The following is a 144179-nucleotide window of genomic DNA, read 5'->3' as shown; positions in this document are numbered from 1 at the left end:
TTCTCAATAAATAAATAATTTTATTGATTGAAATTTGGTGTGCAAATTGTGTTGATACCCAAAAGAGATCCTAACCCTTTTAACTGCACTATGGACATGTGTTATCTTCTTTTACTTACTGCCATTTATCATTCAAAAAGAACAAGATGTCCCATATGGTACGAGTTACTCAAACAAAACATCCACCCCCGTCCATGTTTGGCGGAGGACATTGAGTGATGAAGTATTGCCTGTTTCTTTGAAGGGAACAATTACTTGACGCCACTGCCAATACAGGCAGAGACAATGGATGACAGGTAAGAGTAGCAGAATGCTATACTCCAATGAAGTATGTTTATGGTATCTATAAGTGATGGGTTACGCAATATCTCAAATAATTAAAATTCTCTCCAAGGAAACCAACTATTATAGAGCCATTGTTATATGCGATAATAGAAGCAGCATGTTTAGAAGAACTCTATCGCATTGAGATGGGCAATACACATATGGACAAGCATCATGAGACATTGTTATATGTGATAATAGAAGTGGCATGTTTAGAAGAACTCTATTGCACTGAGATGGGAACTATATGCATCAGCATCCTGTGTCTACCAGCTCCATTTTATGAGATAGGAGTATCTTGTGTTTAGAGCAATATTACATTGAGATGGGAAATATATGTACCAGCAACTTCGTTCGCTCCAATATCTCAAATAGGTAAATTCTCTCCAATGCAACCACTATAGAGCCATTGTTATATGCAGTATTATAAGTGGCATGTTTAGAAGAACTCTAACGCGTTAAGGTGGGCAATACATATGGATAAGCATCTTGCTTTTGGAATTCTAATGCATTGAGATGGGCAATACCCATGCAGATAAGCATCATTCAAATATTAGAAGTATTTTGTGTGTACTGAGATGGGAACAGCATCCTGTGTCTACTGCTCCATTATTTGAGCTAGAAGTATCTTGTGTGTACTGAGATGGGAACAGCATCCTGTCTACTGCTCCATTATTTGAGCTAGGAGTATTTTGTGTTTAGAGCTCTATTACATTGAGATGGGAAACATATGTACCAGCAACTTCGTTCTCTCCAATATTAGAAGTGGCATATGTTTAGAAGAACTCTATCGCGTTAAGGTGGGCTATAAATATGAATAAGCATCTTGTTTTTGGAACTCTATTACTCTGGAGATGGGAAATGTATGCATCAGCATCCTGTGTCTATTATAGAGCCTTGTTATATGCAATAATAGAAATGGCATGTTTAGAAGAACCCTATTGCATTGAGATGGGCAATTCATATATGGATAAGCATCATGTTTTTAGAGCTCTATTGCAACTGAGGGAAAAGCTTTCTATGTTCCCCCTACAACATAGAAGTTCTATGTTCCCCCTTATCCAACCATCCATTTTTGAATGAGCGCTAAGATTGCCCAAATCATAATGTCACGTCTCTACACTTGTTTTATTTTTAATTTTTTTTCTATAAAAATTTTAGACGTCCATTTCCATATCAAACTCGCACTAACAAAAAATACAAAAAAAATATTTTTAATGAAATAAAATGACCAAAATACTCCTGAAAGTTTCAAGGGGTATTTTAGTCATTATTTTTTATCTTAAAATTATTTTTAATATTTTTAATAGGTGCGTCCCAATGAGAAGATGACACCTACCAAATTTCATATTAAAAAAAATTGTATTAAAAAAAACTAAAAATAAAATACTTTGAGACGTTGGATCTAAGATCAAACGGTGGGTGACTCTCTTGATAAAAAATGGACAGCTGGATGGTAGGGGGAACATAGAACTTCTATGTTGTAGGGGGAACATAGAAAGCTTTCCCTGCACTGAGATGGGAACTATATGCATCAGCATCCTGTGTCTACTGCTCCATTGTATGAGATAGGAGTATCTTGTGTTTAGAGAGCTCTATTACAATTGAGATGGGAAATATACGCACCAGAGCATCTTGTTTTTGGAACTTTACTACACTGAGATGGGAAATATATGCATCAGCATCCTGTGTCTACCTGCTCCATTATAGGAGCATCTTGTGTTTAGAGCTCTATCACATTGAGATAGGAAATATATACCAGCATCTTAGTTCCATTAGAAACAACAAGAAATCAAATCCATTGTCAATGGTGTATATATGCATAATCAGTTATGCCTAAAGCAAAATTGACCCACCATTTCACTATACACTGAAGCATATTGAATGCCTATAGCATGTATGACATTTTTTACAATCTAGAGAAACAGATTGAGATTGAATACCATATCAGTTCTGAAACTTGGGGTAGTAAGATTACATCCATGAACAATTTTTCTAGATACACACAAAACAGATTGCGATTGAATGCCATACCAGTTCTGAATCTTGGGTTGGTCAAGTTGCATGGATGAATATTTTTTTCTAGATGCACATAAAACAAGTCTTATTTTATAAAAACATTCAGGTATTTTTTCTGGAATGTTCACTAGTATTCTGAGACATGATTAAAATGAAAAAACAAACCCTTGACAAACAAAAAATATAAAAAGAAAAAATAACAAAGAATAACTTTAGAAAATGAAGTTTCCTATGGTCACAATTTGAACAGTGAGAGGCTGCTTTAACTGAAACATAAAATTAATTCATGTGCAACAAATGTTGCACAATATAAGTCATGGCTAGAGAGCTGCTTCCAAAAGAAAGAGAGCGGGTTTGTACTTCGAAGCAAATCCAAACTTGAATGTATTGAACTTTCTGTGCACACCAGTTAGTTTTCCTGTTGCTGCCTTTTGATGGAAATCTACCATTGACCTTGAGCATTCTCTATAAATATTACAAAACAATATCAGTTTTTCTCTCTGAACAATAAAAACTAGAATGACTCTCTTGAAAAATCAAACACAGAAAGTAGAAACTGAAAAGAATAAAATGCAGGGAGACAAAATACTCACAAAAGTTGATCCTCTGAGTAGGTCGTATAATATTCTGAAGTTGGACTCCAAAACCTATAGCCCTTAATGGTACACTGTGCAGTATATATTGCAGCTGCTACAAGCAATGAAGGGCAGTACTTGAGCATCTCATACTGTACAAGGCACAGCTCGATGAGGAAAAATGAAAGGAACTCGAGCTGTTTCAGGAACATTAGGTTACATGTTAGAAACATTTGATTACAAATTAGAAACAACTGTAATAGAAAGGGATTCAGCTCAATCAAAAGCATACAGCACACAAGTCAATTCTTTTTCTTTTTTTGAATAGAGCAGTAGTAGGAATTGAACTACCTATAAATTGATTCATTCTCTCTCTCTCTCTCTCTCTCTCTCTCTCTCTCTCTCTGTTGTCCATTCACCTTCTTATCAGCTTCAGCTGCCTTAAGGAACCTCCTCATGAAAACATACGGAGTCGGCAACGAGATCTGGAACTGCAAGGTGTTCACCATCAGTTTCTCCTGCAACACACAGTTAAACCCCTTCTTAGACCAATTTTTATAGTGATCCACAAACATAAATGAAACACAGCATATCATTAAATCTCTCTCTCTCAACGAACCATTTGTAGGACTTCAGCCCTTGAGTAAGCCCTGTCTGAGATGAGAATCAAATCCTCGACAACCGGAACGGAGACTTCCTCATATTTGCAAGCCAGAAGCAAGGCTGTGACCCCCACCAACTGTAGCCTCTTCCTTAGCACTGTTTGGCATGCTAAGAATCTATCTAGGAGGTTGACCGTCAAGAATAGGGTCTCGTCCATTAGCTCAAACTTGTAATGCACCTGCATAAAAATGGTTTTTTCAGAACTCTAAATTCCAAGGTATGATTTATCTCTAGCAAAAGCAAAAACTGCAAACCAGCAAAACTAACTTAAAAAACAGATAAATGGACGTGTGGTTACTGTAAAATTTTGAATCAATATTTACAATAAATATAAAAATAATAGGCAATCTGAAATTTTACACTGTACCTCGATAAGCCAGTCAATCAAGATGGCCCTCATCTTATCATTAATGTCTGTTTGGTTGGACATATAATTTGGAGGGACGCAGCTCGAATTCTACAAAAAAAATTGAACTTTTATCAGTTCAAGTTCACTGAACACGAAAAACTCAACCTATTCAACTCATTGTTATATAGAGAGAAAATCAAATATTTGCTATGGCTATATGGTAGTGAACATCCAGACTCAAATATTAGCAGCACATTTAAAGGAAAACTTGTGAGGAAATAACAGCCTAAATTATGCTTTCTCTTCGAGCTAGAGAAATCATGAAAGGAAGATTCATGTGAAGATTAAAGTGGTCCTTGGTTTGAAAACTTTTCAACAATACATTTACATTAAGAAAGGCAGAAATGGAGAACATTAGAAAGATAATATCTAAATTTATGAATATTGAGAAGCTTTTCTTAAATTGGGATCACTTGGTTGGGGTTCCAATGGCTCCTATTGGCATATATACCCACATATGTTGGATCAGAAATGAGTTTTGAGTATTGATTCGGTCCTTTGTTCTTCGTTCATTTTTTTTTTTTGTTAAAAGGGAGCTTTAGATCTCAACAATCCCAGTATTTGGGACTATCCAAAAATTCCAGTGTTTGATTGCAAAACAAGGGAATTATGCAAGAATAATCATCAATCAAATAAGTAAGAAAACTCCTATAAACAAAAGTTTATTGGACTTTCAGAAACTCCCATGTTTCAATATTAAAGAAAGAGCCATCAGATATATACCTCGGTTTCCATGTAGAACTGGTAAATGTCATCGACATAATCGGCAACAGCTAAGGGATTGTTTGAATCACAGCTATCAATGTCTGGAATAATAGGATCTGATACATCCTCCATCTCCACCTCATCAAACATGTCGCAGTGCTGCTAAATTCAGATTATTCATTTTAGAACTTGGGATGTCACTCAAATATTTGAGAAATCCTCATGATATATAGGAGGAATACCTAGGGAATATTGATAACCCAAAAATCGATAATAAATAACTAAATCACACTCAGCAGGTGGCTTATCACTCACTGCGGGGTCCTCTGCCATGGCTTCAATAACTGCTGGCATAATGACTTCTTTGACCTTGCATTCTTCCACACCTATGACTTCTTTTACTGCGCATTCTTCCACATCAATGGTGACAAAGTCTTTCGAATCATTGGAAGAAGAACTGAAAGGGGCAGTTCTTTGGTGTTTGATTCCCCATGTCACATTCTCAACTGGTTCAATCTTCTGTTTCTGAACCTTAAGTGGGAAGAGAAAAAAGAAAGCAGAATAAGGAGTTTATGAAAGAAATTTAAGATAATTCTTCCAAAACTAAGCTCATCATATTTTTGGCAGGGAAAGGGACAATAAAAGGAATACCTGAACCCATGTTTGTTTGTTTGTCAATGAAGCAGCAAATCTCCTAAATCAAGAAAATATGAATAAAACATGAATTGAGCTTCATCATCTAGGTGGTGCCAATTTTTAAATGCAACAGAAAGACAAAATACAATTCTGACCTAGTCATTGGACGGCTGGCTGCGATGGCTGGGTTCTTCCCAATCGGGATCATTTTACTGGGATTGGAAAAGCGAAATAAGTACTTTAAAATGGAAAAAATTGCAGATAAATCACATCTTAATAGAATGGAATATTAGGTGTAGGATTTATAATGTGCACCCTTCAACCCCTTGTTTGTAAGCTGCATATCGCAGGGGGTGACCACCCACGAAATTGCCAATATCTGACAGTACTGGGCGCCTGCTTGCTGCCTCCATAGCTGATCTCCTGCCCTCCATTCTAGAACTTATGCCCAAAATAAGATAGAGACATTTAGATTGTAAACTCCAACATAGATTAAGGTACTAAGGAAAAAGGTCTGTCTCAGGGTTAGGGATTCCAACCCTCGAATCTGTTTATAGTATAATTCTGAAAAAAAATTAATAACCGAAATCCAAAACCCATATACCAAAAAAAAAACCCAATTCACCAGATATGAAAACAGATGTAGGAATCATGGTTAAAGATCCAGTACTTCAAATCTATTTACAGAAAAATTGCGCAAAAGACAGCTGGTCCAACTCCAGTCAAAAACCAATGTTCAGAAAATGGACCATTACCAGATTTAATATCAATTATTTGAATTAAAAATCTGGATCCAGGCCTCAATATTCATTTACACTAAGTTTCGTGAATAATCTCAAGTTGGTCCAATCCAAATTAAAAAACCTACGTTCCAAAACATGGTTATGACTGTAAAATCAAGGGTTGAAATCAGAATCAGGGATCAGTCTCTTTCCATTCATTTACATTGAAAGTCCTCAAGAAACCTCAATGGATCCAACCCTAATCCAAAACCCACGTTCAAAAACCCCCCAAAATCAAAACCCACATCTCAGATCAATGAACCCACTAACCTTAACAACCCCAACCTGCAAAACTCACCCAAATTCCAATTTTCCGGCCAAATTTATCCCCTGAAATCACAAACTCCCCGGACAATGGCCCAAAGGCGTCATGGCAACAATGGCCTTAAAGGGTCTAATGAACAGAGAACACCATACAACGGTTCAGACCAGAGTGACAGTGAGCCATTTATGGGCTCTTGTTTACTTCTTTATTCTTCACCTAATTTCCTCTTTCTTAATTTTTTAGGGTTTAGTGAGTTGCAGAAAAGTGAAGTGTCATGGGAGCGACACTGCCAACGGATACATGGCCGAGCGTACCCTTTGCAACGGCTATCAAATCACAGCCGTTGGTTCAATTCAAAATAGGGGTCAAAGCGAGTTTCAAATCAAGCCGTTGGAATCTCCTTGAAGGCCCATGTATTTTAACTAAGTGTCTTTTTGAGTCGGGGCGTTTTCACATGTGCCGTCGAATCGACGTTTATAGTTTATACCGAGGGTGAAATTTCTATGCCTCGTTTCTAGCATAAAAGTTCTATCAGCCTTTTTATCCAATCGTTTATCCTGAATGGAGGGCTAAGCCCAATCACAATGTTAGGTCTCTATACTATTTTATTTTTTAATTTTTTTTTCTATAAACTATTTTGATACCAAATTTTGGATGTCCATTCTTCTATTAAACTTGCACTATCGAAAAATATAAAAAAAATATTTTTAATGAAATAAAATAACCAAAATACCCTTAAAAGTTTTAAGAGGTATTTTGATCATTATATTTTATCAAAAATTTATTTTTAATATTTTTTATAAGTGTGCCCCAATGAGAAGATGGTACGTACCAAATTTTATATTCATACAATTTGTATAAAAAAAAACTAAAAATAAAATACTTTGAGACATCGGATTTAAGATCAAACGGTGAGTGGCTCTCTTGATCAAAATTGGACGGCTGGATAATAAGGGGAGGATAGAACTTCTATGCTGTCGGGGAAGCATAAAAACCTTTTTCATATAATTTTGATGTAAAATATTCTTAGGATTATCTCAAAATCTATTTTTATATCTAATTATAAAATTTTAAATTTCAAAAATGGTTAAAATCCAGTAGATCTATAAACATATAAAAATCTTGAAAATGGACGGTGTAGATAATATGTTGTAAAAATGCACTATTTATGAGACTTCAAATCTTTTTATTTTTTATAGTCATACATCTCGACGTCAAGATGATCAATCAAAGGGTTTTTAATATTAAAACTATCTTTTCCGATGGATTTTATAGGGGTATCCGTAGTTCTACATTATAAGGTAGCATCTTTATATGAACTTTTTCCTTATACTAATGATTTAAAAAACAGATCGGCGAGCTAGATGGGGCATCGTAAAAAGTGGTATGAATCGGTAGTCAAGATGTCATTTTACTGTACGAAAAAATAGTAAACTGGTTGAAAAACACGTGCAAAAATAATGTACTGGCCAAAAACTAATCCAGATTGGTGAATCGACGGTTTTAATGTAGCAAAATGTCATTTTACTGTTGCAAATCGTTGGTTCCCTTCTAGACCAAGTCGATTTTTATATATTGACAGGATTGACACATGGTGACTAATTCTTAGATGAGACTGGGCAATTCTGTGCTGAGTTGAAGTTTTTTAAATCACTGCTATATACAATTTAGAGAGAGAAAAAGATAATCTTTAGAGGAGAAAGTCTTGAGAGGGAAGAAAGAGAGAAAGGAGGGAAGAGAGACAGAGAGTCTTAGAGGGAAGAGTGAGAGGCGTAGAGAAGGCTATAGAGAGAAGAGAGAGGGAGGAGAGAGAGACTTTTTAGAGGGGAGAGAGAGAGGCCCTCAAGAGCGAAGAGTGGAGTTTCCAAATTTCAGTTATTTGTTGGAGTATGAGGTGTAGCTGAATTTTATAAAATTTATACCGAGAAATTAGAGATTTTTAGTAAGAGTGGTAGTGTCTTTGTGTCCATGCAAGAGAGGACTTTGAAGACTAAGTTAGAGGTGTGAAATTTCGAATTTAATCTGAAATTGTAAGGGGGTGCGGTTGTATAAAGCCGAGGCTCTAAACAATGAAAGTAAAATGCAGTTTCAAATAGTGTCGAGAAATGTGGTTTCAATACTGGAAATCTTTGTGATAGCTTTAAAATATATATTTTTTTCAAATAATAAAATTTAAAGATTAAAAAATAGTATAGATTGAGCAGAATTATGAAAACTTGAAAATCTCGAAAATTGACCGTTAAAAAATGCATTACAAGACGCATTACAACTTGAAATCTATTTTTTTCTCATGTACATACATCTTGAGGTCGACATGATTAATTTGAGGATATTTGGATGTCAAAACAACCTCTTCCAGTGAAATTTTTTATGTGCGCCCTAATTTGATTGTTTAGAGCTTTGCACTTATATAAACTTTTTCCAATTTTAGGTGGCAGCCGAATTTGCTAGACTTGCTTAGGGGTGGCAATAGGCATGGCAGCCCAGCCCTAAAAGACTAGTGGGCCACAAAATTTTGCTTGAAGGCCGGGCCACCATAACCCGATGGCCGGACCGGGCTTAGGCCATGGCCAAGATAGGGATGGTATGATTCGACCTGGCCTTGTTTCTTTATCTTTTTATTTTATATTATTTTTTAATTTTATTTAGCCCGGCCGCCTTGCACTAGCAGCCCAAGGCCAGGGCCTCTTTGGTGGGGTCTAGGTTGGGATAACCCCAAGGGAAAAAGGGTCAAGCTAGGGCAAGGACTGGCCCGGTCCTTCTTGTTGCCAGCCCTAAACGTGCAAGAAATTAGAGATGTCAATGAAGGAGTAATATACTCAATAGAGAGGGACTCAGGTTTTTAGGTTTCAAATTTGGTTTCGGCCATGAAATTTTGGAACAATATAGATTTAACCAGTGTTTTAAAAAACGTCGACTCGATCCGGACTCCTCCCGTTCGACTCGGAAATCGTGAAAAGGGGACCGGATCACCTAAAAAATCGGAAATCGTTCGGTTCTAGAGAGAACCGGACGATTCTGTACAGTGAATCGCCGATTCACTGTACGGAATCGGCAAGTCCGAACAGTGAATCGGCGAGTCCCGTACAGAATTTTTTTTTCTTTTTTGTTTGTAATCCATGATAGATTTTTTTGTAATACTTGATCGATTTTTTTGTAATCCATGATCGAATTGTTTTTGTTTTTTTGTAATCCATGATCGAATTTTTTGGTTTTTTGTAACCCATAATAGAATTTTTTGTAATCCATGATCGAAATGTTTGTTTTCTTTTCTTGTAATCCATGATCGATTTTTTTGTTTTTTTGTTTTTTTTTGTAACCCATGATAGAATTTTTTGTAATCCATGATCGAATGTTTTGTAATACATGATCGAAATGTTTGTTTTTTTTTTGTAATCCATGATCGAAATGTTTGTTTGTTTTTTTGTAATCCATGATTGAATTTTTTGTTTTTGCTTTTTTTGTAACCCATGATAGAGTTTTTTGTAATCCATGATTGAATTTTTTGTAATCCATGATCGAACTGTTTTTTTCTTTTTTTTTAATCCACGATTGAATTTTTTGTTTTTTTTTGTTTGTTTTTTTTTGTAATCCATGATCGAATTTTATGTAATCCATGATCGAATTTTATGTAATCCATGATTGAATTTTTTGAAAATTTGTGATTTTTTTTTTTAATCCATGATCGAATTTTTTTTTGTAATCCATGATAGAATTTTTTAAAAATTTGTGATTTTTTTTTTAATCCATGATCGATTTTTTTGAAAATTTGTTATTTTTTTTTTTTAATCCATATTATTCAAAGAGAAAATGAGAGAGATGATGATTCTGAGGCCACCCTATCCCAGCCATATTATTCACATATCGAGTCCCAACAGCAACCGTGTAGGGATGAGCACGAAATACTGTAAATTAAATGCTGAATGGCGGTTTATGCAGGGAAAGAACATATCAATATTCGTATATTCATTCAAAAACATGAAAATTCTTAATGGAGTACCCTCATTTTTTATTGAATTCCTAAAAAACAATATTTATAATGAATTTTTTATTGAATTCCTAAAAAACAATATTTATAATGAATTTTAATAATTTTTTCGAATTTTTTTTAAGCTTTATTCTGACCGATTCACCCGATTCCCGATCCGGATCGCCGATTCGCCGATCCGGATCGGTTTTTTGGAAGCCCGATCGGGGTCACCGATCCGTTTTTTAAACCATTGGATTTAACCAAGCTTGTGGCAGTCGTATATAAACTAAGCAAGGTTAAAAGAAAAAAGAGAAAGGGAATTTTAAGCTCTAGCCAAATTTAATTAATTTTTTGAATGAAAAATAGACAAAATTTTCTCAAGGATTTTTTATTGGATCGGTTTTGGATAGTCTACTAACTCAACTAGTTATGAGTGCTTTGTGCAAGGAGGTCACAATTATTATCACTCATTAGATGTCAAATTGGATGGTTTTGGGTGAGTCACGAAGATCGAGAATGTTATTTTGGAACTTTGTGCCTATTCAATGATACTCTTACAATTATCTATTTTGAAATTTAAGGGATAAGAGTGATTGTGACCTCTTTATACAAAAGATAAATAGTCTCTTTACAGACAATCGCGCTCTAAAATTGATAGAAAAGATGAATTTTGATCCAAGATTTTAGGAATTGATAATCTCAACTATGAAGATCGTGAAATGATAAAATATTTTTTTTAAAAAAAATATTAAAAGTAGATTTTTTCTTTTTTTCACACCATCCATTTTGAATTTTGATTGGGTCACCCTTTCTGGCTGCCCCTGTTAAGGAGAAGCTTTTTATGGTAAGGGGGATGCATGTGCCCTCTTCTCACTAAATACTTTTTCTTTGTATTCCCCTCTTACAACTGGTTTGGACATTGAATGTTTAAATCCACTTTTCGAACATGTTACCTTTTTCCTGTTTTATTGGGTCTTCCACATTTTGAGGAAAAAATGGTAAAGATATGGATTGTCTGAACCCATTTTTTCCATTTTTTTAATGTCTGATCAGTTCGGATGTCCAATGTCCAAACCGCTCTAAATTAATAAAAGTAAGACAAGTATTTTTTGGACACAAAACACTTATTTTTTATGATCCAAAAGAGTGCAACTTTTTTGAAGTATGTGGTGCAGCATCCAAATGTTGAGCCGCTCTTTCTTTCAAATTTAATAAAGAATTAACTAAAACATAAAATCAAATCATTATATATATATATATATATATATATATATATATATATATATATATATATATATATATATATATATATATATATATATATATATATATATATATATATATATATATATATATATATATGATTTTATGCAACCGTTATATAATAATATGATGTAACAACCTTAAAATACCATCCTATGGCCATTTGTTTGATCCAAGTTTCGAAATATATACTCTTTTCATTCTAATGAACAATCACAAAAAAATAAAAAATTGAAAACACAACTTAGAAAGTTTTTTTTTAGCCCAATTAACATAGGCCATTCATTTTGGTGAGATGCTTAGATCTAGGCCTTAGAAGGATTTTTTCATTTCCAATTTTTTTGGATGGTTTTATTATCATTAGATGAACAATATTAAAGAAGGAAAAAAATGATTTTGAGTTTATAAAGGCCAAGATCTTGAAATTCACAAAATGAATGGTCTAGATTCGTTTTTTGAGGGGACTCATTTTGACCATATATAGGGTTTAAATTGAACTTTTTTTTCTTTGGGGATTGATTATTGAGATGAAGAGAGTGCATGTACAAAATTTAGGGTCATACAAATGCCACAAACATAATTTTCTAGAAGTGTTATTGCATTATACTAGCATGGTTTTTTTTATTGGATTATTGCTCTCTCTCTCTCTCTCTCTCTATATATATATATATATATATATATATATATATATAAGTGTTTTGCTTTTGTAAATCCAATGTCCATACCAAAACACTTATCTTTTTCAATTTAGAAAGTGGTTTGGATATTGGACGTTCAACATGGCTTTTAAAAAAACAAATAGGTTCATATATCATTATCATCATAACATTATCTTAATTAATTAGGTCGACTATACAAATCTTACTTTATCAATAAGCGATACCTTCAATAAAGTTATGAGTTCCAATACCTTTTTTCAATATTTCTATCCATATCATGTGGCTTAAAGAAAAAACTCTACTTTAGTTCCCTACCTAACACAATCTTCCTCTTTTTACAAAGGCTTGGAGCGGGTATTGACCAGCAAGTGGCCGTCAAGGCAGATTTAAACAAATGAGTTCACACATCCACTATCTAAATAGCTTTTTCACTCAAAAAAAATGAAAGATCTTGTTCAAATATTGAATATACGAGTGAAGGGTAACAATAATAAATAAATAAATAAGAAAAAGAAAAAGCGAAACTTTAACATGAAATAAGAAATTGAAGACCTTTTCACTTCAAAATAATTAAATAAGACTCGTGCAAAAATCCTAAAAAAAAAAAAACCAAAGTAAGCGACGTACTTATGAGATGTACGATCAGAGAGAGTCGAGCCTTATCCATGTAATTCAACGTTCCATGGGCCCAATCCATCACCTCCCATCAATCGATTGGACGGTGATCGCTTTTCCAATCATGTGAAATAACTTTACTATCATCATGAGTAGGATGCCTTTCCCATGACCTTTCTCCTAGCATTAAAAAAAAAAAGGACATGACCCACATGGATTTGGGGCTCCATTATCCGGCCCTTTAAATGGACGGTAGAGATGATCCATAGTTGCAGTTTTACATGGAGTTCGGATCGTCTAGACCATCCGGGATAGCATTCGACGATGAAGATCAGCGTCCTATAGGTATTCTGTAGAACCACTTTCAGACAATTACGCTCCATATATTTGGGGCTTAAGCGAAGGCCTATTTTTGTCCAAACCTTTTAAGGATAAAGTTCGTATAAAGCGCCCATATTATACTATACAAGTAAGGCGTGCTTCAAAAACCCACCGTCGAAAAAGATTGTTCTAAATGTGGAAAACCCTCCAATTGATCATCTCGATCTCGAGATATATAGATTTTAAAAAAACAAAAAAATTTAAATCCTACAAATAATATATATTGTGATGTATTATCTAGACTATTAATTCTCATAGGAATCGGGCTTGGGTCAAGACGGTAGGTTGGATTTTCACAGCCCAACGTCTCAAGTTCCATTTGTATGTCACCTTGTCAAAAACCAAAGACAGTTAATTCTCAAAATTTTCAATGTATATAGAAATTGGTTGTGAGCATAAAGTACAATAGCAAGCTTTCTATGCTTCCCCTATAGCATAGAAGTTCTGTCCTCCCCTTATCCAACCGTCTATTCTGAATGGAGGGTTAAGATTGCCCCAATCACAATGTCACGTCTTTACACTATTTTATTTTTAATTTTTTTTCTATAAACTGTTTTGATAGTAAATTTTGGACGTCCATTCCTCTATTATACTCGCACTAGCAAAAAATATAAAAAAAATTATTTTCAATAAAATAAAATAACTAAAATACCCCTGAAAGTTTCAAGGGGTACTTTGGTTATGATATTTTATCGAAAAATTATTTTTAATATTTTTTATAGGTGCGTCCCAATGAGAAGATGGCACATACCAAATTTCATATTCATACAATTTGTATAAAAAAACTAAAAAAAAAAAAAATACTTTGAGACGTCGGATCTCAGATGAATTGGTGAGTGGCTCTCTTGATGAATTTATATGGAAACACTTCCTAACTTTATGTTGAAGGTATGAGTTTTTGGTACTACATTGAGGAATAAAGAAAGGAAAGTTGTGAATTTATATGGAAATACTTTCTAGTTTTATGTACATGAAACAAAGGGAAAAACATGGTTCATGAGCATGTCCTAAAGGATTTGAAGTACACTTTGCACTTTGCATGTTCACAGAGACAACCTTTAGCTGTAGCTAAGCAGTTATTTTCTGTCACACCCCAAGAATTTATAATATTGTTATTCCTGAGATGTGACAGACAAAACATATATACATCTATTGATAGGACAAATTTACAGTGGCGAGGTCTTACAAAGTAAATAAAGAAAGCTAGCACAACAACAGTATCTTCCAAGGTTGATCTTGACTAGCACTCAAAATGAATCCGCAGTTATCCTGAAAAAATGTTTACCATAGTTTGATGAGTTTGGCTACTCAGTAAGTGATCATCATAATCCTAAAAATAATCATGATTGAAAGATATCAATATTTTCCAAAATGAGATCGATTAACAGAAATGCATCAACAGTTTCACTTTCAATAAATGCATAATTAAGTATAATCCGAGTAATTGAAATACTTATAACACTTTTAACGGCAGTATATAATTCAAATGATTTCACAAACTACCCTACTGGCATCCCAAGTAGGTCACTTATATACCCCATCAGCGTCCTGATGGGTCCACTTAATCCCTATCGTCGTCCCAGATAGGTTCACTTAATCCCTGCAGGTCCATTTATACCTCACCGGCGTACCGGATGAGTCCACTTAATCCCTACCGACGTCCCAGATAGGTCCACTTATACCTCACCGGCGAACCAGATGAGTCCACTTGCATACTTAAATTATTTCTAAATCTCTTTAAACATTCGAAAGCAGCAATATCATGTACTCAACATATCACTGAAATCATTAATATGAATTTCACTTAAACCATTAATAACAGTCACTCTCTATAACATTTCAAAAATAACCAATCAAATATTTTGGGCTCAAATTTAGAAAGGTAGCAGTTTGTAAAGGCATTCTAGCATAATTGCCAATTTAATATGTATAGAAAAACTCTTATAAAAATTCAAAAATACGGAATTATCACAATTTATGGGATATCAATCCACAAATAAACATTTCACAACAATACTATAATCAATTGCAAAAATGTCAATTTTTTTAAATAATAAGGCAGTCATTTGCACGTGAATTTTACAATGTCTAAATATTCAAAACAGTAGAAAGAAATATCACAATTTTACTAAAAGCAGAAATATCACATTTATTTCTAACAATAAACAAGAAAAATAAATAAATTTATTTTTCTAATTTACAGCATTCAAAATTTCTAACATAGATAAAATATCACAAATTTTATTAAAAAGATTATTTTTCAAGATAATGAGGTCACGTGCGCATAAAATTTATCGCGCCTAAAATTCATGATAATAAGCAGAATAATTATTTCATTTCATTTTTAAAAAGAATGGATTATTTTTCGAGACAATGGGGTCACTTACACAAAACTTATAAAATAAAGATCCTGGACGGAAATATCACTATTTATTAAAAACAGACTATTTTTCAAGAAGACGATGTTACTTACTCACAAATATTTGAGAGGGAGCTTCCGATAAAAATTCGGTTCGAAAGAGGAGTTCACTGTGTTTCGACCAGAGAGAGAGAGATCTCAAAATTTTTTAGGATGGGAGTGCTCACCTCCCCTATTTAAATTCTTATAACGTATTATTATATTATTTTATTACGCTCTACCTCATATCTGAGGTGTCGCGTTAAGAGTCTGCTTTTAACATACGAAAACCACGTCCACTAAAGGACGTGGCAAGCAGCAGCAGGCAAAAGCAGCAGCAAGCAAAAGCAGGCAAAAGCTGCAAGCAAAAGTTTAAACCAAGTAAAAACTTTTGAAAATAGTGATAGTTCCCAAGGACCATCATACTCAAACAGACCATCACCTATTTAAAAGCATCTTTTCTCCCTTTTTTTTTTTTTTTTGAAATTTTAGGATTGTTACATTCTTCCCCCAATAAAGAAATTTAGTCATCTAAATTTGTGTACCTGATTACTGAAAAAGATAGCAGTATTTTTCTCTGATTTCGTCTTCTCGTTCCCAAGTTGACTCTTCTCTTGAATGGTACTGCCATAATACACGGACCAAAGGAATCTCCTTGTTACGCAACACTTGCACCCTTCTATCCAGTATCAAAATTGGCTGCTCAATGAAGGATAGGTCCTTCCTGATCGGTAGAGGTTCATATTTTAAGATATGGGATGGGTCGGGTTGATATTTTCGTAGTGAAGATACATGAAAGACATTATGGACATTTGCCAATTCGGGTGGTAAGGCAAGTCTATACGCGACACCTACGATTCTTTCCAAGATTTCAAATGGTCCGATGTAACGTGGGCTCAACTTTCCTTTCTTGTCGAATCTCATAATGCCCTTTATTGGTGAGATTTTTAGGAAAACTCGATCACTTTCCTCAAATTCAAGATCTCTCCTTCGGTTATCGGCATAACTCTTTTGCCGACACTGAGCTGTCCTGAGCCTTTCACGAATTAATGCTATTTTATCTGTGGTTATCTAGACAATTTCTAGCCCCAAAAGCTTTCTTTAACCAACCTCGTCCCAACATATGGGTGGCCTGCATTTCCTTCCATACAGGGCTTCATATGGTGCCATCTGAATACTGGCTTGGAAGCTATTATTATAAGCAAACTCAATCAGGGGTAAATGGTTCCTGTAAGGTCAACAACACAGGCCCTCAGCATATCTTCCAAGGTTTGGATGGTCATCTCCGATTGTCCATCAGTTTGGGGTGAAAGGCAGTACTAAAGGTGAGTCTCGTCCCCATGGCTGACTGTAGTCTAGCCCAAAATTTAGAAGTAAACCGAGTATCCCTGTCCGATACAATACTGATAGGAACTCCATGCAACCGCACTATTTCCTTAATGTACAACTGAGCCAGTCGATCCAAAGTGTACGTCGCGCGAATCGGTAGAAAGTGGGCAGCTTTGGTTAACCGGTCCACAATGACCCAAATGCTATCATGTCTTGAATTTGTTCTAGGCAAGCCAGAGACAAAATCCATAAAGATGTGCTCCCACTTCCATTCTGGCACAGGTAAAGGCTGCAACAACCCAGCGGGCCTTTGATGTTCAGCTTTTACTTGCTGGCATGTTAGGCATTTAGACACAAATAGTGCTACCTCTTTTTTCATATTATTCCACCAAAAGGTTTTCTTCAGGTCCTAATACATTTTAATACTTTCGGGATGTATTGTATAACGAGAATGATGTGCTTCTTCTAAGATAACTTTCTTTACACTCTCATCATTCGGGACACAAACCCGATCTTTGAATCTTAGCAAATCCTCACTACATATAGAGAATTCATCTCTCTTTCCTTGCTTCACCTCTTCTATAATTGTTATAAGCTGAGGGTCTTTCTTTTGTGCCAATCGAATCTGTTGGATTAATTGGGGTTCCGCCTTAATATTGGCAAGCATACTTACCACACCATTAATGGACGGAGTTGGATGCCAATCTACTATTTCCTCTAACAATCGCATTTCTTGGATCATTAGATGAGCTAAGACTCCCGTAGATTTTCTACTTAGAGCGTCGGCCACAACGTTAGCTTTTCCTGAATGATAATGGATTGTACAATCATAATCTTTTAAGAAATCCATCCATCTTATCTACCGCATATTTAAATCCTTCTGAGAGAAAAGGTATTTCAAACTCTTATGATCCGTGTATATTACGAATTGCTCACCATATAGATAATACCTCCATATTTTCAAAGCGAATACTATTGCAGCTAGCTCCAAATCATGAATTGGATATTTTTTCTCATATTCTTTCAACTGTCTGGATGCATATGCCACTACTTTCCCATATTGCATTAATACACAGCCCAAACCTTTATGTGAAGCATCACTATAAATCACAAATCCCCCACTCCCCTCAGGAATAGTTAAAATAAGTGCTGAAGTTAATCGAACTTTTAGTTCTTGAAAACTCTCCTCGCATTCACTTGTCCACTCAAATTTGACATTTTTCTGTGTCAATCGAGTCAATGGGGTTGCGATTCGAGAAAATCCTTCTACAAATTTTCTGTAATATACTGCCAATCCCAAAAAGCTTCGAACTTCAGTCACATTACTTGGTTGTTTCCAATTAACAACGGCTTCAACCTTTGAAGGATCAACTGATAGACCTTCTTTTGATATGACATGTCCTAAAAATGTCACTTGTTCAAGCCAAAATTCACATTTACTAAGTTTGGCATACAATTTCTTCTCTCTTAATATTTGCAATACCATTCTTACATGCTGCTCATGTTCCTTCTGATTCTTGGAATAAATTAAAATATCATCGATGAATACCATAATAAATTTATCCAAAAAGGGCTTAAAGATCCGATTCATCAAATCCATAAATGCAGCTGCTGCATTGGTTAATCCAAAAGGCATGACTAAAAATTCATAATGGCCATATCTTGTTCTGAAAGCTGTCTTGAGTACATCTTCACTTTTAATCTTAAGCTGATGGTATCCAGATCTAAGATCAATTTTTGAAAACACTTGTGATCCTTGTAATTGATCAAATAAATCATCAATTCTAGGTAATGGATACTTATTTTTCGCTGTCACTTGGTTCAACTATCTATAATCAATACACAATCTCATAGTCCCATCTCTCTTTTTGACAAACAGTACTGGAGCACCCCAAGGTGACACACTGGGCCTGATAAAACTTTTATCTAATAATTCTTTGTTGTTTCAGTTCTTTAAGTTCTGCAGGAGCCATTTTGTAAGGTGCCTTAGAAATTGGTGCTACCCCTGGCAATAATTCAATGGAGAATTCAATTTTCCTGTCAGGCAGTAATCCTGGCAATTCTTAAGGACAATCGTCGAGAAATTCTCGGATAACCGGAGTGGTATCCAAATTTATTTCTTCCTTCCTATCTTCTTTGATATAGGCAAGAAAGCCTTGACACCCTTTTCGAAGGAGGCGATTAGCTTGAATACAAGAGATTAAATATGATGGAGAGCCTTCTTTGACACCATTGAAGTAAAATACTGGTTGATTCGGAATACTAAAGGTAACAATTTTCTTATAACAATCAATACTTGCATGGTATGCAGAAAGCCAATCCATGCCTAATATTACATCAAAATCTTGAATTTCCAGGAGTATTAAATCAACCAACAGTTCCTTTTCTTCTATCTTTATTACACATGATTTGTACATTATATTGGTGTTAATTGAATCTCCCATCGGTGTGGCTACCTCTAGAATGTATTCTAATTGTTCTGGTTCTACCTTTAAGTGGCATGCAAAGTGTTGTGACACAAATGAATGAGTAGATCCAGGATCAATCAAAACATGAGCTACTTTTTGGAAGATAGTAAGAGTACCTTGGATCACTGATTTTGAGGCCTAAGCGTCTTGCTCGGTAATCGCAAATACACTTCCCTTCATCTGAGGCTTTGGAGCTATCTCTCCCTGCTTTGGAAGCTGTTGTATCTGTAAGCTAGGACATTGTTTAATCTGGTGTCCCAATTTTTCACATTTAAAACAGACTCCGGTATTCTAATAACAAGGGCTTGATCCATGATTTTTCCCACATTTTCTACATGGTTCTATTGGGTTTTGAAATGGCGAGGGCCTTGGCTTCTTGTTTGGCCTTTCAAACTGTTGTCGATTAGATGATGTAGGTCTAACATGACTGTTCTGATTTTTCGTCTTTTGGTAATCTTCAAAATCTTTTTCGACAATTTGGGCACGATCCACTATTTCAGCATAAGTTCTTAATTTCAAGACTGATATTCTGCTTCTAATAGCTGGCCTGAGACCCCTTTCAAATTTCTTCACCTTTCTTGCCTCATTGTTAATCATATGTGGTGCAAACCTGACCAATTCAGTAAACTTGGCCTCGTACTGTGCTACTGTCCTATTTCCTTGGATTAATTCTAGAAATTCCATTTCTTTTTGGTCTCGAATAAAATCCGGGAAATATTTTTCATTAAATGCCTCTAGAAATACTTCCCAAGTCAAGGTTTTATTTTCTTTGACCAATACTCCTTTCCCCATTCGCCACCAGTGTTGTACCTCACCTTCTAACATAAAAACTGCCAAGGCCACCTTCCTATCATCAGGACATTCCATAACCTCGAATATTTTTTCCAATTGCATAATCTATCCCTCGGCTTCCAGTGGGTTTACACCACCAGGTGGGTTTAATTTCTTAAATTTTTCGATATTACTCCCACCATTTCCTGTAACTGACTGCCTGGGTGGATTGTTGTTTTCCATTTGATGTTGCATTAGAGCAACCATATTTTCCAAGGCTTTGTGAATTCCTTCCATATTGGCTTCAGCTATTCTGGATCTTGACTTTATCCCGGTTTGTGCACACAATAAATGTGATTTTAAGTACATTCTTTTTAAATTTCCTAAGGATCTTAAACCTATTGCTCTGATACCATAATTGTCACACCCCAAGAATTTACAATACTGTTATTCTTGAGATGTGACAGATAAAACATATATACATCTATTGATAGGACAAATTTACAGTGGCGAGGTCTTACAAAGTAAATAAAGAAAGCTAGCACAACAACAGTATCTTCCAAGGTTGATCTTGACTAGCACTCAAAATGAATCCGCAGTTATCCTGAAAAAATGTTTACCATAGTTTGATGAGTTTGGCTACTCAGTTAGTGATCATCATAATCCTAAAAATAATCATGATTGAAAGATATCAATATTTTCCAAAATGAGATCGATTAACAGAAATGCATCAACAGTTTCACTTTCAATAAATGCATAATTAAGTATAATCCGAGTAATTGAAATGCTTATAACACTTTTAACGGCAGTACATAATTCAAAGGATTTCACAAAATACCCTACTGGCGTCCCAAGTAGGTCACCTATATACCCCATCAGCGTCCTGATGGGTCCACTTAATCCCTATCGGCATCCTAGATAGGTCCACTTAATCCCTGCAGGTCCACTTATACCTCACCGGCGTACCGGATGAGTCCACTTAATCCCTACCGGCGTCCCAGATAGGTCCACTTATACCTCACCGGCGAACCGGATAAGTCCACTTGCATACTTAAATTATTTCTAAATCTCTTTAAACATTCGAAAGCAGCAATATCATGTACTCAACATATCACTGAAATCATTAATATGAATTTCACTTAAACCATTAATAACAGTCACTCTTTATAACATTTCAAAAATAACCAATCAAATATTTTGGGCTCAAATTTAGAAAGGTAGCAGTTTGTAAAGGCATTCTAGCATAATTGCCAATTTAATATGTATAGAAAAACTCTTATAAAAATTCAAAAATACGAAATTATCACAATTTATGGGATATCAATCCATAAATAAACATTTCACAACAATATTATAATCAATTGCAAAAATGTCAATTTTTTTAAATAATAAGGCAGTCATTTGCACATGAATTTTACAATGTCTAAATATTCAAAACAATAGAAAGAAATATCACAATTTTACTAAAAGCAAAAATATCACATTTATTTCTAACAATAAACAAGAAAAATAAATAAATGTATTTTTCTGATTTACAGCATTCAAAATTTCTAACATAGATAAAATATCACAAATTTTATTAAAAAGATTATTTTTCAAGATAATGAGGTCACGTGCGCATAAAATTTATCGCGCCTAAAATTCATGATAATAAGCAGAAATAATTATGTCATTTCATTTTTAAAAAGAATGGATTATTTTTCGAGACAATGGGGTCACTTACACACAAAACTTATAAAATAAAGATCCTGAAAGGAAATATCACTATTTATTAAAAACAGACTATTTTTCAGGAAGACGATGTCACTTACTTACAAATATTTGACAGGGAGCTTCCGATAAAAATTCTGTTTGAAAGAGGAGTTCACTGTGTTTCGACCAGAGAGAGAGAGATCTCAAAATTTTCTAGGGTGGGAGTGCTCACCTCCCCTATTTAAATTCTTATAACGTATTAGTATATTATTTTATTACGCTCTACCTCATACCTGAGGTGTCGCGTTAAGAGTCTGCTTTTAACATACGAAAACCACGTCCACTAAAGGACGTGGCAAGCAGCAAGCAGCAGCAGGCAAAAGCAGCAGCAAGCAAAAGCAGGCAAAAGCAGCAAGCAAAAGTTTAAACCAAGTAAAAACTTTTGAAAATAGTGATGGTCCCCAAGGACCATCATACTCAAACAGACCATCACCTATTTAAAAGTATCTTTTCTCCTTTTTTTTTTTTTTTTTTTTTTTTTTTTTGAAATTTTAGGATTGTTACATTTTCAGTCATTGGATGAGGTGTGATGGTTGTGACAATTTATTAGTGTTAAAGAAGTGTAGTTGGGCTTTTAATAAGTAGCGACTATTATAGCCATAAGAAAACCGTTACTCCAACTAGTAAAATGTCACAACTCTTAACTTGAAAAGCCACCTTCTTTTGCCACTATGGGATTGTAGACTACGAGACTATTTTTCTTTGTTATAAGTAGGTCACAATTGCTCATAGCTATTAGATGTCAAACATTGGATTGCTTGGGATCTAAACATTGTTCAATCGTTTTTTTGAACTTTGGGTCTAGACAATACCAGACTCACAACCACCTGATTTGAAATTAGATGGGCAAGAAATTGTGACCTCCTTATATTAAAAGTAAATGATCTCTTTATATACTCTTTCACTCCATAAATAGGGTCCGGTTGCCCATTGATATACACTTTTTCTTGATTTGACTCCTATTTTATTTTATTTTTTTTCTCTATAGAAATCAAGGTAACACATGTACATTTTTTATTTGCTATTTTAGTGTATTAAATATCGGAATTGTATTGAAGTATTTTGTTTTCCATATCCTGGAGACTATGTTACCTTGTGCAAACTTTTTGCATGCTCATTTTAATAAGTACAAGGCCAATATATTCTCGAGACAATGCCTTTGTGGCCCTCAAAATAGGTAGGTCCGTCCTTTATCGTTTATTAGAAGTCCCCCCATTTCACTTGTACTTGGGGTCATGATAGTAGCACCACCTGAGCCCTAGTTTGGGTCTAGGCTTCCGTTCTCACCTAACACATTAAAAAACTACTAGCGATTTCAAAAACAGGCAGGGCTTTGTCATCCCCATTGAATTATCTTAAAAAAAAAACACTCTTCTCTTCCAACATCAAGTTGAGTAAATTGGATGCCCCTTAAAGCTGAGAATGCATTGCCTTCAAAATCATATTTTGGTATTTTCTGGCAAATGCCATTGTTTTATTAGTGAGATGACAGCTAAAGGGTGAGGTTTGTATAAGGTTGAGGCCCTAAAAAATCAAAATAAGGCACACCTCTAAATAGTATTGAAAGATAATATTTCAAAAGTAAAAAATTTTGTGACGACCTTAAAATTTATCTTCATTTCTAATTATAAAAATTTAAAGCTTCAAAATTAGTGTAGATCAAGCATATCTATACACAATTGAAAATATTGAAAATTGACAGCCCAAATAATGCATTACAAGATGCACTACTTCTCACACTTGAAATGCTATGTTTTTAAGTCTATACATCATGAGATCGAGATGATTGATTTGATAGTTTTTTTTGACATAAAACTTTTGGTGAAATTTGAGATACACCTTAACTTGATAATTTAAGGCCTCAACCTTATATAAACTTTACCAAGCTTAAAAATGAAAGTTTCATCCTACTTAGCTTCACATTTTATAGGAGCACTAACCACACATTGACCAGAACTTAAATTGCATCCAAACTAGGCATAGAATGGGCACAAGCAGAAGTGGGTCATATTACAATGAACAATGCACATTGTGTGCATTGAATTTGAAAAGTCATGAAATTTCACCAGTGACTTGTAACTAAATAAACGGCTCTCTAGTTTCTGTGTTTTAAAACATGGAATTGGATTTTAGAAGGGTTTTGGATTGGTCTTCCATGATCTGGATTGACTGAATCGAGCAATTTGGATCGCCCGAATAGAAAATTATATTAAAAAAAGATGGGAATCAAGCGATTCCAATGGCCATAAAAAGTGATCACCCAACCATTAACTCGATTTGGACTTGGTAATTCTAATTTGGATTATCTTTATTCAAGACCTTGTAAACTTAGATATGGGTAATCTCGATTTGAATCGCCCAATCTAAATCAGAATTGTATGATCCAAATGGAACATCCACAAAGTATTTAATTATGGAAAATGCTGACGTAGGCCCACTAGCCTACAACTACATATGAGCCCAACAGCCTAGATTAAATCAGGACCGATCTGATGACCTCATTTCATATTTGAATTTTAATTTTAATTTTTTTTATAAATCCAAATCACGTGAAATTTTAAATGTCTATTATTATCATCTAGGCGCACCTAATAAAAATATTAAAAAATAATTTGTAGAATATAAATTAACCAAAATACTCTTAAAATTTTTTTGGAGTATTTTGGTCAATTTAATTTTTATAAAATATTATATATATATATATATATATATTGGATTCTTCTATTTTTAAAGCACACACACTCAAAATTTCAAGTGATTTGGATTTATAATAAAAAATTTAAAATTAAAATACGAAATGCAATCGTGATAATTGGATCAACCTAGATCCAATCTGGACCGTTGGACTCATATGTAGCTATAGACTAGTGGGCCTACGCCAGCAATTTCCTTTAATAATACCCAATTACATCTTATTTTAGGCATAGTTTCATAATCTAAATCTATATTTCCTATCCTAACCCTAAGGACCCGAAATCCCCTCTCAGAACCTTAACTTCAAATTTTGGAAAACTTTTCCCTCATATCTAACCTACCCTAACCAAAAATCATAGTTTTCCCATACTCTGTCCCTTTTAGACCATTTATCTTATATACTCCACAGCTCATTACCTCCTATACTCATCACCCATTGTAAACCAATATCAACACTAGATCTATTTAGTTGGATCACTATTTTCCCATAAAAAAAAGGGCTTAATAAGCCACATTTCCAACATATTATTTGGTATTGTTCAAGAATAACCCCGCCCCGCACTATCATAAATAACTCCGTTTGATTTAGTTTACTCTCGATCCATGCTTTCGTGCTAAGGACCACATAGGGGTGAACCTTCTTTTTCTTCTTCTATTTTATTATTTTATTTTATTTTTAAAACCTTTATTTTCCTTATTCTGAACCACATAATTTCAGCCCACTTTTTAGTCTTATTCTCAATTCTAAAGCATATTATTGTCACTGACAAGGTGGAGCAGCAAATTGGCAACATTTATATATTACTTTTTGCTGGACACTTCTCGTCACTAAGTCTTGGACAACTCAAGATGTCATGTTGTGGTATCTCACCACCCTAATCACCTAGCCTTGAGCCCATTCCAAAATCTAGAGGAATTCTCTTTAACCTGGAACAACTTGTGTTACGTTCCCAGGCTTAGTTTATTTTTCAATAAAGTCTCGTGCTTAACACGAGCAACTGTTGTTTAGGTAGTATTGTTCACTTGTATTTAGGAGTCTGTTGCTTACAGTTAGGAGTTGTGGTAGACGGTTTCTAATGGGGTCTCCATGATATGTCTGGGTAGTTGTTGTAACGGGTCACATTCCTATTATATAGGGATTGTGGGTAGAATAATCAGGGAGGTGGTAGAGGGTTAGTAAGGGGATATAAATATCTCATTGTAATGGGGAGAAAGGGATAATTGTCAATATCTTGTGCTCAGCACTTCAAGAGGTTTAGTTTCTCTCGAAGAAACTACTAATTTTTTCTCTCATATATCTCTTCTTATACTCTATCTTGGGTAAAACTTACTTCTCAAAATAGGTAAAAGTAAGAACAAAGGGGTGTCTCAAGAGTTGAGATATCTAGCCTAGGATTTTGATGTAAACACTTTGAATAAACAACAATGTCAAACTCGCTCAGCAAGTCAAGCGCATAACAATTTGGTATCAAAGTCAGGCATGGCGGATCAATGCATTGAACGTTTGGCGTCCAAGATAGGGAGCTTGAAGGACAAGATGGACTCCATGCAACAGATGTTCGCTGCAATCAATACCCGCCTTGATTAAGCGAGGAACAACCGCAAAAATGGTGAATTTTCCCACATAGGGAAAAAGCATATGGGACTATTTCCGAATGGCAATTCGGGGTCCGTTGGAACCTACCTTCCGTGAATGGTCAAGTTGGACTTTCCCAAGTTCAATGGAGAAGAAGACCCCACTAGTTACGTATGTAGAGTCGTTCAGTTCTTCGAATTTCATCATACACCGGAAGAGGATCGAGTTCCCCTTGCCTCATTTAACTTAGAAGGTGATGCTCAATTGTGGTACCAGTTGATGAAGGAAGAGGGTGGGATTGCCTCTTGGTATGAGTTCAAAAGTATCCTCCATGCACGTTACGGCCCAACCCAATTCCAAGATTTTTTTGGTGATCTCATAAAGCTACAGCAAATTGGCTCCGTACGAGAGTATCAAACTCAATTTGAGCGTCTGTTAATACAGGCCGGACGATTAACACCATTACAGCAAATGGGGTGTTTCATAAGCGGGCTCAAAGAAAGTATTAAGATGGATGTGCAGGCTTGTCAACCGGCAACTTTGACTGCGGCAATAGGTCTCTCCCCGCCTTTATGAGCATTGCCAACTGAACACCAAGAAGGCAGTGCCTTACGAACCAAGGAAAACCGGCACCAGCCAGTCCAGCTCGAGTGGGTCTTTCATGCCAATTAAAAAGTCTTCAGCAGAACTCAGCGAACGACGTGCAAAGGGACTTTGCTTCAATTGCAACGAAAAGTTTAGCCCTGGCCATCGTTGCAAGAAGCTATTCCTCATCGAAGGGAGCTGGCCAGACGAAGAAGAGGAGGAGGAGGCAGAGATACACACAGCAGACGAGGTACCTGAAATCTCTCTCAATGCCATTTATGGGGCAAAGGCTCCAGAGACCATGCGTGTTCAAGGAAGTTTGGGCTAACAAATGGTAACTTTTCTAATTAACTCTGGTAGTAGGCATAATTTTTTGAATAATACTATTGCACGGAAAATGGGCCTAACTTCTAACAGTGAAGGAAATTTTGAAGTGGTTGTTGCCAATGGTGAAAAGCTTTCTAGTTTTGGACGTTGCAAGGCTGTTTGCATGATGCTACAAGGAATCCCTCTGGTGGTGGATCTCTATCTGTTACCGTTGGAGGGTTGTGACGCAGTTCTCGGAGTGCAGCGACTGAGCACGTTATGCCCAATCACATGGGATTTTTCCAAGTTACGGATGGAATTTACTTTGAATAGAAAAGAAGTCTCATTACAACGATTGAAATCAACTGATAATAAGGTGGTGTATATGGACGAGATTAGCAAGGACATCAAAAAAAGGGGAGAAGGGATCTTGTTGCAGATATATTTACTTTCTATAAAAGGCACGCCAGGTAATTCTACATCCAAATTTTCTCATCAATTTTCTAATAGCCAACTTAGCAAGCTATTACTCTCGTTTGAGGACATTTTCAAAGAACCACAAGAGCTACCCCTGAAGAGAGCACACGACCACCGGATCCCTTTGAAAGATGGAAGTAATCTTGTTTCTGTACGGCCCTACAGATACCCATATTATCAAAAGCCGAGATAGAAAATATGGTGATCGAGCCATTGGAATATGGGGTGATCAAGCCTAGCAACAACCCTTATTCTTCACCGGTGCTATTAGTAAAAAAACATGACAACTCGTGGAGGATGTGTGTCGATTATAGGGCTCTATATCAGCAACAGTGAAGAATAAATTTCCCATACCCAATATTGACGAACTTCTGGATGAATTGCATGGGCCCTCCTTTTTCACAAAGCTTGATCTTCGGTCAGGGTACAACCAAATTCGCATGCAACCAGAAGATGTTGAGAAGACCGCTTTTCGCACCACCATGGCCATTATGAATTTCTGGTAATGCCTTTCGGGTTAATGAATGCCCCCTTCTACTTTTCAATCTTTGATGAACAATCTTTTAAAAAATTACCTACGAAAACTCATATTGGTCTTTTTTGATGACATTTTGATTTATAGCAAGAATTGGGAAGACCATTTGAAGCATATTGGTCTTGCACTATCTGTTTTACGGGCTAACCAGTTATTTGTAAAAGAGAAGTGTGCTTTTGAGCAGCAGGAAGTGAAGTATTTGGGGCACCTCATCAGTCACGATGGTGCGACCGTAGATCCAAAAAAATTGCAGTCATGGCCAACTAGCCTAAGCCCACAACATTAAAAGCTCTCCGTGGATTTTTGGGATTAACAAGATATTACCAAAAATTCATTCAAAATTACAGTAAAATTGCCGCCCCATTAACCAATATGTTAAAAAAAAGATAGTTTCAAGTGGGAACCGCAGTCCGAGGTATCGCTCGAGTAGTTGAAAATGGCAATGACGCTATCCCCAACGCTCGCCCTGCCTGATTTTTCAAAAAAAATCATCGTGGAATGTGACGCTTCTGGAGCTAGGATTGGAGGGGTGTTGATGCAAAAGAAGTGACCCATAACGTTCTATAGTCAGGCTTTACATGGTAGAAATTTGTTTTTATCCACTTATGAAAAAGAAATGTTGGCTTTGGTTCTTGCAGTACAGAAGTTGTGGTAATATTTACTTGGGCAACAGTTCATCATAAGTACCGATCACCAGATGGCCTTCCAAACTCAAATGGTAAAACTACTATTTTCGTCGTTGTGGACGGCCTATCCAAAGCCGCCCATTTCATTCCAATCTCCCATCCCTATACAGCAACATCGGTGGCTCAGATATTTTTTAATCATGTTTTAAAATTATATGGAATGCCTAAGTCCATTGTTTGTGATAGAGATCCAGTGTTTACAAGTGTTTTTTGGAAAGAACTCTTTAACTTGTAGGGCACTGCTTTCAACTACTCATCAGCCTATCATCCCCAGACCGATAGTTAGACCGAGGTGGTGAATCGTACAATTGAAATGTACCTCAAGTGCTTTTTAAGCGACAGACTCAAGGAGTGGGCACGTTCGATTACGTGGGCCGAGTATTGCTACAATCCCATCCTGCACACCGCCACAAAGAAGACTCCCTACAAGGTGGTCTATAGGTGTGCTCCACCCACGTTGTTGTCTTACATTCCTGGTACAACTCGAGTGAGTCAGTTGATCGAGAACTCTAAGATCGGGACCAAGTTCTCAAGCTACTACGCGAACAGTTGCAACTGTCCTAGAACCGAATGAAGAAAGCCTACGATATTCACCGAACTAAGAAGAGCTTTAATGTGGGGGATTTAGTGTATCTACGCCTTCAACCCTATCACCAAGTTTCGATCGCCCTTCGGAGAAATCTTATGCTCTCACCACGATACTATGGACCATGTGAAGTGATCCAAAAGATAGGACAGGTGGCCTACAAACTCTTGTTGCCCAATGGTTCAAAACTCCATCATGTGTTTCATGTGTCTTGCCTTAAAGAGAAGGTTGGAACAGCAACGGTGGCTCAAAAAGATTTGCCAATTGTTCAGGAAGGAGGAGACGGCATGGTACCTCAGTCGCAAGCCATTCTTGATCGTCGCATTCGGAAGCATCAAGAGGAAGTCCTGGTACATTGGACGGGTCTCGCACCTTCTGAAGCCACGTGGGAGAATCTGAAGGCACTTAAGTTAAGGTTTCCTGAAAATACCCTTGAGGACAAGGGGGATTTTAGAGGGAGGGAATGTTACGTTCCTAGGCTTAGTTTATTTTTCAATAAAGTCTCATGCTTAGCACAAGCAGCTGTTGTTTAGGTAGTACTGTTCACTTGTATTTAGGAGTTTGTTGTTTAATGTTAGGAGTTGTGGTAGACGGTTTCTAATGGGGTCTCCATGATACGTCTGGGTAGTTGTTGTAACGGGCCACATTCCTATTATATAGGGATTGTGGGTAGAATAATTAGGGAGGTGGTTGAGGGTTAGTAAGGAGTTATAAATATCTCATTGTAATAGGGAGAAAGGGATAATTATTAATATCTTGTGCCCAATACTTCAGGAGGTTTAGTTTCCCTCGAAAAATCTACTAATTGCCTCTCTCGTATATCTCTACTTATACTCTATCTTGGGTAGAACGTTCATCCCAAAATAGGTAAAAGTAAGAACAAAGGGGTGTCTCACGAGTTGAGATATCTACCCCAAGATTTTGAAGTAAACACTTTGAACGAACAATAACGTCAAACTCGCTCAGCAAGTCGAGCCCATAACAACTTGCAGGGCACGTGGCACAACTAGAGCACCGAGACTCCCTTTCTAGCACCTTATCCTTTGTCCTCTCTTCTTTGCACAACTATACCTATTGTTTAGACACTGTCGTAGTCATGGAATATATTTTTTTCTCTTTTTTTTCGAAGTATTAACGGTAGGAATAAAACCTTGAACAAAATGCATTCTCAGGTACCTTGGGGCTTCACTCATAGGGTGTTCATAATGCTACCAACGATATAAACATGGCCAAAACTGCCATGCATAATGTCCTGCCCTCTATTCCCACCGTTAACATTTATTTGAAAAAGAAAAAAAAAACACATAGACATTTATTTAAAACAAAAAAGGGCCGGCAATGACTTCAGACCAAAGACAAACTTGCCAAGTATTGTCCGACCATAAATAGTCATGTGACCCGGAACACATCTCCACCGTTCAAAGTCCATGCCCAAGCCACCGAGATGAGGCATCTTCACATAAGTCCAAACTTTTGCTGATGCCCCTCCGATTCTAACACCTCTAAACCCAATCAGCTCTAACCCTCAAGGGGACGACTTTCAAGTGCAGAGGCCAATTGTTTTCGGCCCCAAAAGAGATTGAGCAGGACCTCCTTCCAAAGGTCTTGAGTCTTCCAAGATCTGTGACTAGGATGTTAATGGGCCAGGATGCCCACGAGTTTTCAGACTGGCTCAGCTCCACCTTGGTTCTGGCCATTCTTGGTTCGGACTTCATATATTCTAAGATGAATTCGGGTTAGCCCAAGTCCGAAATTTTTCGTAAGCTTTTAAAATAAATTTTTGTCCGACCTTTATAAAAAGTGAGGTCCGATTTTTCGGGATCAAGTAGGGGTGAGAATTTACCCTATTTGGATCCGAAACTTGAATTTCGGATCCTATCTGGATCCATATATGGATCCAAGATTTGGATCCGATGGGTCGGATCCGAATCTAAAATTTGGATCCATGTAGGTACAAGTGGACCCGATCAGGATCCGACCAAATATTTTAAAAATTATATATTATTTTATATATAAGATATATACATATATGATATATAGCATTTTTTGATATATATTATTTTATGGATATAAAATAATTTTTTTGGATCCGATAGGGTCCATATCCAGATCCTAATTCTATATGTACTTTGTAGATCTGGATCTCTGAATGTTCTAGATTGAATTGGATCCAAATCAGGATCCCATATATACTTTTCGAATCTGGATCCTAGTGGATCTAGACCCAGTCTCACCCTAGATTCAAGCCACATAGGCGAGATTTCGGGCTGGGTCCAAATTAAGCTTTTGGGGCCAGCCTAGCCCGGGCCTATGTTACATAATTTCAGGCCTAGTCGGGCTCGGTCCATTAACAGCTCCATCAATGACAATGGCATTCAATCAGCCCAACTGGCAAAATGACACCACCAATGGTCCAATCCTCACATGATGAAGGCACCTACATTGGCATTTAGACCAACAACAATCCACCTCAGTTGCCAACACAGTAGACCATCCTCTTATTGAAAAGCTCTCCACCGCGCCTTATCAAAACCAAGATATACAGTCCAATCCTCTTGAGCCTCGCACTCAGTTAAATTCCCCCTCCATGCCCTCACTAACCCAAGTCTCCTTCACTTTCAACAATGCATTCCTTCCCAAGCAGGTAAACCCTCCACCAATACCTTTTTCCAAAGAAACCAGGTCTACTAAATCCTATTTGGAATGTTTTTATGTCGCCTTAAGTTCCAATTTGCTTAAACTCAAATACAGGATGCAATATATGTAATCTAATAGTTAAGAATAAACTAAGAAAAGATTTCAACAATTTGAATATGACTAAAAATATTAGAAGTAATATTGAAATTTAAAGAAATTTAGAGTATGAGGATTGTGGTGCATGTTGTTTACATATGACATAGTTTTGATCGATGAGACCAGAAATGACATCAACACAAAGTTAAAATTTTGGAGGGATGCTCTAGAATCTAAAAGTTTTAAAATTAGCCAAACTAAGATATAGTATATGGAAAGCAAGTTTAATAATAATAGGAGTAGAGACAAGGAAGTAATTAAGATTGACGGTCAGAAAATACCAAAAATACCGCACTTTCGATATCTTGGGTCGATAATCAAGGAAAATTGAGAGATTGCGGAAAATGTCGCATACAAAATTAAAGTTGGGTGGGCAAAGTGGAGATGAACAACTGGAATTCTATATGATTGCCGCTTAGCAATGATGCTGAAGGGCAAGTTTTTATAGGACATCTGTGAGATCAGCTTTGTTCTACGGGACAAAATATTGGGCGGTCAAAAAATAATATACCCATAAAATGAGTGTAGTGGATATGATGATATTGAGATGGATGAGTGACAAGACAAGAAGGGATATAATTTGAAATGAATACATTTAAAAAAATTTAGGTGTAGCACCAATAGACAATAAAATGAGAGGGAGTAGACTTAAATGGGTTGGCCAAATATGCCGCAGACCCAATACAACACATGTTAGGAGGTCTGAGTTAGTTTAATTGTAAGGCTAGCAAAAGGTAAAGAGATGGCCTAAAAATACATGGATGGAAGTAGCGAGAAAGATATGATGACTTGTGGCCTCTCTGAGGGAATGGCCCTTAATAAAACAGAATGTTAACCATGATTCGTGGAGCCGACTCCGATTAATTGGAAAAAAACTATGATAATGATAATGATTGAAATTTAGAAAAATTTACACTCATGTTCCCCAAAAAAACATCAATCCCCTCAAAATTGAAATTACAATCCTACCACTTTTTTGAAAATTTGAATTTTTCTAAATTTTCCTTATTTCAGACATTGAGTTGTTCCAAACATCAACTTGGGACCTTTATGTTCTAAAGTTGACGTTTCAAGAAAAATTAACAAACGGTCCCACACATCAACTATGAAATTTAAAGATCTGAAGTTGATATTTGAAATAAATTCAGATCTTCAAAATTGTAAGTTTACAAGTAAAAAAAGATAAAACTTGAAACTTTGAACCTTAAAGATACAAAATGTGGCAATTTGGAAAAAGAAATTTAAAAAAGAAGGTATTGACATAGAATACAACTTTTGGAAGAATTTATCAAATAACTATGATATTAGTGTAAATTTCCCTAAATTTAAATTCTAAAAATAAGCTAGTAGAAAGATCATTTGGAATCACCACATAGTGAAAGTGCTTAAACAGTGGACCCTTGAGAAGCATAGTGATGCTTTAATTTAGGGGTGGTAATGGACTCGGAACCGATTGGTAGACCCAACCCCGGTCCAGATATGGGTCTAAAAATTGGACCCATAGGGTTGGGTCCACTGGGCGGGGGGGGGGGGGGGGGGGGGGGGGGGAAGGGTGGGGGGGGGGGGGGGGGTTCCATATTTTTTAGTCTTAATTTATAAAATATATTTAAATATATTTAAAAATGTAGATATTTCTCATTTTTTGTTTGGGTCTAGGTCCAAGTCCAAATCCAAATCCAATTCTAATTGGGATCGGGGTCCCATCGGACCGAACGGATGTGTTACCACCTCTACTTTAACTTTTCTTAAAAAGTTCTCCCAAGTCATGACTTGACTGCCGGAATTTGCGCAAAAAATGAAGCAAACATTGTTCCCACGGCAATATCAAAGAAAGAGAAAGACTAGAGTCTTCACACTCTCTCTCTCTTCATTCAACAATTTTCTCTCACATCAAAGAAAAGGACTTATCTATTTATTTGCTGTCGGTCTGCATTCCTACAAAACGAGGCCCCTTACATGTGAGCCTCCTCATATCTCTTTCAATGTATTTCCAAAAGAAAGCGCGTAGAACAAGGCTTAGGGCCATATTGATGTACTAAGTGCAAGTGACGGTCGGTTTGTTTCCTCTCTTAAAAAAAAATTCGAAAAAAAAATTCCAAAAAGCCGACCAAAATCCAATGGTGGGAAGCCACTACAAACAAAAACAAGATGTGTTTGAAACCCAAGGAGAGAGAAAATATACTGCTATTATAATGCCACTTTTGTGCGTGCCCTCGACTCATTTTTGAAAACTCTCAATCTCTCTCTCTGCACTTCATTTATGTAACGATCCTAAGTGGTTAAAAAGTCTAACTTTTCGCGTTTCATCACCCCGGGTTTTGGACGTACGTAACACTTAACAACTAACGCATATATATATATATATATATATATATATATATATATATATATATATATATATATATATATATATATATATATATGTGGACGTGATGTTTACGCAGTGCACATTCAAGAGAGAAACTTATTTTCCAAAAAGAAAGAGAGAGAGAGAGAGAGAGAGAGTCATTTGGGTGGTATATATGAGAAGAGGAAAAGATATGTAGTGTCAATGGAAGATAGAATCATTGCAGTTGTCTCCCATGTTTTCAAGCTACTGTTTCCCTACGCGGCTTCCCTCATTTGGAAATTTGCTCCCACATTATCACCTCTACGTACTCAGTGCTCACCAAAACCATGTCCATAAATCATCATTCATTGAAAAAATGGGGAATTATTTCTTTGAGAAAAGAAGATATCATTCATTGGAAAATGGGGATGTCTTTCTTTGAATAAAGAAGAGAGAGAGACTCCTCTTGCGCAACAAAACCAAAGGCATAATTATTTTCTTGAAAATTAAACCGTAGGCATAATTAAACGGTGCATAAAAAAATACTAAAAAATTATATTTTAAATTTTACAAATTTATTTTTCTTTTCATATTTACTATTATCTTAGCCTAAATGATGAATCTAAAAAAAAGAAAAAGAAAGAAAGAGAAAAAAAAATCTAAAATGAATTTTTGTGAGGGGCCATATATATGCATATGAATAAGCTGACTTGTGGAAATCTCATCCAATTATAAGAAAAAGTATATAAAAAGACTATTTATTCTTAGTTTAAGGAGATTACAATCACTTTTGTCCGTCATATTTTATATTGGATGACTGTATCATTGACTAGATACAAAGTTTCATAACATAATTTCTCGAATTTTGTAACATGCTCCAAGCCATCCAATTTGAATGTAATTCTTAGAAATGATTATGAACTTATGACAATGATAAATGATCTCATAGTATACAATCTCTAATTATAATTCATTAAGAAATTATGATGTATTTTTCGAAAAAGTTAGGAGTAAAAGAAAAAGGAGAGAGAGAAGTATCTTTCAATATTTTGAATAAAGGAAAAAGTGGGGGTGTCAAATTACCCAAGAACCATAAAAAGGGAAATAGAGAGAGAAAGACGATAGTGTTTTAACTATGGAGAATTGTTTCATGTGGTTTGGATCGTATTTCTACAATATGTGTACCCAAATATAAAGGCACTCCCCTTCAAAAGCACGCATGTTACCTTCCAATCAAATTTTCCACATAATTATACCGCAAGCAATCTTCCAAATGGTTTTCTCAATCTTTGGCAAGCTTAGGAAAGAGAGTTGAGTTACAATACCCTCCACATTCTGAGGCAACTACACAGAAATGCATAACACCACAAAAAACCAATGTCATATCTTAGCAACAAATTGGCAATGCAGAAAGAAGTGAGCCCAAGATTCAGTATCTTTCTTACACAAGAGGCAGACATTCGGAAGAATTTTACCTCTTTTGATAAGATTATCAATGGTTAAGATTTTATCTTGTGCTGCTACGTATACAAAAATTTGCAATTTGTGAGGTATTGGACATTTTCAAGTCTGTGCCAACTGTGGCATAGACCATCTCGACCGGTCATGAAAGAGGAACCTATAGCACATCTTAACGAAAAAGATACCTTCACTTCCCTCTTCCCAAATGACGTACCAGTCCAAGAGAGAACAAAGTTGGCCCGTAAGAGCATCACTAAGCCTGTTATAAGGCAAACGCATGTTCCAAAAAACATGGTTTCCCCAACCCTCACAGATTTCAGTAACCTTAGCATTAAGATTGAGAACCTTCTCAAATAGATCAGGGAACGGCAATTTTAAGAAACAGTTCCCAATCCATTTGTGGTGCTAAAAGGATACATGGTCACCTTTACCAACTATCCACTAAATACTCCTATCAATAAACGGTTTACACATAGCAATTGGTTTCCAAAAAAATGAGGCACACCCACCTCTACCAGATCCCAGCCACATCCCATATCTATCCATCCCATATTTAACAGCCAACACTCTAAACCATAGCTGATCTTTACATTGCATACTTCTCCACCACTATTTGCATAAGAAGACCTGATTCATAAGCTTAGTTCTTCGAATCCCCAAGCCTCCTTCACTTGTAGGAGTACATACTTTATCCCATCTCATAAGATGGAATTTTCTGTCGTCCCCATAAGACCCCCATAAGAAATCATGCAATATCTTCTCAATTTTCTTACAAACAGCTTTTGGCACATGAAGTAAAAACATTTGATATATGGGAAGGTTTGCCAAACAAGACTACAAGATAGTATTTCTTTCACTTAGAGACAGATATTTAGGCTTCCAAAAGTCTAACTTGGTTTGGATCCTCTAAAGGAATTGTATCTTAAGCAGAGATAGACAATCTCTTATCAGAGATTGGCAGTCTTGAATAGGTGATTGGAAAATAGTCCACTCTGCAACCCATAGCATCCATAAGACCTTGAACCACATCCTCCTCACAGTTGATACCTTCACGGTAGTCTTAGAACAGTGAAAGCATAACAGTCTATTGAAAACCATGATGGTCATAGCGAGTTGTAAGTCAAATGTAGTTTTGAAACATCACATATTTAAAGAACCATGATGGTTTATTGGACTATCACGGTTCTAATTTAATCGTTATACCATCGTCATGGGGCATAAGAACCCCTAACGACTATCAAGGTTGTTTAAGTATCGTGATGCCTCAAAATATTAAACCACCCATGACCATCACGGTAGCGAGTCTACCGTGATATCTTCACGGTCCTAAAACTACTGTGAAGGGCTATTTTGATAAAAATAAATAATAATAATAATAATAATAATAATAAAAGGTAGGGATGAGGTTTTAGAAAATTTGGAATTTATTTTCGATGATAAAAAAAATTGAGGTATATTTTTTATAATTTCCTAAAATTTTTCCTAATCCCAGTGTCTCACACAATGTAAATAGTAAATAGAGAAGAGTAACTCAATAAGCAACTATAGAGAGAGAAGGCCCTATATATAGAGAGAGAAAAGGGTGGCAAGATTTTCAATAAAGTTTTTGAGGCTGTCAAGTTCTCTAGAGCGAAAGAGAGATCACAGCTAGCAACCATTGCAAATGAAAGAAGATTGAAGCTCAAGCAACTCCCTCAAGCTCTCTTTATCGAGCAACTTCCACAAATCTCTCTCTCTCTCTCTCTCTCTAAATCCCCCGCCACACCACCTCGCACACAATGTGTGCATTGTGTGAGCCGCGAGTCTCTCTCTAACTGCTTTTCAAAACTCACATCTGTCTTTTGAACCGCCATTGATGCGAAAACCATGCTCCATCCATGATCCAACCGAGAACAACGATACCCCACGTTAGAGAGAGAAAGTCCTTTGCAGAAAAGCTTCAGCACGCCAATGGAAATTCTGGGTCCTGCGCCTCACCTCCATTAGCCCATTCCAATTGGGTTTTTGGGCTTTTCTCTCTCTAGAAAATGGCCCACCCCATCAACCTGGTTTGATCCCAAAAAACCCATTTTCGAAGAGGCTGTAATTCTCGAAAATGGAGGTGAAAATCATGGAGGGGGGACCCAATGACCCAGCATGTCCTTTAATGGTGGATTCTAGCCAGGTAACCCAGAGATCAGAGGGTGATGAGAGAGATGTGGTGCAGAGTTTAGTGGAAATTATTGAACGCATTGGATCTTATGGTGATTATAGGAGGACCCAAAGAAAGGAATGCTTCAATCTAGTGAGGAGGATGAAGCTTTTGGCTCCTCTGTTGGAGGAGGTTGGGGAAATGGAGAGGCCATTACCAGAGGAGGCCATTGCCTGTTTCTGCAAGCTCAAGAAGGCGTTCATGTCGGCGAAGAAGCTGTTGAGAACCTGTCATGATGGGAGCAAGATTTATCTGGTAAGGGCCTCTAATGGTTATGCCCATGCAGAGAGAGAGAGTTGCCTTCTCTTTTCCTGGCGTGCTGTGAATTTGGTTTGTTCTTTTGATAAGAATATTTGGATTCTATGCATTAATGGAAAAGCAAAGAACAAGAAATTGAAATAATATTGAGTTTTTCCTTTTTTTTGGTACACATTTCCTGATTCTAGCAATGTGTAGGCTTTGGAGAGCGAGTCGGTTGCCGGAAGATTCCATTCAGTGAATGAAAAATTGAACTTTGCTTTGGATGACATGCCTTATGAACTGCTGGGTATCTCAGATGAAGTGAAAGAACAAGTAGGCTCCTGAATTTTTTTCTTCCATTTTGTTCTTTCTAATATTTAAGCTCTGAAAATATTCAGCCAAGGTGGTTCGATGAACTTTCATTATGTTCTCAAATATTCATTTGAATTCTAGCTTCCTTATACCAACACAAATCAAATTTGGCCTAATACTCTGTTATGTTGTTTAAAAATTCTAGTAATATGTAAAACTAGCAGTCAGGTATCTGAGCTATGATAGCTCCAAATGGAGCAGACATTGTCATTTATTTCCTGCTATTAATCTTCAAACACCATAAAAATGTTATCTTTTGACATCAAGTTGATTATGGTTTAGAAAAGGTTATGAAGTTCAGTCTGATGGAGCGATATGCAAGAAAATTGATTATGAAAATCCGTTTATATTTCCGATGAAAAAAGAACTCCCATTTCTGTCTCTCTCTTATCTGATACATTCATCCGAATCTCTATCTCTCTCTTTTACTAGCCATTTGATTTTCAACATGAGAGATGTTCTCACATTTAATACAAAAAGTTTCTCACTCTTTGTTACCACTTCTCTGTGAATCAAAGAAATGGAAATCTGCCTTACCCTTGAATTGGTACAGGTTGAGCTAATGTGCCTGCAACTTAGGAGATCAAAGAGAAGAACAGATACTCAAGATATCGAGCTTGCCATGGATACAATGGTGGTGTTCTCTAAGAAAGATGATAGGAATGCAGATAGTGCTATCCTCGAGAGACTTGCAAATAAGCTGGAACTTCATACCGTCCCTGAATTAAGAGCAGAGTCTATAGTTGTTAGGAAGCTCATAAAAGAAAGATCTGGGCAAAATTCAGAGACCACTCAACAGATTATTGACCTCCTTAACAAATTCAAGAAAATTGCAGGCATTGAGGAAAACCAAGGCTATGGAATTGACAATGTCTTTTTGCCGAAAAGCCTTGAGAAAAGCCCTTCGTTATTGATTCCAAATGATTTCTTGTGCCCCATTACCTTGGAGATCATGACCGATCCTGTTATCATTGCAACTGGACAGGTAAAACATCACATGCTGTGAAGGTTTGCATGCACAATTATATCCATTCATTTATTCATACATACATACACACACACGCACACACAATTGTACACAGGAATGCATATTATATATATATATATATATATATATATATATATATATATATATATATATATATGTGTGTGTGTGTGTGTGTGTGTGTGTGTGTGCATGTATCAAAACCCGCTTGTACAGAATTGTTGCTCCCAAAGGATTGCTCCTGGAGGTTTAGTTGTGACCAATGGTTTAAAAAACGGATCGGTGCCTTGGATCGGGCACCCCAAAAACCCATCCAGATCGGTGAATCGGTCATCCAGATCAGAAATCGACTGAATCGGTCGGATTAAGCCTTAAAACAAATTAAAAAAAAATTATTAAAATTCATTATAAATGTTGTTTTTTAAGAATCCAATAAGAAATGGGGGTACTATATTATTAACTTTCATTTTTTTCATCAATTTGAGAATATTAAGATGTTTTTTCCTGTATGAACTTATGTTAACCATTAAATTTACATCACACATAAGAAACATCATAGAATTATCATGGATGAAGTATATAATCATACATGGACAAGAAAAATATGATACTTGTATTACCTTTTATTTTATTTTTTTGACAAGAAATACTTGTTGTATTACTTTTTATTTTTTTGACGAGAAAATAAGAAAATAACTAGAAATACTTGTTGTATTAAGAAATACCTTGTTTTTTTTTGACAAGAAATACTTGTTGTAGTACTTTTTTTTTTTTTGACAAGAAATACTAGTTGTATTACCTTTTATTCATTTTTTGACAAGAAAAATAAGAAAATGATGGGTTTTTGGGATGCTCGATCCGGGGCACTGATCTATTTTTTAATTATAATATAGCACTATAATATAGTATTATAACTATTAATTATAATATTACATCAAAATAATTTAAAAATATTAGAAAAAACTTCCATATAATTTAAAAATAATTTTAATGTATATAAAAATAATTATATTGACATAAATTTAACATAATCATATTTAAGTTATTAACATAAACAAACAACAATTTCATATAATTATATTAATTTTTGTAAATTATTATTCTTGTGGACATCAACTGCACGTAAAAGTAAACAAAATTGACGAAGGATAACTTTAGTTGACTAAAGATCACCCTCACGGACCACGAACTTTATTAGATTGAGGTCACAATTACGTAGAACAACCCTATTAACTATGGCGACCCATTGCATGTAAGATAACAAATTTGTAAGAGGGTGTGGTTTGTACTTTAATGATTTCGCATGCACACCGATGGGAATTATCCCACATCGCAGAGTTAAGGAAGAACTGCCTGGTATAAAGTGTTTGTGGCGGGTGCATGTTAATGTTAGAGTGTGTACAGGTTTGTGACGTGTACCTCATGTTATCGTGCTGTGAGTGTTGTTGTTATGCTTATCGCCCTACGAGTGACGTGTCCTGTTATGACGACGGTTGAGAGCGCACACAACATATATGCCTCCCAATTTTTTAAAAAAAATTCAAAGCTTACTCCTACCGGTTGAAATTGCTGTGTCATTGTTGCGACTCGCCGAATTACTGTAGCGAATCGTCGAGTTATCGATACAAATCACCGTTTCACCTCTAGACACACCTGATTTCCAATTATAAACAAGAATCGGCATGGGACGACCGATTCCCAAGTCGAATTAGCCGATTCCGTGCCGACTCGGCTATTTTTAAACCACTGGTTGTGACCATGTGGAACTTTCAGAGTTATTATGTCCTAGACATTTATCACTTATTGGCTGACAAATATGCTAGTTGGTCAAATTCTCTTAGAAAAATTTGTAACTAGAGTATTCTGCTGTTAGATAATTCACCACTCATTCTGGCTGTTTTTTTTTAGGTTTCTGCATTTATCTGTGTTTGATGATATTTCCACTAATATTCGTAATCCCAAGAGTGATACAGTCGACAATGGAAGCTGTTGTCTTATAAATTAAAGATCCCCTGTTGCTCCAATCTTCATGCTTGTTTCTTCTTTTCGACAGACATATGAGAGATCGAGCATACAAAAATGGCTGGAGTCAGGTCATAGGACCTGCCCAAAAACCCGACTAACTCTCTCACACCTCTCTCTAGCCCCAAACTATGCCCTCCGTAACCTCATTTCTCTATGGTGCGAGAAATATAATGTGGAGCTCCCCAAGAAAGAAAACACCTCCTTGGGCTCTGAAGGCTCCTCTGAGCACAAAGAGGAAATCTCTGCTGTGGTTCGAGACCTCTCCTCACACCTTGAAGCCCAAAGAGCAGCAGTCATAAAGATACGCCTTCTTTCTAAAGAGAACCCCGATAACCGGGTCCTCATAGCCAGAGAAGGTGCAATTCCCCATCTCATCAGCCTTCTCTCATATCCTGAATCCAAAATCCAAGAAAACGCAGTGACCTCTCTCTTAAACCTCTCTCTCGATGAAGGAAATAAGAGGCTCATTGCAAAGGCTGAGGCCATACCAGCCATTATCGAAGTGCTTCGTCGTGGAAGCATGGAGGCTAGAGAGAATTCAGCAGCAGCTTTATTCAGCCTCTCAACGGTTGATGAGAACAAGGTAACTATTGGCTCTCTAAATGGGATACCCCCATTAGTGGATCTCTTAAGGGAAGGGACAATTAGAGGGAAGAAAGATGCTGCAACTGCACTTTTCAATCTCTCTCTAAACCAGGCTAACAAACTAAGGGCAGTAAAGACTGGGGCCATACCACCATTACTACAACTACTCCAAGATAAGAACTTGGGTATGGTGGATGAAGCTCTATCGATCCTCTCTCTACTCGCTATGATACCAGAAGGGCATGGAGTTATAGGCCAGCAATCCTTTATACAAACTTTAGTGGAATTGATCAAGGAAGGGACACCCAAGAACAAGGAGTGTGCAGTGGCCTTGTTACTTGACTTGGGTCTCACCAACTCATTCCATATATTGGCAGCTCTCCAGTTTGGTGTTTACGAGCACCTCATTGAGCTCGTTCAAAGTGGGAATAACAGGGCTCAGAGGAAGGCGAGCTCTCTCTTGCAACACATGAGCAAATGTGAGCAGGTCCCATGAGGCTTGCACCGACACTGTTAACCATTTGGATCAAATTGTAAAGCTCCATTCACCATGTAACAACTCACATTTCGTGTTCTCTCACCGTATAAAGTCCAGTGCAGTCTAAGGGACTATGAAAAGCCATATTCTGTTGGGGTTGAAAAACCATACTCCTATGAGATCAGATGAGGTATGGTGATAGTGATTACAAGGGTCCTCTTGTACCTCAGTGTGTTCTGCTGTCACTCTCCCCATAAGTCTACATTCCATTGTAGGATCATGACCCCAATTCACTATGGTTTCTAAAGTTGATGGGTTTGTAGTGTTCTACTTCTTAGTATGGTTCTGACCTTCATATTCTCTCTCTTTTTTTTTGTTGTATGTTTGTTATGTCATGTGCAGTTATAAATTAAAGTTATTCACTGTCATTTCTCTGTGGGATTCAGTATGTGGGTTCTGACCTACACAAATTATGCATCGTTGGGTTAATGTGTGAGTAGTAAACAAGGTATTTGATCAAGGGCTGGTAGATAAGCTTGGTTCCTAAAGTGGGTTGATTTTACAATTGGTGATTTGTGTTGGATGTAACTAGACAAGGGGCCTGTCAAATGCAGGTTAAAATAAAGTTATTAGTAGCTAATTTATTTTTATTGCCTTCGCCTTGTGATGTGTAACTAGTCTCATAGTCTCATCTAATTGGGGTTCTAAGCCGACCTTTTGAGGTCTCTTACCACTTAGGGTATGGTATTTTATAGTGGCATCAATTCCATGGACTTTCCCAATCTTTTCTATGCATGGTTCAAAGAGACAGAATATGACAAACTTGTCATGCTTGGTGCTTTTGAAATGCCCACAGGTGATTTGTATGGCTTGGTTGACTACTAATGTGTAAATATTGGTTTTTAAGTAAGGTTTGCTATCAGGAACTAAATCGACTTTCCGAATGACTTATTACAAGAAAGATGAACTATTTTTAGGATGATGTTTTTTTCCTTTATAGCATACATTTCAAGTTGAGATAATCAATTGGAAGGTTTTCCAACATGGAACTCTCTTTTCTAGTGGAATTTTAAGGTGCAACTTACTTCTGTGGTATAAAATAAATGAACGCTTTTTACTCTAATGCAAATTAAAGAAAAATGGGAACTTTGTATAAATATTAATAAGATTCTTGCAGTCATAAAACATGTTAAAAAAACTGGAGTCTACATAAACACTAGGCTGAGTACTGATCAGACTACAAAGGGTAGATCCCTGATGCACTTGAGTGGGAAAAATGATAATTTTGACTCCCCCTTACAAGTAATCCCAGCTTTGAAGTTTACAGATAAGCCTCTCTCTCTCTCTCTCCCTCTCTCTCTCTCACATGACGCTGGAGAAAAGGGGATGGGCCCTCAAAGGTAATCCCAGCTTTGAAGTTTAGAGATGGGGAAACCTTTCTAAACCTCCTTATATATAAGTCTTTGGGAAAAGCGCAGATACCTTCGAGTTTGAACTTTCTAAGCAACCTCCAACAAACCTTTTTTTTACGCAACTTTTATTCCAAATCATATTTTTGTTAGCAAATACACCCCCAAATCAAAATAAATAAATAAATAAATACCAAAATACCATCCTTTAAGTTAAAAGCCTCTCTCTTTTCCAATCGTGGTCTCGGTCCGGCAACAGGATAGCGGTCCGACACTAACTGCATGCAGTCCAGCAAATCCAACATTCAGTCCGGCAATTGTTTCCATGTCTAGGTTATCGGTCAGGCAAAAGGAAATGCAGACCGGCATTGGGTGGCCTTGGTCCGACAAATTTTTTATGGGGTCTAACAGTTGTTCTACATGGTCCGATAAGTGATGACTTCGATCCAGCGCGTCTTTACCTCAGTCCAACGCATGTTCACGTCGATCCGACAATTGTTTACTATGGTTCAATAGTCAACATTTGGTTGCGTATTTTATAAGGATGTGACGTGAGCTTATACGAACAAAGGTATTTTGATCTAAATAAATATAACTTTTTGACTTTGAGGGTTATTTGCTAGAAAATTATTTTTAGGATAAAAGATGCGAAAATAAAGTTTGTTGGGGTGAGGTTGTGTAAAAAACCCAAAGTTGGGGGCATATGCAATTTTCCCAACCGTCCGATCGGAATGGATGGAGAAGACCCTAATCCCAATGTAAAATCTATTATATACTGTTTCATTTTTAATTCTTTTTTTCTACCAGACATTTTTGGCACCGAATTTGAAGTACCTAATCCTCTGTTAAACTCACACCAGCAAAAAATATATAAAACAAAACTACCAATAATGGCCATTTTATTTTTTTGAAATTATTTTTTAATATTTTATTTAGGTCATTGAGATTATTACATATCCCAAATTTCATATTCATATGATTTATAAAATAATAAAATAACTCCGAGATGTGATCACCCAATCAGTAGCTCACTTGTGAATTTTGGAGAAGGCTGAATAGGAAGGGAAGTGTATAAGATATACATAGCGGAAAAGTATAGAAAGTTTTCCCTTAGAGATGAAACCCCCCTCTCTCTCTCTCTTTCTTTTCTTTTTTTTTCTTTTTTGAGGCACAATATTGCCACACTTTAAATGCCTGAGGTACAATAACGTGTTAGAACAATGTTTTTTACTTTTTGTGAACCCATAAACAAGGCCAAATTTATTCATTTTCAAGAAATTCTGATGAATTGCTGACATAAATCTCACCGAGAGAAAACCAGTGGTACAAACCACTCGTATTCCAAAGTAATTTCTGAACAAACCCAACCAGCCAAAAAAAAACCTTTGTAGAACCACTCACATTTCCTACTAATTTCTAAACAATCCTAACCAGCCAACCCATAAAAGCACACAAATTTCGTTGAGGAAATGAACTGCTGTGAATTGATTGATTTATTTTCACAGAGCTCCAAAATGATTTGAAGAGAAAAAACTAGTATTACATGGGGTATGTTAATGTACAAATATACCTAGCCAAAACTAGAACTAAAAATAATAAAATAGAAGATGTGTACAAGTATAAGTTTATTTAGATCTAAAAATTGCCGATAGGCTTCGAGGGGGAGACGGAAGCATTTTCTCAATAAGAGGAGCACCTGCCTTCAGAGTTTCCATGATAACCTTTCCAAGCACAAACCTGACTTGTTCGAGGTCGCCTTGCCTCAGAAGCTTGTAGTCTATTTCAGAGCTCTCTTGCACAGCTCTTGGATTTCGATCACTTCGAACAACCTCGAAGATCATTGCCACTTGATTGGCCATTCTCTTAGATATCAGGGCCTGTGCACGTTTATTCACAATGTCACATGTATTATCAAGTTTTGAACAAGTTGAAAGGAAAGTAAGGCAAAAAGAAACAGGTAGTTTTATATAAACGGTTCGGTTTTTTTTTTTGATGAAGTTAACGGTTGTATTAAAGAAAAGAAAGGGGAGTACAGAGGACCTTCGATGTGACCCACAGGTTGGATCCCTTGACAAAAAATGGGCTACCCTACAAAAGGGCCCTGTACAAAAATTATATGGGGCTGTTTAAATTGCCCATTGCAAAATGTAAAAAAAATTGCGAGGCTGGGGACCACAAGGTTGCATAACACCTGGGGTGTAAGTGGTGCTAGTCTCCATGTTCTATGGTGATTGAAATTGCGCCCTTCACCCTCTGGTCTGCAAGGGAGTTAGAGGTCCTCCAAATGTGTGACCATGAGACAACTAGGTCCCTACAAAGGTGCCTAATCTCATCGAAAACAGAGGCGAGGTACCAAGGTGGGACTGCATGGCCAGCTGCCCAAGAGATTACATTTAAAGCGTCTCCTTCTATGATGAGGGAGCGACCCCCAACGTGGTTGAACAGTTTTGAGTCCGGTAAGAAAGGCCAAGGATTCAGAGGATTGGGAGTCTGCCTGACCTATGCTCTCAGAAAAAGATTGAGAGTATTGCCAAGGTGGTCCCACCCCCTACTGCCGGTCCAGGGTTGCCAAGAGAGCAACCGTCAAAGTTGAATTTTACTATGCCCTCCGGACCTGCTGCTGGTCCAGGGTTGCCGAGAGAGCAACCGTCAAAGTTGAATTTTACTATGCCCTCCGGAGGTGGGACCCAATTTGAAGCGTGAGACGGCCAAGGAGGCTGAAGAAGGATTAAGTTTTTCCAGTTAGGCAGGAAGGTCGATGCCAAGACTCCATGAAATTCCTTGCGGTGGGAGGCCCAGAAGATGACCTGGGAAATGATCTAATGGAAGAGGGCTGAATTCTCACATTGGTGCATCTGAAAATACGAGAATTTCTCAGTCCATAAAGCCCAAATGGTTGCTGCGATGAATGCCCGCCATAAGATTCTCCCGGCTTTGGGCCAAGGGGTGTCCGCTGAAAGTTTGAACAAGTCAGGGATGGAGGCCGGGGTCACCAAGGTCAAGCCGAAAAGTAGCAGGATCCTGCCCCAAAGTTCGAAAGCGAAGTTACAGTGGATGAACAAGTGAGAGTTAGACTCTTCTTCGCAGAGACGCATAGCACAGCGATTAGGAATTGGAATACCCTGTGCTATAGAAGTCCACACTTTGAAATCACAGAGGATGGGTGGTGAGGAAAGGTGGGAGGTTCCGTCAGTTCTTGTAAAAGGAAGAGACCGTAAAAAGGCCGGAGGGAGAGGGCGTCCAGACGAGATTGTCAGGTCCAGAGATGGCAAGAAAGGAGGAGTGCAAGATAGAAGAAAGGGAGAGAAACTCGTCAAATTCTGCCTCAGATAAAGACCGTTTGAATGATGTAACATCTCATCAGTAACCGAGGACGAAACGTTGGTGGCAAGGTTGAACAGAGAGGGGAAGCGCTCCCTAAAGGGTGTGTGACCCAACCATAGGGTCAGACCAGAAGCCGACTCTGTGTCCTTCCCTAGAGTGGAATCTGATAAACCTCGTAAAGCTGGAAAGGGAGGAGAGGAAGGACTTCCAAGCCCCTGAAGGTCTGCTTGTGGCACCACTTACTGGAAGCCAGGTTTCGAATGGGATCCTGTACTTTCGTCGCACCACTTCTATCCACAGCAAGTTATTTTGGGTCGGTCGCCAAATGCCACCACCACTTTTCGAGCAGGGCTGAATTTTGTGTTTGGAGGTTGCGAATACCTAGTCCATGAATGTGTTTGGGTTGGCACACTTTATCCCAGGTGATGAGGTGGAATTTATTTGATTATGCTTCCCCAGACCACAGAAAGTTCCTCATGGGCTGTTCTAGCTGACTAGCTACAGTCACTGGCACATGGAAAAGGGACATGTTGTACACTGAAGTATTAGCCAGAGTGGCTTTAATGAGAGTATTTCTTCCTGCAAAGGACAGGTCTCATCTACCTTTCCAGCCTGCTAGGTGACGGTCTACTTTGTCTATGATGTGGGACCTTTGCCTCTTTTTGGGTTTCCCTAACCCCAGCAGCATTCCTAGGTAAGATGTGGGCAGGTCATCAACTTTACACTTCCATTCAGGGATTAGGGCTCTAGTTTGAGATTGGAAAAGAGCCACCCCTATCATGGTTGATTTCTCCATATTGACTTTGAACCCTGTGGCAAATTCAAAACATTTGAGGAAAAGGTGGAGGTACTCAATTTCAATGGGGGCAGCATCTATAAAAACCAACATATCGTCGGCGTATTGGAGGTGTGAGACCACAGGGCCTCTAAGGCTACTTTTGAAGCCGGAAAGAAGACCAGCCTGATACACTGTAGAAATGGACTGAATGAAGATTTCAGCTGAAATTGCAAAGAGGAAAGGGGACAGGGGGTCCCCTTGGTGGAGGCCCCCAAAGGAAGGAAATGGGCCTTTAGGGGCTCCATTGACTGAAAAGAAGGAGTTAGAGTGGCACCCCCTCATCCAATTCCTCCAGCGCACCCCAAAGCTCATTCTAGTCATTATTTCATCCAGTAAGGACCAGTCTACGTGCTCGTAGGCCTTTTCCCAATCTATCTTGAAGATGAGACCTGGTCTATTGGCTAGGTGTCTGGAGCGAAGGCATTCATGCACCACTAGGACGCCGTCCAAGATCTGCCTCCCTTTGATGAAGGCGCTCTGGGAGAGATCACAAGAGGTAGGACCTCTTTGAGTCTGGAAGCTAGCACTTTAGAGAGAACCTTGTAGGTTGAATTGATCAAACTTATCAGCCGAAAATCGTTCAATTCTTTAGCGCCCTCTTTTTTGGTGGACAAGGGCAATGAAGGTTGCCTTCATCGCTTTGTGAAGGATACCTTTGTGGTAGAATTCATTCATAAAGTTGAGGAAGTCTGGAAGGAAGGTTTCCCAAAAAGGGGCTACCGAAAACCTTATGGGGCCAGGAGCTGTCTTTCCCGAGCTCCTTGATGGAGGCCAGGATTTCAGATTCCGGCCTTTCCAGCCACTAGGTCCAATGGTCTGAGATGGAAAGGAACTGGATATCCCCCATTCTAGGCTTGGGTGTGAGGGGTGCCTTATAGAGACTTTGAAAAAATGAGAGGATGGCCAATTTGATGTCCTGTGGTTGATCTAATGCCTTGTTTCCTACCTTGATGGTAGAAATTGAGTTGTCCCTTCTACGGCAATTGGCGATCCTATGAAAAAACCCCGTGTTATGATCCCCAGCTTGTAGCCATTTGACCCTGGACCTCTGGTAGATCTCCTCTTTCTTAAGGATAGAGAAGTATTCCAATTTAAGTTGGGTCCACAGTTGTGAGTCAAAGAGAGATAGTGGTTGGGATTCTTCGGCAAGATCAAGGGCACAAATAGCTTGTAGGTAACTATGTTTGGTTTGTGAGAAGTTCCCAAGGTTGGTTTTGCTCCAAACTTTAAGAGAAGCCTTCAAGAGTTGAGCTTGGTTTGTAGCCTGTAGCCTGCCTTCCTGGCGACCACAGAGGCAAAAGATGCCCACCAAGCGGGGATTAGAGAAGAAAGGGAACCTTCTTCAAGCCACGAAAGATCAAAACGAAAGGGTCTCAGGCCACTCGTCACTATTTGAGTGTCTAGGATGCAGTGATTCAAAAAGCGGACCATACAGCGCCTAGGCGGTCCAGAAGGCCTGGGCGCATTGCCCAAGCCTAAGCGGCAGTCCCTAGGCAGCCGCTCCGCCCAGAGGCGGAAATTTTTTTTTTGGTAGTGATTTTTTTTTTACAATATAAAAGGTTAGATGTATGGTTTTAAGTTCATTTGAAACCTAAAACTTATTGGAGCCCATTTTAGAGAGAGAAAGCCTCCAAAAAACTAGTTTTTGTTGATTTCTTTAGGATCGAAGGGCAAAGTTGACAAAAATTGATCAAAACATCACCCATTGATATTATATTTAATTTTTGATGTTTTATAAATCTATTGGTTTTTAGAAGATTTTGAGTCCTTAGAAGCATCTTTAAGGTGGAAGTTTGAAGATTGAGCAATGGAAGTTTGAAGATTGAGCAATCAAACTCAAAGTAAGTGCCCTAAATACCTAATTTTTATTTTTTATACAATATATCCTTTTTTTATTCAAATGGGCATCCTTTTTGAATTCGACTGGGCCGCCCAAGTTCTGGGCACCCACCTGGACCCCCCAGGCCACCTAGGACCCGCCTAGCGCTTTTTGAAACACTGCTAGGATGATCGGGCAATGGTCAAAGGTAGGTTTTGGTAAGGTAGAGGCATGGGATCCAGGGAAAGCCTCATCCCATTCCAATGAGAAGAGAAATCTGCCCAGTTTAGATAATGTGGGCAAACTGGAGTGGTCAGACCAGGTGTACAGGTTATCTTGTAGAGGGATGTTCATGAGCTCATTGCAAGCAATGAAGTCCAAAAAGTCCCTCATTCCTTGAGAGATGTTGGGGTTGGAGTTTTCTCTCGTGGGACCACCTCGTGATCTTGAAGTCCCCTCCAAGGTACCAAGAGGGGTGGGGAAGGGATGCAACAAAGTTCAGTTCTTGCAAGAGATAGGGTCGCAGGGCACTTGGATAGGGTCGCAGGGCACTTGCATTGGGCCCGTAAATGGCGGTAAACTTCCAGGGGAAGCCGTCTGAACATCTTGTTACGAGGATCGTGACAGAAAATTCCCGAATATGGGAACTGACGAAGGTGTGTTCTGAAGGGTTCCAGATTACTCAAATTCCCCCAAAAGCACCGGTGGCCGGTAGTTACGTCCATTGACAGGGTCTACAAACCCAAACCTCACGGACAAGCTGCAAAGAGGGATCGGGTTGTTTGGTTTCAGTGAGGGCCAGAATGGCAGGGCAGTGCCTCACACTTAAGTCTCTAGAGGCATTATGTTTCTGGGTTTGTCCCAACCCCCTAACATTTCACGAAAGGATCTTCATGAGGGGATGTTGGGGGTTTGGGCAGAGGCCAGTCTCAGTGACCTCCTTAGAGCAGGGGCCAGTCTCAGTGACCTCCCTTGGTCTGTGAGTAGTCCCATAGGCCTACTACTTATGTTCTCTTCGAAGAAATTGTGAAGGGCCTCTTCCGGGCCTTCGTGGGGAAGCCCATAACCCTGAAATCCATATTAGTATTGATACTCTTTCTAGGCCAAAATTTGATGATTCTCATATCAAAATATTGTCTTTTTCTCTGTATCAATAATGAACCTTTCTAGATAATCGCTAATAGATTGAACCAGTGCTAAGAATGAGGTTAGGAATTGACCATATTCACACAAACAACAAAAATGTATATGCTCTGAGAGAGAGGTATGGGGGAGGGGGGGGTAGGGGTGGGTGGAATTGGTGTATCCAAAACAATGACTAAGGGCATACTTCCTAATTAAGGAGGCAATTTTGCCAATCCTGTTTATAAAAACCACGTTGAATGTCTAGATTTCAGCAAGCAAGCACCAATCAAGTAAAAAAAGGTCCTATAGTTCTTTAAAAATGCTAAAAATGTCAAATAAAAAAGTAGGAGATAAAAAGACCAATTTGACTAAATTCTCAAAATGAAACTAACATGGAAAGAATACATACCAAACCTAAACATGGAGAAAGTGGGAGGTCAGACACTGTTTCAAGAGAGGCATCTGGTTCAGACATAGCATCTATTGACGATATCACTTTTAATGCAAATTGTGATACTTCAGATGACAGTAGCGCATCAGTTTTAGTTTCCTTTGACTCCAAAATTTCAGGAAGATAATGCACACCAACTTGAGCATTTTGTCTTCCTATGCTCACTGCTTTGCTCCAATTGCCATGAAACAAAAAGGAGGAGAAAGTCCATACTACAAGAGCCTCTTGTGGTTGACTAAGCAAAGCAAGGTGAAATGCTAACAGGCCAATCCTGCCAAACATAAAAAGAACTGCACTTAGAGAGAGGCATGGAACATGTGGTTTCTGATCGGTTCCACAAAAGGTCTGCTGATTTTGTAGCCAACTAATTTAAGCAGTGTGTATGCATGCATGCACACATGTGGGTGTGTGTGAATGCGCGTGTGGATGTGTGTGTGTGAGGTGCAAGAAAGATAGAATCACTTGATAATAAGCATCCCTAATAGCATCATAGATGCCACACATGACAAACCACGATATAAAAGTAAAGAACATATATAGACATAGCAGCTTACCATAAATTAGTATTAGAAGGGCGATTTGATGCAAGCAACTTATCTAGATTAGCAAATAAACCCTGCAGAACCCAACCATACCATATCAGAATAAATATAAGGCAACATGCAATCACATATTCCCTAGAATATGAGTCTAAAAGGCTTTTGAGAAGAAAAAAAAAGATACCCCGCATTAGCACATAATACATGATATTCAAAGGCTCATGTCAGAGGGAAAAACCAAACAAGAAAAAGATTGAGAAGCAAAGTCCCTATCATGGTAGCATCATAAAATCAATCATAGCATCACAAACAGTGATCAGATCCAGTTACATGTACATAATCTTCTTTGACACCGAACATGAATAGTACCAACCAAAATGAAGACTACTCCCTGGATGTGAAGTATCTGTACATTTCTTTAGGAATGAAACACAATTAGGACTGATCACTAAGGGAAAAAATTTTAAGTATCTTACAAGGGCCTTGATTAGTAGAGAATAAAACGAAGTTGGGGGAGAGTGGGTGCCCTTGTTATGAACCCAATGCCACCAAAAATTGCAAAAGGACCATAAACCAACACCAAGAAAGAATTAGTGAAGAACCAGAATAGGACCCTGACAAATTCGTTTTCACTAAAAGTTCTGTAATTATCCACAAGCGTTTGTAGAAACACTATTCCTGAGTAAAAGTGCGAACACAAAATACCCAGTGCCTGCTGAATACGTAAATTGTGTGTGCGCACACATGCATGTGTGTGTTTGTGTACACGTGAGCAAGAGAGGAGAGAGAAAGAGAATAAATAATCTTAACCAATTTCCGCAGCCAAAATAAAGGCCACTTGGCAAAGAAAGAACATGGTGAGTTTCAAATGAAACCATCTAGGAGACCACAAGAATCAATAAAGCCAAACAAATCCTCCACACTAAAAGCCAAGAGAAAACTGGCATCTAAATATCACACACATATAGAACAAATGGATTACCAAAATAATATATGGGATTGTATACTATGAAACTATTTATCTTTGTTACTTGGAGGTCACAATTACTCCTAGTCATTAGATGTCAAATTGGAAGGTTTGGGGTGTGTCATGAAGTTTGCGATTTTTTTACCCTCTTTTTTTCTTTTTGTTCTTTGAGTCTAGTCAATGGCACTCTTACAACCACCTGATTTGAAATCTGACAGACAAGAATGATTGTGACCTCTATATACTTTTCCATAGCATCTTTAGGAATGAGGATTGTAATGGATACCAGTGATTAAAACTCAATCAAGGAATGGAACGAGGCAGGGCCTGAGCCTTAGTCAGCCAATCTGATGAGACGTGTCTATAAAAAGTTGATATAGTAACCTCGGGAAATGGTGAGACTGAGCCAATTCCCAAGGTCGTTTAACAGGGCCTAGCACCCTGCCACATCCGAGTAACTGAAGCATTCCAAGTCAGACTTGCCAAGTTTTAAAAAGCTTGCAGAAATCATGAAAAGTCACTTTGAAGTTTATTATGCAAACTGATGACAAACACCAGCAACCCCTCCAAAAATGAAGGTTTATTATGCATGGAACTTAGTATAGTACAAAACAAGCAAAAAGATACAGAAGCATACCATTAGCATATTGGGATTCCCATCAGAAAGGATCTTTGCTTGATGAGTCAAATATGCAGCCTGTAATCCAATATTTTAAAGTTTAGACACCAATTCCCTGCCACCAAGTAATCTCAACCACCATAGCAATTGCGAGAAATGGATAATAATATCACTCACATGTAGTGGAAGGACAATTTCGAGGAGTCTGAATTTCCATAGCAATTGGAGAGAGGCCTCAGCAGCACCAAATGCTAACATATAGTTCAATTCCAGTAACAGCCTAGCCTAAACTTAAAGAGTTAAAGATTTGTAATGAAGTGTCACTGAATTATACCACCACATATGCTAGCCACAAATGCACGTATGTACCTTACTCAGCATGGCTATGGAAGAAGAAAGATCTCGAATGGCAGAGGCAGTCTCTTTTGAGAAAACCAAATTAAGACGAGCCGCGATTCTAAATCCACGCAAAATTCTTGCTGCAGCAGAGTTGGGGTATCAATGCTTACTCAGATATCATAAAGGGTTATTTGGCTCTTTTTCCTTGCGATAAAAGGGGATAATTAGCTTTTTGACGATTGCAGAATTTCTATTTAGAAGTTTTATGTTAGTTTCAATCAATGTTTTTGAACTCAGCTCGACCCAGATATTCGGTCGTGGCCCAAGCCAGGTTACTGACCTGAGTCCGAGTGGACTTGGCCAAGTAGTATCCCCTATGAAAAAGTATAAAAATAAAAATAAAAATAAAAAATATAATTTTTAATTCGTACAAGGGAATTCGGCCTACTAAATGGTGAGTCCGAGTAACTCAGCCAGTCCGAGTGGACTCAACCGAGTCCTGAAATGCTCATTTTAACATAAGAAGGTTTTCACCACTTAGGTTAGATAGGGCTACGCTTTTCTCAACCAGGAATCTCCCTAATTCCCTCCATCCCTACTTCAGCATCTTCCTTCCTTTCAAAAATACATTGTCTCTATCTCTATAAATATTTTCTGGTAAAATGATAGCAGAGGGAGAAACCATTTTATTTTCTTTTTTTAATCACTTTGCACCACCACTTGTTGTTTTCCCTCCCCCCCAGCAACAATAAAAATTTGATTTCCCCAGCACAAATGCATCTTACAAGCTCATAAACATCTCAAACTTGATGTACCTAAGGTTTAGATACGCTTTACACAATGACATTCTTTCCTTTTAATTTCTAAAAATAGAAGAAAAAAGTTGATATAAGGTTGCAACCTTATGCTATAAACATAAGGTGCCCCTCAGAAATCCAGTAGAAAAAAGTACTCTGAAGCTAGCAAACCTTCAATTGATCATCCCAACCTTGATATGCATGGATATAAAGAAAAAATCTAATTTCAAATTTAAAAATTGGTGTATTCTGGAACAAGTTATCACGACCATCACTTTCAAGATTTTCAAGTGTTTATAGATCTGTTCGATGTGCATTGTTTGTTACATTTGGACATGGATTTTCAAGAAATGTTACGACTTACCACAATCTTCTCTAAATGATGCATGAGCAGGTTTCAGAGTTCGCAGCTGAAAAGTGAAAAGATAATTTTGTGGACAATTTAGAGAACCCTGAAACATTCAGAATCTATAAACAAATAACTGGAAGGATGGGGCTAGTATTCAGAAAAGGAAATTAATGCCATTCACCTTGCACATGCTCAAATCCTTCATCCCATTGGCATAATCATAGATTGTATTTGCGAAGGGGTCATAGAACAATCTGCTTTCCATGAATCAAATATTCATGCAAAGTAAGACAGAACATTAAGAATACAAATACCAATTACATAAAATAGCCCTAACTTAAATGCTTAAATGCATCACCATCCAAAAAATGACGGTGATGGATTATGGTGGACCATGGAAAATCAAAGTCAATGGGGGTCATCACCATCCAATAAATAATGGATGCCAATGAGGAGAGAGTGGTGACCACCATACATGATCAAATGCATCCAATTATCTCTCCATCATCCATCACTTCATTGGATGGTGACCCATATTGACAATGGCTATCCACTGCTCATTGGAATATGGAATGGCTTCCGTCCAATATAATTGCAATGTGTCCATGGTCTGTCCATCAATATCCATCATTTCACCAAATGGTGAAGTCCCAATGGACTATGGTTTTCTGTAGTCCATAAAAACTATTAGGCCTATGATAACAACCATAAAGGTTATGTCCAGCAGCTTCCCCATCACCCAGCAGTTATTGCTATGCAAGATATGAAGAAAATACATATACCCATTAATAGTAAAATCCCTTCGCATGCAGTCCTTCCAACGAATAAAGTCTTTATGATTACAACCAGAGGGCACGTGTGAATCAAGATTAGATTCTGTTTGAGCAAAGGGATCGGTTGTCTCAAAGCTTGATACCTGGTAGACCAAATATCAAACATATAAGGTAGAACCAGAGGATCCAAGTATTGACACACAATTACACATCAAAAAGAGACAACAGGTATCAAGTATCAAAAATAACTTAATTCTAGAAAAACAATTATCATACTTTAATAGTCTTGGATATCTTATTTGATTTTTTGCGTTTTTCATTCTCTTCTCCTCAAACTTATTCTTGTACTTTTATTTTTCTTACTCTCAAAAAAGCTTATCATTCATCCAAATAAAAGAAAAGAATTATCATATTATAAAGTCCAAAAGACCAGATATATAAGGAATACACAGACCTCAACAGTAGAACCTTGAATGTTCACGTGACAAACAGGAAATCGTCTACCCACAATTAGGCAATCATGAAATGTCCTTCTAATCTGCAAAATTCAACATAAGTCCCCAGAAGTAGCATTGCTGCATGTTTGCAAAAATTCATTAGTATTCAATAAGCACCTTGTTTAGACCTGCAGTGGTGACCACATCAAAATCTTTTGGTGTCTTTCCCAGCAACAAGTCTCTCACACATCCACCCACTAAGTAGGAATCATATCCTGCAAATGAACTGAGCTCATAAGAATGAATGAACAAACGAGTAAATATCTCTCTCTCTCAATATATATATATATATATATATATATATATATATATATATATATATATATATATGTGTGATAAGAGTACCTAGAGACTTGATTTGGTGGGTGTTAGAAAAGAAAAAAATCTCCAAACACTACAACAACTTGGTGAGAGATGAGTGAGTTTTCAATGACAATATGTCTACATCAGGGGTCAGTATTGAGTCCATACCTCTTTGTCATAGTTATGGACGACTTAACTAGGCACCTACAAGATGAAGTACTGTAGTGCATATTGTTCACGGATGATATAGTTTTGATCGATGAGAACCGAAATGGGATCAACACAAAATTAGAACTTTGGAGGGATGCTCTAGAATCTAAAGGTTTTAAAATTAGCCATAATAAGATAAAGTATGTGGAATGTAAGTTTTGTAATAATAGGAGTAGATACGAGGAAGTAGTTAAGATTGACGACCAAGAAATACCAAAAACAACACAGTTTCGATATCTTGGGTCGATAGTCCAGGAAAATGGAGAGATTGAGGAAGATGTCGTACATAGAATTAGAGCTAGGTGGATGAAGTGGAGATGTGGAACCAGAATTTTACGTGATCACCGCATACCAATGAAGCTGAAGGACATGTTCTATAGCACAGCTGTGAGACCAGCTTTACTTCATGGGGTAGAATGTCAGACAGTCAATAAACAACATTTCTATAGAATGAGTGTAGCAGAGATGAGGATGTTGAGATCGATGAGTGACAAGACAAGAAGGGATAGAATTTCAAATAAATACATTAGAGAGAATTTAGGTATGGCACCAATTGGTGATAAGAGATAGTAGACATAGGTGGGCTGGCCATGTGTGGCACAGACCAAATACAGCATCTGTTAAGAGGTGTGAGTTAGTTCAAGTGGAAGACTAGAAAAGGGCAAGGGGTAAGCCCAAAAGGACATGGTTGGAAGTACTGAGAAAAGATATGGGGACTTATGCCGTCACTGAGGGTATGACCCCTAATAAGCATAATGGCGAACCAGGATTGATGTAGCCGACCCTAATTAGTTGGGAAAAGGCATTGATAATGAAGATATATATATATATATATATATATATATAGAGAGAGATATTGGAAAACACTTAAAAACACTCATTAGTGAATCTCAACAGTATTTCACTCATGAGTAAATCTCTACAGTATTTCAGTCATAGAGGGATTTGACACAACCCCAAAATAAGCAAACTGCAACAATTTTTTTTTAATAAAGTAAGATCTTTGTTCATAAAATTTATGTTATGAAGAACACGGCCTCATTGATCCCCAGGTCAACACAACTCATTTCCATTTGGACGAGGTGGAGATTGTTCCCATGTGCCCCCCCTTTTAAGGAATTCCCTAAAAGATTATCAAGTTTATTGCTTACTGCTTTCAGAATCCTAAAAAGCAAAATATTGTGGAGATGCAGGTTCTCTAGTGTTGATTAAAAAGTGTAACATACCCAGCATGAGACAGAAAACAACTTTCTACCCTTCTATTATTGTAACATTTCTAGCGAATACTAACTCCAATGTTGTCTTCCAAACCCTGACAACAAAAGGGAGATATTAATAAGTGAATGGAAGGTCAAGAAGCAGGTAAGAGGCTATTAGAAGCAACATTACAGTAGTGGTAACAAGGGATAGAGGAAGGAGGAGTTTCTATCTAGAATGGTGGTGCGGTGAGCCCTAAAGAAATCAATTCCCCGTAATACTAGTGTAGTGCATGCTCTAGCGTTTAAAGAGTAGGAATGTTATTCTGGATGATTTCTATGGTATCAGTTTCTCTCTCTTTCTCTCTTTCTTTTTTTCTTTTTTTTTTTTCTTTTATTGAGGGGTAGTTTGGCAGTGCAATTCGATGTAATGCTGCAATCATAAACCCCTTACCAAATCAAGCTCAAATCTCAATCCTAAAGTTTGATATTTATTTTCTTGGCAGATCAATTATCGAATATGAACTTGGGATGAATTGCTGCAATGGTCAACATGTTTAACCAAGCTGGCCCAGTCCTGAATCCATGGTATAAGGTGAATTCTATGGTGTAAACCAAAATCTAGCCCTTAAGAAGAACTTCCGTGAAGGAAATTGGCGAAACTAAAGGTGTGAGTCAGCCTTATTCAGAAGGTTTAGGTTAGGATGGGCAGTATGCATGCTAAAATCCTGGTACATTTTTTCATCAAAGCAACATAGATGAAGCCGCGAGAAAACCAATAGGGCCTTCATTGGTAAGTAGGTTTGGACTTTGGAGGAAAAAGGCACCTTAAAAAGCCACCTCACAGGGAATTGGATTCTAAAGGTAGACTTGCACAATATGATGATCACTGATGGCCCTCTATAAAAGATATGTATTGCTAAAGGTAACACTTAACTTATGTAGCAAGGAGTAAAGAACAATGAGGCACCCCAGCTTCATACCAATCACAATGATATTGGATGGCCATGTATGTTTAGTTTATTTGATGTTCCTCGGATTATGCCTCTGTTGTTTTCTCGTTATCATAGGGATGGATTGGCACGGCGTGGAAGAAAAGAGGCACCATAGTTCAATGGGTAGCAAACACCATGAGGAGATTAAACAAATGGATATGTGTCTTCCTTACTCTGCACAAGTGTAACACCCTTGACTAAACACTATAATTACTTGGATAAATTGTGACTTCTCTCACTCCTATTCCTCATATGCTTCTCACTTCTAGTATGCCAGCCTAATCTCATGCAAATAGCAATAATTATTCCCGACTGTTTAACTTGATGCTTTAAATGAAAGATAACAACAAAAAACAAGTAACTGAAACCAGATAAAATACCAAAAACCACCACAAGCTACTCATTGTACACAAAAAGATTCCAAGTTTGGAGAATGGTTTAAATAAATAAAAAGTTGAAGCACCTTTTCTTTGGAGAACTTTCATAATAGTCCATACTGGAGATGCAACCATCCATTTGTTGACCCCAACAGTTCTTGAGTCCACCACCTTCCATGTTGATGTATCAAAACAATCTATATTCAAAGAAAAATATAATTACTATTCAAAAGATACAAGTAGCACAATCATTAGATAATCGGTGGCATGCAAAAATAATAATAATAATACTAAAAATAAAGGTTACTTGCTAGCTTATAATGTGAAACATGAAACAGAAGAGAACAATCAAAGAGAACTTGATATCCTTTTTTCCTTTAAGCCATATAGCCCGATACCTACAACTTAGCATACTTGTAACATTTTGAGAAGAAGAGTGCAGAATAAAGTCTTATGCTCAGTTCAGCTGCGTAGTCATTCCAACTATAGTCAGCAGGATAGGCATTGATTTCATGAGCGCTATTCCCCAAAATTAATCAGCTAGCTTATCCATATATATGTAATAGTCATTTCCAACTATAATCGGCAGGATAGGCATTTTAAATCACATTTCAAAAAGAACCAATTGGCTGTTTACACAAATTGTAATTTCTTGTAATTAAGGAAATAATCATGTATGAATCTTATAAACAGTCTCATGAGCCAAGGCCATGCTTCAGGGGAAATGGAAAAACTATAACTTTAGGCTCCGTTTCTCGAATGTTCTTGTGCTGCTAAGATGGTTAGAATTGACATTAGTTTAACACAATACCAAACTAAAGGATATATGATACTATGCAAAAGCCCTCCACCATGTGACGTGTCCTTATTACAAAGCTGAAAATTGAAATGCCATGCATTGTACTTCTATGCAAATAACAAATGATCTATTGAAACACACACGCACCCTCACCTACCTGCCCCACACCCCCCTCCCCCCCAAAAAAAAAAAACACAAACAAAACACCCACGTGGCAATAAAAGGCCTTTTAAGATCAAACAGCAGGAAAAAAAAAATTCAAAACAAGGATCATCTAGTAGCAACTTCATCATCATTATCTAAGCCTTATCCCAATTATTTAGGGTCGGCCACACGAATCTTGTTCTACCATTCTACTCATAAAATAGATTCAGAATTCATGAAAATATGCGACGAAGTTTTGCGCTAGCTGCTCTACCTAACACAACCTTCCTCCTTTATCCGGGATTGGGACTGGCCGTCAAATAGCAGCAACTTGTGATCCACAAACCAAGAATCATGTTCTTGTGCAAGTAATAAATGATCTATTGAAACACACAACCCCTCTCTCCCAGTCCCCAACCCCCACCAAAAAAGACCACAGACACCCACACACAAAAACAAGAAGGCGTTATAAGATAAAAAAGCAGCAACTTGTGATCCACAAACCAAAGACTCTTGATAATATTTAACCAAACTACTCCTAATATCACCCATTACTTTCACAACTTTGCTACTCCCATTTGCTGCCAATATGACTGAGAATACAATAAGTGACATCGATTCACCTTTTTACCATCAAATTATAAAAGAGAATGGTAATCAAGTTACTCACTAACCTAAAAAAAAAAAGTCATTAATCACAAGGGTCTTTGACTACCAGATCCATGAATTGGACAAGTTACACACCAAAGGTAAGACTTTAACATTCAACATCACTCATAAGACAGCATGACATGTGCTACATATGCGTAGACATTAGCAGTACTACTAGAACAGGTTGGAATCCATACATTATCAGTACAAGAAAGTTCATTTTGTGAATATGCTCCTGTGTTCAGCCCACATATTTGGCCGTCGAATAAGAACTGAAGGAATTCGATACCGTACAATCAAATGGCACTAAGGTACCACTAATATTTGTTCTAATTGAAAAGGACTGGCAATTTCAACTGGGAAGCCAAAGTGAAATGAGAAGGCCTAAACCAAGCATGGGTTCGAATAACAAAAATCGACAATGATAAAAGTATTCCTTGACTCCCCTCCTATAGCTCCTTATGGAAATCAAGGTTTATAAAGCTAAGTTTGATTATGAGATCATTACAAACAATATGAAGTAAAATAACCTTGTAGTAATTGAAATTTTTTGAAAGAATGCTCATTCTCAAAAATAAATAAATAAATAAGCAACAAAAATAACCATTGGTCTGACAATGCATTTCCATGTTGGCTCCCCTTGCCATTAAAAGTTTCAAGGAAAAAATGGTCAAGTAAAAAACAAGTACAATGAATTACCATTACCATTATTTACTTAACAAAAAAAAATTACCATTTTGGAAACAGAGGTTTTCTCCAGTGCTAGTTGCCGTATGATTCAATCTCTGAAACCAAACCCCGTATTAGTATAAGACCCACATGGCTGAGAAATAAGAGAGAGAGTGTGTAAACAAATATAGACGCAGATATTCAGTGTCAGGACAAAAACCCACATTGCGAGAAGACCCATTTGAGCGAAAACGAAGAGAGAGAAAGTACAAAACAAGTATAAAAAACTAGAAACAGAGCGAGCCCTTGCCTTTATGATGCAGAAGAGTGCGTCGAGAGATGAGGAAAGAGGAAATGGAAAAGAAAGGGTTCTCCTCTGAGCAATAATAGCCATAAGAGAGAATAGGAAACATCATCTCCAGAGGGTCGCAGGGGTGGGTATTGGTACAGCGGCCATTTTAGTGGTGAGTTTTTGCTATGAATCCATTAAAACTCCGCTTCTCATGCTTCGATGCGTTGTGATGGTAGCTTGACGGCCCAGCAATGGAATGGGATTTGGACGCCCGCTTGGTTGGTCACGATGTGCACAATTGCAACTCCACATTCCGGGTTCGATTCCAGAGCCCAATTCTCTGAGAGAGAAAAACCTTTTCGTTTTGAGGTGGGCGCTAATATGATTGTATAGAACCTCAACTCTATCTAAACTTTTCTCTTTTTAAAATCTATTCAAACTAATTTGACTGGATTGATTTTGACTATACCAAATAACATTGTTTGGAACTAACAGTTTTAAAATACTTTGATCTACATATATTTTAGGTTTTGGTTACTTTGATCTATTGTTGTGAGCAGTTCGATGCTAAAAGTTCACAGACGCTTTGGTTGTTACCTGTAAGGGAATCAAAGCGTCCGAAGTCATAGTTTTGGACAATTATGATGCCTTGCAATAAGTAAATTGTAACTAATAGTTCTGGACTACTTCCAACTGTAGTTCTAAACTACTTCGGATCTTTACAATGAGCTTTACATGAGCAATAGTTATGAACTAAATATATTTTGTAAAACATAATAAAAAAAATGCTAAGAAGTGTACGAGCGTAAAATGCAACATATCAATGACATTTTTTATGGACTGATTTTGTATAAATTGTGAGCCTTATGTCGTTGAACCAATACACATCTCAAAAACCCATTACAAAAAGGTTCATATAACATTGGAAAACCCTCAATTTGATCGCCTCGACCGCGAGAGACAGGTACACGAGGAAAAAATATATTTTGAGTGATGAAAATATTACATCTTGTAACATATTATCTAAACTATCTATTGTTATCTATTTTATTGTTTATAGATCTGTTTGTTTAGCACAATTTTAGGACCTTTAAATTTGATAAGTATAAATTGTTGGGTTTATGTGGCATTTAAAGGCCTTATGAGAGCTTGTATGAACATTGTATACAGCACAACAAACTCAGTAAGAGTGTGGTCCTCTTATGGACCATGCTAGGCAAATGCAATTTGCCGATACTCAAATTATGCTTGACGGGCTAAGCTAGCCGAGTTGGAAAACCCAAGTAGATGAAACAGATGAGAGTTTAGTGGGTCAGCCCTTGATGAGGTTGGAGTATGTCCAGATGAGAGCCAAGGGAATATATAGCCATTGTGTGTGATGAATAGTCTATAGAGACACGACTAAAACATCATCGTTGTATCATCACACAGTATGTACATAAATAACCGTATTAAAACAGTAAACCACCATTGAGGGTGAAGCGTGTACATGTACGAGATATTACCCCTATGCACCATAGAGTCATGGTTGTATCATGATTTGTCTCTAAGGGAGAACCTGAAATCCATATACTGAGATTACGTCCCTTAGCTCATTGATTGACTTTGGAGATCAAATCATAAGCCCTTGCAGTGGACTGTAGGTTATGGGAACTGTTGTGTCAGTTTGAGAAAGCTAGTGTGAATTGTGATCAACAGTTGAAGGTGGAGTCCTCCCCTCCTACGCGTTGATTAAATCCTAGGCCTATTTTGATCTGATTCCTATCAAAATTAATTTATTTTATTTTATTTTATGTTATTTGACTTTTAGAATGTTTATTTGAATTTTTATAAATCTTCAAACATTTTAATTTTTGTCATTTGGATTTATCATAAACTCATTTTTAAAGTTTTAAATAAACTAAAAGGTTCGAAAAATATAAATATCAATTTTTATTATTCATAAAATATGTAAGACCCTCCGTAATTATTAGAGGCCAATTTAAATCACATAGGACAATTGGATGGGGGCCATGAGTGGACACCAAAGGGCGGCATGCCCAACCCATAGGCGATTGCCTTTCCTTGCCAAATATTTTGATAGGCATCTCATGTTAGTTGGCTTTTTTTTTGTGGAGACAAATGTACTTGCAGTAAAAGAATGCAATATATGGTTTTAGAAAATATTGAAAATCAAGAAAGTTTGATTGATAAATGATGAATAAATATTTACTATTAGAGAAAGTAAAAAAATATTTTACTTATTTAACTTATTTGATGGAAATAGGTTTAGGAAGTGGAAGGTAAGGTTATAGCACCTTCCTTAACATCTTGATGGTAGATATAGGGAATGAATGACTTACATCGTTTACGTAGGGTGCGGTTTGTGTAAGGTTGCAACCTTAATGGCAGATTAGTGTAGGTAAATTACAGAATAACTCTTGATTTTTGCTTCTTTTTTTTTTTTTTAAGATTCAAGAGAGAGAAAATGAATGCTTGAAGGTTTTAAGTTTCAACTACTCTCTCTCAATATGGCTCTTCTTTCTCTCTCATGATTATTTGGACTTAAGTAAACAAAGTACCAAGGCACATGGCAAAAGACTTAAGAATAAAAAGGGCGAGGGCTTTTCACTTAACTGGACCACGTACTTGAATTGTTTGTGTCCCTTCTTCCTTGCTATGGTACCCTACCCCATTTTGTGCTTAGTTTTATAGCTCTGGGCCCCTCCATTTAGGATCCCTCTCTTCCTTCTACATATTAATACCCTACGGTTACCCCATGCCAATAAAATTCTCTCTCTCTACACATGTGTTACAAATGGTCCAAAAAATTCCTCTCTCTCTCTCTACATGTTTTACAAATGGTGCAAGATGGTTTCATGAGGCGTTATGAAGTTATGCATGACCTTGTCCAAACATGTTCACAAAATTAATTAGTATATATGTATTTTCTATTAAAGTATATATATATATATATATATATTTTATGAGATATGTCCATAACGTTTGAATGTATAAATTGTATGATCTCATCATCATCATTAGAGCTTTTTTCCAACCATTTAAAATTGTAAATTGTTTAATCTCTCGATCTTTTTCTTGATCATTGTTTTAAAACCCGGGATCTAGTCGTGGATCGGCGACCTTATGTACCAACCCAGTTTAGGGATTAGGATAAGCTAAAACATAATGAATTTGACAGCACATCAGGGAAATTTACTTACCTACCTAAATTAAGATGCATTATTATGAGGTGGTCTGTATTGTAGGTCCTTTTATCGTGAGGTTCTAAATTTTCTAACTTTTTTTATTTTTATTGTACCCCTTGACTTGAGATTATAACTTTTGAATCGACTAAAATACCAAACAGTAAATAAGTGGTTGGGCGAACTGTTGGAACCATAAAATAAAAGAAAAAAAAACAAAAGTGTTTGGACATTTCGAAATTCCAACTTTGAGTCATCCAAATATTTAATTTTTTTTGGTGTTTTGGGTAGTGCAAAAAGTAATTGAACATTAAAGCCATAGTTAAAATGGGAATAAAAAATTTAAAATTTTAGGACATCACCATAAAATGGCCCAAAATATGAATAACTTTATAATATTGCCTCTTATTTGGGGTATGTAAGCAAATTTCCAATAAATTATCACAATATCAGTATTGGGCAATTCCTGGTGGGAACCCTATTTCTCACTCACCAAACCTGATTCGAATATCTGTTCCTCCTATAAATCATTGGGTTTTAAAACACAGCTTAAAACCATGGCTCTGTCCAGGTTTTCAACTTTTCATACATGGGATTCTAGAGTTGTCTTACTTCCCTTAAATGTTTACAATGCGTTTGGTTACACATTTGCCGGGGCAAAACGTCACTGAAGTACTATGTCGGTAATAAAAAAGCCTGAGAATGTTTTCCTCCTCCTTTGTTCCAGAAATAGACACATGGAAAACTATTTTGTAAACCGCGGCTCCACGCAAACTCGTTGTAAAATATAATGTAGGTAAACTCATAAATCCCCATATTGATTTGAAATAAAAAATGGATTTCAAGTCTTGAAAATGATATATATTATAATAATTTATGTAAATTATCTATTTTATTGATATACATTATAATTGGAGCCAAATTCAAGGGCAAAACGGATGTCTAAAGCATTATAAGTTTTCAAGCAATGGTGAAGGTGTGGGTTTACCAAATTTCATATGGCTGCAGCCTTATGATAGCCACATTCAATTATCACTATTTCTAATATATTCACATGACATTGGCTGGTAGGTTTTACTTGTTAGTAGGTTTATTTGCATGTTATTATTTCTTATCATTATTTTATTTTTATAACACATCTACTCCAGATATTAGAGAGAGGTAGATAGATGAGTAAAATGTTACAACCTTTAAAGGGTTTTGTTAAACGGGGAAAGTTCTAGAAAGAGATGGCTACAAGGTAAGAATATCCCTTTATTTTTAGGGTACATTTCACACATCCTACAAGTTATCTTTTTTCTTTCTCTTTTGAAACGATTTTATTTGTTTTCTGAACATAGGAAAGAAGGCTAAAGCAAAAGCAGGATGCCCTAACAATTTTAAAGCTTCCAAATAACCAAATCATTCAAAATTTGAGATTTTAGTTGCTTGGAAATACAACTCATTGCTGATTAACAATTGAATTTAATAAAAAAAAAAAGTTTTAATATGGTTACATCTCTATCAAAATAAGTAAAGCCCCCACTTCATAAGTCATCGAAAATCACAATTCAAGCATTGGAAGACATTTACATCAATCATCTCGGCTTGAATGTTATGGTTGCGAATAAAAAAATTAGGATTTCAAGTTTTAAAAATAGTGTATATTGTAACAAATTATCTAAACCATCAATTTCGCTATAAAAACAAGCGTTCATATATCCATAATATCTGTACCTGTTTTTTAGTGTCAAATTTTATTGTCGAGATTGAAAATTGATTTTAGTGTTATCAAAGAGATTTCTGTTGCCAAAAGTGCTTTTCAAATGAAGGTTTGAGGTGATCCTTTATTTTGGTTTTATAAATCCCAAGCCTTATAGAAACTTCACTCTTTAATAAAAAAGGGAGACCATTCATTCAACATATTCTCTATTGACCAACGCCTATACCGGAGAGAGAGAGAGAGAGGCTTTGATAAAAAAGAGGGGCATAATAGGACTTTGGGTTATCGGAGACAAGGAATTTGATCTTGGTTTTTTCTATAAAGAGTACAAGAGATAAAAAATAAATAATATAGAGAGAGGCATATGGGGAGCGAATTGTGAGATAGAATAGGTTCAAAATGATGTGGTTGGAAGTAGTTCGAAAAAATATGAAGACTTATAACCTTACAAAAGGTATGATATTTAATAGAGCAGAATGACGGACTAGGAAGTTGGAGGTAATTAGAAAGAGATCAGTGAAAAATATAATTTGGGTTATTAGAGAGGAAGATAATTAGATTTGGGTTAATCTCATGAGGGGGAGCTTGTTGGGTTACGTTAGATAAGGAGCTTTGGTTTCTAATGTATTAGAGAGAGTTGGTAGAAAGAAGAGTTTGGAGTTTGGACATCATGATAAGAGATAAGCCAGATATAGGGAGATATAATCGCAGGTTGTTTTAGGGAATAAATAATATTATTTTATATTGTGTTAAGTTTTAGTTTGTGTGTACATACTTCTTATTATCACGTATAAAAAAAAATAGACTATGACAAAGATCCTTGTGAAATGTATATGAATATCTGAGTTTTTTTTAATTTATTGGATAAATTATTCATTTTTTTCATTAAATCTATTTTTGCATCTAATTATAAAATATTCAACTCGAAAAGTGGTTCAAATCGAGCATATATATAAACACATTGAAATTCTTGAAAATAAACAATCCAGATAATGTATAAGAATATGTACTAGTTTATAGACTTGAAATCTTATTTGTTTTCATTCATATATTTAAATATTGAGATGATTAATTAGATGCCTTTCTAATGTCCAAATAATGACTTTTGAGGTGCTCTGATACCACTTGATGTGGACAGAAGCTCTAAACCCAATGTGTTAATATTTGGCAAATAAAATATGAGAAATGAAACATCAAACACATATGGTTTACATATATCTCAAAAGATTTAGGATTCTATATGAAACTTCTTATTGATGTCACATATATCTCAAAAGACCAAAATATATGTATGAGAGTTATAATCTTTTTGGATTTATATTTCCTTTATAATGTGAGAATATCTCAATTCCACATAATATGAGATTATCTAATGTAGGTGATTTTGGATAGCACCACCTAATTCTATAGTATAACGTGTAAACATTATATCAACAATATCTAAAGGAATAAGTTTATCTAAACAATCAAATTGGAGCTCTTATAAAGAAGATGTTGTTTTAGTGTTCAAATATATCTTCAAATTGATCATCTTGACATCAAGATGTAGAAAAAAAAAAAAAATGGATTTGAAAGTTTTGAAAATAATGCATCTTGTAACACATTTATCGACCGTCAATTTTTAAGATTTTCATAGATCTGCTCGATCTACACTATTTTAAAATATTTAAATTTTATAATTAAAGATAAAAATATATTTCCATGCTATGACAAAGATTTTCCCTACCGCATTTTTAGACACTATTTGAAGGTACACTTTACTTTGATTCTTTAGAGCTTGACTTTATACAAATTGCAATATTTTACATCCAATGGTTAAGATGAATGATGCACACCTCGTACTAAATATAAATGCTATCTCATTGTACAGTTTCTTTTTTTAAAATGCATTTTTTTTTAAATATATAAAAAATATTTGTAGGTTCTAATAATAAAATAAATTTTATATTTATTATAGTATTAAATTACATTTCTAATTTTGAAGAGAGAGAATAGGCTTTTTGGGTCATTATGAAGCGACAGAGAGACGAGAAGAGAGGGTATTGTCTTGGAGTTAAATCGTTTGCAGGACAGAGAGACGCTCCTTCGTTGTTTTGGGTTGGGGCCACAGGCCAATACTGATCTTCTCTCTCTATTTTCGGCTTCTCCATTCCATCTTCTCTCTCTACTTTCTCTCTCTCTCCTCATCTCTTTCTTCTCTATCTCCAGAGCCAAAATTTTTATAATTCATAATCCCCAATTCTCCGACCGGACCCGGACCCAGAGCAGACCATCACGCAAACAACTCTCTCTCCAACGCTCTTTCTGTAACGCCTGCTTTTTCAGTCTCAGATCATATCAATCTACTCCCTGTGTCTCTAGAGTTAGGGTCAGGTTTTCCTCTCTCTTCGCGGCCGGAAAAGATGGTGGCGGATGGAGAGTCTGGGGAATCGAGCGATCTCTCTCATGAAATCGTGAGCGTTCACATCAGATGTTCGAATGGCTCCAAGTTCACTGTTCAGGTCGATCTGAGCTCCAGTGTCTCAGCGTTCAAGGCCCTGGTTGCTGAGACTTCCGACGTACCAGCACAGCAACAACGCCTCATCTACAAGGGTCGAATCCTGAAAGATGATCAAACCCTAATTAGTTATGGTACGAGTTTCTTCTTCTACTCCATAAATTGTCTGTTTTGAAGTACTTATTCATTCGTTTTATTGCTCTCCCTTTCTCTTCTATCTGTCTCTTTCGCTCTTCGGTTTCTCCTAGCGACTAAATTCGTGTATCATGTTTTGTTTGATATCTGATTTTTTGTTTTGGGCCTTTCGGCCAGGTTTTGGATGTTGATTAAAGTAAGTGTCTTAGATATGATGCGTTTGATGTTGAAGTTCAAAAATACGGAAAGGACTTATTTGATGGATCTAGGGCTCGATTGACTGTATGCTTGAGAGTAAAATAGAGGATTTAGGTTAAATTTCCTGTACTACGGGTCCTCACTAGAAAATTGCATCTGGCTTTATATTTCTGTCTGCTTAGATCTATGGCAGGGGCTTGATGCTCATGATGATGCAATTCAATGAATTTCGCTGCGAAGGATTGAAAGATAAGTTTGTGATTCTCTGAGAGGTTTTCAGAAGGGTTTGTGATTTTTTTTGTTGGGAGAGAGAGAGATTTTCTTTCTTGATACTTTTTGGGCTCGGAAATATTTCTGCCATATCACCTAAGAAAGCTTGTATTTACAAAGACGAGTCAACTGTAACAAAAGCTCATGAAAAGTTTCAACTATGTGCTTGTAATGGTTAACTCCTAAAAATATTTTTTGGAAGTGACTTTTACATGCACTGTAATTTGTTGGAGGTGTTTGGGTTGGAGGTGTTTTGGGGAAAAGAAAGCTAACTTGTATAAGATGGCTGTATTTTCCGTAATTGTGCCATTAAATTGCTGCAGGGTGGCAGCGTACAAAATTTATTCATCTAATCCAATTCATGTTTTTAGTCACAGCATTTTTTTCTCGTTTTTCTTAGCTTATCAGTTTTTTGCAACTAATTTTTGTGTGTATCATCAGCTGTCTCATAAGCAGAGCTCCTTTATTATTTCTGGATCAGTGAAACGTGTTCTATATGTCAAGCTGAACTGCAAATTTTACATCATTTGCATTGGCATCTTAATTGCATTGATTTTTCTCAATATTTTGTGTTTCATAATTGTGAGACAGAGAGAGAGAGAGAGAGAGAGAGAGAGAGCCTCAAACAACTGCCCCCTCCCCCCCCCCCCTCCCCCCGCCCCCCAAAAAAAAAAAAAGAAAAAAAAAATTCAAGACTCTAACACTTTCAACTTTCAATAGAGTGAGAAAGATTGAAGAGTGAGAGGGAACACACACACACACAACAAAGAAGACAGACCCCGTACACAACATAATCTGTATCTCTCATTCACACAAGCACACAAACAGAGCTCAACACATGTGCGCATCCCTCCCCCGAAAACAAGAAAAAAAAAATTCGAGAGAGCAATAACTGTTTCAACTTTCAATAGTGTGAGAACGGTTGAACAGTGAGTGGTAACACACACACACAGCACAACACAACACAACAGGCGAGGTACACAAGAACAAACAGAGTTGAACGCGCTTGTACATGTACGTGCCCACATCCACAAAAAGCATCCTAGGTGGTTGCCTTTAGCTACAATATAGTTCATTGTTCTAGACTGTAGACCGGCAGATATGTATATTGTAAGCACGGGACAAGCCGTCCTAAGAAGCCCTTAAGCTACACCTCTGCTTTCACTAAAAAAATGTGCTTTACTTAGCTACAAGCATAGTAAAGTGAGGGTGGTACTTGACATGTAAGGAATATTTATAACGCCTTTATTTTCCATTGGCTTCATCAGAAACTATATTGTTTTGGTTTTGGTTTATGAATCGGGGAAAGATCCCTTGAATTAATTTCGTGGGCCAATAGTCAGTTACTTCAAAAGTCAATTTAATCATTTGTTCGGTAACATGTAAAATAATATGTAAAGCATTTATACATTCTAACAAGCTACATGTTTAGTGAGATGTATAAGTTTTAATCATTCAAATACAGAATCAGTCTATGATCGAGTTATCCCCTGTTTGTTTCACTACCGAAATACCTTGTGGTGCCTTGAGGTTGTGATTTCAGACCCAGTTTACACTAGCGAAAAAAAGAGTTGCACCAATTCAATTGTTTGAATGCGCATGGCTTACATGTAAATTGATATGGCTAAAATATTTTGCACCTTAAATATGCTCTCTTGTTTTTTATAGGCATAATAGGATAAAGGAACATGTGGTAACCCATGTCAACCAGGTGGTTAATTTTACGTGAGGCTGAGATTCATATATTTTGTCAATTGTCAAGTTGGGGTCCAATGAATGAGTACTTCAAGTAAACAAGAGTTGGCAGTCTAAGCATGCTCCTTGGATTCTCTTTTTTAATATTAGGTGGATGAATTTTAGGCATATGAAAATTGTTTGTATGTTGAATGAATTAGTCTCTTGAATATATTTTTGCATTAAAAAACATATGGATCACCTTTTGTTTTGCATCAATGACTTTGCTCTTGCAGAAGTCTGAGTTGACCTGCATGGAGTTTCACTAAGATAAAGTGCAGTGATTCAGGAGCTTTATGGTCATGACATGAGGGCTTGGAGTTGGCCCTTAAAACTTATGTTACTCTCTACATGTGGACTTAGAGCTTTATGTTCATACAGACATTAATGATGATAACAGTTAAGAGAAATATCAATATTAGACTAGATCTAGAGCAGTCGGTGCATCACAGTTTCTTTGTTTTTCTTTTTGGAAGTCAACACTGGAATAGAAGAATATCTATTTGCGTCTAGTTATCTATGCTTCTCGGTTCACTAACATGTCAACAAATGAGTTGAAACTCAAGAAATTAGCCAACACATTTGGTTGGGAAAAGGCTTTTAAGGTGATGATGATGATGATGTTGATGATAATGTGATTGATTTTTTTGGATAATGATGTAGGCCACCTCTGACTACTGCAAAAGGTACAGTTGCAGAGTGATGGGCAAAGTTGACAAGGATAGTTATGTTCAATGGGATGCTACTCATAAACATCTGGTGGTTTAGTCTGCCATCGGTCGTGGCCGGAGAGAATTTTGTCGTGTAGCAAAAGGTAAGATGATGACAATGGATTGCAAGCTAGGCAGACAGAATTGCCAATAGAGTGGACAAATGGTGGTGGTAACGAAAAGGTTGACTAGGGATGGTGCTTATAAGTGGAGGGTTTAAAAAATGCCTTTAGGTGGAGAAGGGTGAGGTTGAGTGTTGATGCTTGCCATTAAAACTCACCCTTAGGCTGGATATTTTGAATGTTGGCCTGTGCATATGGTTTCTAAAGTTTTATCAACAAGGAACGGATGATGTAACGATTCTGGTTGAATGGGCTGCCTTATGCCCCTTGTTTTACTAAGTGGCTGCTTAGATAAAATAAAACAAATGTAGTCATTGTTATTTTCCTTTTGCACTATATCCTGGCTATGTGATCTCCTCCTACCCAATGAATATGTTAATCTCATCATTCAAGATTTGTCTAATCAGTAGTACTAATGAAAGGTAATGAAAAGTTCTGAAAAAATTCAATTAATATAACTCGTTACTATACTAGGGGGTGTTGAGAAAGTCACATAGTCAATGATGGTTTTACAATATAACATTTACACTATATGGTTTTACAATATAACATTTACACTATAATTGTATTCATGTCTTTTTATTCAGAACAAGTATTTATGTTTTAGGAGGTTTGATGGACGGAAAAATTATACTTATTTTTTTTATTCTAGTTAATTTTTATGGATGTATATTTTGATTTTAGTTTTAGGATTTTAAGTTTTTTTGGGGATTCTAGGGTTTTCTTATATATATTTTTATTTGCTACTCATGAGTACTGTTCACAGTATTGTTGACAGTTACTGTTCACCTGTTACTATTCACAGGGGTATTTTTTTTGGAATTTTATTATTGTTTTAGGGGTATTTTAGAGTCTTAAATATTTACTTGGATCTAAGTTAAATTAGGGTTTCATAGGCTTATAAAATATTGGATGTCATATTTTAGGAGGCAGGATGTCATATTTTAGGAGGCAAGATGTCATACTTTAGGAGGCATATGTTAGGAGAACGAATTTTATTTTATGAAAAAATAAAGTTTTCTTCTCTTGGCTTGATTTATAGTGATGTTCTTTTTCCATTATTGCTGATTTGACTTGTTTAAGGTTCAGGAAAAGGGTGGATTCAATTTCTCACCTTTCCTTCCTACATCAAGTTTGTTCACTTAATGCGAAGAATCTATGCCCCTCACATTAAAGATATTGGGTTTAGTTCTTCTTATTTCAATATGTGGATTGACGGATATTCTATTACACTGGCAACAGAAAAATGCAAGGCCGCAAGTAGCAGTATTGATAGTCTTAAAAAAAGTTGGATCTGCTCATTTAACAGTTCAGTAGTTATCCATTTGTAGACATAAATGCTGAAGTTGTTTCTTGGTCTGGTGCATATTGTTATGTGATTCACATGCTAATTTGGCTAGTTTCTGCATGCATGAGCACCAGGACTTCAGGCATTGAACTTTTCGACAGATTATTTTGAAGTCCTTAGATGTAGAAAAGTAATGAAGGGAGTTGGATATGGATAGGTACTTAATGGATTTAGTGTTTTTATCTGGGACTAAGGTCTGGACTGTCCAGGGCTGGGGGATCCATGTCTCCAAGCTGGATTCCACCGAGTCTTTAAAAAATGACTAAGAAACTCTGGAAACTGGTGGCACTTGGCTGCTCTCAAGGCTTTACTCAGTCCACGTTGGACATGGAGAGTCGTGAAACAATGAATGGACTTAACTGGAATGTGAGATGTTAGCTGTGGTGGTTAGGGACATTGGGATTTTCATATGTCTAAGACGTAACTTTAGTATCAATAAATAAGTTTTGCGCTATTGCAAGGTCAGGGTTTTTGCTTTGAGGTCTGATTGGAACGTATTGCCTGTTAAGGTGCCAGTTGGAATGTATTTAATGAACTTAATTTTGTAACAAAATTTTTAATTAAATTCTTTTTTTTTGGTTGGGGTTGGGGGGAGCTGCTACGTACTTATATGGGTCCAACTTCAAATACAATTAGAAGGCTGTACCAACGTTACTTTTTGAAACTTCATGTTTCATGGTAATCCTCTACTGTGCAGAGTAATTTTGTGTTGTCTTCCCATTTTTTTGTGAATCAATCTTTCCTTCTATCTTTAAAAGATACCGCCTATTGCAAAAAAAAACATCATTTGCTCTTTGCTCTTTGACATGGACAAGAACTGGAGGATGCTGCTATTCTAGGTGGTTCTGTTCACCAATTTTAGTGGGTGTCGCTATCCCATTATTTCCTAAGGTTGCAAGGAACATTAAAATCCAACCCAACATAAATTTGAAGTGATGTTTTTGACGTGGACAAAACATGTGGATGGGTGATGGTGATTGCCTATTTTAATGGGTGTGACTGGTGCATCCTGTCTCCAGGGTTGTGGTTTTTTAGTTGTTAAGATGTCAAAGTTGAACTCTTCGTAGTAATTATCTTGAGAAAAGGGACATCCAGTTTTAAAGCTTTTCTGTAATGTGCATGGAGGTGGAAGATAGCATGGAGTGCTTCCCAAACACCTCCCCTCACCCTCCCTCTTTTTAAGTTTGTTGAAGGAGTTGGGGTGCAATTCCTGGGTTTCTTTCTCATCATCTGGATGCAGTAGAGATAGTAGATGATTTCCTGGCAATATTTGTGGGGAGGAACCGGCATTTTTGTTGCATCTTAGCAATCATTTGTAGGGAATAAGGACAGAAATAGTAGCCTTTGATGCAGTTAGCTTTCAAGAGCAATATGTATAGTGGATTAAGATAAAAATAACATGCCTATTGGGCATTAGTTCGAGAGGAATTTAAAGGAATGCCTATTGGGCATTGGTTTAAGAGGAATTTAAGGGAATGAGATACAGGACCTCACGAGTGAACGAATAATTACAAGGGGAATTGAAGCTTTGCACTGAATGGTCCAGGTGGCATTAGAGGTGCCCTTCAAAGGTTATAAGCTTACCTTTGAGCACTGCTGTAACTACTTGCATTTGGCTGGGGTTTGGGGGTTAATCGGCAATGAGTTGAAGAAAGTTAAGGAGGTATTTGTCTCAATGCATTTGTTTTGATGATGATTTAGTATGTTGAGCTCTCATGTCAGCATGTGTTATTTACATAAAAGAAGGCAAATCGATGAAATGGACATGACCTGGTCTGGGATGTGGTGGTCTCCAATTTGGAACTGAGTGTGTGTGAGTCCTTCCCATGATCGTAGTATAGCCTATCTATTGCACCACTCATAACATCTCCCTGTTCAACAAAATATTAATTGGAAAAGGACTCACATTCTCAAATAAATGGTGGCGTGGCAGCCTACTTGTAAATTGTCCTCTTGGGATAATTCATGTATTTTTTGTATTTATTTTCTTATTTGTTTTGTCCATCTGTAATCTCGTGATCTTCTGTTTTTTACATATCCTTGCCCGAAGAATCTTTTCTGAGCTGTGAGATTAGTTATGATAATGTTTATATTGTAGAGAGATCTCTCAACTGTCTCCTTTTACCATGTGAATTGTGCTTATCTATATATTTCCTTGTTTGGCATTCGGACTTCTGCCTTTCTATATAGTTCCTTTTTTTGTCTTATACAAGCACAGGATTAAGCGGAACCAATTAGGGGTGAAATTTGTTGTATTCATAGTTGCATGAGCCCAACACTTCAATCTACATTCTTATACTTTCTATGAATATCTCTACTCTTTCTCTCCTGACTTTGCCTTTTCTATTTTTGGGGTAACAGGGTTGCAGGCAGACCATACTGTTCATCTGGTTCGTGGCGCTGCACCAGCTTCAGCAGCTAATACAACACCTTCATCCAATGTCCCGAGTAACGCACCAGTTAGGGGGCTTGCTTTTCTTGAGGGTGGAGCTTCAGGAGGTGCTGGCCTTGGAGGTCTTCACTTGCCTAGTCTTGGCATCAATGGGCCTGGTGGAAATGGAGGTGCTAATTTATTTGGTGTTGGACTCCCCGAATTCGAACAGGCTCAACAGCAACTCACACAAAACCCCAACATGATGAGGGAGATAATGAACATACCAGTTATTCAAAACCTCATGAACAATCCTGATCTAATGCGTAACTTGATCATGAGCAATCCTCAGATGCGAGAGATAATTGATAGGAACCCCGACCTTGCTCATATACTTAATGACCCAAGCACTCTACGCCAGACCCTTGAAGCAGCTAGGAACCCTGAGCTTATGCGTGAGATGATGAGAAACACAGATAGGGCTATGAGCAATATCGAGTCATCACCAGAAGGGTTTAATATGCTCAGGCGTATGTATGAGACTGTGCAAGAACCGTTCCTCAATGCTACCACTATGGCAGGGGATGGAGGAAATGACTTGGGGTCAAACCCATTTGCCGCTTTGTTGGGGAACCAAGGTGCTGGGCAGCCTAGGGATCGTTCACATAATCCCTCAACTACTGGTTCAGAAGCGACAACAGGATCCCCAGTTCCGAACACGAATCCGCTACCGAACCCATGGAGCAATGGTTGTAATCTAAACTTCCTCTAGAACTTTTAGCAGTGGCTTCATGCATCTCTTTTTTTTCTTTTTTTTTGGGTGGGGGGGTGGGTGGGAGTGGGGGTGGGGGAGGGAAGGGTGTTTGTTGGGGATTTTGTGTTAAAAATTGCCTACCTGTGTTAATGGAGAGGAAGTTCACTATGTCCAAACTTGAAATGGTGGATAGGGATTCAATTAGTAATCTCCAATGCACCTGGGTATCTGTAGGATCCAACAGTTATGGAGCTTTCTACACCTAACCTGGGGGCAATTTTCTACAGGATGACATAATCAAATTTTTTTTCTACAGGATGCTTCCCCTTATTTAAAACTGAAGCTTCACGGATTTTGTTACAAAGTTAGGAAAAGATACAGTAGAAATGATTGTCCATTGGGTTCATTACCGTCCAATGAAAATGGAAGCGATGGAGAGAGATTGAGACTCATTATGGGTATCATCTCCTGTTTTGGTGGGTCCACTTAACCCATCATTTAATTGGACAGCAATGGCCAGAAGGGACTGGTTTTCCTTTCTATGTTGAATTATATTTTTATGTTTTGGATTACAGTGTATGTTTGTTGCTTAGAATGGTTGATAGTTGGAACTTTGGCTAGATTGTGGAACGCCTTTTTTTTTTTAAAAAAGAAGAAATTTTCTGAAATTGGTTGATTTGCGCACTTCCAGCGGGGATGTGCATTATGATGATAGGGATGTTGTAGAAGTATCCTGTGGTCCAATAAACCATTGAATATAACAGTCCATACATTGGGGCATGAGATTCTGATGAAATGATGGACATTAATGGAGACAGTGGAATCCACAAAAAAGTTTTGACATATTGCCAATGTTAGGCCATTCTGTCACTCCATCTCCATCCATAATTTCATATCATGGTCCAGTATGACATTTCCTGGGGATATTTCTGGTAATGCATGTTATGTATTTAAGCAAGATATAGTGAAATTTGAGTCTTTGAAAGATGGTTGTGGTGATGAATTCCTGGTTGTTGCATTTGTCTTTATTGATGTTTGAGCTATTTACCAGCCACAGGTGCCCAGACTAATGGCACAGCTGCACGGACAAGCCCTGGAGGTGATGCAAGGGCTCCTGGCACAGGTGGGCTGGGAGGGCTTGGTCTTCCAGATTTGATGGCTGGGGGCTTGCAGGATTCCTCTTTATTGAATCAGATGATGCAAAACCCAGCAATGACGCAGATAATGCAAAGCCTCCTCTCTAACCCCCAGTATATGAACCAGGTAATAAATAGAGAACCATATCTTCTGTATTGAGCTGATGGTTTTTATGGGCATGTAACGGATATCTGTGATACTGATGTTGTTTCATGTTATTACCAGATTCTGGGTGCCAATCTCCAAAATGATTCTCCTCTAAGACAAATGATGCAGAACCCGGAATTTATGCGTCAAATGACTTCCCCAGAGACAATGCAGGTTTATTTTATATGATTTCATTTGCACTTACCACGAACTCATTCTGTTCTATATATTGTTTACATAGTGATTTAAGTTTTTATTTTTTATTTTATTTTATTTTATTTTATTTTCAATTAGAAAATTGTTTTTTAATTGCTGATGTCATTTTTGTTTTTGTGCAGCAAATGCTGTCATTGCAGCAAGCACTCATGTCTCAGATTGGCAGGCAATCAACCGGCCAGTAAGTTGTAGAATTCGTAGTTTGTATTAGGCCGATCATTTGATAATTTACTATCTTCTGATTGGAAGCCATCATATTGGTTAGAACAGGAATCTGAAGTTATTTTTTCTGGTTGTTAATTATTCATGTTTTATGCTCTTCTTGTCTAATTATTTTTGTTAATTAAGTTTATTGTCTTCTGCTGACAATTGTTTTGGTTAATATCTTCATCTTCTGCTTTTGCTCTTCTAAGATGTTTCAGTCTTTTGGATTGAAATGTTCCCAGCACTCCTATCTGGGGGTTGAAGCAAAATCTATGATATTGGACCCCTTATATTTGCGAACCTTGGATCTGAATTTTTGGGAAGAATCCGCGAATGGTTGCGTTAATCTTAAAGAAGTATCTGTATTTCCAGTTTTCAAAAGATCTTAGCCAAAGTATTGGTTTTTACTTGTTTGATAATGATGATGACAGTGGTGGTGGTTGTGTCCCTCTTGGTAGACCCATTTTGGTTTTAGCTCTTTGGCATTCAGCTGAATAAGTTTCATGGACTTTATGGAATACCAAACGACTAAACAAATCATATGGTTGCTTTTTTGATTTATTCGTGGGAGATTCTTGTTGCATTTTTTGCTAGTTTCCTTTGGTCAATTTTAGCATTTTCCTGACTTCATCACCCTGACCTTGCAGGGGACAAGGCCAGGCTGGCACTGGTGCTGGTGCCCCCAACAATGCAGGATTGGATTCATTGCTGGCCATGTTTGGAGGTCTTGGAGGTGGTGGCCTAAGTGTTTCGAACACAGCTAATGGTAAAAACTTGCATATATTTCTCTCTCTCTCTCTCTCTCTATATATATATATATATATATATATATATATATATATATATATAGGAAAAAGTTTATATAGTGCCTAGGCTCTAAACAATCAAATTAGAGTCTACCTCAAAATTTTCACTCAAAGAGGTTGTTTTGATACCCAATATCATTAAACTGATCATCTAGACATCAAGATGCATGAACATGAGAAAAAAATGGATTTCAAGTTTTGGAAATAGTGCATCTTGTGACGCATTTTTGGACCGTCAATTTTCAAGTTCTCATAGAGATACTTGAACTACACTATTTTTGAAGCTTTAAATTTTATAACTAAAGATAAAAATATAATGTAAGGCTATCCTAAAACTTTCCAGTATTGAAACCATATTTCTCAACCTTATTTGAAGGTGGGCTCTAATTTGATTATTTAGAGCCTCGGCTCTATACAAACCGCACCCTTCATATATATATATATATATATATATAATCTGTCTGTCCATCTGTGTTAACCAAAAAATTGGGTGCTTTGTCTTAGTTAAATTCTTGCATCTCTCTCTCAATAAAACAATTTGGGGGAGACTTCTCTCATTTAACTTCTTGCTTTTCTCACCCCCATCAAAAATTGGGGGTTTCTCTCAGTTTTTTTCTAAAAATACTATAGGGGTGTCTTTCAGTTAACTATTAAAATCTAAGTGTTGCTCTCCAAAAAAACTTAACCAGATTTAAGGTTATTCTATCTGTTAAAATGTTGCTCTTTAAAAAAAGCTTTTTTTCACTGTGTTTTCGATGTTTCTCCTTACTTGAGATGTTTTTGCAGTGCCCCCAGAACAGCTTTATGCCACACAGCTATCTCAGCTTCAAGAGATGGGTTTCATTGATATTCAGGAGAACATTCGGGCATTGAATGCCACGGCAGGCAATGTTCATGCTGCTATAGAGCGCCTTTTGGGAAATCTCGGTTAGTGGGTCCATTGCATAAGCTTCATGATCCTCCACTTTGTGTCTCTTGGCTGTAAGATTGTTAGTTTCACCATCTATACATCCAAATCCACATATATTACGGTTTGAAGGATAAAACTCACATATTTGGGCATGAAATAATGAAATTATAGAAGACCTTGTGAACTTCCTATGTAGCTATTGATAACTGTTACGGAGATCTGAGGACCTCTGCTTTTGTACAGACTATAACTCTGTAAGCCTAGGGCTTGTCGTGGAAAATTGTTATTGCCCATAGCTTGGTGTTTCAATTTGGATGCTATAAATTCTTTGGACTTTAGGCCTCTGTTGTGATGATTTCATTTTTGTCCATGTTTTGTGAATTCGGAGGAGGCTGATTCGAGAAATTCAATTTTTATAGGATGAGGGACGGCAATGGTTTAAGGTGGGGAGGACCAATTGTTCATGGAGCTGATTCAGTTTAGGAACAAGAAATCGTCGGGTGGAAGTGAGAGTTGTGTTACTCGTTGGATAAATTGAAGTACCCATATAATTTAGATTGTGTTAATTCTTTTCTTTTTACTGAGTGGGGTGAGATGGGGATGCTGAATAAACCAGGATAGGAGGAGCTAGAAGCCACTTGGGCTATATGACTTGGCCAGGGCATATGGGCCCTGATAAGATTAGGGAAGAGTTTTAATGAGCTTTTATTGAAATTGGGTCCCTTCCAAAAATCCATTTGGAGATGAATTTAGCATCTGAAAACACATTTTGAATCATTGTAGATGCATTTTTGCCCTAAAGCTCATGATTTTCAACTCGAAAAGTACAGAGCAGATTTGATAGACTTGTGATGAATTAAAAAGCAGGGTCTAAACGCCATTCAAAATGGTTTACCCTAAATTCCACTTGTATGTAGGGTGAGGTTTGTAAAAGGCGTCATGCTTAAACAATCACTGTAAGGTGCATATCAAAACTAAGCCTCGAGATGGCATGAACACGCCTAGTAATGAAGTTTAAAGTTTAAAAAAAGGTTGATGCCATATATAAACTGTGTATGCACACGCACACACGGATTGTATACAATAAGACCACCTACCTTTCGTTATATATACGTATTGTGGACCATTTACTTGTATAAGTTCACAATTACTTATAACCATCTGCCGTGAAATTCGGTAGCTCAAGTATCTCAAAGGTAAAAAAATTTGTTTTGAACATTGAGCTTGGTTAATAGAATAAATTTGGCCACTCAATTTTACATGTAATGATCAAATTAATCAAAATTAATTGTCACCATCATGTATTAAAGATGAATGGTTTCATTGCATGATGATATCGAGTCATTGTAATATAATGAAATAATACTTCTAGAAAACTATATACTATATTTGAGGTATTTGTAGGTCCCTCAATTTTGCACAAACACTCTTCATCTTAATAATCAATTTCAAAAAAAATAAAATCAAAGACCCCTCCAATAATGAATCTAGACTGTTCAAGATCTAGGCATTTGTGAATTTAAAATCTATTTTTTATTTTTCAACATTGTTAGTCTAGATCTAACCATCTTACTAAAATGGACGGTTTATATCAATTGAGCTAAAAACATATTGTTTTTTCAATTTTTCTTTTTGTGATTGTTTATTGGAATAAAAAAAGTATGTATTTAAAAATTGGGGTCAAACAAATGACCTAAACATGATTTTTGAATATTGTTTAATTATATTATTAACCCTAACATGGTTTTTGAATATTGTTTAATTATATCACTATACATTCATTGCATGAAATTACTCCTCATGGAGATGCAAATAGGATATTTGCACCACCAAATTGTCCAAAATCATATACAAGCACAAATAGTGTTTTAAAGCACGGATTGGCCCTCCATTGTTTTGATATGGATTGGCAGAGATAGGGATTTGGATCAGCCAAATCGATCTAGTCAAAAATGAAATAAAGAGAAATTTATCAATATACCCATGAGACAAACTATTTAATAAGTTACCCATTTAGGACTATTCCAACTCTTGGCCATAGTTTTATGGGTATTTTGAAATAAAATCAAAAGATATGAGTAAAGTGTTAAATAGTTAATTTCTTCTGTAATTTGATCAATTTCCCTATATTAGGAACATTAAAAAAAAAAAAAAAAAAGGAAAACAAAAAAGAAAAAAATTACAAAGATTATCTTTCTCATCTACAATGTGTCTACTTAAACTAGTGGGTTTTAGAGGGAATAGGCCTATATGGTATTTCTCCAAGTTAAGGTACGCAAATTGAACAACAATTGTGAACATTGCCTTTGGTCCAACGTTGTGACACCCAATTTGCCAGGAAGGTCTTGGGTTTGGCCTCGTGCAAAGTGCAAAACAAACTTATTTATCAAATTTAACTCTTTACATATATATTCTGATTTCATTTCAAAATATCTATTAAAAAATATAGAATAGTTGCAAAGGACAAAATGTTAAATATTTCATCTCTAATAAATATTTTGATAATTTTGCCTCATGTATGTTTGTTACGTAAAGAAGATGGGCAATCAGGGGCACATCTGTTGATTCATTGTCCTTTTACAGCATGTCTCTGGTATTGGCTGTTTTTCACCCTTGGGGTACATCTGGTACTCCCTCAAACGGTGGAAGGGACTGTTTCTCAGCTATCTGTTGGCCATTTGCCTGCGATTGATAAGGTTATATAGAAGATATCTAAAGGGGTTATCCTGTGGGAAATATGGAAGGAGAGGAATAAAAGAACTTTTGATGGGAACTCTTTATCCTTTGAGAAGATTTTAACCAAAATTAAGCATTCTATTTGGTTGTGGTTGTTTGTAACTAAAGAATGATGGGGGATTTCAATAGTTGATGTCATGACAAATCTTAGCAATCTCTTTCTCCTTGGGAATACACGTATTAGACCAAAGTGTTTTTGGGTAGCACCTGTAGTTGGTGGTATTAAGCTTAATTTTGATGCGAGTTCTCTGGGAAACCCAGGAATTGGTGGTATTGCGCGTGATTCCTCGGATTTTATTGTCTTCTCTTTTGCTGGTCTGATTGGGGTAAAAATAGCTAATTTTGTTGAATTGCGTGCTATTTTGTGTGGGGTAAAAATTATGATTGACAAGAATATAAAAACTAATGTGTGGATTGAAGGGGATTCTTTAAATGTGATTAAGTGGTGCAATAAGGAACAGAAGGTTCCGTGAGAGCTTCGGTCATTGTGGTTGCAAATTATGGACCTGGTTGAACCTATTTTTGTTTCTTTCAATCATGTATACCGAGGAACAAACTCCATTGCCGATTATTTGGCCATGGGAGGTGCTTCGTTGCCTTCTCTTTTGATTTCTTATGATGTAATCTTTTTTTATTTAGTCATTAATAAAACTTTCGAATATTTGTCAACAAAAAAAAAATATTTTGATAATTTCCCATAACTTTAACCTAATTACTATTTTTTCTTATTTTTATCCCCCAATCAATGAGCCCGTTTTTATCCCCCCAATCAATGAGCCCACTAGAGAACCAGCATCCCAACTGGATTGCGCACAACTCGGCCACTATTCCCACTTTTTAAATAGAGTGACGTACGAGGGAAAAAACATCCACAAGGAGGGGCAAAGTTACCCTTGTATCATTCATCTCTCTCTTTGAGTAGAGTAGAATTACCCTCTACACAAACACCATATTTTGATGTATTGGTCAGTAGTGGTAAAAGTCATGTAGATCTACGAAAATCTGAAAAGTGGATGATTTAGATAATGTATTGCAAGTTATATTATTTTGAAGACTCAATTTTTTTTTTTTTTTTTTTCATATTCATTCATCTCATCGGGATGATCAATTAGAGTTTTTTTTAACATTAAAACAACCTTTTTCAATGGAATTTTGAAATGCATCTCTAATTCTACATTTTTAAGGTTACAACCTTGGATAAACACTTTCCTTATATAAATATATCAATTTCAAATACAATAATAAATATTATAAATAAAATTAAATTTCATTTAAAGAAGCCCTAATAAAATCTTTTTCTCCTTCCGTCTCTATATCCATGCAAAGGCACCTCCCACACAACCGTTCCGTTGCCGCCAGTGTGAGGGAAGAGTGTAGAGAGCGAGAGAGAGAGTATGGGTCATATAATTACACAAATCCGCAGTTAAAAAAAAGAAGAAAAATACGACTTTTAATCTTCTATCTCCGATTTCGTTAGAAAAAATAAATAAATTATTTTCTCCCCATTCGAAACGATTGTTCTCTCTCTTACCTCTCGAAGCCCTTGTTTTCCCCATTTGCTCTCTCTCTCTCTCTCTCTCTCTCTCTCTCAAAAGTCAAGTCTCTTATTTTCTCCTTTACCTCTCTTCTCTCTTTCTCTCTCTAAACAAGGCTTAAATTTTGGACTCTCCTCCCTTGTTACCTAGCCCCGAATAGAACCCAAATCTGAAGAAATCCGTTTCATTTCAGCGCCCAACGGTCGAAAATAAAGGCAAAAGCCCATGGGTTTTACAGGTACAAGCTCCACATCTTGAGGCCTTAATCTCGATTCCTATTGCTTTTTTACTGATTTATGTGGATTCGTTATGTGAATTTTATGCATTTTTCCAATAACTATTCTGGATGTCTTGTTTAATGCCGCCTCTCCTGGTTGTCAGAGGTTCAATGGATAATTCATGCTTTCTTTTGCAAATTATGTCTATTCGTTTTGTCTGGAGTATTTATTGCTTTTGAATGTAGTCTTTGTTGGGTTCTTCTCTTTTTCCCAATTTCTGAAGCGAATTCATCGAAGCCATGAATGTATGAACCCAACAATGTGTCGCATAATGTGGTTGGTTGAGTGTTGCTTCTTTATTCAACAGTTTCAATGTTCTATTTCAACGGCAAGAGTTTATGGGATTCTTTCATCATTAAAATAGGGATTTATGGTTTATGAATGGAGGTAGTAAAGTTATGGAATGCTATTAGGTTAAAAATTCTGCAATGTTTGGGAGTTTGCTTAGGGTTTTTGTTACAAATTTTGTATTTCTTTTGTTTTTAGATACATTCATTTATTTTGTTTGTGAATGAACTCATTAGCAGTCAAATAGATGCAGTAGATGCTCTGGGTTCGAGAATTGATTGGTAGATTATTGACCTAGTATGTCTGGTTAATTTTTTAATGATTAGTAAGTTTTTTTATACTTTCTAGTAGGCTTTTAGGTGCAGTTTAGGGTGTTTTTAGGTGCAGTTTAGGGTTTTTATAATGCTATATCCTTGTTTTTTCTGGACGTGTTCTTGATTACATTAGAAAGAAGCCAGCACATTTCAAAATTATGATCGTTCCATTGATATGGTTTCCATCTTAAATTAAATTTTGATTATTTTGAGAGCATCTGTATTGCATTGTTTTTTTTGTTGAATAAACAAACACATCCCTTCTTGGTGTTTTCTGTGAACCTTAATATTGTTCAACTATGCGGACTGGTTTTCTAAACCTTCAAGAGATAATACTTGTTGATTAAGCAAACACATTTCTCTTTGGGTTATGGAGATGCTTAAATGTTGTTAAGTACATGGACTGGACCTTCGAAGTTAAATAGGGAAGAGCTGAACTGTAAAGAGGAAGTTTACTTTTGGTCAGAAGCCAGCATGGAAACTTGCTTTACTACAAATGGCTTTGAACTTTAATACCTTGGTTGAATGATTTGATAATCACTGGTGGAGAGTTACGAAAATATGTAATTGAAAATGCTTATCTATTAGATCTATTTGCATATGTGAATAAGCTTTTATATTATGAATTGCTTGATTGCTATGGCATGGATGAAGAAAGAGTTGTGACATGATGGAACTGTGAAATTGTGAAGCATCAAAATTGAGTATAGTGAGAAATGAGGAAGATATATGTTTTTGTAAGCCATATATATAATTTAAAGCATATGTTTTCTGTAGATCAATAAAAAATTTGTTTTGTTATTTGGTTCTTAAGGTGTCTTAGGTTTTTGAGCTCTTGGAATAATGCCATTTCCATTAGTCTATGGATCAGTCAAAGTGCAATTCTAGGTCCTGTTTGCCACCGGTAGTTGGTTGGAAACTTGACATATATACTAGTTATGTTACTGGTTTTCAGATTTTGTCAATGCAGTTTTCTTCAGTTTTTGTTTTTCTTTTGAAAATCTTCTCTTTACTTTCTAGTTCAGCACATATTCATTGTCCTTTCTCTTTTTTGATAATCATTAATACATTCTTTGAACATTTTAAAAATATTCTTAGAAGAATAACTTAATAAGAAATATAGTCAAGTTGTCACGATGAAGGAGGACACAAATCAACGATTGTTTTGGCACCTATTCATGCTTGAGCACCTGTTAATGATTTTATTGAGTACAATTCTCCAATTACCTTTTTCGCTGTTTCTAACAAATGTAACATTGATTTGTTAAAACTAAGGTTTTAATACTTGGCTCAGCTTAGGCTTGGGACTTGGGGCACGCCCAGACTTGCCCAAGTAGTGTACAAACCTGAAAAAGGCCTAAAATTTTGAAAGAAATACAAGAAATTACGTAAAGATAAAAAATTAATAAAAAGCAAAGTGGACTATAAACAATATTTATTGAACACTTCCTAAAAAGGAAAAAACTATAAGCAATATTAAAAATTCAGAAAAGATGGAAAAAATGTATAAAAATTGATCCAAAACTAACTGATTTATAGTTGGACATTTCAAAAAAATCGAAAAAAGGAAAATATAAAAATAGCGCATATGACAAGAAAAGCTCAATTATGATCATAAAAAAATGTCAAAATTAGATATAAAATATATTTATACATTGAATTTACAAAATATATGATTTTATGTATTTTTAATACATGTTTTATGGCGCCCAAGTTTGTACACAAGTACTTGGCTCGGCAAGGGGCCCAGTCTGAGTAACTTGGCCAAGTTCAGGTGGCCTCGGCCGAGTTTTACAATGCTGGTTAAAACTTGAAAGGTGTATTTGTATGTTAACAACTGTAATCTTGGGAACTAATTTTTGTCTTTTTGAAAGTGAACTCAAGGAGAGACTAGGAGTTCGATACCGTGAAGCTTGTCTGTCATGAGTTCATTTCCGTCTCTTAACCCATGGATGATATTGACTACATTTCCCTTGTTGGATAATTGAGTTACTTTTTTTTTTTTTTGTGGGGGGCGGGGGGGGGGGTGGGGTGAGGGGAGAGAGAGAGACCAATTTTTGTCTGTGATCAATGTGATCTTGAGGCTTTCATATCTCAATTTACATGGTGTGTTACACTTGAGGCCATCTTGATTTTAGCTTATACAAGAAGAATTGAATCACTCTTACAAATGAAAGACATCTCTCAATTAGGAATTTGGCATGGTAGATTGGACCATCTCATCCTTGGTCATTGAGTGCTTGGTACCTAATTTATCTAATGTTATGAATAATTGTTCTACACCCAAATCAATGAGATGAGTGTAGCAAATTAGGAAAATTACATCAACAATCCTTCACATAGGACCCCTAATTGAGCTTTCAACCCCATTTGGGACAAAAACGCCCTTCCATATTTAACATTGTAAAAATAGAGATAAAATTTATTTCTCTTGTGTTGGTTCTTCTCTCGCTAAATTCTCTTCTATCTGTAAACTATCTTTCTTCCCTTCTTCTACACGCACTTATATTCTCCTGTCTTCCCTGCATTTTTCTCCTGCTGCAAAGCTCCAAGAGGACCATGTTCTTCACTCTTCCATAGATCAACCAATGTAGAAAAATGACCTGGCCATCTTATGTTGGTCTAGCCTGCCCCTTGTAACATGAACCAGTCAGTCCCCTCTATTGCAACTCTCTCATTATTTGTCTTAACTCTCTCTCTCTCTCTCTCTCTCCCTCGTATGGCAAGAACACCAAAGGAAGAAAAAACAAAACCCTAATTCAAATATTGTAATCCATTGACCTTTTCAAAGGAAGAAAAAACCAAACCCTAATTCAAATATTGTAATCCATTGACCAAACCTGTGATCTTTGGACACACAAAAGTCCTCTTTGGTGTTCACTCCAAGTTCCAAAGAGTATCAGGAAATATATCTTCCGATTTCGCAAAAATTTGAAAATGTTGAATTTTTTTTTCGTTCTGGATAGAAATCCAAAATTCTTATATTTTTTAGAGTTTTTCACTCTCTAAGACACACATAAGGGTTTGGGCCCTCTTTTTTTTGGGTGGGGGGATTTTAAAAATGCTGCTGGCCGAGGGTCTATCTCTGCCCTTGGTCAGGGTGCATCAAGGCGCCACCCAGGCACCCATCTTAAGGCGAGCGCATTGGCGGTGCCTTGGGCACCCTAAAGGCAAGATGCCTAGGAAGTCCGACTAAGAGGTGCCTAGGTGGTATGGCCTTAGGCCGTGTAGGCTGCCGAGTGGCTGGATTTGTTGAACATTGCCCTCATCGATGCACATCAAGTATTTTCCATGATTGGGTTTATGTGGAATGCATAATGAGAAGTAAATGATTAATTTTAACACTATTCTAGAGGGAGATGACAACATAAGTTCTTAACCCATTATCCTTAAAATTGGTGATGATAGGAGGGTTCAATTCTACAGAGACCATAGGCAATAACACTGTATGGATATCAAGTTTATATTCATATTGTTGAGGAAGAGGAAGAGAAGTACTAGGTGATTCGGCATAGTGGACGCTGGATACGCATGTTGGAGTGGAGCCAGTGTTTCAAAAAGCGCTAGGTGGCGCCTAGGCGACCAGGGGGTCCAGGCCGCCCAGCGCCTAGGCGGGCGCCTAGAATCTGGCCAGCCCAGTAGAAAGAAAAATGTTTCTATAGTCTAATAATATAAGTATAACTGTATAACACATAAGAGCTAGGGATTTAGGGCACATCAAATGTATAGTACACAAGTCAACATAGCACACACTCCTCCATACTCCATAACCATAAGTCCATTTTCAATTATCCATAGTTTGAAAGTCCACAGTCCACACATAGTTAAAACTTAAAATTTACAAATCAAATTACCAAAGTTACCAAAGGACTCGAAATCTTCTAAAAAACCCTCTTATAGATTTATAAAACATAGAAAACTAAATCTAATATCAATGGGTGATGCTTAGATCAATTTGTCGTAACTTTGAGAAACCTTTTGATCCTATGGAAATCATCAAAAACTAGTTTTTTGGGTTTTTCTCTCTCTAAAATAGGCTCCAAAATCTATGGGTATTTTTCCCTTTTAGTATTTAAAAAATGACCAAAAAATACCCTCAACAATGGGCATTTCTGCCCCTGGGGGGGTGCCCAGGGTTGGGCGCTGGGTGCCTAGGCGAGCGCCCAGGGATATCCCACCTGATTTGGCCACCTAGGCCTGAGCGATGCACCTAGGCTTTCTTGACTACCTAAGCGCTTGGTGGTCCGCTGCGCTTGGTGGTCCGCTTTTTAAATCACTGAGTGGAGCAGAATGATTGGACATAATTGGATTTTTAGTGAAGGAATGGGCTCGAAAATCATGCATCTGAGAAAAAAGGAAAGTAGTCAACTACCATAGCTGATGCCATAGACTGTTTCTTCATATATGAATGTTTGGACACACCTCCTCAGTAAGCAACTTATGTTTGGTCTGAACCCAAAAAAAAGCCATTTTTGTTTTGGTTGTCCTATAAAAGTAAATCGATCATGACAGTGTACCTCACTACTTGTAATTTTGGTTTTATGCACTTCTCCCTTCTGTCAGGAGGATGCAATATTGTGGATCCTTCAGTAATCTTGGAGATGATTTCTTTAGCAATTTTCAAAAGGAAAACTGTGAAACATACAATTTATCTGGTTACAATTGGAAATATTAAGTAGATTTGATTATATTTTGTAGGGATTCATGCTCTGGTATCAGTCAGCTGTTGTTTTTTGCTCATTGGGGTTTCCAATGCTAAATATAGACAAAATGGAAGGCTGGAAACCTTTACAGGAGGCTGGATTTGATGTAACTTCTAAGGTCCTCTGAGACTATTATATGTCATATGACAGCACATAGGATGGTTTTAGAAATGGTATGTGATTTTCAGGGGATTGTAGTCTCTGTGATGTTGAAAGTGCATAGGGAAGCTAATTGGGAGGTAGACTCCACATGAAGGAGTTGGTATTTGTCGGGGGAGCCATTAGATCTGTGTTTATGTGTCCTTTGATTGCATCTTTGATGCTATTTTCTTTGTACCCCTGCTTAACATTTTATGATTGTTGACAAAAAGAAAGCTGCCCCTGATGCTGATGATGATGATGAATAAAAGAAAGGTGCCTTTCACTGCCTATGTTTCAGCTCCATCGGTTAAACAGTGGGATAGTATTTTTTACTGTCTTTAGAAAAATGCTTACTCCTGGTTGCATTTGGACGATTATTTCTAATTGTCCTGATGAGCTTTGCTGATGAATCAGCTAAAAGGTGTGTGGGTTGCAGGGAAGTAAATTTTTGTTTTCACTTAGAATACACAGCATCCTTGTGTGCAGAAAACTGTCCATCTGTCCTTTTTTTCCCCTGTGAATTTAGTTGATATAAACAAAACCTGAGAGGCAAAGAAAAAGAATATTATTTAGACAAGAGGCAAATAAGATGGTAGTCTCAATAGCATGGGGCTGTGCAGTTACAGCTATTGAAATTCTGGTGAGGAGCATGTGCATGCACATTTTGAGTGTTAAAACTTGTGACTTTTAATGGAAGTTTAAGATTGTATGACTTGTATTCTTGTTTGAATTTATAGGTGTGTCATTTGGGTCTGATTCAAATTGGATATAAAAAAGACTTGATGATTTTTCTTTTTGGGTAGGTGACCTCAAAATAATTAATAAGACTGATGACTATGTAGATATTGATATGTCAGAAAACTTCAACCATTAATTTAAGTTACTAAATTTGTTTGTTAGATGGGATTAATATCAATAAGCAAACATAGAAAGGGGACCTGCTTTTTAATGCTGGAGGTGCAAGCAAATTTTAAAGTGCAATGTTCCTAAGTGTAGCATAGCTATTGGGAGTTGCACACCTGGTTTGATGGTCAAGTTGTTGAAAACTGGAGCACTATGACCCAAGTTTGAATCCTATTAGTGACCTACCCATAAAAGAAAAAGAAAGTAACACAGGTCTTTTACTGGGATTTGAAGATGGAGTTGAATATCATGCCATCCTGCGGCTCATGCAGCCAAATTTTGGGAAAGGCAGGGAAAAGATACAAGAAATATGTTTTCCATGAACTTAATGAAGGGAAACCTCAGTTTTTCCACCTTTATTTCATGAATCTTTACCTCCTTTATTTCACGTTTTACAAAAGTGCCACCCAAGTTTCCAAAATCTTTCAATTGTATCACATACTGTAGATTTTTTATTGCCTACTTCCCAAAATAACCATTAATCATCCTCTCTCACACTAAACAAAGAAAGTCCTATTTTCTCTGCACCCAAGCCAAACACCTCAAGGTATCTCTCTCTTTAAACCCGGATCTCAAAGATCCGTTTCTCTGTGTGTACCATAAAATATCTCTCTCTCTCTCAACTCAAATCTCTGAGGTCCCCATTCTCTGTATCTCTAGCCAAATTGGAAATTCTAAGCTGTCTTTTTGCAAATCCCAAGAACTCCATTCTTTTCTCTCTCTGCACCCTAAACTCTCAGTCTACCTAAACTTGAGAACCCTATTCTCCTCTCTCTCTAATGGTTCAAACTTCTGCCTATTTTCATCATCCATAATTTACGAGGGTCTGCCCTTGCTCCTACCTTCTTCCTTTGCCAAGATCTTGGGCCGGCCACTTTCAGCCCAAATCCAAAGGCCCCATCGCTCTCTCTTATCCTAAAACAAGGATACCCATTATTTCTCTCATCCTCAAACTGTATCCTGTAAGTTCTATGAGTTTTCATTGTCATCTATAGAACAAGGACTAACACACAATAAACAATTTGCTTATCATAATTAATGATTGGTATTTTGCTTGGGAACCTTGAATATAAAGGAAATGGCATGCGAGCATTGGTAATCCTCATCTTTATTTCCATGATTGGCTACTATATGTTGAAGTTGTTTTTGAATATTAGATCTAATTTTGTAATATTGCCAAATAGATGTTAATAATGATTGTTGTAGGTATAAGATATAATTTCGGGTAATGATTTTCAGAAATCCAAAATTGCAGGAGATTATGTAGAACATAGTGAGAGAACACTGTTATCTTGGCAAGTTTTTATTGTTGTATTCTTTTGCTTGTTTTATTGATCTAATTGGAGGTCTTGAGAGCTAAAGATTTTCTGTATATAGAAAAGCATAGAAATGTAGTCAGCAGCTTGTTTGTGGAGAGAGAGAGAGAGAGAAAGCATCTGAACTTTCGGTAGAGGAGAGAGATTGGGGTTTCCATTGGGTAGTTAGAGAGCAAATGGGACCTTGGTGGTGGTTTTCATAGAGGGAGAGAGGGATTAGTCGAGATTGGGGCTGTACAAGTTTGAGAGATTGGAGCTTCGGGTTTTAGAGAACCTTTGGCAGAGGAGAAGGCAAAGTTACCTAAAGGGAATTTTCCGAGTTGATGGTGAAAGGTCTTCAAAAGTCGTATAAATAATACACTCAAGAAAGCTGGGTGGCATTTTTCCAGAGCCTAAAGTACAAGTAGCAATTTTGAAGATTCTTGAAAGTATGCTGGCAGAACTGAAGTTTACCCTTTTATGAAATACTAACCATTTGTGCCTGTACCACACAAGTTCTTGGTAACTGGATCTTTTTCTCAATGCCAATCATGATTCATGAATCCAAATAGTATATTTATATAGAATCCCCATGGGGTTAGAATTCTCATATATGACTGCAGGGTAATTGTGAGTTTATTATAGTTGACTGTCACTATCATTTGGCATTGTATGTTGTTTGTATTGTTCAATTTATGTCATGTTGATGGGAGCGACATATTTTTATCTCCAGCACTTTGCTGCTGGTTGTCCCCAACAGAGGGGTTTATTCTGCCATGATAATGTTCATCCTGTAGATTATGCCTGGGTAGATGATCGATGTTGTACTGTAGAACCACACATATACCTTGGAAGAACAGCTAATGTCCTGCAGTTTCCACATCCAGTGCATAGTTGAATATCCAGCTACTGTTATGGGTGAGAAATGCAATTGCAATCATAGTTATCGAAACCGGACCGAACAGGTAGGCGGACCGGTCAGACCACCAACCAGTGACTTGGCCGGTCTGACATGAGCACTAAACCAATATTTCTTGAGAAGCAATCAAAACTAGTGATTGTTTGACTGCCAGTTTTGCCGGTTCTTTTGGATGAACCGACCCAATCTTCCTCCCACCTCTCTTTTTTTCTCCCCACCTCTCTTGCTATTTTTTGGTTTTTCCTTTTTTCTATGTTTTCCATTTTGCTTGCACATGATATTTTATCTCCAGAATCTTTAATCCAAAAGGCCTCAAGATTTTGGCCAAAATCGTCACCCTAAATTGTTAAAAGCAAATTTTTTCTTAACATTTTCTTTTTTGCTGCACTTTCTCTTTTTATTTAAAAATTTTCTTTCCCTCTCTTTGAACACACTTTTTTTTCTCTCTCTTTAATGGGGGCAAAGGTGTACGTGGTTCTTCCTCATTGACTCACTTGAGCTTTATGAATAATGATGTCATAGGTTATATTAATTTTGATGTAATTTACTGAATTGTAAAATCTTCCAATACTTATTTCTTTGCACTAGTTGGAATTTTTTACGATAATTTTTTTAACCAAGCTTTCAATGGTTTTAGTTAGTGTTTTTCTTGTTTATTTTTTTGAATTGTTGAGTTTTAATCAATTTTTAATTTCATATATATATATATATATATATATATATATATATATATATAGTCAGACTGGTTTTAAGTGGGTCAGTCCCTTTGCCAGTTCGAGCACCTATCCGATCCTGATAACATTGATTGTAATTGTTTGGATTCACGCTTTTCTGTAGATATGAATCTTCGTTCATGTTGGCCATTGTTTATGTGCTATTCAGATTGTTTATAATCCAAAGCAAATGAAGCATATTGTATTGGGGGAATTTTTTAGTGTAATTTGGGTTCAACCCATAATCTTCTGGAGGCAAATTGACTTTGGGTACAAAATTCTTGCTAAATCTAGGTTTATTGTTCTTTCAAAAATTGCTTTGAGAAATTTATTATGATTTGGATGATAGTTTGCGTCATTATACTTTTGCACCTCAAGCTCCCTTCATATTGACCTTTCCCTTCATATTATGTAACAGCCTTCTTGACATGCACTAATCTTATCACCAGGGCATATTAGTCAGGTGCTTGAAGTTGTAAACTTTATCTGAGTGGCCAAAGAGACCTTGTTCAGTTCCTTAAAACTAGTTGTCGAGTTCATAGAACTCCCTATTTACATGTTTCATATATAAGTTGCAGTATGTATAAGATGTCAGCCTTAAACAATCAAAGTAAGGCGGCCCTCCAAACTTTAGTATGAAGTGGAGATGTGCTTTCGGAGTCTTATGTGATTGTCGCAAACTAATGAAACTGAAGGGGAAGTAAGACGAGCCAAGCTTTATAGGACGGAATGTTGGGCAGTCAAGAAGAAACATATTCATAGAATGAGTGTAGCTGAGTTGATGATGTTGAGATGGATGAGTGGCAAGACAAAGAATGATAGAATTCGGAAGATATACATCAGAGGAAACTTAGGAGTGGCTCCAATAGGCGAAAATATGAGAGAAAGTAGACTTAGGTAGTCTGGTTATGTGCAGCGTTGTCTTAGAACAATACCAGTTAGGAAGGGTGATTTGGTTCAAGTGGAAGGCTTTAAAAGAGCAAGGGGAAGACCTAAAATGACATGGATGGAAGTAGTGAGAGAAGATATAGTAAACCTATGGTCTGACTAAGAGTATGACCCTTAATAGAGTAGAATGACAGAACATGATTCAAGTAGTTGGCCCAAATAGTTGGGATAAGGCTCAGATGATGATGATCATGATGACAGATGTTGTACTAATGTGCCATTGATAGAGAATATATCTCTCGTAGACGTAACTACGATCATAGGAGAGGGAGTTAAGGGTTCATTGGGTCATTCACCAAGTGAGCTCTCAAGGGTAATGATGCATAGATACCTGTAGATGCTTAATGTGCTAGGGTAGGGTTGTACCATGTCGACAACGATACTGATAAGGTATACTGATTGGATACTTCTAGATATATACTTAAAGGTATATGGTTATAGAATGAAATAGTTGTTTATAGATGCCTTGAAGATGGGATTCTTGTATCCGAATCCATATCCTGAATTGCTAGAAATGCTGAGTCGTATCGCACTCTTTTGTATCTTTTTCTGTATCCGTGCCTCTATCTAGCATTTACCTCAAGGGGTTTGACGGGCTGTATTTGCTTCAAGAGCTCTTTGATTGTGCTACTTCTAAATTGTCCAAATTAGTAGGCAACATACTTCCCCAAATGGCTTGGAGTTGTTCGCTTTTGAAGATTTTAGATGAGCTGATTTATCAGCAAGATAGGGGGTGGGGAATCTTGACTTGGACTAGAAGTTATAACCAGATGTAGTTGGTAAATGGGAATTTAATAAAGATGTGGTCTTAAGTTCCATATTCTCTTTCTACAGCTAGCATTGGTTCTCTTTCTGCAAAATGCAACTTATCAATTTTGTGGGAAACCCAGGTGTATCAGGACGCTCGTGGCTGAGCTGGTCCAGCTCAGATACTGTTCATGGTCTTATTGATTGGTGATTTATCTCTTATCAATGCATACACAACTCTTGGCTGATATGATGCCACTACTCACAAGCTTCCGTGTTAGTTAGGAGCTTGGGGGGAACAAATTGCAACCCTTGCATGAGACCAACACTTCATTGCAGTAGCATTAAAATTGCTAGAATGGTTTTCTGAGTAGGGGAGAAACCTAATCTGTTTTTTTAAGATGTGCCTAACTTACTTCTCAGCACCACGAGTGCTAAAGTACTTGGGAACTGAATCCAGTGTGAGAGCCTTGCCAGGAAGATGATAGTTTGTAACTTGGGTGACTTCAACTCTCAAGTGTTCAACTAACCAATTTGTACAGGAACAGAAATAGGTAAAATGGAGTGGTGATTATTTGTTGTTCCCTCTTGACCTTCCTCAGAATACGTTTTTTTCCTAGGCTGCATCATGTACGTATTTGTTTGTTTGTACCAGTGATTTAAAAAACGTCGGGTCGACTCGGAATTACTCGGTCCGACTTGGGAATCGGTCACCCTATGCCGGTTTTGTGAATATATAGGAAATCGCCCAAGTCTAGAAGAGAGCCGGCGATTTGCTACAGTAAAAACGCAGTTTTGCTACAACTTAAAAAAAAAAAAAAAAAAAAAAGCCGTTTTGCTACAGAAAAAACGCCGATTCACCAATTCAGACTAGTTCTTGGCTGGTTCACTGTTTTGCACGTGTTTTTTTGCCTGTTCACTATCAGTAAAACGGTGATCCTGACCGGTTTTTACAATGCGCAATCCTAGTCACTGATTCGTTTTCTAAATCACTGGTTTGTATGTATTTGTTGGTGAAATTTTGCCTTAAAGAGATTAAGAAAGTAATGAGCAAACTACTGTTTACCAGAAACACATTAACGAGGTGTGTACAAATAGATAAGAAGAATGTCAGAGCTACACATTAGATGAAACACTGGGCTATCTTCTACTTCAGTTATTGGTTTCTTTTTCTTTTGTGCTGGTAATTATTTGTTCTAGAGACAGTTCACTTTTCCTCATAAAAAATTGTTTGTTCTAGAGATTTAGGTTGTGAACCAGGAAGTTACCTGTGTAATTGACATGCTTGTTTCTTTGCTTACAAGCAATAATTGAAAAGCTCCCATGGAAACCAGATTGCCTCCATTTTTTATTTTTTTTTGAGTAAAGTTAACTGTATTTCATTGGCCAAAAAGACCGAAGTTACAGGAGGTGTGGTGACCCCAAGGGTGTACAAAAAAGGACAAGAAATGGTTGAACCATCTTTTTCTTTGCAATGGATTCTGATTATGGACTTTGTTGAGATGTCAAAATAGAACTAAATCCAATATTCACTTCTGTTGCTTCTTTTCTTTTCAGTGGGGACTTCTGTTGCTTCTTCACTAAGTAGTGTTTATATTGTCCATCGAACACAATTAGTATGAGTTTACATCTTCTCTTTGCCAAAGTTTCTCTTTCTAGGAACCTTAAAAAAAAAAAAAGGAAAGATTCTCTAGGAGGGCTGATTTTTCTGCAACTTTTTCTCTCTCCAAAACCAGGCATTCATCATTATCTTAACTGCAAAATTTCTTATAAATATGCACTCCATCTGAAAGAACAACTTATTCTCTGCAGAGAATCTCTAACAGTTAAAGCACATGCTTCCCAATGGTCCAACAAATGATTGATGCAAAGTTCAGTGAGTATGGAATGGCCACTAATACAACCACTGATAGGCAGCACTCAACCCCTACAAAGAAGGGGTCATTGAGGGATATGCAGAATGATGCAAAGAGCACCAATGGCCCTGAACCCTCAGGGATCCCTCCGTTGCCAAAAGCCAGAGAGCCAATAGATATAGCAAAGGCCTCAGGTGCCAAGAGACAGAGACCCAACTGCTTAAATCCTAATTGTTCGATTTCTGCTCTCTGTAGCAACTGCACCAATGGACATTTAGTTTATGTTCGTAGAAGAGTTGAGCAAGAACCAATAAGGCCACCATCATGTACTATTAGCAAAGCTGAGCAAGAACCAATGGAGACACCATCATGCACTCCTAGTAGAGCTAAGCAAGAACAATTAAATCCACCATCATGTGCTAGTAGTAGAGCTGAGCAAGAACCAATGAAGCCACCATTATGTACTACTAGTAGAGCTGAGCAAGAACCTAGGAATACACCATCATGTACTATTAGTAGAGCTGAGCAAGAACCAATGAAGCTGCCATCATGTACTACTAGTACAGCTGAGCAAGAAACAATGAAGCCACCATCATGTACTACTAGTACAGCTGAGCCAGAACGAATGAAGCCACCATCGTGTGCTATTAGTTGTAGCTTAGAGAAAATGGACTCCTTTCAGCTAACAGGGTCAGTTTTGAAGCCTGAGATGCCAAGTGACTGGGGGTGTAAAAAGAACCCTACTTTAAGCCCTAAAATCTCGTGTTTTGCAGCTTTGGCCCCGCTACCAACATCTTCTCTTGTGACTTACAGTTCAGCAGGGCCATCGGTTCCTCAATCCCTTGGAAAGAACAACAATTTGTCAGGTTCTGGAGACCCCAATTGTGGGGATGAGAGAGGTCCGCAAGAGGCTTCTCTCCAAAATTTGAAGGAGCGATTACATCGGCTGGAGGTAATTTTGAGGCAGCTGGATGAGTCGAAGCAGGAGCAATATGTTCAAAGTAAGTGTAATACATGCTATTTGCTTATGTTTGGACTTTTAGGTTTGAGTGACAGTATGTGGATGGGTTTGTTGCTTGGTAGTGAAGCCCGTATGCAACATTCATGAGAGAGAGGGAGAGAGTGAGGGGCTTTATGGAGATGAATTCATTTGCAGTGAACACAAATGGCTCTGTTCTGTAAATGCATGTGCATGGAGAGAGAGAGAGAGAGAGAGAGAGAGAGAGAGAGAGGGTGGGAGAGAGGTGGGAGAGAGGTAGGCGGGGGGTGGGTTTGGGGGGTGTGGGTTCTGTGGTGTTGAATTCTTTGCTGTAAACAGATAAGGTGGGTCTCTCATTCTATATATATATATAGAGAGAGAGGTGCATGCTTTTTGGGGGTTCTCTCATGCTACAAACACATTAGTAAAATTTTCCCTCTTTTTTTTTTTTTTTTTAGTTTTTTTTTTTCTAGATGGGATAGTGATGGTTTTATGAACTGTAATGATACCCAATACTCGTTATTTCTTAGTCTATTAGTTGATTTTTCAGTTTACCTGTTTCTTGTTATTTACTCATTTCTTTGAATTCACTCTAAATCAGGGCTGCGATCCCTACCGGCAGTTGCTAGAAGCAAACATGCGGTGGAGTTAGAGAGGAGAGTAATGAGTCTTATGCTCGAGGAAGGTAATGGCTTGCTTCACATTGCCCCACATTAATTCGGTTTCCTTTTGTGTTACTGTCCAGAACTTTTAAGAAGTATTGGATTGCTCTAAGAGGTAGAACTGGATAATAAGTCTGCTGTTAAATTTGTTCCAACAATGCTAAAAGTGAAGGCATATCTTCTTTTCTTTCTTGCTCTAAGATGGGTTTGCTTTGTTCTTTTTTCTGAAGGCAAGGAGATGAAGAGAATGAGGGTTCTAAATGTGTTCGGAAAGCCGGGGTGAGAGAATCCGTTAGTTTCCTTTACTGTTCCCACTCTAAGCATGTCGTTTTGGAGCAAAAAGGGCATGTTGTACACCACCATTTGTATCTAGCTGATACCATAATAAGCAGTTGAATCCTAATTTTGGGTTCAATCAGAGACCATCGCGTAGTGATAGAATTTACAATTATTCATGAAAAGGTGCTTCATGAAGGTACTGGAACTTGGGAAGAGAAAGGAGTTCAGTTGTAAAGATTCAAACTCTCTCTCTCTTTCTCTCTCTCAAAAAAGATTTTTTTGCTCTTGGTGTGGAGCAAGAAAAGGAAACATGGATGAAATTGTATTTCTATAGGAAAATTTTACCAAATTGTGAGCCGCCATCTTTAGCACATAGAGTGCAGTGGCTGAATATCAATGTCTCATGTGCTTGCATCTAAAATTTTGTTCCTAAAATTCCCTATGTTTCTTATGATGGCATCAAATGTGGCATTGAGATCCTGTGCTTTGAGCCGGTTTTGACCATCTCTCTCTCTGTCTAGCATGTGCACCAGGCTGCACTAAATGGGCAGTCTCTGATTTGGATCACATGTATGTGCTGCTCTCTCTCTCTGCATGGGCATTATGACCACACTACTGGGAAAACATTCCATCTGCCCTTTGGCAGGCATCTACAGTGGTTCACCGTCCTCAATTTTGGGGGCTTTAAAGGGCGTCTATTATTACCCTCCGAAATCTGGTAAACACATCCTCTTGGCTGGATGACAAACCCCCTGAAATTGAACCAGGAAAAAGGACTCATTGTTTTGGACTCAGTAATGCAGGCAGATCATTGTATAGGTGGCATATATTATATTTTTTAGAACCGAAAATTATTTTTTTAGATTAATTGTTTGGTAACGATGAGCAACTTATAGAATTTGGAGTTTTTCGTTCAGTGTACTTTTTTCTCTCCCTGGAAACTATTTGGACCAAGAAGACCTATGTGCCATTTTTGGGACGAAAGAGATACCAGCTCTCAAGTGGGGAAGAGCATGCCTTATATTCTTTTATATGAAGAATTTAGGGAGCGTATTTCAAATCGCCTTTAATAGAGTAGAATGGCGGATTAGGATTTGTGTAGTCAATTCCGATTAATTGAAAAAAAACTATGATAATGACTTTGGACCCATCCATGTTATCCTATAGATTTTCCCTTTTATGCCTTGCAGGCTTAGAGTTTAGACAATTTATCTTTTGTTTTAAAATTTTTAGAATCATCTCATTCAACCCAAACAGGTTCCAAATAGTTAGGTGTAAGACTCGGATGATGATAATAATCTCACACCCTAAAATTAGTTAGAATCTGTTCTAGATGGGTCTGAAACAAACCATAACCTCATGGTTCACTATAGTGAATTGGGCAATACTGCTAAAATCGAGGTGCTCATTTTTCCTGCTTGCATTACTGGGGTGAAAGAGCGCCTTCTTTTTTTACTCGTTACCCCAATTCATTAATTATCCCTAATTTTCAACCATTTCTCTCGAAAAATACTAGATAATTTTCATAGATCTACAAGATATATACTTAAATTTTTTATTTGAACCCCCAAATTGAAAATTCAATACTAAAGTTGTTTTTTTTTTTTAAGCTCAGATCTCAGATTCGAGGTGTCAATCCAAATAAATGTTGGGGCTTTCTGTCTTGACAGTCATAAGCGCGCTAACAAGCCAAAATTAATCTATACTTCAAATTATCTCTATGTTCTGGTCGATCTCAGCCAAATTGCCCCAAATCATATGGTCGCAACCAGAACCACCAATCCGACTTCAATTTTGACTACTAAATTCACGTTTTTTGAACACTGGTTATATATAACATGAGTATTCACTCAGATTTTCAGGTTCTCGAGTCCGACCACAATTCTTGTTTTTAAAACACTGGTTATAACATGATAATTCTCTGATTAAGTAAACCCAATTGAGATTGTATACAATGAGACTATTTATCTTTAGTACAAGGAAGTCACAATTATTTGCAGCCATCCTATATGAAATATGATAGTTTGAGTATGTCTTAGAAAAAATTTCTTTTGAACTTTGAGTTTGGTCAATGAAATAAATGTGGCCACCCAATTTCACATCCAATGACCAAGATTAATTGTGACCATCGTGTAGCAAAGGTAAATGGTCTCATTATATACTTTTCCAACCCAAAAAGGCAAGTGTCAACAATGTTTGAAACCCGGATCACTGGGGCGGGTAATTCACCCATATTCCGTGTAAAATCCCTAATCAGCAATCCCAATCGCATATAAATTGGTCTGACTTGGTAATGCAAAAATATTAAAAATAAATAAAACAAAATAAACATTGAAATAGAGGTTTATGGGATAGAGATTAAAAGGGATCCAAAAAAACACTTTGAAATTATACCATCCTAGAACCAGTTGGGTCGAAAACCAATTCCCATAAAGATTGCCAAATTACGTTGCTTGCGTTATCCCTGCTCAAATGCATTTTGGGCAGGCCAAGGCCCAGGCCCTTTTGGGCTTGGATTGGTATTTGGTGAGGTGTGGCATTAGTCCCTGTTGGGCTAGATTGGTGACAGAAGAAGACTGTTTCGGCGCACACCGTACCATACGAGATGAGATGAGGGGCGGGCATTCCATTAATTTATGAGAAATGAGAAATCCAAGGGTATTTCCGTACCGTACCAGTAAAAACATGTTCCCTCTCTTGCGCCTTCCCTTCATTTCTGCTTGCACTTGACCGCTGACCCTTCAACATAAACATCTGCCCTGTCTCTACATGAATGACCTTGAAACTGAAAAATTACTGTAATACCTACCCTCACCATGGAAGCCAAACAAGAAGCCATTGGACTTGCACATAAGTAGGGAAACCTTTCAGGAGAATATTTGTTTTTTGTGTCCATTAAAATGAGAAAAAAGAAGTTACAGTACATAAAACACTCATTGAATCTAGATTAAAGGAAAAAAGAGTGGTCTTAATCATACAAGAGAAGTAAGAAGTAAATTTGGTTTCCTTCTTTTAAGAGGTGAAAGAATTAGTGTTACAAGCACAAGAAAGAATCAGTAATGGCTGCAAAAAAGAATAGTAGTGTCACAAAACCAACCAATCTTTCCCTGCCTCCTCTTGACCCAAATTCTCTCTCTTGATCCCTCCTATCCCTAACCTAAAATTTTCTCTTGTGGGTTGCACCAAATTCTCTCTTTTGGCCTTTTCTAACCCCAACCTAAAATTCTCTCTAGTGGGTTGCACTAAATTCTCTCTTCTCTGATCTTCTATCCCTAACCTAAAATTCTCTCCAGTGGGTTCCACCAAATTCTCTCTCATGGGCTCTTCTAACCCTAATCTGAGGTCCAAAACCACACCATATGAACTGGACCCATGTTCCTCTAATGGGACAGGCATATTCAGATCAAAACCCATCTCCCCACTAGTTTGTCTCTCTAGAAGTTGCTCCTCCCCACTCCAATGGCACCTCTTGTGCCCACCAAATGCCTGATCAGTAGAGAAAACCCTATTGCAAACATCACAGTGATGAACCAAAGCTAACCCTACTTCCTTCCTCTTCCTCTCCATGTTTTCTCTCCCTTCCTCCTTACCCATGCTCCTAAATATCTCCTCTCTGTCTTCCTCCTTACCCAACCTCCTCCTCCTCCTCTCCATCTCTTCTCTTTCTTCCTCCTTGCTCAATCTCCTCCTCTCTGTCTCTTCCTCTTTGCCCAACTTCCTCTCCACCTCTCCTCTCAATTCCTCCGTATCTTCCCCTTCGCCCTTCGCAAAACACCCTTTCACATTCTTATGGCTCGCCCGGTGCCCTCCTAGCGCCTGATGTGAAGCGAACACACGCTTACAACTAGAGCACTCGAACCGACTATGGTCAACTGGCTCAGGGGGCGGTGCGAGGCTTAGAGAGAGGGACAACTCATTATTTTCATTTTCATCATCATTTGACATCATGACTAAGCATCTTGCTATATCTTGCTCTTCGAGACTAAGCGGTGGTGGTGGAGGAGGTGGTGTTGGTGCAGGATTTCTTATAAGGTGGGGAGGGGGGTTTATTCCTCTCCATTGTCTTTCAGGGTGGCATCTCATATGGCCAAATAAGGCTTTCCATGACCAAAATCTTTTGCCACATTCCGTGCATGGGCGCGTGATTTTGGGGGCAGAGGACGTGAAGGCGGGAGTTTTTCGGTAACTTGGGCGTCGGGTAGGGGGCGTGGAGGTTGTCGCAATGCTCTCAATTGGGGTGGTGGAGCTCTCCGGTTGTGCGCTATAACTTTGGGGTTGTGTATTGGACCTCTCTGGTAGGGTGGTGCCAGTTTTGGAGGGGGGACGGCCTGGTTTCGAGCGCTTCCTTCGTCGGTTTTGTGAGCAGTGGGGGTCAAAGGGCGATGAGCTTTCCAGGCTTGGTTGCCTTTCGATTGTTTGGGTGTCTGTAGATTCTAACTTCTCGCCGGAATTCATCCTCTTTCCTAACTCTCTTCTTCTTCTTCTCTCTCTCCTCTCCTCCTTTGGTTCTCTCTGTTGCTCTCTTCTTCTTCCTGGTTTAGTTTGCAGAAGTGGGGAAACCGTATAACCGCCATGAGAGGCAGTTGCTACTAGGGTTTTTGAATTTGAAAATCAGTTAGTGGGGGGGAGGGGGGAGGGGGGAGGAAAAATGACGAGAATAGCCTCGAGTATGTTGGTTCAAGTGGCGCCCCTGTTTGGTAAAACCGTAGAAAGGATGGAAATTTTGGATGATGGAATGACCAAAGTGCCCCTTGAGAGGAATTAGGGTTCAGTTATTGCATGTGTTACTTTCAGGACAACACAAAGAACGTGGTCGCTATTTCTTCGGCCGTGGTGTCCGTGATGCTTTTTGGTCCTAACTGTTGGGTACGTGAGATCATAGATCACTGAATTTCAAGTTTGGAGCTATAAGCAATATCATTTTTAAAAATAACAACCACCATAACGTTTCAGATATCATACATCACTTCTTGACAGAGAGAGAGAGAGAGAGAGAGTAAATCACCTTATCATCACATATCACTTCAAAGATATTGCTACAAAGAAACACTTTTCTTTTTCTTAGAGACGATATATCGACTTCTTCTTTTTTTTAATTTTTTTTTTATGGGGCGGTTTTAGGGAGGGAGAACTATATTATAGAAGAACTGTGGTATTGTTTTGGAGAGAGAGAGATGGAGGAGTTCATAGGGAGGGGGTCCGGGATCAATGGTAGGCTCCGTTCTCACGGTAATAATAACAATAATAATAATAAACTTTAAAGGTTGCAACCACAAAATATAGAATTAAACATGTAGCTAAAAAATCCATCGGAAAATATTGTTTTAATGTTTAAAAACCCACCCTCTAATTGATCATCTCAACATCCAGATTTATGAATATATGAAAAATAAAATTTAAATCCTATAATTAGTGCATCTTGCAACACATTATCTAGACCGTCCATTTACAAGATATTCATTGTTTATAAATCTACACAATTTTAACCATTTTTGGAGTTTAATATTTTATAATTAGATATGAAAATAAATTTTCAGATAATCCTGAAACAAATTTACACCAAAATTATATATTATGATCAAATTTAGTGGAACGCTTTAATTGGATTGTTTAAGTTTGCACCCTTACAGAAACCACACCTTAATGATGGTAAAATAAAAAGGTGAACAGAGGAACATTCATAATAAAGAAGCTTGAAAACAAAAACAAAGATGCAAGAAGAGGGTTCTACAGAAATCCAAAATGCAGAGAAAATGGAACTCAAGATCACCTAAAACTAAAAACACTTGTTTTGAATCAGAAATAACTAACAACACTTTGATATGGTCTTCATAGGCATCAGTGCTCAGCTCACACAACAGGCCCGACAGGCGAAACAGAGCCAAAGAGATGGACTATTTGCTCTTTATTCTTCATGTGTGTGTGCGTGTGAGAGAGACGAGAAATTCTGGAAAGGGGGCCATGCCTGTGAGAGATTTAAAAAATGGGTGCAGTATGCATGTGATAGATAGAGATTGACATAGATTGACTTCATGTGTGGGTGGTGAGAAGAGGGTCGGAGAGAGATTCACATTAAAGGGGTGCACGTGTGTGAGAGATAGAGAGATTGGGGGAGAGAAATTATTGACTTCAAAATGGACCCAAGACAGGAGTGCATACACCATGCACGTCAACGACTGAGAGAGATCTTGGTCTTGGGAAAATTCAGATGGACATCAGAGAACGGACGAAGACTGAGGGAGATCTTGATCTTGGGAAAATTCAGATAGATATGCAGACTGCAAAGAGATGGAGAGAGAGAGATCCTGGTCTTTGGGAAAATTCATATGGCCAGATAAGTGCAAATTGGATAACACGCAGGGGCACAGGCCTCGAGATGCAATCCCATAACAAAAACCAATGCATCAGATGAGAGAGCCCACCCTGCAAGACTGTAGAACTCGACAATTTGAAACTACAAATGGCACACAATCTGACGCACAGAGATCCCAATAAACATAAACATAAACAACCAAATACTCCACGCTCAAAAAACTTGCACAAATGGATAAACAAAACCTCGTCACATCACAAAAGCAGTGAATGAATCATGATTTCAATACACCAGCATCTTTGATAGGGAAATAGCAACTTATTAGAGGAACCTAAGTCCATCAAAGTACAGTAACTGAGAGTCCAAAAGTTATTAAACCGAGATTTAGTAGTTGAAACTTTACTAGACATCAGCTTCTGCCTTGACAAACCATGTCCTATTAACCCTTTATCGCTCTACATATACTGATCTCACTCAGCTGAAAACTTAGGCAAATCGTCCATTACATGTTGGGTTTAAGGTTGAGGTGGGTTGCAAGCTTCTGACCCAGTGACTTGTCACACTGCATTCAACCAAATCCGATCACATTAGAATCAGCAAAAGAGAGATATTCACCGACACTGAGAGAGAGAGAGAGAGAGAGAGAGAGAGAGAGGTTGATGTAGAAAAAAAAGAAAGAAGACAAATAGCAGACCAGCTTAACAAGTCATAGCTTGGAATTCTGGGGATAGACAGATCAGCTGATTTCATAGAATTGATGCCCAATTATTTGTCTTTTGCAATTAAGTCCAGACAAATTAAGCCCATTTGCACCAAATGGGGACCAGTTCCCAAGTTGGGCAGATTAAAATTTACTTTAAATTCATTTCTAATCCCAACCTAAACTCAAAATTCTGGATTCTAACCTAACTTCAAAGTCAAATAAAACAAGTTGAAAATCCATTGCTAACACCAAGCCAAACCCCAAAAAAGAAAGAACCATAGACCGAAGCCCTGGAATAGAGGCACAACACAGGCATTTGACAGTTTACAGAATGATGTACACTATGAAATAAATGAAATATATGGATACTGACCTGAGACCAGTAAGAAATCCAGATGCTGAGAATCTCATGGGTGACTCTAGGGTCTGATAAAGCATCAACCCATCGTTTGATGAAGCGTTCTTGCCTGCATAGAAATGAGACATCACCATTAGATGCATTTTGAAGAGAAGTAATGAAAGAAATCATCTTGGATTCTTGGAATGATCCTAGACTATCGGGAGAAAAACTATCGTTTTTTTTTTTTTACCTTTACATTTTCAACTACTATCAGAAGCATAAATTTCGTCAAATAAAAAAAAAAATTAAACAGTACTGGAGGCATAGTACTCATATGACAAGAAGAGCTGAGGAATTCACCTGTCTATTGCAAATGATCTGTATCTCTCGCCTGGCTGCTTGAAGTTGTTCTCCTTCTCGATCATGCACTTTAATGGAACCACAAGCAAAGCAATTAAGTGCTTTAGAATTCAGCCATACCAAGGAAAAGAAAAAAGAAAATCTCCATGTTCTTTTGTAAGAAAAAGAGGAATTGAAGTCCATGTAGTGAAGAATAATGTACTCCTCACAGAAGATTGGAATGAAGTATAGAACACCATTGCGTTTAAAGTTTCAGGCATGTTATGATTCCATGTAGTATCTATCTGGACGCCAATTGTGAAAATCCAAAATAGGCAAAAAAAAAAAAAACAGCAACTGAAGAACTTCAAGAGATGAATCATCTGAGTAAAATTACAGAGATTCACAAATTACTCGTATACAAACAATACAACAAAATTCAAGTAAGAGAAAACAAACTCACCTTCTCACGTTTACCGCTGCAAATTTGAGGGGGCATAGGGAACTTCTCAGCATGACGCACAGGATCAAACCTTGAGGGGAAATAATCCACCTGCAACCCATTAGAAACCAAATCAGATACAAATACAGTTGGAGGATCCTAAAAATACATATACAGAGTCTTAAGCAAAGAACATTAGTTCTGTCCTACTTTTTAAATAGGAAGAGAAGGATTTAACAAAACAAATTTAAATTATGATAGCATGGACCATCTTTCTCAAAAAACGATTGTGATAAAAGGGTTCCAGCCATGGAGGATCTTATCCTATCACCACAATGTCCACTTCACCGAACCATCTAAAACAAAAACCCAATCCTTTATGATACATGACAGAATGTCTTCTCTGTTGTTTTTCTTTATTAGTGTCTCTTGATTCATGTTACAGCAAATCTTATTCCAACTTCTATGACTCCAGATACATTTGCCATTTATCAATGAACATTATACCTATCAAAAAACACAAAAAAAAGACATTATTTAATATCACTGTATTTCAAAAATCACCGAGTCGACTTGGGATTCACCTAAGTTTGCTTGGTTCAAGACTCTAGCGAGTCCCAAAGTGAAACTAGGGACTGCTGAGGTCTCACCTCGTTTTGATATTTTTATTGTTAGTTTCTTTACAGATTCAGCCGAATCTTGTACCAACTTGGCCAGGTCGGATGAGGGAACTTGGGCTTGGAATCTTGGGAGTCCAAGCCAAGAGTCCTTGTTTTTAGACAGTGGATAAAACAAATGAGAAAACATTACCTCTTCATCCCGGTGTGCAAAATTCATAAACCCGTCGTAGTGGTTGTTGTGATGGGCGCATTTGGGGGCATTAGCCGGGAGCATCAAGTAGTTGGGTCCAAGACGATGCCTCTGAGTGTCAGAATAAGAGAAGATCCTTGTCTGGAGAAGCTTGTCATCAGAGTAATAGACCCCAGGTACCACTATGGCAGGGCAAAAGGCCAGTTGCTCATTCTCAGTGAAGAAATTGTCAATGTTGCGGTTCAAAACCATGCGCCCCACTAGCAGAAGGGGTAAGATATCCTCAGGCCATGTCTTGGTAACATCCAATGGATCGAAATCAAACCTATCCACATCCTCAAGATTGATGGTTTGGATGAAAAGTTTCCATTCTGGGTAGTTTCCAGCCGCTATAGAGTCGTATAGATCCTTAGTTGCATGGCTGTGGTTGGTTCCTCCCACGATAACTGCCTCGTCATCTAATAGGGACTTAACCCCACATGAGGGCCTCCAATGAAATTTCACTAAAGTGGCTTTTCCTGCCTTGTTGATGAGAGTGTATGTGTTGACACCAAACCCATCCATGTGACGATAATCCATGGGGATACCCACATCGTCAAAGAGGAATGTGAACATGTGGAGACTCTCAGGGTGGTGAGAGAAGAAGTCGAGGATCCTCCAGTTCTCTTGGATGTGAGTTTTGGGGTTTGGTTTTAGGGAATGAACCATGTCAGGGAACTTCATGCCATCGCGTACGAAGAACACAGGGAAGTTGTTCCCAACCATGTCAAAGTTGCCCTATCAAAAGACAATGGGGGCTCATAATCAGTAAGCAATGACTGCAGGGCTTCGTTGTTTAATGAAAAAGATGATGGGGTTTCACATATAAGTAAGTCTTTGGCACTTCAACAGATAAGTGGAAGAAAACAGCATAAATTTATAAAGCATAGACCAAATTCCTTGTGATGTCATTGCCTGTCATTGTCTTGCAACCATCGCCTTCCGGTTCAATTGAAACCGCCAGAGGATAGAGTAAATGTCCTATCTTATGAGAGAGGAATTCCCAATAAAACTAGATTTAGTGTATTTTGAGAATCCTGATCAAGAACGATATTAGGATTTGAGCTATATATCATCTAGAAGGCATCTCTCCTTTTGGATTCTGATAAATAAGTTTTTCATACACGCATAGGATAAAGATAATTTTTAGAAATTTTTTATATTTCTTTAAAAAGATCCACCATGGCCAGTCTGAAGCCCGGAAAAAGGAGGAGGGTTGTGTTAGGTTGGCAGCTAAGGTAAGATTTTTCCCCCATCTTTTCATGAATCTTGAAAAAATAGTTGACAAGGCTCGAATTACGATGATGATATCGTTCTTTAAAAAGAAATACAGCGTTTTCTTAATTTTGACTTTTTAATCACAAGTATCTATTGTTTAAAACATTTTCCAAGTTCAAATAAGGAAGAATAAAGAGATGCTATGTATCTTCTCTCTCAAAGTAGGTCCCTCTCCTTATAGAGCCCAGTTCCACACAAGCACACGATGAAGATAACATTCTAAACTTTTAAATTTATTACAAATATAGTAAGGAATCATTGTTTAAAAAAACGGTCCGCCTGGCGCCTGCCTAGGCGTTTTTTAACAAAAAACCGCACGCCTCATGAAATGGCACCCGTAACGAGCGTTTTTACCTGGGCGGGACCCCAGGTCTGGGCGGGCACCAAGGTGGCCTAGGCATAGCCTAGGTGGCGCCCAGTGAAGTAAGGTGAAAATTGCTTTTTAAATTCGCCCGACAAGACAGAATGGGTCATTTTGGCCCCCAAGTTTGTATAAAAATGTTATGAGGTTTATTTTTTAACCCCAAAGTAAAACGTATGTTGCGAAATGGAATAAATTACAAAATTTGACACAAATGTATGCATATATGTACATTAGGATAGCAAATATTTTTAAAAATGCTATGACTTTTCACTACAGGGCTAAAAATGGATGATTTTCCACTACAGAGCGCCCGAGGATCTGGGCGCCAGGCTGGCCACCTAGGGGCTGCCTAGCTTTTTTTGATACATTCCTTTAAAAAGAAATAAAGCGTTCTCTTGTTTTTTGATTTTTTAATCACAAGTATCTATTGTTTAGAACACTTTCCAAGTTCAAAATAGGAAGAATAAAGAGATGCCATGTATATTCTCTCTCTTAAAGTAGGACCCTCTCCTTACAAAGCCCAGTTCCACACACGCACACGATGAAGATAACATTTTAAACTTTTAAATTTATTACAAATATAGTAAGGAATATAAAACATTTTTAATTATTTTGAACTATGACTTTTTATTTGAAAATATTCCCCAATTCAAAATAAGGGATATGAAAGATAATTTATCCTTACAAAATACTTTCCTAATAAACAAGGTTCCATAAATTCTCAAATTTATCTCAGTTTCCCAGATTTTCCATCTCTTAATAAAATTAAGAAATAATATAACTAGGAATGGGCTCAAGGCTAGGTGGTCAGGCTGGTGGGATCGCCACAATATGATGCCTTAAGTTCCATTCCTACCATGGGTAGGGGGACCCCATCCCCACTAAACAACATGACTTTCTTGTAAGTTTTAATTATGAATTTATTATTTTAAAACATTAAGTGAATCAATATAAAATATGATCTTTGAATATTAATTTTCAAGTTGAATGGTTGTGCACAAAACACACTTTTAGTTTAAAAAATAAAACATATGTACTTACTATTAATCAGAAAAAAAAACTAGCATATGCAAATATAAGAATAGCAATATATTTTCATCCTAAAATGATCCTTACCAGAAGCTAAACCATGCCATATTGAAGTAATCAAACAGATTGGATGTTCAAAAAGTGTTTCTGTTCCCTAACGTGACAATAGAACAAGATGCAAACAATTGACAGTAATCTACAGTTACCCCCCATATAAAGGTTTCAACAGAATGTGAAGCGAAATAAAACGAAAAGGTAAAAAAATACAACACATTCCAAAATAATCAATTATTTGCAGAGCTGAAGCAGAAAATAGGAAGGAAATGCAAAAGCAAAAGGAGCTTCTTTCTCGAGCTCCAAATAATAATAGTAAAGCAACAGCACAATGCTTCACATTGCCAAAAGAAAGGCAAGGAGAAATAGCCATACTACAGATAAAAATAAAACTCAAGTAACTAACAGGAAGCGGCAGCATAACCTCAAAAGATACAAAAAGAAGAAACAAAAGACAAAAAAAAAAGGATAAATTTATTAAAGATCCTACCTCTCTAGTGTAAAACTTGACAGCAAAACCTCGAGGGTCTCTGAGAGTTTCAGGGCTTCCACGCTCATGGATAACAGTGGAGAACCGAACAATAAGAGGTGTCTGGACCCCTGGGGCTCGAAGGAAATCAGCACAAGTGAGATGAGAGATGTCATGGGTCACCTCAAAGAATCCCTTAGCACTAGCACCTCTTGCATGCACAACACGCTCTGGTATGCGCTCCCTATCGAAATTCGCAAGCTTCTCAACCAAATGATAGTCCTCAAGAAGAATAGGCCCTGTTCTACCAACAACAAAAAGGGTTTTAATTAATGTGATAAGATACACAACATATACTAAGAGAGAGAGGCTAAAATCGACACTACACTATAGGCAATAACAAGAAAGATATAATATTTCTGATCCCTCAGAGAATCTATAACATGGAGAATAAGTTAATGAAAAATTGATGCAAAAACCAGCAGAAAGCAGAGAGAGAGGGGCAGAAATTGACACTACCCAATAGGGAATAACAAGAAAGATATAATATTTCGGATCCCTCAGAGAATCCATAACATAGAGAGTAAGTTAATGAAAATTTGATGCAAAAACCAGCAGAAAGCAACTGAAAACAATATTGGAAAGAATAATATCTAATGCCAATAGAATCAGGCCGGAAGGAGAGGGGGAAAAGGGGAGAGAGAGAGAATCAAGCTCAAAGGAGACGGGGAAGAGGGGAGAGACATAGAATCAAGCTCAAAGGAGAGGGGGAAGAGGGGAGAGAGAGATAGAAAACCAGCTAATACACATATTCATTTGACATGACAAAGAACCATTTACATCCTAAGGAATCTTTCATTATAATGATTATCAACAAAATATACTAACAAAAGAAGCCAGCTCTGAATATGATCATTCTTAGAATGAGAGAAACAAAGCTGCAACAGTCAATGAAACGAAAACTTCATACCAGCCCCCAAGAAAGCATAAAATCAAAAGAATCAATATATTCATTAAAAACCCAGAAATCAAACCATAACACAATCATAAACTCAAAGAGATACCTCTAGATCCAACTGTCAATGAAGAGTTGTTATTCCAAACAGGCGCACCAGAGTTGGTGGTGAAGAAAGGGCAATTGTGGGCGCTCGAAGGGCGAAACTGGTTCAAAATTCAATAGAAATTTAGCCAAAAATTCAATCGTTCTTCCAATTACGCAAAACCCAACTCTAAAAAGCACAAAACCAAACAAACCCAGAGCGAGAAATCAAGAACTATACCTTGTATGGATCCATGGCGTATGGCTCAACAGAGAATAGGCTAGAGGGAGATAGTAGAGAGAGAAAGACCCACTGCTACGATTCCCCCAAAACGAATATATATAAAATTGGCCACCCCATTTCTTTAATATCATTTCATACATGGCACAAAGCCCGCGTTGGGCTTATCAACAGAAACCAAACGAAATGCCTCTCAAATCGTTCGAAATTTCAAAAGCGTCCCTGTTTAATTAGCATGTTATGTAATTCTATATTTGAGATTTTACCGAGGCAAGAGAATGGGGTGGGGCCTTGGCCATATCAAGGAGCTCTATGATGAAATCGCTTACTCTATTCTCATCAAAAGGTAGAGGTCCAAATCTTTATTCACTTACCATTTTTTACTTACCAAAAAAAAAGAGTTTATGTTAGTTTTTGTCGTGTTAGCCTTGTATTATAGAAACGAGGGATTACAAATTTCTATTAAGAAAGGTTTGAACAGTACAAATTCTATAAAGGCCCATTTGTTTTGCAAGAAATAAAACTTTCAGACAGATAACACTCTTTATTGTAGTAATTCTGTGTTTGGCTGCATATGAACTGTAGTAATGAGAGCCCAAAGTTTCTTTTTTTCTTTTTAAAATGATAAAGTTTAAGTTCTTGAGGGGCCTAAGAACCCAAACTCTCTCAATGTTTTTGTCGCTCACTACTTCTGGTGACGAGTATTCACTACTAACTATGGAAAAATATATAATGAAACTATTTACCTTTGATACAAGGTGGTCACAATTGATCTTAACCACTAGATGTGATATTGGGTCGCTGCAGTTATTTTATTAACCAAGCTCAAAGTCCAAAAGAAAAATTTTCAAACTTTATGACATATCTAAGCTATCAGACTTCACATAAGATAGTTATAAGTAATTGTGACCTCCATGTGTGAAAGGTAAATGGTCTCATTGTATACAATCCCATTAACTATTTACAACATAATATATATTATATAAGATTTTATTCAATCCAATTAAGGTACACCTCCAAATTTTATCATAACATGTAATTTTGGTGTTAAAAATTATTAGGATTATCTAACAATCTATGTTCATATCTAATTATAAATTTTTAAACTCCAAAAATGGTTAAAATCAAGTAGGTCTATAAATATATGCAAATATTGAAAATAGACATATTAGATAATGTATTGTAAGATGCACTATTTCTAGGACTCAAAATCTTTTTTTTTTGTTTTTCATAGTCACACATCTCGATGTTGAGATGACCAGTTAGAGTGTTTTTCAACATTAAAACAACATTTTTTCGATGGATTTTTTAGGTACATCTTTATTTTTATAGTTTAAGGTTGCAACCTTAAATAAATTATTTTCTTAAATAATAATTTAAAATATAAATTATTTTTTAATAATATTTAATAAATAACATATAAAATATATTTTATATAAATAATATATTATTTTATATTATATGATATTATATAATATTAGATATATATATATAATATAATATAATATTTATATAATATATATTGTTAATATTATATATATTATATATTATATATTATATTTATTTTATTAATATAATTTATATTATGTAATATATATAATATAATACATATTTGTATGAAATATATTATATATCATATATTATTATATTATATATTTATATTTGTGTTTTTAATATATATTTGTTATCAAACATAAACATAGGTACTCATAATTTCTTTAAACTTTTCAGAAAATAATATTCCACTTCCCAAAAAAGGACCTCTTTTTTTCAAGAAAACATTTATCTTCCTGCAAACAAACGCGCCGAATAGTTGCATATTTAAAATTTATCAAAGATTTTCTTATCTAAGAAGACTATTAATGCTTTTAAATCAAAGATTTTCCTATTCAATACTTAAGCACTTTGGTCATTTCTGCATTTGAAGGTCCATAGGCGAAACCCTAAAAAGATCCGGGTGTAGCTTAGTAGTTTCTAAAGGTCACCGGGGCTACTATAGTAATCTATGGATCTCCGATTCAGATAATCCACTGCAACGAAAAACGTATTATTTATTGAATATTTATGATGGGAAATGGGGATTGAGCAATTCGAGAACGTCATCCGCCTTATCCGGTTTGGGAGTTTCTAAAACCTCCTTACAACCTCTTATGACAACCTTCTACGTGGGCCTGTTAAGACCGGACACGTGGACGGCCTACGAGGACAAACTTAATTTAGAATGCTCTTTGTACGGGTCTTGGATTATTTTGCGTTGGTCTAAGCCGAGGACCTACACTATGCCCATGGCCTTGAGGAGTCATTGCGGCCAGTGCAAGCCACATGCATACCCCCAGGATTAAGTTTTTATAAAGCCTAGGTTTTATGAAAATAGAATAAAGCCTCATCTCCAATATTCGTTTGGAAGCCACTTTGGACAATGAAAATCTTCACGATGGCTCTAACAATAAAATTTGAAGCTAAAAAAGTTTACAAATTTTTTATTTTCATTTTTTAACACTTTTTTAGTTGGCTAGAACTCAGCCCAACTCAGGCTAAATTACTCGAACTCAAGCTGAGTTACTCAGACTCAGGCTGAGTACTTAGCTCGGTCCTAGCCGAGTACCCGGCTCGAGTCGATATTTCCGACAGTGCTTTCTACTATATATATATATATATATGGGAAAATATCATGTCAGCCCGTAGATTGACAGCTATAGTGTCAGCCAACGGCCCAAATTGAATTTTAGCCCAATTCAATGGCCACAATTAGCCCAATTCAATGGCCACAACCTCATTTCGTATTTGAATTTTTATTTTTTTATACAAATCCAAATCACTTGAAATTTTAAACGTCTACTCTTAAAAACAATAATATAATATAATAAAAATATTAAAAAATAAATAGTGTTTTCACCCATAGGTGCAGTGTCGTATGATTAAATTAGATGGCATAGATAAAACAAACACCACTAGCATGCTGTTGTTACGGACATAGTATGTCTATTGCGATAAGAAAAAAACACACGGTATCGCCACAGACATGCTCAAAATTGTCGATAAGAGTTTTTAAAAATGTTCAAAATCGTCTATAAGAGTTTTTAAGACCTCCCTCTCTCTTTATATATATATAGAGAGAGAGGGTGCGGTTTGCATAAAGCCTAGGCTCTAAACAATCAAATTAGAGCTTACCTTCAAATAGTGTCGAGAAATGTGGTTTTAATACTGATAATCTTTGTGATAACCTTAAAATATATTTTTATCTTTATTTATAAAGTTTAAAGATTAAAAATAGTGTACATTGACAGATCTATGAAAATCTTGAAAATTGAAGATCAAAAAATACGTTGCAAAATACACTATCTCCAAACCTTGAAATCCATTTTTTTCTCATGTCCATACATCTTGATGTCGAGATGATCAATTTGAGGACATTTGGGCATCTAAACAACCTCTTCTAGTGAAATTTTTGAAGTAGGCTCTAATTTGATTGTTTAAAGCCTCGGCTCTATATAAACTTTTCCTCTATATATATATATGTGAAAAATTATTACATATTGGCTGGACCGCATTTCCACAATATGAGGTCCCTAGGTATAAAGCATTTGTCCTAAAGATGGATGGAAATTGGTGGTCCATCTAAAAACAACAATTACTGACTGGTCAAATTTTTTTCCTATTATAATTATTATTTATAGTTTTCAAATTTTTATTTACTTTTTCATATTTGCTAAAATTATATATTCTCTAAAAATTACGATTAAATTATATTTAAAAAATATATTTACTACTGCCAAGCCCGCATTTCTACAATATGCGAGCTGATAGCATATATATATATATATATATATATATATATATATATATATATATATATATATATATATATATATATATATATATATATTAATTTTTTTAAAAAAGAAAACTAATTAGAGACCAAATGCAGCGCTTGTTAAAGAATTCTCAGAGTTGCACTATATTAAGAGCCTTCTAAAGAGTGCAGAGACTTAGATCTAAACTGTCTTTTGGTTGAAATTGATAGGAGGTCGAATGAGAATCACATAGAAACCAGTCTTACCAAAACAGATTAAAAAGAATTATAATTTAACCCTAAACACACATAAACTCTATTTAAGTGCTAAAAAGTCACTCTCGCTTTCAATTCACCAGAAAGAAGTATCGTAAATAACTCACAACCACAAATTATCTTATAAAAGACAATCGCTATTGAAAAAAACTGAAAAAGATAGAACACAAAGACAATGAAGGAAGTCAATTCTTTTAAAATGAAAGTTTTTTATTTAATCCTTACCCATTGTTCACACATATGGGTGAGTAAGACCCACAAGATCCGCATGTTCATGGAACTCATTCAAATTCGATAAATTTCTTGTATTTTTGAGAGAAACACTTCAAAAAATTCATGGGTTTTATTCTTGTGGTCTTTCTTCCTGAAGTGTGAACCTACAAATTGTAGACAGCTCTAGAATTTGAGGTCAGTCCTTAATGTGAGTCAAAGTTTACTTACCCATTAAACATAAGCCAAAAGATATCATGTTCCTGCAGGAATATACTATCCACCTACTCCCTGGCGCGATTCCTATAGTTGGAATACTTTTTAGATCCCAAATTGTGGGGATGCAATCACTACAACCTGGCAATAAAAAAAAAAACAATTAACTCTCACTCTCTGCTGAGAAAAAATGGCATCCCTAGATTGCACTGGAACCATCCAATTTTTGGAAGGAATAATTTAGATGTTCAAGAATTCAAAATCCAAATTTTTTTTTTTGAAAAAATAATCAACTAGCTATAATTGTATGGATCCCAAAATTTCAATAAAAAAACCACTTCCAAGTAAGTGTTTTGCCCGAGGCTCTCGATAGAGCATAGTGTATGCCTTGAAAGAAAAATGATCGACAAAAATTAAAGAAATGATCGCTATTTTTCACTTAAGATGTGTTGTAATTTGAAAAACTAACTTGCCTTGTAACCTATATTATAGATTTGTGTAGACACCTGAATTCGATCGAGGAAGCTCTGGAAATCCATAATATCCTGCGCAAACTACCTCGAAGTTTGAATCACTCAAAACACATCCTGACCCCATCCGTAAACTGGCTCTCATAAGCCTCAAATCACTCGGCAGAGCTCAAAGCACCAGAGAATTCATCTGAAAAGCAAAGCAGGGCAAATCAGAACCCCATGATTACCAATTTGAAGGCAATCCGAAAGGAAAAGGTTTTGGCACCACGGCAAGTGGGATCGGCTACACTTGCAGTGGCGCCTACGCCATTCCCCATAGAGGCACAAGACTGACCGACACTCCATTCATGCATGACGATACCAGGAAGGAGAAAAAGGCCTGTCACCATTGCGAGTGGCGCCGATGCCACTGATACCAACGCCTGGCCTCTGACAGTCAAAATTGAAGACAACGTAGATGTACGGACATGTGTTATGCGGAAGTACGGACTGACATATGTTAGAAGGTACTGACATGTTAGATGTCAATACGGAAGGACGTGCTACCCTCGGATTCATCGAATGATAGGTCACATCAACCATCGATCGTACGATGACACCCAAACGGTCGACTGACACCAACGAGGGTCCGAATTGCACCAAATGCTGTGGGAACAAGGGTGGATTCAGATTGGTCAATCAGAAGAACGGTAGGAAGCACGGAAGACGAGGCAAGGGAATATTTCCTTTGATTATTTAGTTCTCTGTGGGTAGGATCAGTCCAAGACTGAATCAAGCTATGATTTACCCTGGTAAAAGAAGGCGTAGAGTCTGCATTGGAGCTATCTTATGGTTCATCTGGACAGGAGGGAAATTCTCGTACATTCAATTCCAGATACCACGCAGTTTCTTGATTAAAGGACATGTTCGAAAATCAGGTTGTATCCGAGGCTTGGATACATATGAAGTTTTGATGAATCTTAATAGAGGATTTTGAAAACCGACGGCATAAACTAGCAACATCTGTTCTGTATGAGAAACGAAATCCAGCGATATGGTTCCCGATACACACAAAAATACAAAATATCATAAAAGCAGTGAATCAACCATGATTTCATACACCAGCATCTCATCTTTGATAGGGAAATAGCAACTTATTAGAGGAACACGAGTCCATCAAAGTACAATAACCGACAGCCCAAAAGTTCTCAAACAGAGATTTAGTAGTTGAAACTTTACTAGACATCAGCTTCTGCCTTTATAAACCATGTCCTATTCACATATACGGATCTCACTCAGCTGAAAACATCTCAAATCCTCCATTACATGTGGGGTTTAATGTTGAGGCGGGTTGCAATCTTCTGACCCAGTGACTTGTCACACTGCATTCAATCAATCCGATCACATTAGAATCAACAGAGAAAGAGATATTCACCGACAGAGAGAGAGAGAGAGATCACATTAGAATCAACAGAGAAAGAGATATTCACAGAGAGAGAGAGAGAGAGGTTGATCTAGGATCACAGACCAGCTTAACAAGTCATAGCCTGGAATTCTGGGGATATTAATCAGATAAGATGATTTCATAGAATTCGTGCCAATTATTTGCCTTTTGAAACTAAGTCCAGACAAATTAAAGCCCATTTCCACCAAATGGGTATTAATTCCCAAGCTGGGTAGATTAAAAAATTGCTTTAAATTCATTACTAACCCCAACCAAAATTCAAAACTCTGGATCCTAACCTATCTTTGAAGTCAAATAAAACATGTTGTAAACCCATTACTAACTTCAAGCCAAACCCAAAAAAGGAAAGAATCTTGGCCTGAATTTGGCTGGAATTGAGACCAACACAGGCATTTGACAGTTTACAGGATGATGTATACTATGAAATAAGAAAAATATATGGATACTAACCTGAGACCAGTAAGAAATCCAGATGCTGCGGATCTCATGGGTGACTCTAGTGTCTGATAAAGCATCAACAATTCGTTTGACGAAGCGCTCTTGCCTGCATAGAAATGAGACATCACCATTAGATGCATTTTTAAGAACAGAAGTGAAAGAAATCATCCTGGATTCTTGGGCTTATCGGGAGAAGAATGACTCTTGTTTTTTTGACCTTTTCATTTTCAACTACTATCAGAAGCGTAAATTTCGCCAAAAAATATATTAAACAGTATTGGAGGAATAGTACTCAAGACAAGAAGAGTTGAGTAATTCACCTGTCTGGTGCAAATGATCTGTATCTGTCGCCTGGCTGTTTGAAGTTGTTCTCCTTTTCGATCACACACTTTAATGAAACCACAAGAACGACAATTATGTTCTTTAGAATGCAGCCATACCAAGGAAAAAAAGAAATCTCCATGTTCCTTTTGTAAGCAAAAGAGGAATTGAAGTCCATGTAGTGAAGAATAATGTAATCCTCGCAGAAGATTGAAAAGAAGTATAAAACACCATGGTGTTTAAAGTTTCAGGCATGTTCTGATTCCATGTAGTATCCATTTGGATGCCAATTGTGAAAAACCAAAATAAGCAAAAGAAAAAAACAGCAACTGAAGAACTTCAAGAGATAATTATTGAGTAAAATTACAGTGATTCACAAACTACTCATATACCAAAACTCAAGTAAGAGAAATAAACTCACCCTCTCACGTTTCCCGCTGACAAGTTGAGGGGGGAGAGGGCACCGCTCAGCATGACGCACAGGATCAAACCTTGAGGGGAAATAATCCACCTGCAACTCATTAAAAACCAAATCAGATACAAATACAGTTGGAGGATCCTAAAATTACATATACAAAGTCATAAGCAAAGAAGAATAGTTCTGTCCTACTTTTTAAATAGGAAGAGAAGGATTTAACAAAAAGAAATTTAAATTATGATAGAATGGTCCATCTTTCTCAAAAAAAGATAATGATAAAATGTGTCCAGCCCATGGAGGATCTTATCCTAGCACCTCAATGTCCTACACTTCACTGAACCATCTAAAACAAAGACCTAATCGTTTATGGTACTTGACAGAATGTTCTCTCTGTTGTTTTTCTTTATAAATGTCTCTTGATTCATTTTACAGCAAATTGTATTCCAACTTCTAAGACTTTAGATACATTTGCCATTTATCAATGAATCCTATTAATATAAAAAAAAAAAATTTTAAAAAAAACAAGGCATTTTTGAATATCATTATATATCAAAATTCGTCGAGCTGACTTGGGACTCACCCAAGTTTGTTTGGCTCAAGACCCTGGTGAGTCCCAAGTGAAAATAGGGACTGCCCAGGTCTTACCTTTTTTTGACATGTTTATTGTTAGTTTTTTAACAGATTCAGCTAAACCGTGTACCAACTGGGCCACGTCGGACGAGGGAACTTGGGCTTGGAATCTTGGGGAGTCCAAGGCAAGAGTCCTTGTTTTTAAACACTGGTTAATACAAATGAGAAAACAATACCTCTTCATCCCTGTGTGCGAAATTCATAAACCCATCATAGTGGTTGTTGTGATGGGCGCATTTGGGAGCATTAACAGGGAGCATCAAGTAGTTCGGTCCGAGACGATGCCTCTGAGTGTCACCGTAAGCGAAGGTCCTCGCCTGGAGAAACTTGTCATCAGAGTAATAGATCCCAGGAACCACAATTCCAGGGTTGAAGGCGAGTTGCTCATTCTCATTGAAGAAATTGTCAATGTTGCGGTTCAAAACCATGCGGCCCACCGGCTGAAGGGGAAACATATCCTCAGGCCATTCCTTGGTAACATCCACAGGATCGAAATCAAACCTATCTTGATCCTCAGGATTCATGGTTTGGATGAAAAGTTTCCATTCCGGGTAGTTTCCGGCCGCGATCGAGTCATACAGATCCTTAGTAGCATGGCTGTGGTTGGTTCCTCCCACAATAACTGCCTCATCATCATATAGGGACTTCACCCCACATGTGGGCTTCCAGTGAAACTTCGCTAAAGTCGCCTTTCCTGCCTTGTTAAGAAGCGTGTATGCACTGACACCAAACCCTTCCATGTGACGATAATCCGTGGGGATACCGACATCGTCATAGAACCATGCGAACGTGGAGAGACTCTCGGGGTGGTGAGACAGGAAGTCGAGGATCCTCCAGTTCTCTTGGATGTGTGATTTGGGGTTTGGTTTGAAGGCATGGATCACGTCAGGAAACTTCATAGGATCACGTACGAAGAAGACAGGGAAGTTGTTCCCAACCAAGTCCCAGTTGCCCTGAGAAAGACAATGGGGGTTCATAATCAGTAAGAAATGACTGCAGGGCTTCATTGTTTAACCATGGGGTTTTACATATAGGTAAGTATTTGGCAATTCAACAGATAAGTTGAAGAAACAGCATAAATTATAAAGCATGTACTAAATTTCTTTTGATGTTCATTGCCTCCAATTGTCTTTCAAAGTTGGCCTGAGAAAGACAATGGGGGGTTCATAATCAGTAAGAAATGACTGCAGGGCTTCATGGTTTAGCCATGGGGTTTCACATATAAGTAAGTCTTTGGCAATTCAAGAGATAAGTTGAAGAAAACAGCATAAATATATACAGCATGTGCTAAATTTCTTGTGATATCTCATTGCCTGCCATTGTCTTGCAAACATTGCCTTCCGGTTCAATCGAAACCGTTAGAGGACATAGTTAAATGTCCTATCTTATGAGACATAAATTCCTAGTAAAACTAAATTTAGTGTGTTTTGAGAATCTTGATTGAGAACGATACTAGGATTTGAGCTATATATCATCTAGAAGGCACCTCTCCTTTCAGATTCTGATAAATAATGCTTTTCATACATGCATTTGATAAAGATAATTTTCAAAAAAATTTTATATTTCTTCCAAAAGAAACTCTGCGGTTGCTAGTCTGAAGACCAGAAAAAGGAGGAGGGTTGTATATGATTGTCAGCTAGTGTAAAACTTGTGCGCCATCTTTTCATAAATCTTGAAAAAATAGTTGGAATAAAGCTCGAATTATGATGATGATATATTTTTTTTTAAAAAGATACAATATTTTTTAAATTTTTGAACTTTTAAATCACAAATATTTATTGTTTAATTTTTTTTCCATTTTGAAATTAGGAATACTAAAGAGATGCTATGTACATTCTCTCTCTCAAAGTAGGATCCTCAGAGTCGAGTTCCACACATGCATACCAAGACGACTCTTTTTAAAAATTTTAAATTTTATTAAAAATAGTGGAATATGGCACTTTTTTAATTATTTTTTAGCTATGAATTTTTATTTGAAAATATTTTCCAACTCAAAATAAAGGATACGAAAATAATTTATCCTTACAAAATACATTTGCAATAAAAAAGGTTCGATAAATTCTCAAATTTATCTCAATTTCCCATATTTTCTATCTTTCAATAAACTTAAGAAACAACATAACTAAGAATAGGCTCAAGGCTAGGTGGTCAGGGTGGTGGGGTCGCAATAACATGAACTCTTGAATTCCATTCTTACCACGAGTAAAGGACCCATCTCAACTGAACAACCATTATAAAAAAAAAAAAAAAATCTTTCTTCTAAGTTTTAAATGATGAATTTATTACTTTCAAACATTACGTGAATCAATGTAAAATATGATCTTTGAATATTAATTTTCAAGTTGAGTGGTTGTGAACAAAACCCATTTTTAATTAAAAAATAAAACATATGCACTTAATATTTATCAAAAAAAAGAAAAAACACGTGCATATGCAAATATAAGAAATATGATATACTTTCACCCTACAGTGATCGTCACCAGAAACTAAACTATACAGCACAAAATCAAGCCATATTTGAAGTAATCAAGCAGATTGGACGTTTAAAAAGCGTTTATGTTCCCTAATGTCAGAGTAGAACAACATGCAAACAATTGACAGTAATCTACATTTCCCCAGGGTCTAAAAATAGAGTTCGTTGACCTGGATCGGCCACCTAAAAAGCCGTTGCATAATTCAATTATTTTTTAAAAAAATCATACTAATTTTTTAAAAATCTAGTTTTTTTTGTTTATAAAGAAAATAGCGACAATTACAATATGGTTGTTCATTATTGTACCAAAAGTAAACAAATACTAAAAATCTGTATTGTGTTGAGTATTTGTTATCTATTAAAATCATTTGTACAGTCAAAATGAAATTTAAAATACAACTTATAATAATAAAATAAGAAAAAAATTTATATAAGGGCACAACTTTAAAATGTAGAATTACATATGCACCTAAAAAATCATCAGAGAAGGTTGTTTTAATGTTGAACAAATATCTAATTGATCATTTCGACATCGAGATGTATGAATATGAAAGAAAAAAATATTTTGGATCCCAAAAATAGTGTATCTTTTAATACATTATCGAGACCGTCCATTTTCAAGATTTTCATATATTTATAGATCCGCTTGATTTAACTATTTTTTAAATTTAAAATTTTATAATTAAATATGAAAATAGAGTTTGAGATAATCTTAAGAATTTTTTCACCAAAATTATATGTTATTATAAAATTTGGAGGTGCACCTTAATTGAATTGTTTAAGGTTTCAACCTTATAGAAACCACACCATAAAACAAATCTCTCCAATTCAATTCGTTTCTATATTTAACTTAAAGAATTTTTATTTTTAAAAAAACTATGGAACAAATTTAGTGAAATAGGATATTAATAGAGTGAGATAGAAAAAGAGAAAAAAATTTATTAGAGTTGATTATTGATAAAGAGATGGATGCCACGAGAGACATAGAGAGAGATAGGTGGCAAGGAAAGAGAGAGAAATGTCAAAGAGGGGAGAGAACCTTTGGGTTTGGTTTTGTACCCGACGGAAGCTCTAAACAATCAAAGTAAAACGGACTTTCAAATAGTATTGAAAAGATGCTATTTCAATACTAAAAATCTTTGTGATGGCTTGAAAATTTATTTTTATTTTTAGTTATAAAATTTAAAACTTAAAAAATAATTTAGATCGAACAGATCTACAAACACTCGAAAATCTTAAAAAATAAAGGTGTAAAAATACATTGCAAGATGGACTAATTCTCATACTTGAAACCTACTTTTTGTCATGTCCTATTTTAGTAATTTTTTGAGGTGCGCCATAAATTGATGTTTAGAATCTCGCTTTTATGTAATTGTAAACTTTTCCATGCAATTAACATTGACAAATAGGGTGGACGATAAGTAATGGCCGAAGAGGTAGACGCAGAAGCCGTAAACACAGACGCCAAATTATTGAAAAGAGACAAATTATCTGAAGTCCACGTGTCCTGGCACCCCGAAGAAGTGACAGCTGGAAGTGAAATCGGCACCCCAGTACAAGGTGGCAGCTGCACAGAGATTTGTTTTGTCCGAGAAAAGCCAACAAAAAGACGTGCCGTTCAATTTTTTTTTCCCACCGCACGGCCTGTGAAACAACACAATGCAGTGACATTTTTTTTATTGGACATCTTTCGCCCTCTCTCCCACTGCATCTACCCTTTTCGCCTGGGAGATTATAATGTATGTAATATGTTAAGATAGCTATTATATATATATATATATAGGTTACAAGTAATTGTGATTTTTTTGTTTCAAAGGTAAATCTGATTTTGTTATTTCTAAGGTAAATCCTCTCTTTTATATATATACATATATATAAATAAATAAATGAAACTCTTCTCAACTTCTATAGGTGAAAATAAACAATAATTTTGTCTATTCTCCTCACCATCCAAACTTCATTGTACAGACACAATTATACGATAGTGTTTCATTTTTCATTTTTTTTTCTATAAATCTAAATTACTTGAAATTTGAAATGTGTGTACATCTTAGTAAAACGCACCTAATAAAAATATGAAAAAAATAATTCATGAAATATAAATTGACTAAAATACTATTGAAAATTTATAGAGGTATTTTGATTAATTTATATTTAACGAATTATTTTTTTCATATTTTTATTAAGTACACCTCACTAACATGTACACACACTTCAAATTTCAGATCATTCCGATTAGTAAAAATAAATAAATAAAAATTGAAATGCTATCGGACAATCTTGACCGTGTGATGAAATTTGGATGGTGATGAAAATAAGTGAAATTACTAATCATTTTCGCCTATGGACGTTTTATAGTATATTCCATATATAAAATCTTAATCAAGTGATTTATTCATTGCTCATAAAAATGTTGAAAGCTTATGTCCCTGATAATTTTTGTCTTTGTGTTCTTTAGAAATGAGGAGGCAAAATCTCATACTTTTACAATCGTAGTAGAGATTACAAAATTACAAAAGTAAAAAAAAATTGAGTTAGAGTGATCCATTTTTATTTGAATGACTTGAATTTTAAACTACATTTTGACTATGAAATGGATGTAGTGGTGAACAAATACTTAGTCATAAAGCATCTTCTCAATATTTATAAATTTTCAATAAAATAGTGAAAGTCTACAATATAAACCTCAATTTTTTTTGAAACTATAAGAAACTAGATTTTAAAAAAAAATTAGTGATTTCTTTTAAAAAAAAAAAGCGATCAAAATCCTTGATTTGGTCGATTTTTCAATCCGAATCGCCTATCCACCAATTTTTGAAGCGATCGATCCAATTCACCGATCTACTTTTTTAAACCTTGATAAAAAAGGCTAGCCTCCCATACAACAATTAATTACATGTGTAATGTTGACCTAGGCGTGCAACATGATGTTGACTTATGTAGATTGGGGGGAGGCTACTTTTAAAAATAGTTTAAAATTTTAGAATTTTCAAAAAAATTCAAAATCGGTTCAGTAGAACTAGCTTGACTGCTGTCTGGTTCAGAACAGCCAGAACCGGACGATTATGTGGGATACACAATCAGATCCCGAAATATTACAGAATTCAAAACGATCATGACGATTCACGATCCGAATCGCAGCATCTTGAAACACCGGTTATTTGCGGAGCTATATAAGAAGGAAATTAGAAAGCAAAAGGAGCTTCTTTCACGAGCTCGAAAGGAGAAATAGGCACACTACACATAAATATAAAACTCAAGGAAGAGACATCAACAGATACAAAAAGAAGAAGAAAGGAAAGGCAAAAAATTTATTAGAGATGGTACCTCTCTGGTGTAGAACTTTACAGCGAAACCACGAGGGTCTCTGATAGTTTCAGGGCTTCCACGCTCATGGATAACAGTTGAGAAGCGAACAATAAGCGGGGTCTGCACCCCTGGAGCTCGAAGAAGATCAGCACAAGTCAGATGAGAGATGTCATGGGTCACCTCAAAGAAACCCTTTGCACTTGCACCCCTCGCATGCACAATACGCTCTGGTGTGCGCTCCCTCGTGAAATGCGCAAGCTTCTCAATCAAATGATAGTCCTCAAGAAGAATAGGCCCTGCATCAGTGCCCCAACAACAACAAAAAGGGTTTTAATTCATTCATGTCATCAGATGTAGAGAGAGAGTAAATCGTTTTGGCCAAAGCCCGAGTATTTTGGCCGAGTCTATTTTCTAAACGCTGATATATAGGGAGTATTTTGGCCGAATCGATTTTCTTACCACTGATAAAGTAGATTTTCTAAACACTGATATATAGTGGATATTCTAAACACTGATATATAGTGAATATTTTGACCGAGTCGATTTTCTTAACCTTATATATAGAGTGAGATAGAGAGAGAGAGGCCCCCTGAATATGATATGGTGAGAGAAAGAAAGCCCCCCTGAATATGATAATGATTATTAACATATCTAACGAATCTCATTTTATAATGATCAGTAACAAAATATACTAACAAAAGGAGCCAGCCCTTTATATGATCATTTTTAGAGTGAGAATCAAAACTGCAACATTCAATGAAATGAAAAATCCGTACCAACTCACAACAAACGATAAAATCAACAGCCATGACAAACAATCAGAAAGAAGCCATGAATACCTCTAGATCCAACAGTCAATGAGGAGTCGTCATTCCAAACAGGTGCACCAGCGTTGGTGGTCATGAAAGGGGAATTGTAAGCGCTGGAAGGGCGATACTGGTTCAAATTTCATTAAAAATTTAGCCAAAAGTTAAATCTTCCTTCCAATTATCCAAAACCCAACTGTAAAATACTACAAAACCCAAAAACCTAGAGGGAGAAATCAAGAGCTATACCTTGTATGGATCCATGGCGCCTGACTCAATAGAGGATGGGCTAGAGAGAGAAGAGGAGCTTTATGTAAAGTATTTTGGTGAGTTTTCTCTTTAGGACTGCACATACTTATAGGAAAAAAGATGGGCCCAACTTCAAGATCTCTTATCCATATCTCACATGAATGTTAGAAAATTGTTAATTTTCAGAGAATCCTATGTATTTCATTGAGTAATGCACATTATACTTTGAAAAAATATTACATTTAACAAAAATCTTTTAGCTTTCAAATAAATATACATGTGGTTCCTCTCATAAAGTAGTGGGGCCCATAAAAATAGGTGAGGCAAAGTGAGCCCTCATAGTTACCTGGGTCAACATCTCCCACTTGAACATGACATTCATACGCAATAATAAGTCATAGTTACAAACCCACATTTGAGTGTACCCTTTAAAACAATATTTTTTCATGAGGTCACTTTCACGTTTTCGCAAATATGCTTCTCATAACAAATGTTCGTAATATCTATCATCAAGACTTTTAAGCTAATACGGAATTGTCACTCATGGAAAATGACAAATGTTTTTAAGCCTCATTAAGCTAATGCGCTTAAAAAATAGTTCAACGCTTAAAATCTTTGTCAATGGGTCAACGATTATATCAGATGGGGGCAAATAACTAACAATTACTTCATTTTTCTTAACTACATCATGAATATAGTGATATTGTACATCTATGTGTCTTCATTTGGAATTATTTACTGCACTTTGAATTAATTTAGTTGAAGCTTGATTGTCACAAAATATTTTAATCGGTCTGTCGATTATTTACAGCTTTGAGTAATCTATGATGCACTTTTTCTAGACTGACAACGTAAGTATATTCAATGCTACATGAAATGGACTCTGATTACTGTGTATACCTGAAATGGACTCTGATTACTGTGTATACCTGGCAACACACTCTTATTTCTTACTAGGCCAAGAAACTACTGCTCTGTCAAAGAGGAAAACATGCCCTCAAGTATACTTACTATCGTCCTTATCCCTAGAAAATCTGCATCTGAATATCTTAGAACTTCAAGCTTATCTGCTTGAAAGCATAATTTAAGAGGTTTTGTTCCTTTAATGTATATTATAATTCTTTTAATCTCTTTTCAATGTGTTATGCCTGGATTACTTTGATATCTACTTACAAGACCTACAATATAACCCAAATCTAGTCGTATACATCATACCGCATATATTAAGCTCCCAATAGCTTATGCACATGAAACATTATGGTTTTTTTTGTCATTCTATTGAACAATCCAGACAGCTTTACTCTTTTTTTAACAGGAGTAGACAATGATTTACAATTTTTCATTTTAAATCTATTAAGAACATAGTCAAGATATCTCTGTTGACTCAAACATAACATTATGGACATCTATTTCTAGTTATCAAATTGAGAAGAAAGCGATGACTTAGTCTTATCAATTATTTCTAAGTCATTTTCAGCTAGTAGAATATCTACTACATCATTGAATGAAAAATCGTACAACCGATAACCATCCGGTATTGTCAAAAAAAAAATTTATATAAAAGCCAAAAAAATAAGGGATTTTGTTTGTAATGCATCTTTTAATGTTTTTCATCATTATGCCCATTAATACTAATTTTTACATTATCCCATATTTTTAGAAAATTTCAAAAATACCCATTGGCACAAATTGATTCTTTAAAATCTATGTTTAAATAATTTTTAACTTCATTTGGATGTGATTTGTTTAATCATATTTTAAATATGATTTTTATATTAGATTTTTTTTTGTATTTTTTTAACACTTTTTTATCGCCTGAGACTTGCCCGGTTAGAACGGTTGAATTGGTCGGTTTACTAGTTAGGTGAGTTGAACCGCTTTCGGGCCCATATCCGATTAACCATTCTGGTTCGATTTTTCCTATATTGATCTACATATAATGAGAGTATTATGAATTTACTTCATCTCTTCAAGACATATACACAATGAACCAATCATTTACTTCATATTTCATTTCAATGGTGTGATCATGAAATTTTAAGTACCATTGTCTTGAAGATTATTTTAAACCATATAAAACTTGTTTAATTTATATACTTTGCTTTCTTGGCCCTTAATTATGAAGCCCTCAGGTTACTTCATGTAGATGGTTTCATTTAGTTCACCATTCAAGCATGTTGTCTTCACATCCATTTGGTAAAATTCTAAATCATAATATGCGATGATTGCCTGAATTATTCTAATGGATATAAACCTTGCAATAGGATAATATGTGTCAACATGGTAGACTCCCTTTTTTTAAGTAAAACCCTTTGTTATTAACATAGCTTCAAATTTATCAACTGACCCATCATATTTTAGCTTCTTTTTAAATACCCATTTAAAACCTATAGCTTTCCTATCTGATGGTAAATCACATAGATCCCAAACTTTATTTTTTTCAATAGAATTAATTTCTTCTCTCATAGCATTAAGCCATTATTGAGATTCTTGTGACTTCATCGCATCATTAAAGTTAAAAGGATCATTGATTTCATCTACATCAATGAGGTTGTCTATCTCCTCACTCGTGTAGACATAGAAATCATCAAGGTATGAAGTATGACCTCTAGACCTCTTTTGACCCCTTAACATGGGGTGTGTAGGTACTTCAACATCATCATGTTGATCAAGGTATAGATAGCATGTCCACAATTCATAAAAGTATAATCTATTGCTTTAGCTGAAACCCTGTTAAGGATAGACCTAGTTGTGGTTAATGCTTATCCCCAAAAGGTCTTAGGTAGACTAGCAAGAGCCATCATGGATGTAGTCATTTCTAAAAATGTTCTATAATGCCTTTCAGCTATACCATTTGGTTGTGGTATACAAGGCATAGTGGTATATCTTTTAATACCATTTTCTTGACAATATGTTAAAAGCTTGAGATGTGTATTCATCTCCTTTATTAGTTCTAACAAATTTAATGTCCCCTATCCAATTAGTTTTTTACTTCTCTTTTATATTTTTTAAATATTTGTAAGGCTTCGGATTTATGGTGGATTAGATAGACATATCCAAACCTAGAAAAATCATCAATGAAAGTGATGAAGAATAACATCCTTTTATGAGATTTAACATTGAGAAGCTCACAAATGTCTGAGTGGACCACATTCAAAAACTCATTAGCTCTCTCCCCTTTATTAAATAGTTTCCTAATTATTTTTCTTAACAAGAAGTGCTGACAGGTTGAAAATTCCACATTATTTATATTTGAAATAAGACATTTATTTATTAACCTATTTCTTTTGTCTTTCTCTATGTGGCCAAGCCTAAGATGCCAAGTGTATGCATCAGCAACCGTTACATAGGTAGGTCCCCTAAAGTGAAAGATTTTGCATTCAATCTAAGTATTGTGGTTACTATCCTCTATGAAGGTGGAAGACTATTTAAGATTGTGGAAGCTTACATTCATTCGAGAACTTCATTCCTAGCAATAGCTAACTCCTTAGCCATAACTAGTATTTTGTTTACGTGCTCCACTAAATTATCACCCTCTTTCATTTGAAATGAGTTATATTGCTCAACCATTACTGAAAGTAATACATGCATAAAAAAAACAACTATAAGAGAGTTACTTGTAAGTACTTCAAGTGCATTTAAATTGGATAAAAACAAATGGGATTGTATACAATGCGACCATTTACCTTTAGGGGCCATTTGAATACCTGAAAATATATTGTCTGTGAAATATATTACTGGTGTAATACATTAATGCGTAATACATTACCTGTAAATGGATTGTTACTGTTTGGATAGTATTTAGATACAACATGGGAAATACATTGTTATTGTTTGACAATGTCTGGAATAAATATAGGAAATACATTACCAACATTTTACCAGCACGTGCCTATAAACGATCATTTCTTTCTTTTTTGTCACAAAATTCTCCTAAAATGCATAATTATCATTTCATTCTTTTTTGTCACAAAAGTCCACTAAAATACTGAATTAAAATCATCATCACACCATTCCAAAAATATTTCTAATAATAACATTATCACCATTCCAAAAAGATTTTCTAATAATAACTTGTACTATTTTACAGTCATGACACTATTTCCTACAATCATGATACTATTTCCTACGTATTTTAAGTGCCTTTGGCACTTATATGCAAACATTGGTTTCAACATGATAAGTCATTGGAACAATATGATTGGAATAACATGATTTTATTATGATGAGCCTTATTTTTATTTATTTATTATAGAAGTCTTTCAAATGTCTATCTATATAATTTCAAATGAACAATAAATTTATGATACTAAATTCAAAATCTGTGGGGTACGAGTTAAAAAATGAGAAGAAGTTTGATTAGTAAACTAGAAAGTTTGGTAATTGCAATATAAAATTTTGAGGTTTTGGAGGAGACTAAAGAGGTATGTTATTTCAATTAAGATTTTAGTAATATCTTGTAGGCATTATGTTGTGTGAAATTTTTTATTATGATTGTGTTGTGTCATTTATCATTGATTATTTATTTTTATTTTTATTATTTTTGTTTTTATATGACACTAATGCCTTCAGAGGAGGGGACGAGCTTAAAAAGGAAGGGACCACCTAGTTATTATGAAGAGAGAGAGCTTAAAAGATATTTTTAATCAGTGATAAGGTAGGCAAAAACACACGTAATTTTTTTTCAAAATTACCCGTCACTCTTGTAATAGATGTTTCAGCTATCACAACCCGTAATGAATTCCCTGATTTTTTGGGAAATCTCACGTACTCTCTTTCCATTTCCTTACGATTAAGTGTACCCAAACAATGGAAATGTCATATTTTTTTGTAATCTATTGTCACGTAATAGATTTCCACGTACCCGGCCCTTTAGTATAAGGATGTCACAATTACTTATAATCATCAGACGTGAAATCTTATAGCTTAAGTGTGTCACAGATTTCGAAAATATTTATTTTGAATTTTGAGTTTGGTCAATAAAATCAATGTTTCCACCCAATTTCACATCTAATGGTCAAGATTAATTGCGATCTCCCTATACCAAAGATAAATTGTCTCATTATATACTTTTCCTAAACAAATTTTGTATAACAATGGCGAGTAAACAAGCAAAAGCGAGTTATTTATCTAAGAAGACTTTAGAACCACACATACAATTATAAATCACAGAGAGCAAAAGTAATAAAAAAAATTTACATCCTATTTTTTTTGTATGTGTGTAATATTCAAGATGGTTTACTAAAGGAAAAAGAAAAAAATTGCCTAGAGAGAAGTAAGACTTCCTTCAAATGAAAAGTCTAGAGAGAGAAGCAATGGGAAACTTGCATCCCATGATGTATATATCTACGAACTAGACGGGCAAAGTACAAAGAGGTGAAGATTTTGATCATTGATTAAAGGACCACTTTCCGTTAATGGACCACTTCGGACCCCAACTTTTTTCAAAAGAACAAAAGTTTATATAGGTTGTCAACCTTATACTATACAAGTAAGGTGCATCCAAAAAATCCACAAATGGATAAAGGTTTTCTTTATGACTCTCGAATCGATCATCTCGACTTCAAGATTCATAGATATAAAAAGAAAAGTTGATTTTAATCCTAAAAATGATTCAGCTTCTAGCAAATTATATGGGCCGTTTATTTTCAAAAATTTTAAATATTCATAAATATGCCTAATCGTCACTATTTCTAGAAATTAAATTTCAAAATTGGGGGCATCAATAAATTTTCATATCATTACAAGACTTTGTAGTGCTGGAATTACATTTTCAACATAGTTTTAAGGTACACATTATTTTAATGATATAAATTTGACACCTTATACAAACCTCCCCCAAAAAAATGATTTATTAACATAAATGATACGAGATGAGACAACAATGGAATCAAATTAGCCCCAATCTCAAAAGCTCGTGCTGTCTTGACGATGGGCAAAAACATCAATCCACGAGAGAGAACATTTTCCTACCTGAATAGTAATAAAATACGAGCAAAGCATGATGTAAGATTAACAGAGATGATGAATGATGCAAGATTAAGAGAGATGATGAATGACATTAAACTTTATTATTAATAAAAAGGCAAGCTTTTTATGCTACTCCTACATCATAAAATTTATATATTTCCCTTTATCCAACCGTCAAGCCTAAGATTGTCCCAATCACAATGTCATGTCTCTATACCATTTTATACTTTAAGACATCGGATTTATGATCAAACGGTAGTAGCTCTCTTGAACAAAATTGGACTGCTGGATAGTAGGAGAAAGATAGAACTTCTATACTGTAGGGGGAGTATAAAAACCTTTCCCTTAATAAAAAGGAAAGTATATAATAACATTGTTTACCTTTCGTATAAGGCAGTCACAATAAATCTTGACCGTTAGATGTGAAATTAGGTGGTTACATTTATTTTCATTGACCAATCTCGAAGTTCAAAATAATTTTTTTCGAACTTTGTGACACACCAAAGCTATCAGATTTCATATCGGATGGTTGTAAATAATTGTGACCCCCTATTCCAAAGGTAAACAGTCTCATTGTATACAATCCCTTAATAAAAATAAAGGAAAATAACCTCTAACCCCTTCTTGTAATTTCCATTCCTATTAGCCCCTTGGGTTAACCAAAATCCCTTGCACCCCTTCAAGTTTAAAACTTTGAGACCATTAGCTCTCTAATTGCGTTTTTCGTTGTTCTTTTTACAAATTTGTTCTTTTTGTTTTACAAAATGGCAAACCCATCCATTAGTCATCCATACTTTTTTTTTGTGACGATATACAAATTTTATTAATGATAATAATAATAAGTATCATAATTAATAATTATAATAATAACAATAATAGCAACAAGAATATATTAATTGTTATATATTTAATCTCTTATTGGTATTTGATAATATTTTTTAAAAAGAATAAATAAATAATAACAATCCATTAAAAATAGTAACAAATATCTTGGTTAATCATTTTTCAAGTTCAAAAGATATTGATTTAATTGTAAACTAGGTCATAATATTAAAGAAAAAATTCATTTTCTTTTCATGTCTAAATTTATAGAGTGGGATCCATGGATGTAAGATTGGTTTTAGGCAACGGAAGAGAAATGCAAGGAAGCATTTTGTAAAATAAAATGATCATATTTGTAAAAAGAATAAAGAAAAACATAATTAGGGGGCCAACTGTCCCAAATTTTAAAATTTGAGGGGGTACAAGGGATTTTGGTGAACATAAGGACTAATAGGGATGAAAGTTTATGGGAAAGGAGTAAAGGTCATTCTCCCTAAAAAATAAATCCATAATAAAATGAAGATGAAATTTGGATGGCTCTTATGCCATTGAAAGAAAAATTTTAGAGCAAAGATGAGTGCCAATCTGAGATATAAGAAATGGTGTGTCTTTAAGCTAGTGATCATAGAGCCTGGATTTTAATTAGGAACTCTTTAGAGAGAGAAGATGAGCTTTATATAAACAAGAGGCTCTACTTATTGTTGTGTTTTCCTCTCTCTGACTTCTCATCTCAATGGAAACAGGCTCTCAGATCTCAGGGATGTTTATCCACAACTTACATGAACATTAGAAAGCCTTGAGAATATAATTAGTTATTTAAATATGGTAAACGTTTATATAATTGTGAGACCCTAAACAATCAAATTAAGGTGCATCTCAAAAATTTCACTAAAAGAGGTTTTTTTTATGCCAAAAAATCTTCAAATTAATCATCTGAACCTCAAAATGCATGGACAAAAAAAAAAAAGGATTTCTTCTTGGAAATAGTACATCTTGTAATGCATTTTTAGATCATCAATTTTCAAGAATTTCAAGTGTTTATAGATCTGCTCATTCTACACTATTTTTAAGCTTTTAAATTTTATAATTAGAGATGAAAGTTAATTTTTAGGCCACCACTAAGATATTTGTTATTGATACAACATCTTTTGCGTCTACATGAAGGTGCGCCTTACTTTGATTGTTTAGGGCCTCCGTCTTATAGAAACTACACCCTTTATTCAAAAATCCTTTAGCAATGGGCAATTATTAAAATAAGGAGAAGGATACAGTGGAGCCATCTATCTTTGTTACCCAATTGTCACGATTAATCTTGATCATTGAAAGTGAAATTGGGTGATGATATTTATTACATTGATCGAGCTCAAAATTTAAAATAAAAAAATTTGATATTTATGACACATCCAAACTATCAAATTCTACATCGAATGGTTACGTGACGTCCTTTTATCCCTTGCAATAAATTAAATATAAAATGACTCTCATAAAAATAGTGAGGCCCATAAAAGTAGGTGTGAGGCAGGGCCTCATGGCCATGTGCCAACAACGACAAGTCCTCCTAGCTAACGAACAAAATAAATATCTACAGTGGGGCCCCACCTTTTATTAAATGAGATTTATTTATTTAATATTATTTAATATATCACAAGCCAGCGTTTGGGCTTATCAACTGGAATCACATAAAATACCTCTCGATTGCTATGAAATTTCCCAAATGCTCCTAATTAATTAGCTTCATCACTTAATTTGAGGTTCCTTTATAGATAATATATATTTGAGATTTTGTGAAATGGACCACGAAAAGTGTACTATAAACCAGAGGCGGATTATTAGCACCTGGTGAGTGTAGAGCATAGGATTATGGTGGAGCCCAATGTTTTAAAACTCGACGATTTCTTTATGTAGATCGTTGTCCTGGATGGGAGTTGGTTAAAAACGAACTGATTATGGGATGATATTGGTCTTGGTAAGGTTCCTATCAATCCCCATTATGTATTAATATTTTTTATGTCCCTTATATATCCTCACCCTATAAATGTTTTTTGTTTTTGGACTTTTTTTGGATCATCTATTTAAATCAATCCGAATCTCATCTGAATCATTGATTCAACAATCAGACATAGATCTATAGATGGACGATCCGCTGACAAATTTAGGTTTGGGAACAGTAGTGAAGCCCCACAAGTGATCATCGAAAACAAACCGTTTTTTGCATGTGGTGTATGGTAATTATCTTTCCCAAAATCTATATGACAACTCGTTTTCTTATTCAAGTACCACAAGTGAAGCCCCACCAAATTTTGCATGTGGTGTATGGTAATTCTCTTTCTCAAAATCTATATGACAAATCGTTTTCTTATTCAAGCACCAAAATATAACGTGATTTGGTACATTGCTTTTTTGCCCTTATTTATGGAATTCATAGCTTTGAAAACTTGTATATCTCGTAAATTTAACAAGACTTGAAATTGGTTTAGAAAATATGAAATGTGAACTCAAATTGTTTTAAAATCTATGATTGTTGAGGTTGAGACTTGAAATTAATTTAAAAAATGTGAAATGTGAAATCAAATTTTTTAAAAATTGATAATTGTCGAGGTCGAGATAATGCAGCGTGCGAGATGCTATAATTAATTTGACTATGGATAAAATGGCCTGGGCTGATGATTTTCCTTTTTCTATGCATGCTCATTTAAAGTTTATCAAATATATTTTTGTTTAGGACTTGCGAAGGGCACTTTGGTATTTTTCCATTTAAAGGATCTGTGGCTAATTTCCACCAAAAAAAATAATAATAGTTAAATAATTAAATAAAATAAATTCTAGGGGCAGCTAATTTATAGGTGGCAAGGGCTAGTATAGTAATTTGGCATTCCAATAATAAATTTGGTGCAGTGTTTTTAAACGTACAATAATGAGGGTCCATTGTTTTCTAATTTTTTATGATATGGTCTTTGGAGGTGCATTATTTTTCAATTTTTTTTATGATATGGAATCTTATCTTGTTTGGACTTCTAGAACCTCCTCACAACCCCATATGACAGCGTTCCACGTGGACGTGGTCAACCGGACACGTGTATAGTTCCACGAGGATGGGTCTTGGTTTAGACGGCTCTTTGGATGGGTCTTGGTTTATTTTGCTTGAGCTGAGGCTAAGGGCCTACACTATTTCCTTGAGCTTGAGGAGGCGTTGGGTCAATGTGGCGTGTGCAAGCCACAAGATGCAAATCTATGGAGCCACTCTCTCTCTCTTCGTAACAAAAACCGGCCGAGTACACTGTGCTGACTTACTCGGGCTTGTGTAATGGCCCGAGTTCTCCTGAGTTGGGTCTAACTTGGGGATATTAAAAAATTCAAAATTTGTAATATATTTTTATATTTTTTGTTATTTTGGCAAAGATTGGAATGTATTTTGTGTAAAAATATATATTTTTTCTGTATTTATGGGCTTTAAGCCCAATAAAAAATATAGTGCAAAACCCCATAAACAGTATTACAAACCTTTAATTGTATGACAAAACCCACACAATGAGGGTACTAGAGCCCTATCATTATAGTGTTATAGAGGGGTACGCTTGAACATTACAAAACCCACACAATGAGTGTACAAGAGCCATATCTTTATAGTGTTATAGAGGGTTACGATTTGTGCTGGTTATTTACAAAGTCAATAAATTTTATGTCAAAGATGACAATAGTATTATAAAAGTCAAATAGTATAGTTGTATAATATTCTCTACGTTTTTTTTCAAATTAAAAATACTTTAAGAGATAGCAGTTGAAATTTAGACAACAGAAGGTAAACTTCAAAAACAAAGCAAGAACAAAAAAAACCCGAGCAACGGCAAATAAACAATTCTTAGAAATCGACGCCTCAAACCGAGCATGTTCAAGTAATAGCAGATCAGCAGGCAACAAAAACAGACATCCAGTAAGCTCGAGCAACAACATACAAAAACTTAAGATCTCCTCCGAAGACAGAAAAACAATAGACAGTTGAAAAAATCATAATGGGACTCAGAATAGATAACAAAACTCGATACAAAATAAAGACTCATTCAACAACTCACATACTATCATACCAAATCAAGTAACGAAATACTCGATCACACGAAAATGACATGATCAAGTAACGAAAAATTCAATCATACAAACATAACAAGATCGAATAACAAAAAATTCAATCATACAAAAATAATAGGATCGGTTAATGAAAAACTCGATCATACATTACTCATAAGACAAAACAAGGATAAACACAAAAACAAAACGTAATGTTTCTTTTCTTCTTCCTTTTTCCATTTTAACATATAAAAACGATCAACACAACTTGATGATCCATCACAAGGTGTCGAAGTTGGTGAGCCGTCACAACTTGATAAATCATCACAACTTGTAGATCGGTACGATAATTCAATGAAGTGGAAGACAGAAGTAGAAGACAAGTGCGTCAATAAATTAATCAATCCACAAGGGGCCCATAATTACTGTTTTCTCTCACCCCCTTCGATTCTTCATTGTCAAAGTGGGGAGATCATGGCCCATGATCATTTTCCTTTTCTCTCACCCCCTTTGATTCTTCAATGTCAAAGTGGGGAGATCATGGCCCATGATCATTTTCCTTTTCTCTCACCCCTTTCTCTCTTATCTCTCTAATAATTTATCTCCAATAATGAAGCCCCATTCTCTTCAATCTTTCTCTCTCTCTCTCCTCTTTCAAGAGCCCTTTTATTGGGCTAAGTTTTTTTTTTTTTTTTTTACAATATTATCAAATTTTATTGAATGAGAAAAATTACATCATTTGCTACGATTAAATATTGCAAAGCAACACCCTTTTTAGCAAACGAATCAGCAATATGACATTTGATGAAAATAAACCATCAAAGAAGCCGCCAAATTGAATTCTTGAAGCCAGATCGATTTCAATTGTCATGGAGCATATTCTTCCTTTTTACACCATTGCCTGAGTCTTAACAGAGGTAAAAACAACACATCCAAGCCTTGTCGAGTACTGTAACCAAAGGCGCACAGAAGGTGACTCAACCAAGTGGAACCACTTGGACAGGACCACCTTTCATGGTTAAAGTCACTAGAGTGGTGACCATGGGAGCCACACCAATGTCTCTACACTGCAGACTAGAAAGGTTTTAAAGGATAAAATCTCGTTTTCTGAACGTCTTTGAAGTATTAGACACCGCTTGCAAAATCAGGCAGTTCAAATTGGAGCTACAGGTTAGATCGGAACTGGTCATTGGCCGGTTTGGTTTTTGCCGGTTTTGGTGATCCCCCGTCTGGTAATTAAAAAAAATTCAAAAAATATTATATAGAATCCTAAAAAATAAGGGATTTGTTTATAATGAGTTTTTTTAATGTTTTTCATCATTTTGGCAAAGATTGTAAATTATTTTGGTCATTAATATTTAATTTTTTTTATTAAATTTTAAAAATACCTTTGAGTACAAATCGATATTTTAAAATCCATTTTTTCACTAATTTTCAATTTCATTTGGATGTGTTTTATGTAATCATGCTTTAAATATATTTTTTATATTTATTTTTAGATTATTATTATTATTTTTTGAACATTTATTTTACCGATTGGGACTTGTTAGTACCGAATAAACGGTATCGAGCCCTTGCCCGGTTTGATTTTTCGAACACCGGTATTAGACGCCCTGTGCATATAATTGATCGGATAAGTTTGAGGTCCATATACTCTTGAGAAACAAGAAGGCCCAGCGAAACGCTTATTAAAGAAATCTCATTCTTATTCTAAACTATTTTTTATTTTGAAAAGGAATAATGGCATTTTAAAAATTGACTTATTCAAACACGTGTAATTTTTAATATTGACTTATGTAATTCAAATTCTACATTTTAAAATAAAAACAAAAATAATTCATGAAGATTGAGCATTTCAAATTTGACATACGTAACAATAATTTTTTATGACTTTATTCTAAAATAGTTTTTGCATTCAGACTAAAATATTATTTGTTGAAAAATGGTATTCTTTTGGATCGAAAATCTTTGACCTTTGTTGAGGGCTTTGGCTTTTCCTTCTCTCATCTCTATCGAGATGCAAACGGGTTAGCAGATAGTCTCGCTAAACATGGCATCTTATTTCTCTCTTCTCTTTGCTTGATTGTGACGCCTTAATATCGTTTATGTAATTTTGATTATGTTTTAGCACCCTTTTCAATAAAAATTATAACATTAATAATAAAAAATAAAAAGAAGGTATTTTTGAACAAAGAAATGCCACGCTATAAAAATGCCATGTATCTAAAAAAAGACGGGCGTCGATGAGTTTTTAAAAAGTTGACACACGTATCGGAATCACCCATGCTGACACCATATTTCATTACGGTGATTTGAGGGTCAAATTTCAAACTTAATTGATTGATCCAAACACAAATGCATTCGAAATTAATAATTCTTTAAAATTAACTGTAAACACCCATGAAATCTGTTCAAGTTAGTTTAAAACGTCGAATAATCAAGTTTTAAATCACCTTCACCCATTGATGGCCAAGATTTAACACGCTGTTTGACAGTGCTCTCTCAATGTTTCTCTAAAATTTCAGCAGTAGCCTCGCATATTCCTTATTCAACATAATGAAAATCGTCTCTAATCGTCAATTCACGAGAAAAGACTTTTTGTACATAACTCACAACCACAAATTCTCTTATAAAAGACAATTGATATTAGGGTACAGCCATGAAACAAGCAAAAAAAGATAGAATACAGTGTATAGTCAACAATGGCCGCTCCTTTGGCAGGCATTGTAGAGTGACAAAAGAGAGAGAGAGAGAGAGAGAGTGTTGAGGCGAAGAAGACAGAGAGGGAGCCATGTGGGTGGAGACAGGAGTAGAGAGAAAGGAGTCTATTTTGGATTTCGAGATTTCAAACAAAGTGGTAACCTAAGGCTCGAGGCAATCAATGTACCTGGACTTTTTTTTTTAATTAAAAATAAAATTTTCAAAATAGATCCGTTTTGAAAAAACACGCTCGAGGATTTGCCGTATAGAATAAAACGATAAGGGAGAAATATGTATGAGTTTGTGTGATGTGTGATAGAGAGATGTTGATCCAAACCAAAAATAGTGGTGGGACCTACATGAAAAGAGAGTCTTCTATTTGACGCGTCTGGATTGGGAAAGGAAAAAAAAAAAAAGAAAAGAGAGAAGAGAGGTGTAAATTGAGAGAGAGAGTGATGGATGAGTGTGGAATGGTAAAGGAAAAAATAAAAAATAAAAGAGAGAGAAGAGGGGTGTAAATTGAGAGAGAGAGTGATGGATGTGAGGGAGTTAACCGTTGTATGTTATCTAAGTGTGGGTGAAATTCTTGTGAGTGGTGTTTGGCATGTGGCATGTATGTGAGTTGTACAAAGGGAAGGAGAATTTTAGAGAGAGAAGTGTTTGTGTACATGGTGTTGAGAAATTTTAGAGAGATAAGTGTTTGTGTACATGGTGTTGATGTATGTTTTATATCAAAGAATTCAAAGTGTTACTCTCTCTAAGTTAGATTCCCAATGTGTGTATTCCCAAGAAGTGGTATTAAAGCTTTGAAAATTTCTGATCGCTAATATTCGGTAAATCGTCAATATTCAGTAAATACAAACGTGTTTTAAAGAGAGATAAAAATTGACGAAAAATCTGCAAAAATAAAGCGCAGTAAATACAACCGTAAATATTTAGTAAATACTACCGTGCTTTAGAGATAGATAAAATCGAAAAAAAATCTGCAAGAATAAAGCACATAGGTCGGAGTCCAATCTAGAGTACGGGAATGAAGAACCCACCAAAATAGCTCTTACTCTTTCTCTACTTTATAAGTTTGTTTTATTCAACAAAAATATCCATCCTCCATATTACGTGCTCTTTTTTTCAAAGGAGTTTGGTTTCACAAACGGAAAGTTAACTACTAAAAAAAGATAACTACTAAAAAAGACTATTATTTATTTCCAACTAATGCAACTCCTACCCACGTCATTATTAAAAAATGGTGCTTTCCTTCCTATTCTATAACTTGTCACAAGATTTCCTATTATCTAACGTGTCTATGATACGAGATAAAACTTCTTCAATTGACAAACTCTCATTTTAAACTTCTTAAAATATCTCTCAATTAAATAACCAAAATAATAACTAATCAAAACAAATATATCATTAGATGCTTCCATCCAAATCCCAACCCAAACGATAAAACCCATATAATAGAAAACTTTTTTAAAAAAATCGTAAATAAATAAAAAATAACAGACTTAAATAATGACTCATATTTCCTACAAAAGACGGACTCTTATTATCTTTAAAAAAAAATAGAGATTTTAACCTAAAAATTCTATTTTTAACAATTAACCCTAATAAAAAAAATAAAAAATCTTCCCACATCTGTAAAAGTAAAATTAACAAAAATAAAATTAAAATTTTGTAGTAACCACATCTTGATTTGCATCATTCTCCCTTAATAGAAAAAACTCGTCATCGAGTTTTGAAATGTGCTAAAATAAAATTTTCAATGGCCTTGTAACCTTCTTCAACTCGAACATTGTAAACACGATCCTACGACTTGTGGCTTATTGCATTAATTACAACAATCGTACATTGAAACGATAAATCCTTGGGGAAAATGTCATTATATGTCAGTAGAGTCTATTCAGTCACATGAGCTTGTTGAAATTGCTCAAACTTAACTTTATGGCACGCCACGTATGCATACGTGATTCAATGGTTACACCAATTTCACCTATTGA

At 36.3% G+C, this 144179-nt stretch overlaps 9 protein-coding genes and 1 long non-coding RNA gene across 21 annotated transcripts; 4 read left to right on the top strand and 6 right to left on the bottom strand.

The window, feature by feature from the left end:
• Positions 1 to 2554: 2554 nt before the first annotated feature.
• LOC18424080 (G2/mitotic-specific cyclin-2) lies at positions 2555 to 6533 on the bottom strand. Of its 4 annotated transcripts, none has more exons than XM_020676575.2 (11): positions 6384 to 6533; positions 5647 to 5772; positions 5487 to 5543; positions 5347 to 5389; positions 5011 to 5226; positions 4714 to 4857; positions 3949 to 4038; positions 3538 to 3759; positions 3338 to 3436; positions 2937 to 3115; positions 2555 to 2808 (listed from the first exon to the last, which is right to left on the bottom strand). In XM_020676575.2, exons 2-11 carry the CDS (start codon positions 5763 to 5765, stop codon positions 2664 to 2666), a joined length of 1314 nt encoding a protein of 437 aa, XP_020532234.1. In that variant the 5' UTR covers positions 5766 to 5772; positions 6384 to 6533; the 3' UTR covers positions 2555 to 2663. The 4 variants fall into 4 exon arrangements, with proteins under 4 accessions (XP_020532234.1, XP_088703659.1, XP_088703658.1 ...); XM_088847533.1 differs by having other exon boundaries at positions 4714 to 4854; XM_088847532.1 differs by having other exon boundaries at positions 6412 to 6533.
• Positions 6534 to 26371: 19838 nt separating this feature from the next.
• On the top strand, positions 26372 to 26830 carry LOC148780335 (uncharacterized). The gene has a single exon (XM_088845965.1). The coding sequence runs from the start codon at positions 26372 to 26374 to the stop codon at positions 26828 to 26830; it is 459 nt and encodes a 152-aa protein (XP_088702091.1).
• Positions 26831 to 37973: 11143 nt separating this feature from the next.
• PUB15 (Plant U-Box 15) lies at positions 37974 to 43316 on the top strand. Its single transcript, XM_006828657.4, has 4 exons — positions 37974 to 38458; positions 38660 to 38776; positions 39369 to 39800; positions 41854 to 43316. Exons 1-4 carry the CDS (start codon positions 38108 to 38110, stop codon positions 42904 to 42906), a joined length of 1953 nt encoding a protein of 650 aa, XP_006828720.2. The 5' UTR covers positions 37974 to 38107; the 3' UTR covers positions 42907 to 43316.
• Positions 43317 to 45758: 2442 nt separating this feature from the next.
• Positions 45759 to 63006, bottom strand: LOC18424055 (uncharacterized). 5 transcript variants are annotated; one of them, XM_088847531.1, is made up of 15 exons: positions 62968 to 63006; positions 62389 to 62710; positions 62143 to 62194; positions 59902 to 60012; positions 56852 to 56949; positions 56692 to 56775; positions 56247 to 56380; positions 55646 to 55718; positions 55480 to 55567; positions 54349 to 54458; positions 54157 to 54264; positions 53998 to 54057; positions 52409 to 52470; positions 51813 to 52125; positions 45759 to 46174 (listed from the first exon to the last, which is right to left on the bottom strand). In XM_088847531.1, the coding sequence occupies exons 2-15, from the start codon at positions 62470 to 62472 to the stop codon at positions 45923 to 45925; spliced, it is 1629 nt and encodes a 542-aa protein (XP_088703657.1). In that variant the 5' UTR covers positions 62473 to 62710; positions 62968 to 63006; the 3' UTR covers positions 45759 to 45922. The 5 variants fall into 5 exon arrangements, 3 of the variants coding, with proteins under 3 accessions (XP_088703657.1, XP_088703656.1, XP_011628844.2); XR_016041184.1 differs by lacking the exon at positions 62968 to 63006 and having other exon boundaries at positions 54157 to 54259; positions 62389 to 62811; XR_016041185.1 differs by lacking the exon at positions 62968 to 63006 and having other exon boundaries at positions 54157 to 54259; positions 55480 to 55525; positions 62389 to 62811.
• A 6288-nt stretch (positions 63007 to 69294) lies between these two features.
• On the top strand, positions 69295 to 81548 carry LOC18424054 (ubiquitin domain-containing protein DSK2b). Of its 4 annotated transcripts, none has more exons than XM_088847528.1 (8): positions 69295 to 69888; positions 76633 to 77391; positions 78454 to 78659; positions 78759 to 78854; positions 79019 to 79077; positions 79748 to 79866; positions 80693 to 80833; positions 81236 to 81548. In XM_088847528.1, exons 1-8 carry the CDS (start codon positions 69660 to 69662, stop codon positions 81238 to 81240), a joined length of 1614 nt encoding a protein of 537 aa, XP_088703654.1. In that variant the 5' UTR covers positions 69295 to 69659; the 3' UTR covers positions 81241 to 81548. The 4 variants fall into 4 exon arrangements, with proteins under 4 accessions (XP_088703654.1, XP_011628836.1, XP_011628842.1 ...); XM_011630534.3 differs by having other exon boundaries at positions 78448 to 78659; XM_011630540.3 differs by lacking the exon at positions 81236 to 81548 and having other exon boundaries at positions 80693 to 81158.
• A 3322-nt stretch (positions 81549 to 84870) lies between these two features.
• Positions 84871 to 100547, top strand: LOC18424053 (uncharacterized). Of its 2 annotated transcripts, none has more exons than XM_006828654.4 (4): positions 84871 to 85325; positions 98149 to 99193; positions 99773 to 99856; positions 100064 to 100547. In XM_006828654.4, exons 2-4 carry the CDS (start codon positions 98182 to 98184, stop codon positions 100114 to 100116), a joined length of 1149 nt encoding a protein of 382 aa, XP_006828717.2. In that variant the 5' UTR covers positions 84871 to 85325; positions 98149 to 98181; the 3' UTR covers positions 100117 to 100547. The 2 variants fall into 2 exon arrangements, with proteins under 2 accessions (XP_006828717.2, XP_088703655.1); XM_088847529.1 differs by lacking the exon at positions 84871 to 85325 and adding an exon at positions 85389 to 85470.
• A 2430-nt stretch (positions 100548 to 102977) lies between these two features.
• LOC18424074 (uncharacterized) lies at positions 102978 to 104720 on the bottom strand. Its single transcript, XM_020676584.2, has one exon. It carries the CDS (start codon positions 104565 to 104567, stop codon positions 103197 to 103199), a length of 1371 nt encoding a protein of 456 aa, XP_020532243.2. The 5' UTR covers positions 104568 to 104720; the 3' UTR covers positions 102978 to 103196.
• A 2003-nt stretch (positions 104721 to 106723) lies between these two features.
• On the bottom strand, positions 106724 to 113643 carry LOC18424073 (catalase-1/2). Its single transcript, XM_006828652.4, has 8 exons — positions 113573 to 113643; positions 113357 to 113453; positions 112314 to 112591; positions 109060 to 109836; positions 108271 to 108360; positions 107829 to 107896; positions 107502 to 107595; positions 106724 to 106987 (listed from the first exon to the last, which is right to left on the bottom strand). The coding sequence occupies exons 1-8, from the start codon at positions 113585 to 113587 to the stop codon at positions 106928 to 106930; spliced, it is 1479 nt and encodes a 492-aa protein (XP_006828715.1). The 5' UTR covers positions 113588 to 113643; the 3' UTR covers positions 106724 to 106927.
• Positions 113644 to 118498: 4855 nt separating this feature from the next.
• Positions 118499 to 119024, bottom strand: LOC148780334 (uncharacterized). The gene is made up of 2 exons (XR_016041183.1): positions 118927 to 119024; positions 118499 to 118727 (listed from the first exon to the last, which is right to left on the bottom strand). It is a non-coding gene; the product is annotated as an uncharacterized LOC148780334 (long non-coding RNA).
• A 629-nt stretch (positions 119025 to 119653) lies between these two features.
• Positions 119654 to 128707, bottom strand: LOC18424075 (catalase-1/2). Its single transcript, XM_006828651.4, has 8 exons — positions 128629 to 128707; positions 128413 to 128509; positions 127592 to 127869; positions 121968 to 122744; positions 121165 to 121254; positions 120743 to 120810; positions 120435 to 120528; positions 119654 to 119901 (listed from the first exon to the last, which is right to left on the bottom strand). Exons 1-8 carry the CDS (start codon positions 128641 to 128643, stop codon positions 119842 to 119844), a joined length of 1479 nt encoding a protein of 492 aa, XP_006828714.1. The 5' UTR covers positions 128644 to 128707; the 3' UTR covers positions 119654 to 119841.
• Between the last annotated feature and the right edge of the window lie 15472 nt (positions 128708 to 144179).

The sequence above is a fragment of the Amborella trichopoda genome, chromosome 9 (assembly GCF_054954075.1).
Source record: "Amborella trichopoda isolate Santa Cruz 75 chromosome 9, AtrichopodaSantaCruz75HAP2 v2.0, whole genome shotgun sequence".
Classification (NCBI taxonomy): Eukaryota; Viridiplantae; Streptophyta; class Magnoliopsida; order Amborellales; family Amborellaceae; genus Amborella; species Amborella trichopoda.
This window is presented reverse-complemented; position numbering and strand designations above follow the sequence as displayed.

Coding starts and splice junctions, on each gene's coding strand:
- LOC18424080 (XM_020676575.2), bottom strand. CDS start 5,765: ATGGAGGGCAGGAGATCAGCTATGGAGGCAGCAAGCAGGCGCCCAGTA. Junction 5,544..5,646: donor TACAAACAAGGGGTTGAAGG/GTGCACATTATA, acceptor TTCCAATCCCAG/TAAAATGATCCCGATTGGGA. Junction 2,809..2,936: donor TACTCAGAGGATCAACTTTT/GTGAGTATTTTG, acceptor TAATATTTATAG/AGAATGCTCAAGGTCAATGG.
- LOC18424074 (XM_020676584.2), bottom strand. CDS start 104,567: ATGAATTCCGGCGAGAAGTTAGAATCTACAGACACCCAAACAATCGAA.
- LOC148780335 (XM_088845965.1), top strand. CDS start 26,372: ATGGTCAAGTTGGACTTTCCCAAGTTCAATGGAGAAGAAGACCCCACT.
- LOC18424054 (XM_011630534.3), top strand. CDS start 69,660: ATGGTGGCGGATGGAGAGTCTGGGGAATCGAGCGATCTCTCTCATGAA. Junction 79,078..79,747: donor GGCAGGCAATCAACCGGCCA/GTAAGTTGTAGA, acceptor CTGACCTTGCAG/GGGACAAGGCCAGGCTGGCA. Junction 79,867..80,692: donor TGTTTCGAACACAGCTAATG/GTAAAAACTTGC, acceptor ATGTTTTTGCAG/TGCCCCCAGAACAGCTTTAT.
- LOC18424053 (XM_006828654.4), top strand. CDS start 98,182: ATGGTCCAACAAATGATTGATGCAAAGTTCAGTGAGTATGGAATGGCC. Junction 99,194..99,772: donor GCAGGAGCAATATGTTCAAA/GTAAGTGTAATA, acceptor ACTCTAAATCAG/GGCTGCGATCCCTACCGGCA. Junction 99,857..100,063: donor GAGTCTTATGCTCGAGGAAG/GTAATGGCTTGC, acceptor TTTTTTCTGAAG/GCAAGGAGATGAAGAGAATG.
- PUB15 (XM_006828657.4), top strand. CDS start 38,108: ATGGAGGTGAAAATCATGGAGGGGGGACCCAATGACCCAGCATGTCCT. Junction 38,777..39,368: donor CAGATGAAGTGAAAGAACAA/GTAGGCTCCTGA, acceptor GAATTGGTACAG/GTTGAGCTAATGTGCCTGCA. Junction 39,801..41,853: donor TTATCATTGCAACTGGACAG/GTAAAACATCAC, acceptor TCTTTTCGACAG/ACATATGAGAGATCGAGCAT.
- LOC18424055 (XM_088847531.1), bottom strand. CDS start 62,472: ATGGCTATTATTGCTCAGAGGAGAACCCTTTCTTTTCCATTTCCTCTT. Junction 54,459..55,479: donor ATCATTTAGAGAAGATTGTG/GTAAGTCGTAAC, acceptor ACTCTGCTGCAG/CAAGAATTTTGCGTGGATTT. Junction 54,265..54,348: donor CCATAGCCATGCTGAGTAAG/GTACATACGTGC, acceptor CTTTAAGTTTAG/GCTAGGCTGTTACTGGAATT.
- LOC18424073 (XM_006828652.4), bottom strand. Junction 112,592..113,356: donor ATTGACAGTTGGATCTAGAG/GTATCTCTTTGA, acceptor TTGGTAGAACAG/GGCCTATTCTTCTTGAGGAC. Junction 107,596..107,828: donor AGATCATTTGCAATAGACAG/GTGAATTCCTCA, acceptor ATTTCTATGCAG/GCAAGAACGCTTCATCAAAC.
- LOC18424075 (XM_006828651.4), bottom strand. Junction 120,811..121,164: donor TCAGCGGGAAACGTGAGAGG/GTGAGTTTATTT, acceptor GTTTCATTAAAG/TGTGTGATCGAAAAGGAGAA. Junction 119,902..120,434: donor GGATTTCTTACTGGTCTCAG/GTTAGTATCCAT, acceptor GATTGAATGCAG/TGTGACAAGTCACTGGGTCA.